Here is a 144,179-nt window from a genome sequence, read left to right as displayed (position 1 = left end):
GAATGTCTTGGGCTGCGTTCCAAATGCCACCCATTTCCCTATATGGTGCACAGCTTTTGATCTGAGCCCTATGGCTCGGCCTATGGGCCTTGGTCAAAAGTAGTGCACTATAAAGGGAATAGGGTGCAATTTGGGACACACCCCTACTCTATACAGTAGGGAGGAGGTAATTAAAGAAAAGCGTTCCCTCACTACCTACCTGCCCGCCCTGCTCCAACAGAAACCCGCTCTGTCTTGCCCAGGCAAGAGAGGTAATTACAGTTTGACTTAAATGCTCACCTTCAAGCTTTTCACTTCATTCTCTCTCTCTCCATCTCTCCCTTTCTTGCCAAGAGTCAAGATGTGTAACTTTGTGGATTGTTACTTTTTAAAATCATAGACAATAAAGGGTTGGGAGAGATCAATACAGTAGTTCTGACATGTAAACAAGCAAACAGTGCAAGCAGCGCTGGAAGCTATGCTTAGAGATAACCTTTACATTTATTTTAAGGTTATTAATAAGATCCATCTTTAGGGCTCCTGAGTGCTGCAGCAGTCTAAGGCACTGCATCTCAGTGTTAGAGGTCTCACTACAGACCCTGGTTCGATTCCAGGCTGTACCACAACCAGCCTTGATTGGGCGTCAAACAATTGGCTCAGCGTCGTCCGGGGTAGGCCGTCATTGTAAATAAGAATTTGTTCTTAACTGACTTGCCTACTTAAATAAAGGTTAAATATGACTACTACATATGTCTCAAAGGTGTGTGTATGCAAAGTAACATAAAACTCACCCCATTCCGTACGAATGTGCGCAACCGCAACATTCAAACGAGGCTACAAAGAAAACTAATGGGACTGTAGCGACTGTGTTGACTTCAAAATCGGGGGTGTGAACTAGTTTCTATTCAAGCGTTGATCGACATGGTAATGGCTCTAGTATTGGAGAAAAGTTGAAAAAACGGACCCTCCGTTACATCTAGACGTGTCATGTCGTAACGTACAGCACGCATAAAGCAACTATTTCTGTCTTACAATCTCTCTCCACCAGGTGTAGCACAAAACAAGAAATGGACAGGGTAAGGGGGCGATACCTAGTAATTTTTTGCGTCTTCATTGCATGCGATCATCATTCTCAAAGCCGCTGTTTACTTCTAAGATCACTTTAGCACCGCCCTAAAAACCCGATTCAAATTCGACACAAACCTTCAAATAGGTATGTAATGACACATTATATCAACTCTTTATAGTGTTTTATTTACATTTTAGAGGCGATAAGGTGATAAGTTGGACAGATCAAGTGAAAAAAAGCTATTTTCCCACACAATATCTCTCCTTCTCACTCATTAGTTTCGCTTCCCCAACCGCCATTTTTTTTAAAGACCCGAAGGGGCTCATTGCCTGCTTGAATTATGCAGAAACGGGCTGCCTTTAGGTCATGTAATTTATTCTGTTGGAAAGGGGAGAAATTGTGCTTTACAATGGTATTGACATTACAGTTGATCTGGAAGTATTACGTTTTTGGGCGCTAAAATAAGGGCAATTGTACGGACCAAGGCGATGTACGAGTTTACATTAAAGCAAAGCTGCTGTAGTAATGAAACAGTATGTTTATCTGCACAAACCATTAGGGACAGAGGTTCTCTTTTCTAAACATTGTTGTACAGTATTCAAACATGCATCTTACAGCATATCCATATTTTCATTTAAGTCTCTGTGGCCCTCACAATCCTTCAGCTAGAGAGTTAGGGGGGAAAATATGAATGTGAAATCCTGAACCTCAGCCCATTTTTCTGCACTGAAAGCATTCCCTCCCAGGCTTTATGAGGTGACTGGACCCTGGCTGAGGGGAGAGAGGGAGAGGGGGTGAACGGGCCCCTGAAAAGGTACTTTGTGCAGGGCTAGACTCTGGCCAGCTCAACTCCATCAGAGGTTGTGGTTCTAGGCCAGAGGCCAGACCCCCTCCGCTGGTACCAGCAGAGCCACCATCTGGGCCAAGGGGGTGATGGGTTGGCCCTCCCTGAGCTGGTCCGGCCCAGGCTGGGCCCTCCACACTGAATCCAATCCTCCGGTCCTTCAACCCTGCATTTCCATTCCCATGGGAGGGTTCCAGACTTTGAGAATGCTCCACGTGGAACTTACAGTGGTGTATTTCCTATTTTGTTGCATTACAACCTTTAATTGAAATTGATTATTATTTGGATTTCATGTAACGGACATACACAAAATAGTCCAAACTGGTGAAATTAAATGTAAAAAAGAACTTGTTTAAAAAAAACGGAAAACTGGTGCGTGCATATGTATTCACCCACTTTGCTATGAAGCCCCTAAATAAGATCTGGTGCAACCAATTACCTTCAGAAGTCACATAATTAGTTAAATAAAGTCCAATATAGGTGTCACATGATCTGTCACATGATCTCAGTGTATACATACACCGGTTCTGAAAGGCCCCAGAGTCTGCAACACCACTAAGCAAGGGGCACCACCAAGCAAGCTGCACCATGAAGACCAAGGAGCTCTCCAAACAGGTCGGGGACAAAGTTGTGGAGAAGTACAGAACAGGGTTGGGTTATAATAAAATATCTGAAACTTTGAACATCCCACGGAGCACCGTGCAAACCCAACACCTCTCATCACCCCGAGAACACCACCCTCACAGTGAAGCATGTTGGTGGCAGCATCATGCTGTGGGGATGTTTTCATAGGCAGGGACTGGGAAATTGGTCAGAATTGAAGGAATGATGGATGGTGCTAAATACAGGGAAATTCTTCCAGAGATTTGAGACTGGGATGGAGGTTCACCTTCCAGTAGGACAATGACCCTAAGCATACTGCTAAAGCAACACTCGAGTGGTTTAAGGGGAAACATTTAAATGTCTTGGAATGGCCTAGTCAAAGCCCAGCCCTCAATCCAATTGAGAATCTGTGGTATGACTTGAAGATTGCTATACACCAGTGGAACCCATCCAACTTGAAGGAGCTGGAGCAGTTTTGCCTTGAAGAATAGGCAAAAATCCCAGTGACTAGATGTACCAAGCTTATAGAGACATACCCCAAGAGACTTGCAGCTGTAATTGCTGCAAAAGGTGGCTCTACAAAGTATTGACTATGGGGGGTGAATAGTTATGCACGCTCAAGTTCTGTTTTTTGTTATATTTCTTGTTTGTTTCACAATAAGAAATATTTTGCATCTTCAAAGTGGAAGGCATGTGTCACGATCGTCTTGAGGATAATGAGTGGACCAAGGCGCAGCGTGTGAAAAATACATCTCTTTTATTTGAGACGAGTGAAACACGAAACGAACACTTATAACAAAACAACAAACGACCCTGAATCTACAAACGTAAGTGCAATACAAAAGCTACAAACGTTCTACATAGACAATTACCCACAAACGCATAATGCCTATGGCTGCCTTAAATATGGCTCCCAATCAGAGACAAATGAAAGACAGCTGTCTCTGATTGAGAACCACTCAGGCAACCATAGACATACCTAGACACATTCACTAAACACAACCCCATACACTAAACCCAACACCCCCTTTACCATATAACCACCCAAGACACAAACAAAACACAAACATTCCCCCATGTCACACCCTGACCTAACTAAAATAATAAAGAAAACAAAGAATACTAAGGCCAGGGCGTGACAGCATGTTGCGTAAATCAAATGATACAAACCCACAAAAAATACATATTTTAATTCCAGCAACAAAATAGGAAAAATTCCAAGGGGGGTGAATACTTTCGCAAGCCACTGTAGAATGTGGCTGAGCTTCTGCAGCAGTACACTTGAACCTGACCCATACACACAATTAGAATTCATTAATTGTATTTCTGTAACCATACATAGGTGATGTTCCAATACGTTCAATGCAAGGTATTGGGCATGCATTCTGAGTAGTATGCTAGTGTGGATATTGGAACGGTAAAATAAAGTAAAAATAAAAAAACTCACAATATGACATGGCAGGGGAATGATTATGTTCGGTGACTCGTTTCAACTCAGGTTCCATTTGGCTGTCTGCTGCTATATCCCACATCTGAAAATTACAAAAGCAAGTTGGAAGATTCAGTATCATCAAATGTGATTTATCATTTTTATGCAATGCTTGCCTTGGATGTCAACATTGTGGGCGAGCTGAGGAGTTCATTGATCTGCGCACCACTTGGTCGAGAAATGCTGCAAACACAATTAGGGTATGCGTCCCAAATGGCACCCTATTCCCTACATAGTGCACTACTTTTGACCATGACCCATAGTGGCGCAGTTGTCTTGATGTTCTTTGAGTGGAGGCCCACTGTCTTGACTTTGAAAACACCTGTACTAGACCGTTAGAGAAGTAGTGAAGTGGATCCTAAGACTAGCTGAGAACTTGAACAGAACACTGTAAAGTGAAGAGGGAAGACACACAGTAGCTATTCGGTGGACTTTGCCTAGCCTAACTCCCTGGAATTCTTGGAGACAGCCCAAGCCAAACAAATTATAGGACAAAATGTTTTTAATTTAACCTCTGTCACGCGAAAACATCACGAAGCTCCGTCCCTCTTCTGGAACGGACTCCATACTTTATCCTGTTCCTGGGAGCAGGGCTATTATCCTGAATCCTAGAAGAGAGAGAGGGTAGAAGAAAACAAACAGAAGATAGAATGAGAGAAAGTCAAGCATTATGGTCTTTTAATTTATTTAAGGCAAACAAACAAGGCAAACACTTATGTCAGGCTAACCATAACTGGTTGAAGAAATGAATGAATATTGTTGCCCATTGCCAATTCATGGTTGAGTTAACAAAACCTGTGTCTCTATGTAGCTGTGAAATGGCTAGCTAGTTAGTGACATCATTGATTGACCAAACTGTATTTCACACCTCGTGATTTATGAGGGGGGAGTGTCCGGAAGTAATCAAATTAGGTCATTTGGTTGTAAACATCCGGTTTGTGGGGGACTGATTTGGGGGTTGGTAATTAGGTAGGTGTGTGTTCTCCTGTGGCTGTGGGCTTTAGTTATGATAATTAAGACTCTTTAAATTAGATTGAATTAGGTTTGCGTGGGTGGTCTGTTTATATCATATGATGTAATGTCCAGTAGAACCTGACCCGGGAGTTGTGACTTATTATCTCAGATGTAAAATCTGTGACTAGGGACTGATTTCTATAGAAGGGTATTTGTACTTACAAGATGTACATATACATATGTAAAATGTTATCAGATTCAATTTGTAAGATATTATATCCATGTGCTGCAAACAACACTTTTCAAGAAGTTACATTGGTGATGGAAAATGTCTGATATTCAAAGACATACATCATCACTTGTGCAATATGTCACATTGCAGTCAGTGAAGCTTATGATAGGAACTCAGTCCTGCCAGTGATCTAATGACAGGTCTTAATCAAATTAAATTTTATTTGTCATATACACGTGTTTAGCATATATTGCAGTTGTAGCAAAATGCTTGTGTTTTTAGCTCTAACAGTGCAGTAACATCTAACAAGTATTATCTAACAATACACACAATCTAAAGTCAAGGAATGGAATTAAGAATATATAAATATTTGGATGAGCAATGTCAGAGCGGCATAGACTAACATACAGTAGAATAGGAGAGAATACAGTATATACATATGAGATGAGTAACGCAAAATATGTAAACATTATTAAAGTGACTAGTGTTCCAATTATTAAAGTGGCCAATGATTTCAAGTCGATGTATATAGGGCAGCAGCCTCTAATGTGCTAGCTATTTAACAGTCTGATGGCCTTGAGATAGAAGCTGTTTTTCAGTCTCTCGGTCCCAGCTTTGATGCACCTGTATTGACCTCGCCTTCTGGATGATAGCAGGGTGAACAGGCAGTGGCTCGGGTGGTTGTTGTCCTTGATGTTTCTGGTTAGGGTAGGTTTTAATAGTCACAGTGGTTACAACATCTCCTATACACTTCCTGATAAACTCAGTCACTGTATCAGCATATGTCTGTTGTTCTCGGAGGCTACCCGGAACATATCCCAGTCCGCGTGATTAAAACAATCTTGAAGCGTGGATTCCGATTGGTCAGACCAGCGTTGAATAGTCCTTAGCATGGGTACTTCCTGTTTGAGTTTCTGCCTATGGGAAGGGAGGAGCAAAATCGAGTCGTGATCAGATTTGCCGACGGGAGGGCCTTGTAGGCATCCCGGAAGTTGAAGTAGCAGTGGTTGAGTGTTTTAGCAGATTACTACAGTCAATGTGTTTGGTAACGTTTTCCTCAAATTTGCTTTTTTTAAATCCCAAGCTACAATAAAGGCAGCCTCAGGATATGCGATTTCCAGTTTACACAAAGTCCAGTGAAGATCTGAGGGCCATCGTGGTATTGGCTTGAGGGGTAATATACACGGCTGTGACTATAACCAAAGATAATTCTCTTGGGAGGTAATACGGTCGGCATTTGATTATGAGGTATTCTAGGTCGGGTGAACAAAAGGACTTGTGTTCCTGCATGTTATCACAATCACACCATGAGTAGTTAACCATGAAACATACACCCCCTGCCCTTCTTCCCAGAGATATTTATTCCTGTCTGCGCAATGAACTGAGAACCCAACTGGCTGAACGGACTCAGACAGTATATCCCGAAAGAGACATGTTTCCGTAAAACAGTATGTTACAATCCCTGATGTCTCTCTAGAAGGAAATTATTATCCCTGAGCTCATCAACTTTATTATCTAGAGACTGAACATTAGCAAGTAATATACTCGGAAGCGGTGGGTGGTGTGCGCTCCTCCTGAGTCGGACTAAAAGTCCGCTCTGAGTGCCTCTTTTCCGCTGGCGGAGTTTTGGAACAGCCTCTAGGATCAGTTCAATTGTGTGTAAGCGATCCTTTGTGATCTTAAACATCTGATCTAATAATATTTTAATAGTGCTACTGGTATTTGTGTGTACACATATCCTTACATGCATTTTACCTTTTGAGGTTACGTCATTAATCAATTCTATGTGAACCCATATTTAGAGGTTATCAACATTAGTACCATCAGACAATATCCACTTTAACATGTCACCCCCTTTTTCCCCATTTACATCTACCACCCAGACTCTCAACCACGCTACAGCTACAAGTCCAGACACACCACTCCCTATTTACAAAGGGACTAGAGAGGGCCTGTATTGTCTTAAAAACACAGTGAGTCAGCAATGTTTATGCAGATTTGAACCTTTGCAAAGGCTTCTTGGGTGATCTACTGTGTCCTGTGAGTGAAAAGACTGTTCAAAAAAGTACGCCAAACTCCCCTGTACCAAATCTTCTCAATATTCCCCCCCACCTCTGTTGTGGTAAATTGCCTATTCACTTGCTTGCTCACAGGGAGTGATGTAGTAATATAGTATAGTAATGGCGCTGACAGATATGGCTGCTGTGCTTCGAGCTCTTAGGAAACTTTGCAGTATTTTGATGTGTTATTTCTTACGTTATTAGCCCAGGAGTTTTTTTGTGTTATTGCAAACAGCCGGGAAGAACTTTTGGATATCAGAGCGGCGGTAACTCACCACCATTACCAGGAATACGACTTTGCCGAACCCGAACCGGATCCTTTATTTGTATCCCCCAGGGCAATTGAACATCATTCTGTCCCCCGATGTGGCATACATCCGTTTTCTAGAATGAAGGATATTTATATCCATTGCACTAATACTAGTAATTTAAATACAGGTTGCAGTAGCTTGGTGGTAGTTGAACTCAATTCTAATCTTGGTAGTGTTTTCAGTAGTTCATTATTTTTTCCCCCATGTAGCGGTGTAGATAACTTCTGAAACTACACACTACTTTTTTTTGCAACAATAAAATGTGTGAAGTAGGAAAAATGTCCTTTATCTTTCAGCATCAGAGCTGCCCAATTTTCACACTTGACTCCAGAGTGAACTGTTCTTGTAATTTGTAGTCTATGACATATCTGATATGATAATGTATCACAAAGTACTTTGGATGTAGTGCTACTGTTCCAAAGTAACTTTAGATAAGTCAAATATATTTTTCTTAAAGCTACACTAAAGCTAACCTTAACTTCTTCCAGTGTGAAGTAATTGGTAGTCTGGTAAACTATATTACATGACTCTCACAGACCTTCTCAAAGGCTCTCAACTTAGCATACTTAATTCCCTGCTGATGGTTGATTGGCTCCTCATTGTATTCAAAATGGTTCAGGCCCCAGGGCATTCACACCTACCCAATGGGCAATCAACAAGCAGTTATCTAAACTTCACAGAGCCTTGGAAGTTAACAGAAAAGGAACACAGAATTAAGGTTATTTATGAAACTGTTATTTATATAACCAATATGATATCCACATGGTATCAAAAGATGTCGATATCAATATAGATTTATAAATATAGATTTTCCATATCCATCCCAATTACTAGTCAATTGAAATCTTCTCACATACTGTTGTTGCTGATGTGATACATTTTGTCCAAACATATGAAATTAGGTTATTCTGTTTAACCCTCATACTACCAACTGGGTTCATTTTGATCCCAGTTTTATCATAGTCCAAAGGTGGTTTATTAAATTCTTCACATTTTACATGACGTTGCCAATAAAATCTCTAGCCACGTTAATAATTAAAAATTGGATGTAATAAATGTATCAGTCACTTTAAACAATGCCACTTTATATATTGTTTACATACTCTACATTACTCATCTCATATGTATATACTGTACTCTATACCATCTACTGCATCTTGCCTATGCCGTTCGGCCATTGTTCATCTATATATTTATATGTACATATTCTTATTCATTCCTTTACACTTGTGTGTATAAGGTAGTTGTGAAATTGTTAGATATTACTGCATGGTCGGAACTAGAAGCACAAGCATTTTGCTACACTCGCATTAACATCTGCTAACCATGTGTATGTGACCAATACAATTTGATTTGATTTGTTTTAACAAATATAAATCATTGTTTAGTGTTTCTATATCAAGTCATTTGGGGTCATTTTGACTCCAGCGAAAATACACCTAATTACGCCTATGGTAATTTGATAAATAGGACCTTTATTTCACTCTAGGTTTCTCTGGAGACATAATTCAAACAAATATAAATAAATGAGAACTTCGATGTTGGATTTGCCATAATGAACACATGTTACTTCATTGTATTGCTTTTTACAAAACTAACCCATTACTAAATGTGTTCAGATGTTTAACTTCTTATGGCTGTGTGGCAGTATTGAGTAGCTTGGATGAATAAGGTGCCCAGAGTAAACTGCCTGCTACTCAGTCCCAGAAGCTAAGATATGCATATCATTAGTAGATTTGGATAGAAAACACTCTGAAGTTTCTAAAACTGTTTGAATGATGTCTGAGTATAACAGAACTCATATGGCAGGCAAAAACCTGAGAAATCTGAGGTTTGTAGGTTTTCAAGTCTTTGCCTATCCAATATACAGTGTACAATTTGGTCCGATTGCACTTCCTAAGGCTTGCACTAGATGTCAACACTCTTTAGAACGTTGTTTCAGGCTTCTACTGTGAAGGGGGAGCGAATAAGAGCTGTTTGACTAAGAGGTCTGGTAAAATGCCATGAGCGCGGCCGTGAGAGCTCTGTTCCTTTCATTTCTAAAGACAAAGTAATTGTCCGGTTGGAATATTATTGAAGATTTATAATACAAACATCCTAAAGATTGATTCTATACATCGTTTGACATGTTTCTACAAACTGTAATGGAATTTTTTTACTTTGTCTGGACTTAGTGCCTGCACCTCTTGAATTTGGATTTGTGAACTAAACGCGTGAACAAAATGGAGGTATTTGGACATAAATGATGGACTTAATCGAACAAAACAAACATTTATTGTGGAACTGGGATTCCTGGGAGTGCATTCTGATGAAGATCATCAATGGTAAGTGAATATTTATAATGCTATTTCTGACTTCTGTTGACTCCACAACAGGGCGGGTATCTGTATGGCTTGTTTTTGTGCCTGAGCGCTGTACTCAGATTATTGCATGGTGTGCTTTTTCCGTAAAGCTTTTTTACAATCTGACACAGCGGTTGCATTAAGGAGAAGTATATCTTTAATTCCATGCATAACACTTGTATTTTCATCAACATTTATGATGAGGTTCTGTAATTTTGTGTGGCACTCTGCAAAATCACCGGATGTTTTGGAAGCAAAACATTACTGAACATAACGCGCCAATGTAAACTGAGATTTTTGGATATAAATATGAACTTTATCGAACAAAACATACATGTATTGTGTAACATGAAGTCCTATGAGTTTCATCTGATGAAGATCATCAAAGGTTAGTGATTAATTTTATCTCCATTTCTGCTTTTTGTGACTCCTCTCTTTGGCTGGAAAACTTGCTGTGTTTTTCTGTGACTTGGCGCTAAACTAACATAATCGCATGGTATGCTTCCGTCGTAAAGCCTTTTTGAAATCGGACACTGTGGTGGGATTAACCTGTTTGGGGTGCAGCCCGACACCGGTACACTTATGACAACATCCAGCTCAAGTGCAGGGCGCGAAATTCAAAATATATTTTTTTTAAATATTTAACTTTCACACATTAACAAGTCCAAGACACCAGATGAAAGGTACACATCTTGTGAATCAAGCCAACATGTCTGATTTTTAAAATGTTTTACAGGGAAGACACAATATGTAAATCTATTAGCTAACCACGTTAGCAAAAGACACCACTATTCTTACTCCATCAGTTTTTTACTCCATCAGTAGCTATCACAAATTCGACCAAATAAAGATATAAATAGCCACTAACCAAGAAACAACTTCATCAGATGACAGTCTGATAACATATTTATTGTATAGCATATGTTTTGTTCGAAAAATTTGCATATTTCAGGTATAAATCATAGTTTACATTTCAGCTACAATCAGAAATTGCACCGAAAGCAGCCATAATATTTACAGACACCAACGTCAAATACCTAATTACTCATCATAAAACATTTCTGAAAAATACATAGTGTACAGCAATTGAAAGACAGGCATCTTGTGATTCCAGACAATATTTCCGATTTATTAAATGTTTTACAGCGAAAACAAAATGTAGCGTTATATTAGCGTAGCCACAATAGCCAGAAACACTTGGGCGCCCACGACCAGTTCACATGCACGACAGATATTAGAAATAGCATCATAAAATGTTTCTTACTTTTGGTGATCTTCCGTCAGAATGTTGGACAAGGTGTCCTTTGTCCAGAACAGTCGTTGTTTTGATCTGGAACGGCAAATATCCCTCTTCATTTAGCATGGGCACTTGCCAAGTGGCACGGATCACTCCAACGTCAACAAAGTCAGAGAACGGAACACGGCAAAACTCCCGAAAAAATTTCAATAATCTGATTAAACTATATTGAAAAAACATACGTTACGATGATATGGTCACATGTATCAAATAAAATCTAAGACGGAGATGTTAGTCGTCCATAACGAGAGCAAAACAGAAGGCAAATTCATGTCCTCTTTCGCGCGCTCCAGAAACAGGAAATGGACGGTCACGTCAAACAAAGAGCTTTAATTCCACCTTAGACCAAGATAAACACGAAATTTTTTCTCTCACCGCCTCTTGACAACCAGGGGAAGGTGTATGAAGTGTATGTAGACTCTTACGTATCACGCCCATGTATAGGCATGAAGTTGAACAGAGCATCGATTTCTGACATTCCACTGGTCAGGAAGTGTGCTGCAGAATGACTTCTGTTTCACTCAGAGAAATAATTCAAACGGTTTTAGAAACTAGAGAGTGTTTTCTATCCAATAGTAATAATAATATGCATATTGTACGAGCAAGAATTGAGTACGAGGCCGTTTGAAATGGGCACGATTTAACTGGCTACTCAATACTGCCCCTTGCAGCCATAAGAAGTTAACAACAAGTTTATCTTTAAAATGGTGTATGTTTGAGGAATTTTAATTATGAGATATCTGTTGTTTGAATTTGGCGCCCTGCACTTTCACCTGCTGTTGTCAAATCGATCCCGTTAACGGGATTTCAGCCGTAAGAAGTTAATTCCTGACTGATGTCTTGAGATGTTGCATCAATATATCTACATAATTTCCCTTCCTCATGATGCAATCTATTTTGTGAAGTGCACCAGTCCCTCCTGCAGCAAAGCACCCCCACAACATGATGCTGCCACCCCCGTGCTTCACGGTTGGGATGGTGTTCTTCGGCTTGCAAGCCTCCCCCTTTTTCCTCCAAACGTAACGATGGTCATTATGGCCAAACAGTTCTATTTTGTTTCATCAGACCAGAGGACATTTCTCCAAAAAGTACAATCATTGTCCCCATGTGCAGTTGCAAACCGTAGTCTGGCTTTTTTATGGCGGTTTTGGAACAGTGGCTTCTTCCTTGCTGAGCAGCCTTTCAGGTTATGTCGATATAGGACTCGTTTTACTGTGGATATAGATACTTTTGTACTTGTTTCCTCCAACATCTTCACAAGGTCCTTTGCTGTTGTTCTGGGATTGATTTGCACTTTTCAACACCGAAGTACGTTAATCTCTAGGAGACAGAATGCGTCTCCTTCCTGAGCGGTATGACGGCTGCGTGGTCCCATCGTGTTTATACTTGCGTACTATTGTTTGTACAGATGAACGTGGTACCTTCAGGCATTTGGAAATTACTCCCAAGGATGAACCAGACTTGTGGCGGTCTACAATTTCTTTTCTGAGGTCTTGACTGATTTCTTTTGATTTTGCCATGATGTCAAGCAAAGGGGCACTGAGATTGAAGGTAGGCCTTGAAATACATCCACAATTGACGCAAATGATGTCAATTAGCCTATCAGAAGCTTCTAAAGCCATAACATAATTTTCTGGAATTTTCCAAGCTGTTTAAAGGTACAGTCAACTTAGTGTATGTAAACTTCTGACCCACTGGAATTGTGATACAATTATAAGTGAAATAATCTGTCTGGTAACAATTGTTGGAAATATTACTCGTGTCATGCACAAAGCAGATGTCCTAACCGACTTGCCAAAACTATAGTTTGTTAACAACAAATTTGTGGAGTGGTTGAAAAACGAGTTTTAATGACTCCAACCTAAGTGTATGTAAACTTCCAACTTCAACTGTACACCTCAAGGTCAACAGGGCGTTGCTACATTGTTGGTTACATTGTTGCTTACTCTAATAACCAAATTGGAAAGACTTCAGACAAAATGGAATGAAGGTCAAGATGGTAATCTATTCACCCATTGCTGCTCAGTTTAGCCTGAAAAAATAAAAAAATAAAATAAAAAATCCATTGGTAGATAATCAATCACAGAGAAAATGTAATTGTACAGTAATTTATTATATTGACTTATGTTTTCCACTGTTTTGACATTTGTCTGTGGCTAGAGGAGTGACAACTTGAGCCCTAGGAAAGCTGCACAAATCCCCTTTTTTATTTGACCTTTATTTAACTACGCAAGTCAGTTAAGAATAAATTCTTATTTACAATGACGGCCTACCGGGGAACAGTGGGTAACTGCCTTGTTCAGTGGCAGAACGACAGACTTTTAACTTGTCAGCTCGGGGATTCGATCCAGCAACCTTTCAGTTATTGGCCAAATGCTCTAACCACTAGGCTACCTGACACCCCTTAAATGATACAGTATGGTACAGTAGAAACCACTACTACAACCTCTCAACCCATTGTACCCACCCATACCCCCATGTCTCCACTATATTGTTCCTGTGAAATTATAGGCAAATTGTGTGTGAGGGCATTGGGGGGGGGGGGGGGGGTAGTAGTGGTTGTAGCTTTCCTAGGGCTCAAGTTGTCATTCCTCCAGCCACAGACAAACATTGAAACCATTGGTCAATATAATTTTACATTGGTCAATTTAATTTTATATTACACACACAGTGGAGGAGAGAATGGCCTCCCCATTCCCCAGCCTCTTGGTTGCAGACAGTACAGTGCCATACACACGCTCCGGAACAGGTAATGGGGCCAGTCTATTTCTATGAGTGTATAGCCTTGCGTGTGATGCATGACGGCACCTAGCACTGCCCCACCTGCTGTAATTCTCCCACCATCTGAGAGGTCATATTGGATTGTGTGCCCCCTTCAACGTATTGAATGCTCTAAACAGAGACCCTAGGTCCTTATCCCCAACAACCCTCCCGGTCCCATCCACAACTCCCACCCTCGACCCTACACACCCATTCAAATCTGACACCAGAAGACAAATTACAAACAGCATTCAAGCCTCAGGCAGATGTTTTGATGAGAACCCCATATTGGAGTTTGAGCCTGAAGTATGAAAAGGTTGAGAAATAAACTGTTGTCAGATAAAGACAGCAGTTGTGGAACACACCACCAGTCGAGCGCAACCTCTCAGCATCAACCATATGGTGGCACTTACTTGAACCCCTTTTTCAGCACTTCATTGTTTAATTTCACATGCGCCTGCTACAGAGGAGAATATATTTGTTTATTCCTCTAATGGAATTTGGATTTGTTGAACAGATAAATGTTTACAACCAGAAAAAATAAATAAATCACTTTTATGATGATTTCTCAACTCAAAACAAATCGCAGAAGGATTCTCTAAACAGTATACATTGAGTGAAGGAGTTCATTTAGTGCAAATTACAGTTGTTCAGTCTCATTTTAGTTTCTCAGGTGATGTCATAGTGTGTGTCTTTGTTTCGTTTGAGCGTAAATCATCTTATGGGATTTATTTTATTTATCATTGTTCTCAGATCTGCATCCATTTATAAATACATTAAAAAAATATATAATTTTTGGAAACAAGTAATTTTAAAAATTTCACTTCACCAATTTGGACTATTTTGTGTATGTCCATTACATGAACTCCAAATAAAAATCTATTTAAATTACAGGTTGTAATGCAACAAAATAGGAAAAACGCCAATGGGGATGAATACTTTTGCAAGGCACTGTAGTAATGTTTGGCCACCCTTTAGTCCAAATGTTTCCTGTTCATCATGTTGTTTGTAAACTTTTTTGCAAATGTAAACTTTCCTTGATTATTTATGAATATTACATATTCTTTAATATAATATTTAAAAGAAAATGAAAAATGCAATGTTTGGCCTACACACAATACCCCATAATGTCAAAGTGGAGTTTTTTTTTTAAACCACATTATTTAAAAATGATAAGCGGAAATGTCTTGAGTCAATAAGTATTCAACCCCTTTGTTATGGCAAGCCTGTCACATCCTGATCTTTAACTTCCGGCGCCGACCGAGATGGCCGCCTCGCTTCGCGTTCCTAGGAAACTATGCAGTATTTTGTTGTTTTATGTGTTATTCCTTACATTGGTACCCCAGGTAATCTTAGGTTTCATTACATACAGTCGGGAGGAACTACTGAATATAAGAGCAACGTCAACTCACCATCGTTACAACCAGGAATATGACTCTCCCGAAGCGGATCCTGTGTTTTGCCTTCCACCCAATACAATGGATCTGATCCACGCCGGTGACCCTAAACAACGTCGCCGTAAAAGGGGCAAACAAGGCGGTCTCCTGATCAGGCTTCGGAGACGGGCACATCGCGCTCCACTCCCTAGCATACTACTCGCCAATGTCCAGTCTCTTGACAATAAGGTTGATGAAATCCGAGCACGGGTAACATTCCAGAGAGACATCAGGGATTGTAACGTTCTTTGCTTCACGGAAACATGGCTCACTCGAGAGACGCTAACGGAGTCGGTGCAGCCAGCTGGTTTCTTCACGCATCGCGCCGACAGAAACAAACATCTTTCTGGTAAGAAGAGGGGCGGGGGTGTATGCCTTATGATCAACGAGACGTGGTGTGATCATAACAACATACAGGAACTCAAGTCATTCTGTTCACCAGATTTAGAATTCCTCACAATCAAATGTGGACCGCATTATCTACCAAGGGAATTCTCTTCGATTATAATCACAGCCGTATATATTCCCCCCCAAGCAGACACATCGATGGCCCTGAACGAACTTTATCTGACTCTTTGTAAACTGGAAACTACACACCCTGAGGCTGCATTCATCGTAGCTGGGGATTTTAACAAGGCTAATCTGAAAACAAAACTCCCTAAATTCTATCAGCATATCGATTGTGCTACCAGGGCTGGTAAAACCTTGGATCATTGTTATACTAACTTCCGCGACGCATATAAGGCCCTCCCCCGCCCTCCTTTCGGAAAAGCTGACCACGACTCAATTTTGTTGCTTCCAGCCTACAAACAGAAACTAAAACAGCAAGCTCCCGCGCTCAGGTCTGTGCAACGCTGGTCCAACCAATCTGATTCCACGCTTCAAGACTGCTTCGATAACGTGGATTGGGATATGTTCCGCATTGCGTCCAACAACAACATTGACGAATATGCTGATTCGGTGAGCGAGTTCATTAGAAAGTGCATTGACGATGTTGTACCCACAGCAACGATTAAAACATTCCCAAACCAGAAACCGTGGATTGATGGCAGCATTCGCGTGAAACTGAAAGCGCGAACCACTGCTTTTAACCAGGGCAAGGTGACCGGAAACATGACCGAATACAAACAGTGTAGCTATTCCCTCCGCAAGGCAATCAAACAAGCTAAGTCCCAGTATAGAGACAAAGTAGAGTCGCAATTCAACAGCTCAGACACAAGAGGTATGTGGCAGGGTCTACAGTCAATCACGGATTACAAAAAGAAAACCAGCCCCGTCGCGGACCAGGATGTCTTGCTCCCAGACAGGCTAAATAACTTTTTTGCTCGCTTTGAGGACAATACAGTGCCACTGACACGGCCCGCTACCAAAACCTGCGGGCTCTCCGTCACTGCAGCCGAGGTGAGTAAAACATTTAAACGTGTTAACCCTCACAAGGCTGCAGGCACATACGGCATTCCCAGCCGTGTCCTCAGAGCATGCGCAGACCAGCTGGCTGGTGTGTTTAAGGACATATTCAATCAATCCTTATCCCAGTCTGCTGTTCCCACATGCTTCAAGAGGGCCACCATTTTTCCTGTTCCCAAGAAAGTTAAGGGAACTGAGCTAAACGACTACCGCCCCGTAGCACTCACTTCCGTCATCATGAAGTGCTTTGAGAGACTAGTCAAGGACCATATCACCTCCACCCTACCTGACACCCTAGACCCACTCCAATTTGCTTACCGACCCAATAGGTCCACAGACGACGCAATCGCAACCACACTGCACACTGCCCTAACCCATCTGGACAAGAGGAATACCTATGTGAGAATGCTGTTCATCGACTACAGCTCAGCATTTAACACCATAGTACCCTCCAAACTCGTCATCAAGCTCGAGACCCTGGGTCTCGACCCCGCCCTGTGCAACTGGGTCCTGGACTTCCTGACGGGCCGCCCCCAGGTGGTGAGGGTAGGTAACAACATCTCCACCCCGCTGATCCTCAACACTGGGGCCCCACAAGGGTGCGTTCTGAGCCCTCTCCTGTACTCCCTGTTCACCCACGACTGCGTGGCCATGCACGCCTCCAACTCAATCATCAAGTTTGCGGATGACACTACAGTGGTGGGCTTGATTACCAACAACGACGAGACGGCCTACAGGGAGGAGGTGAGGGCCCTCGGAGTGTGGTGTCAGGAAAATAACCTCACACTCAACGTCAACAAAACAAAGGAGATGATTGTGGACTTCAGGAAACAGCAGAGGGAGCACCCCCCTATCCACATCGACGGGACAGTAGTGGAGAAGGTGGAAAGTTTTAAGTTCCTCGGTGTACACATCACGGACAAACTGAATTGGTCCACCCACACAGACAGCGTTGTGAAGAAGGCGCAGCAGCGCCTCTTCAACCTCAGGAGGCTGAAGAAATTTGGCTTGTCACCAAAAGCACTCACAAACTTCTACAGATGCACAATCGAGAGCATCCTGTCGGGCTGTATCACCGCCTGGTACGGCAACTGCTCCGCCCACAACCGTAAGGCTCTCCAGAGGGTAGTGAGGTCTGCACAACGCATCACCGGGGGCAAACTACCTGCCCTCCAGGACACCTACACCACCCGATGTCACAGGAAGGCCATAAAGATCATCAAGGACAACAACCACCCGAGCCACTGCCTGTTCACCCCGCTATCATCCAGAAGGCGAGGTCAGTACAGGTGCATCAAAGCAGGGACCGAGACTGAAAAACAGCTTCTATCTCAAGGCCATCAGACTGTTAAACAGCCACCACTAACATTTAGTGGCCGCTGCCAACATACTGACTCAACTCCAGCCACTTTAATAATGGGAATTGATGGAAATTATGTAAAAATGTATCACTAGCCACTTTAAACAATGCCACTTAATATAATGGGTACATACCCTACATTACTCATCTCATATGTATAGACTGTACACTATACCATCTACTGCATCTTGCCTATGCCGTTCTGTACCATCACTCATTCATATATCTTTATGTACATATTCTTTATCCCTTTACACTTGTGTGTATAAGGTAGTAGTTGTGGAATTGTTAGATTACTTGTTGGTTATTACTGCATTGTCGGAACTAGAAGCACAAGCATTTTGCTACACTCGCATTAACATCTGCTAACCATGTGTATGTGACAAATAAAATTTGATTTGATTTGATTTGTTTCGCCTAGCTTTGTGCTTGTCTCCACCCCCCTCCAGGTATCACCCATCTTCCCCATTATCCCAAGTGTATTTACAGTTGAAGTCGGAAGTTTACATACACCTTAGCAAAATACATTGAAACTCAGTCTTTCACAATTCCTGACATTTAATCCTTGTAAAAATTCCCTTTCTTAGGTCAGTTAGGATCACCACTTTATTTTAAGAATGTAAAATATCAGAATAATAGTAGAGTGATTTATTTCAGATTTGATTTATTTCATCACATTCCCAGTGGGTCAGAAGTTTACATATGCTCAATTAGTATTTGGTAGCATTGCCTTTAAATTGTTTAACTTGGGTTAAATGTTTTGGGTAGCCTTCCATAAGCTTCCCAAAATAAGTTAGGTGAATTTTGGCCCATTCCTCCTGACAGAGCTGGTGTAACTGAGTCAGGTTTATAGGCCTCCTTGCTCGCACACGCGTTTTCAGTTCTGCCCACAAATTTTCTACAGGATTGAGGTCGAGCTTTGTGATGGCCACTCCAATTACCTTAACAGGAAGCCAGTGTAGAGAGGCTAGCACTGGAGCAATATGATCACATCTTCTGGTTCAAGATTCTAGCAGCCGTGTTTAGCACTAACTGAAGTTTATTTTATAACCGGAAAGTAGAGCATTGCAGTTTTCTGATTTATAAGTGACAAAAGCATGGATGAACTTTTCTGCATCATTTTTGGACAGAGTTTCTGATTTTTGCAATGTTACGTAGATGGAAAATTGTCTTGATATGTTCGTCAAAAGAGATCAGGGTCCAGAGTAACGCTGAGGTCCTTCAGTTTTATTTGAGACTGTACAACTATCAAGATTAATTGTCAGATCCAACATTAGATCTTTGTTTCTTGGGACCTAGAACTAGCATCTCTGTTTTGTCCGAGTTTAAAAGTAAAAAATATGCTGCCATCCACTTCCTTATGTCTGAAACACAGCCTTCCAGGGAGGGCATTTTTGGTGCTACACCATGTTTCATCGAAATGTACAGCTGTGTATCGTCTTCATAGCAGTGAAAGGTAACATTCTGTTTCCGAATGACATCACCAAGAGGTAAAATATGTAGTGAAAACAATAGTGGTCCTAAAACAGAACCTTGAGGAACACAAACTTACAAACTTCCAATTGATGTGTCAGAGGACAAACCATCCACAGAGACAAACTGATATCTTTGACAGATAAGATCTAAACCAGGCCAGAACTTGTAAGTGTAGACCAATTTGAGTTTCCAAAAGAATGGTGATCGATGGTTTCAAAAGCAGCACGAGGACAGATGCAGAGCCTTGGTCTGACGCCATTAAAAAGGTAATTTACCAACTTCACGAGTGTAGTCTCAGTGTTATGATGGGGTCTAAAACCAGACTGAAGCGTTTCGTACACACTGGAAGGGTATCTAGGAATCTTGGGATTGTCCGAGAATTTATAGCACGGCTTTTGATGATCCTTGGTTGGGGTCTAAGCAGATTATTTGTTGCAATTGCAAACGTAATAAAATGGTGGTCAGATAGAGAATTATGAGGAAAAACATTAAAATCCACAATATTTATTCCATGAGTGTAACGGCTGATTTCCTCCTCTTCGTCTGAAGAGGAGGTGTAGGGATCGGACCAAAACGCAGCGTGTTGTGAAGACATGATGAATTTATTTAGACTAGACGAACACGAAATACACTTGAGAAATTACAAAACAAAAAACGACGTAGACCGACCTGAACATGAGAACTTACATATAAACGAAGAACGCACGAACAGGAACAGACTAGACAAACGAAACAGTCCCGTGTGGTAACAAACACTGACACGGAAGACAATCACCCACAAACAAACGGTGTGAACAGCCTACCTTAATATGGTTCTCAATCAGAGGAAACGTCAAACACCTGCCCCTAATTGAGAACCATATCAGGCAACACATTGAACCCAACATAGAAACACATAACATAGACTACCCACCCAGCTCATGCCCTGAGCATACTAAACACATACAAAAACAATGGAAAACAGGTCAGGAACGTGACAATGAGACAGAACTAGGTCCAGAGTATGACTGTGGCAGTGAGTTGGTCCAGAGACATGTTTGACAAAACCCACTGAGTCTGATGGCTCCGAAAGCCTTTTGGAGTGGGTCTGTGGACTTTTCCATTTGAATATTAAAGTCAAAGTAAAATTAGAATATTAGGAATTCAGGGAACTCAGTGAGGAATGTTGTATACGGCCCAGGAGGTCTGTAAACAGTAGCTATTAAAAAGTGATTGAGTAGGCTGCATAGATTTCATGACTAGAAGCTCAAAAGACACAGTAAAAAAAAAATGTAAATTGAAATGTTCTAGCTGCCTGGCCTGCACCCTATCTCATTGTAGAGCTAGAGGTGTTAGAGCCCTGCCTATGTTCATAGATAAGATGAGAGCACCCCTCAGCAGGCCAGGCTTGGTCCTGTTTGTGGGTGAGTCCCAGAAAGAGGGCCAATTATCTACAAATTCTGTCTTTTGGGAGGGGCAGAAAACAATTTTCAACCAGCGATTGAGTTGCGAGAGACTGCTGTGGAGTTCATCACTCCCCCTAATTGGGAGGGGGCCAGAGACAATTAGTCGATGATATTTCTAGCTGTTTCACACGCTGAACCTATGTTGCGCTTGGTGACCTCTGACTGTTTCATCCAAAAACCGTTGGTGCCGACGTGGATAACAATATCCCTATACTCTCTGCACTTGGCAGTTTTAGCTTTAGCCAGCATCTTCAGATTAGCTTTTACGTCGGTAGCCCTGCCCCCTGGTAAACAGTGTATGATCGCTGGATGATTCATTTGAAGTCTAATACTGCGGGTAATGGTGTCGCCAATGACTAGGGTTTTCAATTTGTCAGAGCTAATGGTGGGAGAATTTGGCGGCTCTGACCCCGTAACGGGTGGAGGAGAGACCAGAGAAGGCTCGGCCTCTGACTCCAACTCGTTGCTTAATGGGGAGAACTGGTTGAAAGTTTGTCGGCTGAATGAGCATTTCCTTCCAGAAGCCATGAGAAAATTGTCTGTCTGCGGGGACTGTGCGAGGGGATTTATACTACCATCGGTACTTATTGATGGTACAGACTCTTTCATCCTTTCCTACACTTAAATTACCCTTATCTATCTTGGAATGCTATTAAGTCTATGTCTGGTAACAGTAATGTTAATGAATTACCGTCATGTGTTTTGAAGGACTCTGTTGCTATATATGACAAAACTGAAATGCTGAATTGTTTCAATGAGCACTTTGTATCATCTGGTAGGCTGTTTGATTCAGTGTCCTCTGTCTCTGTACAATCCTGTGTGGATGAACCAGTGTCCTCTGTCTCTGTACAACCCTGTATGGATGAACCAGTGAGAGCTGGTCAAACTTTTAGCTTTTTGCCATTCTCAGTGCAGGTGGTACATAAAGCCCTGAAATCCTTAGATCAAAGAAAGCCTGCAGGTCCTGATCTTTTGGATCCCTGCTTTTTAATCTGGCAGCTGATTTCATAGCTGAACCACTTACATATCTGTTCAATCTAACCCTGGAATGTAATGAAATTCCAAAGATCTGGAAATCAACATTTGTCCTACCACTTTTAAAAGGGGGAGATCCAACTCTTTTAAATAATTATAGGCCAAACTCAAAGCTGTCACCCCTGGTGAAAATACTTGAAACCCTTGTAAGTGAACAGCTAAAAGAGTTTTTATTTACTAACTCTATTTTATCAATGTACCAATCGGGCTTCAGGAAGAAGCATAGCACAATTACAGCAGCCATGAAGGTTTTAAATGATATCACTGAAGCCCTTGACAAAAAACAGCACTGTGTCTCACTTTTTATTGATCTCTCTAAGGCTTTTGATACAGTTGATCATGCTATACTAAGGCAGAGATTGTTGAGTGTAGTTCTTTCGGAGCATGCAGTTGCATGGTTTGCTAACTATCTGCCTGATAGAACTCAATTTGATGGGCTTATGTCTGTTAAATTGTCTGTCCTGAATGGTGTGCCCCAAGGCTCTGTACTTGGTCCTCTCTTATTCACTATTTATATAAATGATTTAGACAAAAATGTCCAAAATGCACAACTTCATTTTTATGCTGATGATACTGTTATTTACTGTTGTGCCTCGTCTCTTACAAAAGCTTTCCAGAACTTGCAAACTGCTTTTTATACTGTTCAACATACCTTGTGTCAATCGAAGCTTATCCTCAATACTGACAAAACTAAACTAATGGTGTTTTCTAATGCAAGAATTAGACCTCTGAACCTTTCACCTATTACTACCTGTCAGGGCAAGGAGATTGAGGTTGTAAGCTCATATAAATATCTTGGAATTCTAATTGATGACGGCCTCTCTTTTAAATTGCATATTCAACAACTTACAAAAAAATTGAAGCTGAAATTGGGATTTTATTTTAGGAATAAGGCCTGTTTTTCTTTTGAAGCCAGAAGGAGGCTAGTATCAGCTACATTTATGCCTTTACTAGACTATAGGGATATTTTATATATGAATGCTTCCACTCAGTGTTTGAGATCAATTGACACTCTTTACCATGGCACTTTGAGATTTATTTTAAACTGCAAAACCCTTACGCACCACTGTACTTTGTATACCAGGGTTGGCTGGCCTTCTCTAGTCACTCGTAGGCTCAGTCACTGGTATACTTTTATTTACAAAGCCATTTTGGGTTTACTACCTTTTTATTTGGGCATTTTTATTGTTCAGAAATGTGGTGGGTACTCTCTTCGTTCGCTGGACTTTATCCTGCTAACTGTTCCAAATGTCCGAACTGAATTTGGTAAAAGGTATTTTATGTACTCTGCGCCATCGTCTTGGAACACCTTACAAAATAATTTTAAACTGGAAGAACTTGTCCCGATTGGTGTTTTTAAATCACTGATGAAGGATTTTGAGGCTGATTCCCTGACCTGTCAATGTTTTTAATTTGCTGTTTTTGATTTTGTTATACTCTTGTGAATTCAATGGTTTTTACTAGATTACTTGTAGTTTTTCATGTTGTCTGTCTAATTTTTGTAATGACTTGGTGCTGCCTATCTTGGCCAGGACGCTCTTGAAAAAGAGATTTTAAATCTCAATGAGCCCTTCCTGGTTAAATAAAGGTTAAATAAAAAAAATAAAAAAATCTAATGATTGCATCTGAAGCTGGGCTTGCAGCACAGCATCCTCACCATAAGGAGATAATTCTCCTGTATATTATGAGTACAGCGACTGCAATTAGACGGCTTAATGTTACTACTTAGCTTCAGCTGGTGGAGGTCCTATAGAACCATGTTCAGATAAAGCGTCCGGGGTAAAAGAGTTGAATGAAAAAAGTAGAGCAAGGGAACATATAAAACGGTTATTTAAAATGTGAAAGTAAAAAACTAAGTTGGCAGAAAGCAACGTAACGTTAACAACAACCCACACAGCAGCACAGCTGTGCGCACAACAGCACAGATTCTGTCTTTCGTAATTTACGGAACTGTTGTCTGTATGCCTCTGGGACCAACTCGTAAGCCCGATTTGAGAGCAGCTTCAACAGTGTCATAATCTGGACTCTAGTCAAGAGATGAAGCGGCATATACTTTGAGCCTATCCCACAAGAACGCTTTGGAGGAGCAGTGACCAAATGTCTCACGGCCATTTTAGGGATGTGGCAATCCACTCAGTAAAATATACGTCCACCTCCTTTTCATTGAAAGGCGATACAATTCGGCTGTTCCGACCAAGATCAAACCCTGTTGAGGGTGCAGGATGGCCTGACTGGATTCGTAGTGCTTTCAGTTCTACAGCATCTTATTCGAATGGCATACTCGTGTTCCTGTTCCCTTTCCTTGTACTCAAGCTCAAATTTCTGTTGCTGCAATCTTTGCCTTTAGTTCTAACTCTCACAGTTTCACGTCTACCGGATTCACTCAACTACCCATAGGACCCTTTTCATCAGCCTCCCCCTCCGACAGGATCTCCTCCTCCACCACCAAAGCAGTACCGATCAACTCTGACTACTGCTTTTGGATCGCCAGATGCCACCTTGATGTCAATGCTTTTAAATGACGAGAAGATTCGCCTTTGTACATTTATCTAGCATCTCCCATGTAGGGTTTTCCACAGGATTCCAACATGATTCCAAGTTGTTTATGCAACTTTCAACATGATTCCACCAATCGTATAACCCCTCAGGGTGGATGTCAGTGACAGAAAATCTACCACAAAAGTGTAATTTTAACACTTAAATATTGTCACAGCAGAGCCTCAGAGTAGGCGACTACAGCGAATACCATACTCATGGGAAACAAGATCTCGGACGAGCCCCCATTTTGTAAAGTTCCCCAGCAAGAAAATCTAAAATTGACACTCAATAGAACGGGGAGTCACTGACCAACAACCAAACCGAAACCGGCAGGGTTTAAGGAGGGGGTTCTGAAAGACACTCATGGGGGTGTCCACTGAAAGTCGACTAGCAACAACAACTGGAACCTAAAAGTCATCCACCATGAACGCCCATTAAATGTGCACAAGAAGAGGCAAACAAAAGAACCCACACCAAACGTAAAGACAGGAAGCAAACCAAAAAGACGGCGCAAAACAAAATCAGATGAATGATTGTCTAGAACTCCAACTAAAGGTGTTGATCCTCCACATCGCTCAAGACAACTGGAGCACTAGGCCAGTCCCTCTTAAATAGCACCTGGGCCAGCACACTAATGAGACGGCAACCAGCACAGGTGTAACACATACTGACTAACGAGGTGACATTACGAGCTAACACGATATACGTGCTGAACTCCAACCTCAAAACATAACTGGAAAAACCAAAGGCTGAATACGGCAACTCAGGACGAATCAAAACATTTGTTTACCATCAATATATTTTGTGCGTAAAGGCTCTCCAACCCTGTTATTTGATTCATACATTACCATAAAATAATCTACATGATCTGAGAATTTTAAAATCTACCAGTTGGTGCTGAAACGGAGACGAATATGCATATAAACTCAGCAAAAAAATAAACGTCCTCTCACTGTCAACTGCGTTTATTTTCGGCAAACTTAACATGTGTATATATTTGTATGAACATAACAAGATTCAACAACTGACACATAAACTGAACAAGTTCCACAGACATGTGACTAACAGAAATTGAATAATGTGTCACTGAACAAAGGGGGGGTCAAAATCAAAAGTAACAGTCAGTATCTGGTGTGGCCACCAGCGGCATTAAGTACTGCAGTGCATCTCCTCCTCAAGGACTGCACCAGATTTGCCAGTTCTTGCTGTGAGATGTTACCCCACTCTTCCACCAAGGCACCTGCAAGTTCCCGGACATTTCTGGGGGGAATGGCCCTAGCCCTCACCCTCCGATCCAACAAGTCTCAGACGTGCTCAATGGGATTGAGATCCGGGCTCTTTGCTGACCATGGCAGAAAACTGACATTCCTGTCTTGCAGGAAATCATGCACAGAATGAGCAGTATGGCTGGTGGCATTGTCATGCAGGAGGGTCATGTCAGGATGAGCCTGCAGGAAGGGTACCACATGAGGGAGGAGGATGTCGTCCCTGTAACGCACAGCGTTGAGATTGCCTGCAATGACAACAAGCTCAGTTCGATGAAGCTGTGACACACCGCCCCAGACCATGACGGAACCTTCACCTCCAAATCGATCCCGCTCCAGAGTACAGGCCTCGGTGTAATGCTCATTCCTTCGATGATAAACGTGAATCCGACCATCACTCCTGGTGAGACAAAACCGCAACTCGTCAGTGAAGAGCACTTTTTGCCAGTCCTGTCTGGTCCAGCGACGGTGGGTTTGTGCCTATAGGCAACGTTGTTGCTGGTGGTGTCTGGTGAGGACCTGCCTTACAACAGGCCTACAAGCCCTCAGTCCAGCCTCTCTCAGCCTATTGTGGACAGTCTGAGCACTGATGGAGGGATTGTGGGTTCTTGGTGTAACTTGGGCAGCTGTTGTTGCCATCCTGTACCTGTCCCGCAGTTGTGATGTTCGGATGTACCGATCCTGTGCAGGTGTTGTTACACGTGGTCTGCCACTGCGAGGATGATCGGCTATCCGTCCTGTCTCCCTGTAACGCTATCTTAGACGTCTCACAGTACGGACATTGCAATTTATTGCCCTGGACACATCTGCAGTCCTCATGCCTCCTTGCAGCATGCCTAAGGCACATTCACGCAGATGAGCAGGGACCCTGGGCATCTTTCTTTGTTTTTTTTCAGAGTCAGTAGAAAGGTCTCTTTAGTGTCCTAAGTTTTCATAACTGTGACCTTAATTGCCTACCGTCTGTAAGTTGTTAGTGTCTTAACGGCCGTTCCACAGGTGCATGTTCATTAATTGTTCATGGTTCATTGAACAAGCATGGGAAACAGTGTCTAAACCCTTTACAATGAAGATCTCTGAAGTTATTTGGATTTTTACAAATTATCTTTGAAAGACAGGGTCCTGAAAAAGGGACGTTTCTTTTTTTGCTGAGTTTATTTAGATGGCTTTCTTTCATCGACCCCTATATTCTGAACCCATTCTCTCAAAGTATTCTACTGAGTCTGACAAAATTCTAATTAAAGGTACACTGTATTTAAAGGGATGGCTAAAGATAAATGTCCTGAAAACCCATGATAAAAATTCCATGATAATATCTGTTTGCCAGCAAGTGGGAGGGATTTCAGCAGTATAATTAAATGTATGCAATGCGTGCAAGGTAGTGACATCTGAAGTCCTCATTATGCGCCTGCATTAAGTCTGATTACCAACTACTGGGAAGTGAGTAGGGAAGGCGTACATTTCCTGAGTCTGAATTGGACCCTTATTGCACATAGGTCGCCAATGGCTGCCGCCTTGTCTCCGTAGAAGTTGGCCAAGGCTAATATTGTAGCCCCCTCTATGGGATAGCCAACACTTTGTCTGGGTATGGTGGTCAGGGTTTAAGATAATCTCTAAACCAGAAAGTCCTATTTTGCAATCATCCCTGGGGTGCAGTTTAATAAAACAATATATGAATACCTCACCAAAATAATAAATGTGATATCAATAAATTCACAGAATGTCCAGAATAATATAATAAAATAATGTACAGTTTTAGAATTGTTATTCGAAAGGTACATTGGTCTCGTTTGCCACTCATGGAGCTCCATGCAGAGGCTGTGGGAAGAGACTAAAGGTACAGTAACTGCGTAGTATATACGTTGCAAGGAAATGTCTGTATACTTTATCCGTGTGTGTGTGTGGTCTTAAAGTAACAACTTCTTTCAATCTCAGTCACTAATTTCGGGAAAAAATGTTTCATTGCATTAGGGAGCACTCTAAACTCTCTCCAGTCTCAATATGCAACCTCCTCCTTGGAGTGTGTTCACCCCACCCTGGCCTCTCCAGGACTGTGTATAGCCAGCCCACAGGACAATGGAGAGCGGCTGAGCCTTGGTGCTGATAACAGTGAGCTAAAGCCAGTGTATATCCGGTCAACACCAACCACCTTTCTCTCTTTCTCTACACCCCATAATGAAGGGTGTACGGCTCTGTGGTTAAACTCTGCCACTTTTTCTCTCCTCCAATCCTATAGGGCTCTTCTTGGCCTTTCAGTGTTTCCCTCTATTCGGTGGAAAAAGCTAAATGTTTTCCCCACTTTTCCCTCCAAGCCCTCTCAGGTTACAGGGGCATGAGAGAACACGTTGAGTGGATGAAGGAGCCATCGAATCACAGGGGTGAGGGTGCAGTGCACTCTGAGATTCTCAGAGCAAGACAAGTCAACACGTGGTAACTAAGGGTGAGGTAATTAAGATTTACTCTGAAGAATGTAATTGTAAATGTCTACTCTTAACAATCGCTGACCTTCCAACTTGACTTGACTTAGGGCTTGATTCAATCCATATCGCGGAAGATCCGCGATATCGTTAGGGGAGGATTTGGCCGGGGTAGGTTGTCATTGTAATATAAGAATTTGTTCTAAACTGACTTGCCTAGTTAAATAAAAATATGAATAAAATAGTGTGATTGAAATTTAAATGTAATTTCCAATTGAGGCGACATACGCAGTATGTACCGTGAATGAAGTCTCTGTGAACGCAGGAACATTGCATTTATAAATTTCAATCGTGCCAAACCACAGATCTTCCGCGATACAGATTGAATCGAGCCCTTATTCTTTTTAGCTCCTAGAGCAGCAAAGGGCCTCAACAGTGCACCTCCACCGAACCCTGTTCTGGGCAATTTTCCTAACTTCATTCCAGGCCCTACAACTAGACACATCATTCCCCCACCCCTCCTATAGACTGGCAGGCAAAATTATCATACATTTTAATTAAAGATTAAAATTAATTTGGTGATACTTTAACCAACTCAGTTTTTCTATGCCATTGTCTTGCTGTAAGTTGCTATTAATGTTATTTCTTTGCTTATAAGAATACAGTGCCATTAACTATATGAACACAGCCATTATCAATTAAGTTGATAATAAATATAGCCATTCTCAGACCTCTTTTCTCTCTCAAGGACATGACAAGATAGCAGAAACGAGTAACGTTTGACTGAATAGTGTGATTACACAAAATAGAAATCAACACAAACACTTGTTTTTCCATCTTTAATTTTGCAAATGTGTCAAGAACACTAGCAAAGAACATCTTAAACTTGGTCCAGTAGAAAAAAAAATACTTGAATGATTTAATACTTTTGTTTTTCAGCTTTGAACCCTCTGGTGTGAATTTGGAGTCTCACAGATTGCTAGGGGGTAGTTCCAAAATCATTTTTCTTTTCAATCATATATAAATATCCAGAAATCATATAATTTCAAATGCAAACCTAAGATAGAGTAAAATGACTGGATAGAAACTGCATTATCTACATAAGAAAGGGATTAGCAGACAATAAAATGTACAGTACTTTCAAACACCCACTACTAAAAATAGCTTTTGTTTCTGTTACCTCTGAAAGAGAATTTTAAATTACGATAATAACCATAATGGATTATTTATTATTTAATATCAGCATCATTAAGAGCATTATATCTTTCTTACTATTTCTATTTTATTTAAAAAAAAATCGTTTTGTTTTCATTAAAAAAAAAAAATCAATAAATTAAAAAGCTACCTCTTTCCCTGAAAGCCAATACTCCACTGTGTCATTGAATGAGAGTGAGAGTGTGTGTGTTTTGTGTGTCTGCGTATATGTGTGTGCATGCCTATATTTGTGTGTGTTGTATTAAAAGAACACTAGTGAACAGAAACATAACCTGGGTGATGACACACCAGTCTCAAACCCAATGAGGGAGGAGGGGAGAGGAGAGGGGGAATAATTCTGGAGTCCATACAAAAAATAATTCACTGTAAATATATAATATATATTTATACATATTTGAATATATTTACAAATATACCCAGCCCTATATACTGTGTATTATTTTTCTCCATAATAATAAGTGTGTGGGCTTATCAAGAGAAGGTATAAAGAACCAAGACAATATTACAAAATATAAAGAAGAGCCAGTGTCTGTCTGTATGCGCTCTTCTCCTATTCATCTGTTTTTGTTAGTTGATTCTTTCTTTCAGTCCTTTCAGTTTCCTATTTTGTCGTCCTCTTTATGAGTCCCTTGTTTTTTCCGTTGATTACGGTCCATATTTTCCCCCTGGGAACAAGCAAAAGTCTTGGAATGCCAGCCAACGCAATGGATTCATGAAACGCAAAAATAGTAAATTCCAAACTCTTGTGGAAAACAACCGGAACAAATAAAACGGCAAGAGAGGAGAGGAGGTGGACCCTTGGGAACAGATATTCATTCAGTCAGACAAGAGGAACACTGATGAAGGGTCCCGGTCCTCTCCTTAAGACCTTGAACATGTGTATGAGTGTGTGTGCAAACGTGTGTGTGTGTGTGTGTGTGTTCAGTTCTAAAAGCAGCACTGCCACCAGCCCAGTCCCATCTGGGTCCGTTAGTCCATTTGGAGCCAGAGGGGGGTTGGGGGCCAGGAGGTTTGTGGGGTTGGTGGTGGGGGTATATCTAATTTTCTCTCTATGGAAGTGTCACTTTGTGGGGGGGGGGGGGGCAGGTCAGGCTGGAGCTGGATGGGGGGGATTGAGGAGGGGAGGGCTCATGTTTTGATGCCTCCATTGATGTGCTGGTACTTGGGGAGGCAGGGCTGGTCTGGCAGGGGGTCATGGGAGAACACGGAGTCGTCACCGGAGGAACAGGAGCTGTGTGTGTCCTGAAAGCTGGGAGAATACTGCTCCGCTGGGGCACACAGGTCCAGATACTCCTATACACAGACAGGGTGAGAAGGTAGAACTATTACACTCACAGGTTTAGAGGAGAGTGAGAGAGGAGAGAGAGACAAATGGAAAATACTGAAATAGAGACAAGCATGAAGACAGTTTCAGGAGGACAGTGACGGACATGTGGAGAGGATCTTGTGGAGAGTATCATTTTCCTTATTTTATTTATGCAAAATATAAACTATTCCCAAATCACGCTGGACGGATTCATGAATAATGTTGCCGACAGGAGAGCAAACGATTTGATACCGGATCCGTATAAAAATATGTGGATGAATAATACTTCATAAATGGGACGTGGGCTAGAGAGAGGGGACCTTTCCAGCACAGTTCACATAGAGCAATGCTGACCTGGTTGCTGTTAGTCTCAGTATAAAATGGTTCAATGTGTCTGGGCGGGCGAGGGAGAACACCCAGACAGAGAGAGCGAGTGAACGAGAGAACAAGAAAGAAAGAGAGGGGGAAGACCAGAGAGAGAAAAGAGAGACCAGTGAGAAAGGGGGGGAGAGAGGTAGAGAAAGGGTGTGGAGCCTACTAGACTACTAAGTATTTTTTAAACCTCCTGCTTTGAGCTGGATGTGCCAATCTGTAGTTCATACACCCATAATCTATGATCAGAATTGCTGTTTTACCTCAATTAGCCACAACATTTGAAAGCAAGGGTTTTTCTGGAAGCTGTGCTGTGCCATTTTCCCCCATGTGTGCCAGCCCCCTTGCAATTCGAGTTCTAGCCAATGAGCTTCAGCCCCTCGCCATTTGAGTGACAGCTAGCAAGATACACACACAGCAGAGTGAGAAGAGAGAGCAATGATATGGTGCATATATCTGCACATATGTGACATAGTAACCATTTTCGGGGGATCATTTTTGGCACTTAGTTTACTTTCAAAACAATTGGCTAAAAAGTATACAAAAGTACTGGAGAATCTCTAATGTTAGGGCTTAAAAAAAAAACTTGAACCAGCATTTTGCAGTTGTTTATGCTCTTTTCATCTTCAGCCCTGCACCCTCCTCTCTCCTTTTTTTTCTTCTCTTGTCTTTTATGGCAGTTATTGGAATAGTTGTGAGGTTAAGAAATAGTTGAGAGTGAGTGGGGAGGAAGAAGAGAAGCGTTGTTGGGTTTTGAGCATTCTTATAAAAACAAGTGCTGGCTTCCATTTCTCAGCTCAACACAAGGCGTCTCACATTACTAAAGAGCGGTTTAAAAAAAAGAAAAAAAAAGAAAGGCGCTTTATTACATTTCAAAAGTTCAAACTCTGAAACACTGAAGTTGGAGCTTTTGGCATAATCTATGGCGGCCCAGTCTGAAGCCAGACGAGCCCTGACATATTTCCATCCACAGCCCCTCTTCAGGCCCGCACATGGATATCACACACAACAGGAGGGGAATGGAAAGAAACACAAGCCATTATTCTGAGGCGAGGAATAGCTCAGAGTATCTTTTGATGATTGGGCAACATCAGTGGGCCATGGCCACAGCTCTGGGGCCTGGTTTGAATCAAGCAGCCATTTTCTGGTCATTGTTAAGGTCATGTGTCAGCCAACGCAGGCTCCTTCTAATGCTTTTCAACATTGTTGGTTAAAAAAAAGTGCTGATCAACTTTGCTTGCCCTGGCAATTGGTGTCCGTGAGCCTGTATCGTGTTCACCTTTTTCCAAGCTTTTAGGAGAGAAGCCTGACATGCTTTTACATCATACTTCTCATTGACCAAGCACTTCCAAGAATACAAGGTCAGCAGGGTTGGGGTCAACTCCTTTTCAATTCAGTCAATTCAGGAAGTAAACTGAAATTTCAATTCCATGTTTACTCAATGCTTTTCAACAGAAAAAATTGTTTACTTCCTGAATTGAAAGGGAATTGTCCCCAACTCTGGATGTAAGTGAATTGCTCTGGCTCCAGATTCTAGATATGAAAAGGTGAAGCGGAATGACTCTGGTTTGTGCCCTCACCTCATTCGTGGCCAGGGTGAGGATGCGGTCTAGATCCTCCACCAGCTGCTTGAAGGTGGGCCGGTGGGAGGAGATGGCATGCCAACAGTCTTTCATCATCATGTACCTGAGAGAGAGAGAGAGAGAGAGGAGAGAGAGACAGAGAGAGAAACAAGGAGTTTGAATGGTTAGTAAAAGTACTTCATTGTTTTTCTTTCCAAAACACATGCCATGCCACCCATTCAACAGACTGATGCACATTTCTAAAACCATTGTCCAATTGCCTGTCAAAAGTGGGTGAGATGATAAAGACTCATTTCTCTGAACCTATGTGTCAAGGTATGAACCAGCCAATCCAAACACAGAGCTATGCTGGTTCTATTTCTCTGCACTCTCTAACGTTTAAGACAAATGCACGCCAATACCAATACTATCCTAGGTCTGTCTGACTCCACTGTAGATTTCACTGTTTCCAGTACAGTGTGAGAACATTAGGCCCGACAATACCGGTGCAGGCAGTGACATTATGTGCTGTGTAACTGGAAAGGGCCCAATGTGAATGACACCATTGATACAGGCCCAGGCCAGCTGTGTAGGATCATGGATCTGATGGAGATGGTGGGGACCCCAGTAGGGTTTGTGTGTGTGTGTGTGTGTGTGTGTGTGTGTGTGTGTGTGTGTGTGTGTCTGCCTGCCTGCATATGTGTGTGTGTGTATGAGATAAAGTGATAAAAATTGTATTATACAGCTCATTGGTGCAGTTGCCAGGCTTGTCCATACGATGGCCCTCTTTCAACAGCTTGAACAGCTCCTCGACGGGGATACCAGGGTACGGAGAACCCCCCAGGGTGAAGATCTCCCACATCAGCACCCCAAATGACCAGCTGGGAAGAAAAACACAAACACACATATTCAACATTAATGCTTTCATTACTATTATCATGTTATGCATCCATTGATACATACATAACAATTGATGGCAATGAAGTATTAGACTTTTATTTATTTTTTACACGATTTCAAATGCTACTGCTCAGAGAAACAAAGGGTTGAAGGGTAACTGTTTAAAGAACCCACAGCTATATCATTCCACTGATTCCATAATTAATGGAATCAATTGATTCCGCTAACCATTCTCTATAAATGTTCACACTAACATTAATTTAAGGCTCAAAGTGGCGCAGCGGTCTAAGGCACTGCATCTCAGTGCTAGAGGCGTCACTACAGATCCTGGTTTGATTCCAGGCTGTATCACAACCGGCCATGTTTGGGAGTCCCACAGGGCGGTGCACAATTGGCCCAGTGTTGTCCGGATTTGGCCGTGGTAAGCTGTCATTGTAAATAAGAATTTGTTTTTAAGTGACTTGCTTAGTTAAATAAAGGTTGAATAAAAAATAAATAATCAATGACTCTTCATGGCTGTGTGTGTGTTGGGAGCAACAAAGAGTGTATTATAGCACCCGCAGGGAATGGAGGCACACACACACACACACACACACACACACACACACACACACACACACACACACACACACACACACACACACACACACACACACACACACACACACACACACACACACACACACACACAGAGCAGCACGCCTACCTTAGTGACCCAAAGAGGCCACAACACGACAAAGACACCGTGATATTTTATTTGCTCCTGTGGTTATCTCTCCATCGATCTATTGACATAACTGGCCCTGCGTTTGTTCTCTCTTTCTATCTGTCCCTCTGCATCTCTCTGTTTGTTAACACATCCCTTTGCTCCATTCAATGGCACTTCGTATCCATCGCTCACCTATTGTCATTCCACTGGCCCATGTAGATACAGTTGAAGTCGGAATTTTACATACACCTTAGCCAAATACATTTAAACTCAAGTTTTTCACCATTCCTAACATTTAATCCTTGTAAAAATTGCCTGTTTTAGGTCAGTTAGGATCACCACTTTATTTTAAGAATGTGAAATGTCAGATTAATAGCAGAGAGTATTATTTATTTCAGCTTTTATTTCTTTCATCACATTCCCAGTGGGTCAGAAGTTTACATACACTCAATTGGTATTTGATAGCATTGCCTTTAAATTGTTTAACTTGATGACAAACGTTTTGGGTAGCCTTCCACAAGCTTCCCACAATAGGTTGGGTGAATGTTGGCCCATTCCTCCTGACAGAGCTGGTGTAACTGAGTCAGGATTGTAGGCCTCCTTGCTCGCACACACTTTTTCAGTTCTGCCCACAAATTTTCTATACGATTGAGGTCAGGGCTTTGTGATGGCCAATCCAATACCTTGATGACCTTAAGCCATTTTGCCACAACCTTGAAAGTATGCTTGGGGTCATTGTCCATTTGGAAGACCCATTTGTGACCAAGCTTTAACTTCCTGACTGATGTCTTGAGATGTTGCTTCAATATATCCACATCATTTTCCTCCCTCATGATGCCATCTATTTTGTGAAATGCACCAGCCCCTCCTGCAGCAAAGCACCACCACAACATGATGTTGCCACCCTCATGCGTCACGGTTGGGATGGTGTTCTTCGGCTCGCAATCCTGCCCCGTTATCCTCCAAACATAACGATGGTCATTATGGCCAAACAGTTCTATTTTTGTTTCATCAGACCAGAGGACATTTCTCCAAAAAGTACGATCTTTGTCCCCATGTGCAGTTGCAAACCGTAGTCTAGGTTTTTTATGGCGGTTTTGGAGCAGTGGCTTCTTCATTGCTTGCAGCCTTTCAGGTTATGTCTATAGGATAAGTTTTACTGTGGATATAGATACTTTTGTACCTGTTTTCTCCAGCATCTTCACAAGGTCCTTTGCTGTTGTTCTGGGATTGATTTGCACTTTTCACACCAAAGTACATTCATCTCTAGGAGACAGAACGCGTCTCCTTCCTGAGCGGTATGACGGCTGTGTGGTCACATGGTGTTTATACTTATGTACTATTGTTTGTACAGATGAATGTGGTACCTTTAGGCATTTGGAAATTGTTCCCAAGGATGAACCAGACTTGTGGAGGTCTACAATTCTTTTTCTGAGGTCTTGGCAGATTTCTTTAGATTTTCCCATGATGTCAAGCAAAGAGGCACTGAGTTTGAAGGTAGGCCTTGAAATACATCCACAGGTACACCTTCAATTGACTCAAATGATGTCAATTAGCCTATCAGGAGCTTCTAAAGCCATGACATAATTTTCTGAAAATTTCAAAGCTGTTTAAAGGCACAGTCAACTTAGGGTATGTAAACTTCTGACCCACTGGAATTATGATACAGTGAATTATAAGTGAAATAATCTGTCTGTAAACAATTGTTGGAAAAACGACTTATGTAATGCACAAAGTAGATGTCCTAACCGACTTGCCAAAACTATAATCAAATCCAATTTTATTGGTCACATACACATGGTTAGCAGATGTTAATGGGAGCGTAGCGAAATGCTTGTGCTTCTACTTTTGACCATGCAGTAATATCTAACAAGTAATCTAACAATTCTGACAACTACCTTTTACACACAAGTGTAAAGGAATGAGTAAGAATATGTACATATAAATATATGGATGAGCGATGGCCGAACAGCATAGGCAAGATGCAGTAGATGGTATAGAGTACAGTAGAGATTTGAGTCAGTATGTTGGCTGCAGCCACTCAGTGTTAGTGATGTCTGTTTAACAATCTGATGGCCTTGAAATAGAAGCTGTGATGAACCTGTACTGATCTCTCCTTCTGGATGATAGCGGGGTGAACAGGCAGTGGCTCGGGTGGTTGTTGTCCTTGATGATCTTTTGGCCTTCCTGTGACATCGGGTAGTGTAGGTGTCCTGGAAGGCAGGTAGTTTTCCCCCGGTGATGCGTTGTGCAGACCTCACTACCCTCTGGAGAGCCTTACGGTTGTGGGCGGAGCAGTTGCCGTACAGGATGCTCTCGATTGTGCACCTGTAAAAGTTTGTGAGTGTTTTTTGTTGCGCCTGCTTCACCACGCTGTCTGTGTGGGTGGACCATTTCAGTTTGTCCGCGATGTGTACGCCGAGGAACTTAAAACTTTCCACCTTCTCCACTACTGTCCCGTCGATGTGGATAGGGGGGTGCTCCCTCTGCTGTTTCCTGAAGTCCACGATCATCTCCTTTGTTTTGTTGACGTTGAGTGTGAGGTTATTTTCCTGACACCACACTCCGAGGGCCCTCACCTCCTACCTGTAGGCTGTCTCGTCGTTGTTGGTAATCAAGGCTACCACTGTAGTGTGGTAGCCCCTCTGATAACCAGGTGGCGAATCGCATCTCTGCATGTCTGGCAGACATATCAGTGTGGATGACGGATCACCACCTCAAGCTGAACCTCGGCAAGACGGAGCTGCTCTTCCTCCCGGGGAAGGACTGCCCGTTCCATGATCTCGCCATCACGGTTGACAACTCCATTGTGTCCTCCTCCCAGAGTGCTAAGAACCTTGGCGTGATCCTGGACAACACCCTGTCGTTCTCAACTCACATCAAGGCGGTGACCCGTTCCTGTAGGTTCATGCTCTACAACATTCGCAGAGTACGACCCTGCCTCACACAGGAAGCGGCGCAGGTCCTAATCCAGGCACTTGTCATCTCCCGTCTGGATTACTGCAACTCGCTGTTGGCTGGGCTCCCTGCCTGTGCTATTAAACCCCTACAACTCATCCAGAACGCCGCAGCCCGTCTGGTGTTCAACCTTCCCAAGTTCTCTCACGTCACCCCGCTCCTCCGCTCTCTCCACTGGCTTCCAGTTGAAGCTCGCATCCGCTACAAGACCATGGTGCTTGCCTACGGAGCTGTGAGGGGAACGGCACCTCCGTACCTCCAGGCTCTGATCAGGCCCTACACCCAAACAAAGGCACTGCGTTCATCCACCTCTGGCCTGCTCGCCTCCCTACCTCTGAGGAAGTACAGTTCCCGCTCAGCCCAGTCAAAACTGTTCGCTGCTCTGGCACCCCAATGGTGGAACAAACTCCCTCACGACGCCAGGTCAGCGGAGTCAATCACCACCTTCCGGAGACACCTGAAACCCCACCTCTTTAAGGAATACCTAGGATAGGATAAAGTAATCCTTCTAACCCCCCCCTCCCCCTTAAAAGAGTTGGATGCACTATTGTAAAGTGGTTGTTCCACTGGATATCATAAGGTGAATGCACCAATTTGTAAGTCGCTCTGGATAAGAGCGTCTGCTAAATGACTTAAATGTAAATGTAGTGTCGTCTGCAAACTTGATGATTGAGTTGGAGGCGTGCAAGGCCACGCAGTCATGGGTGAACAGGGAGGACAGGGAAGGGCTGAGAACGCACCCTTGTGGGGCCCCAGTGTTGATGATCAGCGGGGTGGAGATGTTGTTTCCTACCCTCACCACCTGGGGGCGGCCCGTCAGAAAGTCCAGGACCAGTTGCACAGGGAGGGGTCGAGACCCAGGAGCTCGAGCTTAATGACGAGTTTGGAGGGTACAATGGTGTTAAATGCTGAGCTGTAGTCAATGAACAGCATTCTTACATAGGTATTTCTCTTTTCCAGATGGGTTAGGGCAGTGTGCAGTGTGATTGCGATTGCGTCGTCTGTGGACCTATTGAGGCGGTAAGCAAATTGGAGTGGGTCTAGGGTGTCAGGTAGGGTGGAGGTGATATGATCCTTGACTAATCTCTCAAAGCACTTCATGATGACGGAAGTGAGTGCTACGGGGCGGGGCGATAGTAGTTTAGCTCAGTTACCTTAGCTTTCTTGGAAACAGGAACAATGGTGGCCCTCTTGAAGCATGTGGGAACAGCAGACTGGGATAGGGATCGATTGAATATGTCCGTAAGCACACCAGCCAGCTGGTCTGCGCATGCTCTGAGGATGCGGCTAGGGATGCCGTCTAAGCCGGCAGCCCTGCGAGGGTTAACACGTTTAAATGTTCTCATGTTGGCTGCAATGAAGGAGAGGCCGCAGGTTTTGGTAGCGGGCCGTGTCGGTGGCACTGTATTGTCCTCAAAGCGAGCAAAAAAGTTATTTAGTCTGTCTGGGAGCAAGACATCCTGGTCCGCGACGGGGCTGGTTTTCTTTTTGTAATCCGTGATTGACTGTAGACCCTGCCACATACCTCTTGTGTCTGAGCTGTTGAATTGCGACTCTACTTTGTCTCTATACTGGGACTTAGCTTGTTTGATTGCCTTGCGGAGGGAATAGCTACACTGTTTGTCTTCGGTCATGTTTCCGGTCGCCTTGCCCTGATTAAAAGCAGGGGTTCGCACTTTCAGTTTTGCGCGAATGCTGCCATCAATCCACGGTTTCTGGTTGGGGAAGGTTTTAATTTCTTATGGGAAGGTGGGATGGTAGTGTCCCACCTGGCCAACATCCGGTGAAATTGCAGTGCGCAAAATTCAAAAATACTAAATTCAAATATTTACCATTCTTGAAAATATGTGTTATACATCAAAATAAAGCTTAACTTCTTGTTAATCCAGCCGCTGTGTCAGATTTCAAAAAGGCTTTACTGCAAAAGCACACCATGCGATTATCTGAGGACAGCGCCCCGCATACAAACACATGAAAATCATTTTTGAACAAGGCAGGTGCGACACAAAAGTCAGAAATAGCGATATAATTAATGCCTTACCTTTGAAGATCTTCTGTTGGCACTCCAAAATGTTCACAAATGGCCCTTTTGTTCGATAATGTCCTTCTTTATGTCCCAAAAATGTCCATTTATTTGGCGCGTTTGATTCAGAAACACACCGGTTTCAACTCGCCCAACATGCCTACAAAGTATCTAATAAGTTACCTGTAAACTTGGTCCAAACATTTCAAACAACATTCCTAATCCAACCTCAGGTAAACTGAAACGTAAATAATCAATAAAATTTAAGACGGAATAAACTGTTTCTAATACCAGATAAAAACAACGTGGAGCGCGCCCCTGTTCACGCGCACCAGTACAGTAGAGTCCACCTGGAGTGACACTTACAATGAATAGGACTACTTCTTCATTTCTCAAAAGAAAAACATCGAACAATTTCTAAAGACTGTTGACATCTAGTGGAAGCCATAGGAACTGCAACCAGGTTCCTCAAAATAAGAGTATCCCATAGAACCCCATTGGAAAATCCTGTGATTTTCGCCTGCCGAATCAGTTCTGTTATACTCACAGACATTATTTTAACAGTTTTAAAAACTTTAGAGTGTTTTCTATCCAGATCTACCATTATATGCATATCCTAGCTTCTGGGCCTGAGTAACAGGCAGTTTACTTTGGGCATGCTTTTCATCCGGATGTCAAAATACTGCCCCCTACCCAAGAGAGGTTAAGAGTCGCTGTGGGTACAACATCACCGATGCATTTGCTAATAAACTCGTTCACCGAATCAGCGTATACACTAATGTTGTTGTTCGACGCTATCCGGAACATATCCTAGTCCACGTGATCGAAGCAATCTTGAAGCGTGTTATCAGATTGGTCGAACCAGCGTTGAACAGACCTGAGCACGGGCGTTTCCTGTTCTAATTTCTGTCTATAGGCTGGGAGCAACAAAATGGAGTCGTGGTCAGATTTGCCGAAAGGAGGGCGAGGGAGGGCTTTGTATGCGTCGCGGAAGTTAGAGTAACAATGATCCAGAATTTTGCCAGCCCGGGTCGCGTAATTGATATGCTGATAAAATTTAGGGAGCCTTGTTCTCAGATTAGCCTTGTTAAAATCCCCAGCTACAATAAATTCAGCCTCAGGATATGTGGTTTCCAGTTTACATAGAGTCTAATGAAGTTCTTTCAGGGCCGTCGAGGTGTCTGCTTGGGGGGGGGGGGTGAATGTGTGAGTGCATGCATGCACGCACACACACATTCACACACACACTCTCCAAGGGTCACAGCAGCCAGTGACCTGGCATCCAACCTGGCCATAGCTAGTGTTTATACAAAGGCTGCATCATAGTGAAATGCCAAAACAAACCAAAACACACTAAGGTGGGTGCTTATATTTGTCCTATTTCACACGTTTATTTATTTATTTGTATTTTATTGAACCTTTTATTTAACTAGGCAAGTCAGTCAAGAACAAATTCTTATTTACAATGACGGCCTACCCTTCCTGCTGGGACGGGGGCTGGGATTATAAAAAAAGAATATAAAGGACAAAACACACATCACGACAAGAGAAACACCACAACACTACATAAAGAGAGACCTAAGACAAGAACACAGCATGGTAGCAACACAACATAACAACATGGTAGCAACACAACATGGTAGCAGCACAAAACATGGTACAGACATTATTGGACACAGACAACAGCCCAAAGGGCAATATGGTAGAGACAACACATCACGCAAAGCAGCCACAACTGTCAGTAAGAGTGTCCATGATTGAGTCTTTGAATAAAGAAATGGAGATAAAACTGTCCAGTTTGAATGTTTTTTGTATCTCGTTCCAGTCGATAGCTGCAGCGAACTGAAAAGAGGAGCGACCCAGGGATGTGTGTGCTTTGGGAACCTTTAACAGAATGTGACTGGCAGAAAGGGTGTTGTATGTAGAGGATGAGGGTTGCAGTAGGTATCTCAGATAGGGGGTATCTCAGATAGCAGGGCTTGATATTCAGGGCTGCCCGCTAGCCCCAGGGAGGTTTGGGAAACTCTCCGGGCCAGTTGATCATCCCCGTCAGTGGCCCGCTTGGGCCAGTGAAAAGAATATTGTAATAATGCTATTTTTAATTTAGGCTATATAATTGATAAAGAAACAGATGAATTCCTGAAGCTGTTAGTTCGTATGTCAATCATTTATCACACGGACCCCGCACACATAGCCTAGCTTGAGAGTGTTGCGTGAAGCAGCTCACTGAAGACCGACAGCGGTAGGGGTAGGAAAGCATTAAGAAAGATGTTCCAAGTTATGATCTTTACCAGTAAATGCTAAGGCAAGAATGTGTATGCAAACCAGGTATAACAAGTTCAGTCTTGGTTGAATATTTGCTATGCGCAATACAGTCTACTTTGATAATCAGACATTTACTCTAGGCTATTTAGTCCTTTAAAAGTCCTTGAAGTTATGGAAGCCGATTTAGAAGTTCTAGTGCTCCGTTTTTTGTAACCGCTTTCATTTGTTTCCTGCCGTTTCAAATAACGGGTGCTGCGCTAGTCTGTTGCTCTCGTTTTGGAAAAAACATGTTTGGTTATTATGAGCAAGACAACATTGAATGTTGGCTTCAACTTGGTTTTCCATATAAAGCGTTCCATTACAAAGGGAACACAGTTTTCGCTCACTTTCTCGTTTTTAAAACATGATACAATAACCCCTCAATAACTCTTCAACATTTCAAATGGAGAGACTGACTAGCTACCACAGACTTCATTACTGTGTTTGTGTTGGGAAAATCTACTGTTGCATGCGGTCTTATTTAGTCAGGCAATTCTGACATGTTTTAGAATACAATTTGTTTTGTAATGTCAACGCATAATGCCATTGGGAAGGCTTAATAAAACATGCATTATTCTCTAAGTGGTAGTAATGCATACTTTTTTGCATACATTTTGGGGGGAGATTTTTTTCTAATGGCTATTACAACAATTCAATATAAAATGTAGGTCCATGAAAATTACAACTAAGTACTTGAAAAAGTCCTTGAAAGTCCTTGAATTTGACTTGTCAATGTCTGTATGAATGCTGTAGACTACTTGCTCAGCCCAAATTAAAGATAAAATCACCTGCTATTGAAATTACGTGTGCATCATCCGCTTTTCTGCCAGATCTTGACCCAGGACAGAATTATTTTCATTTGGGACAGTAACGTTCAGTTGGCAATGGCTCGGTGTGCCATTGGCAAATGTACCTGAATGTCAAGCATTAATACGCATATGTGAATTGTGTGTATTGTTTTTAATTGTTAGGTATTACTGCACTGTTGCAGCTAGAAACATAAGCATTCTGCTGCACCTGTGATAACTTCTGCAAAATAAGTGTACGCGACCAATAACATGTATTTGATTTTAATTGGAAATGTGATTTTTGCATATCCCCCTGATATCCTCATTGCTTGCTCTTTGGGGTTTTATGCTGGGTTTCAGTATGAGCACTTTGTGACATCTGCTGATGTAAAAAGGGCTTTATAAATACAATTGAATTGAAGGAGGCCTAGGGGAGACTTAAGTGCAGGGCAGGGGGAGGTGGGCTCTGGCCCCTTCCAGAGGCTTTGAAGACGGGTAGATTAGTAACAGCATCAGGCCGTGTGAAACTTTCCCTTTCGCCACAGACCGGCCAGTACACACCCCACCCACCAAACAAATCCCCCTGCAACCCCTAACTCCACCACCACAAAATCACCTCTCTAACCTCCTGTACCCATTCCTCCACCACCATCCCAACCTCTTACCCCCTCAGTCTCACTGCAAAACAATTTGCATCAGAAAGCTACGGCCAGTGTATAAGCCAGGGTCGTGTTCATTAGGGCACACAATGGAAAACTTTTTAAAACTGCTGGTTTTAACAGGTTTTCTTACGTTGGGTGCCTAATGAACACAGTCTAGGCTGAGTTCCTCTTTCTAAAACAGTAAGCAAATTGTGTTTGTGCGAGAGTAAAACCAAGGTACAGTACTTACACATCACTCTGGTGAGTGTACACACGGTCAAACAGCGCCTCTGGAGCCATCCACTTCACCGGGAGACGACCCTGAGGAAGACACACACACACAGGTCAAAGGGCAAGGTCAAAAAGGTAACATTTAAATATCTATACACAGACAGACATAGGGTATTTCATGACCAATATTTATTGGCCAATCAGCATCTTTTAATTCATGCACTCTTCCAGGTTCCTGGTATTCCCAAGAATCTCATTAGATCTGGGAATACCAATAGAGAATTCCCAGAGGTACTGTCACACGTTTATAGCAGTTAGCAGATAAACTGGGTTGCAGATAAAGACAGAGTTTATTGCTACAAGCCATTAAACACTGCAGCATGGATAGCAAGTGACAAGCAGGGTCAAATACATTCATGCATACTTAAGTTGCAGTGTAGGAGAAATTATTTTAGAATGGGTAATAGAAAGGTAGGGGCAGATGATAATCATGATGATGATGATGATTAACATTAGTTCTGCCCCTACCTTTTTATTAGGCCTTCTGAAATAAGTCTAATTTCTCCAAGACTAGAACATACTATTGTAAAGACTGATGGATTGGTGATTATCGTCACCATCACCCATTGTCTATGGCTCATGCTGTGTTGTGGTTGGTTGTTTTTGTGGTTCTTGTTGTTTTCAACTAGGCTAGGTTCTCAGCGTGTAATGAAAAGGCAGCCATGCATACTAAAGGAGGATGGGCAGGCTGTACTGTGCTCTACAGTGTGAATCAGATGAATGCTACTGGGGGTCTGCTATGGAGATGTCAAGCACGCTCCCTCAAAACTTGAGACATCTGTGGCATTGTGTTGTGACAAAACGGCACATTGTAGAGTGGCCTTTTATCGTCCCCAGCACAAGGTGCACCTGTGTAATGATCGTGTTGTTTAATCAGCCACACCTGTCAGGGGAAATCCTCACTAACAGGGATGTAAACAAATGTGAGTATGGAACATTTCTGTGATATTTTATTTCAGCTCATGAAACATGAGACCAACACTTTACATGTTGTGTTTATATTTTTGTTCAGTGTAGGAAATCTGTTCCTAAGTAAGTCCCACGCATAAATAGAGGTATATGTGATATTGCTGAGCGATTAACCATTTCATTTTTTTTTTAAACAGCTAATTGACCGTTGGTTTAATTATTTTGAATTCCATTTAATTCGTTTTTTGATCTAGAGATAAATCAGATCTAGCCTGAACTGTGAAATGTAGTAGGGATTTGTAGTTTCATTTGTCATTTTCTACATAGTTTAGTGCATAAAATGTGGTAATTAACTACAATGACCATAATCCATTGCACATCTACTTGTCCGGTCTGTGTCTCTTTTATGACTGCTTCTATGGAAGAGTGAAGAGTGCACGATTGCTGATATAGAGAGCAGCTGTTGCTTCGCAAGGTATTTCTACTTGAACATACATGATCTAAGTGATTGATAGTTGGTATTCAGCAGTCATAAAAGTATGCCTTATTTCCTTTGAATAACTACAAAATAGTACTTTTGTCAGACAGCACAGGCAGCAGCTGTATAGAGATGAGATAATGACATGGAATGAAATTAAGTAATCAAATAAAATATACACAACAACTGAAATATTTTTATTAAGTAAAGTAATGTGAATAAATGATGGCTAATAAGTAATAATCAGTCATGTGCAGCCACTACCATCATGGGACATGTGTTAATTGTTTTATTCTGCGTTGTTACAGCATTCAACCCACATAATGCATAGTGCATTTAATGTTTAAAAACATTATTGAAACTGAAATTGAAAACCGTGATTATTTTTTCATAATCAAACCGACATCAAAAAGCACTAATCTAGACCTGCCAACCCTGTCCAACTTTTTTAGAGTTCCAGACGCGCGCAGCAAATTGGAGATTCGACTCGCCGAATTGGGGTTTTCTTTCCCCCCCTGTATGCTCGTGCATGCGCTGTTTGTGAGTCTGATCGCAATTATAGAATTGTACCAAATCGAGTCTATAAAAGGTTGGAATACTTTCTTGACAGCATTCTATTTACACATATGGTAAAAGTCACTAACAATATCGAATAACAAAGAACACACAAAGGACCTTTATTCTTGGGTACAGTGTAGAATGGAGATAATTATCTATGAAGTTTTTCTTAGCACATGCCCCCAAGTTTAGTCTCTGTAGTAGAGGAACGCCTGTCACCTCTCAAACAGGGCCAATCACAAGGGCCAGCTCACAAGTATTGGCCTTTTAGACACGGTTCCTAATCAACACTAAAAGCAATATCATTTTGAAAACATAAAAAACAAATGATTGCATCGACACAGACCGCAAACTGGCTACACAATGCTTAAGTAGGCTACCGCAAAGGGAATCTGACCGCTGTTCGCTAGAAGAGTCTGGTGTTTCAGCCTATGTAAAGGTGCCTATTGTATTTCTATGCAGAGCATACATCATTTCAGATTTTCGTAATTGATAAAATCTCAAATCTAATGCAAAAGCATTTTAGAAGCATTGTCGCTAACACCGAACACTCATTCATTCTTCATCGCGCAGTCTTCTAAACTCCCGACTCCATTTAATGCCAAGAAGTTTATATTTATTTTTGATTATACTTTTGTAATGCTTTTTGTGGCGTGGATCGTAATTACAGTCACAGTCTATCAGGTTGCGTGATCCTCCTAATGTTACATGGAAAATACAACTAATGGGATGCAGAATTAAATTTATATCACACTTGCACAAATGCAACTGGTTATTTTTTGTATTTGCATTTTATTTAATTCACTAGCAAATGCAAGTGAATTGCTGGCACTTTAGAGCCCACTGAATGTCCATCTTATGTTCGCTAACGTTAGCTTGAAACAATTAGTGTTTACCTTTCCACAACACACGGAGTCGAAAATGGATTTGTCTATGTGTTATGTGTTTACGTACAGCTGACAGTCAGCGAACTCAGCATCACAACAAACAGGAGGAGGGGCAGACACGGGGTAGCTACGTCGAATAATGATGTATTGATCTCCATGTCCGTTGACACAAACTCCGTACATGTCTGTGTGTTACAGCTCGAGAATCGGGATGTTAAGATTTATTCAGTGGATTTATTTTTTATTAAAATGTAAAATATATATATTTCAGGCCCTTTTCATTTCTGCATACTTTTAACTCGGATCTCGTACCTACGTACATGGACAGAGAATTGCGTATTTGGTACGCAAAATCCGAGCACGTTGGCAGGTCTGCTAATCGCTCAGCAGTAATATTTGCTAATATTCCAATGTAATCAAGGTTTGAAATGATTATGTTTTTGTCAAATACTATATCTGTTTGGGATTCGTGCGGTCAATTTGCAGTGCACAAATGATTTATAACTATGTTCCGGCCCCCGACCATCCGCTCAAGGAAAAATTGGCCCACGGCAACCCCTGACCTACAATAACATTGCAGTATGGCGGCCGGGTTCGGGACCAGTTCTTTCTGGAGCATGTGGGAATTGAAAAAGAAGTCAGTGGGAGCAGGCGGGCGTGGTATGAAAAGCAGTGGGAGCGGGATGAAGGAATCAGTCCCGCGCAGACTTCTACCTCCTGTCTCTGCCAAGACTGAGAAGGACGGAGGGAGACTCAACTAACACAATACAGAAAGTAAAACTGAAATTCTAATTTTCCTTAAGGAATATCGGTTTACTTCATGAATTAACTCAATTGAAATGGAGTTAACTGTCACATACACCCCTTCACAACATTACAGAACACACTAACGAACACACAACACAGCATACACTCCTCAAGTGCCCCCCCCCAAGTACTCACGTTAGTTGTCTTTTTATAGTAATCGATGTTGTGGACGTCCCTGGCCAGGCCAAAGTCAGCAATCTTCATGAAGTTGCTCTCTGTGACCAGGACGTTCCTCGCTGCTAGATCTCTATGTATACACTGGATGGAGAGAAGTAGAGAAAAGGGGACAGGGTGGACGGAGATATAGATGAAATTGACAACGAGAAAAAAAACTTTAATAGAAACTAATAGAAACATGTAAGTAAGCTATGCTAAAAATGTTATACTGTGTGTGTGTATGGTAAGTGTAATGAACCAGAAACATATTTAATTAACCCTTTGACAAGTATCAACAAACGGGTGTGATCATTCTACAGTGGTCCCTGCAGCGTACGCTCAAACCGGTGTGATTAGAACGCTTATTTAGAACAGCCAGTTTCGATTGACGCAACAGTCAGCGTTTCAGCTGGCAACACTGTTTTTTCGCAGAAACATTTTGCACAAACACAGTCCTTTAGAAAGTTATGTTCTGAATTGGACCAGTTTATTTTTGGATGCAATGTTTAAACAGTCACAGAAGTAGCGACAGCATAACACAATCATCCAAACTGGAAAATGTAGGCTACATTAGTCCTAGCGCTAATCGAGGAAAGATTGAGGTAACACATGCGGTCATTTTTAGCTAACTCTCGGCTGACAGAAACCACAACATGCTAATAGAAATTACTACTCATCACATCACGGGTGAGTTCACCATTGATAGAAATAACTGAGTAAAACACCATTCCTTCACCTCATTTTGTTATAACACCTTTGGTCTGACAGATGTTTAAGTGACACCCAGAATGTATTGTATAATGTCAACAAACATGGCCCCACACATAGCTGGCAAATAGCTTAGCATTAGCTCATCATAATCAGTACAACCTTCAAAAAGTATTTTACACACATCATAGATGTGGTGAAGGTAGGAAACAACATCTCCACTTCGCTGACCCTCAACACTGGGGCCCCACAAGGGTGCGTGCTCAGCCCCCTACTGTACTCCCTGTTCACCCAGAACTGCGTGGCCATGCACACCTACAACTCAATCATCAAGTTTGCAGACGACACAACAGTAGTGGGCTTGATTAGCAACAACGACGAGACAGCCTACAGATAGGAGGTGAGGGCACTCGAAGTGTGGTGTCAGGAAAACAACGTCTCACTCAACGTCAACAAAACAAAAGGAGATGATCGTGGACTTCAGGAAACAGCAGATGGAGCACCCCCTATCCACATCGAAAGGACAGCAGTGGAGAAGGTGGAAAGTTTTAAGTTCACATCACAGACAAACTGAAATGGTCCACCCACACAGACAGCGTGGTGAAAAAGGCGCAACAGCGCCTGTTCAACCTCAGGAGGCTGAAGAAATTTGGTTTGTCACCCAAAACCCTGACAAACTTTTACAGATGCACAATCGAGAGCATCCTGTCGGGCTGTATCACAGCCTGGTACGGCAACTGCCCTCAACCGCAAGGCTCTCCAGAGAGTGGTGCGGTCTGCACAACGCATCACAGGGGAAAACTACCTGCCCTCCATGACACCTACAGCACCTGATGTCACAGGTAGGCCAAAAAGATCATCAAGGATAACAACCACCGAGCCACTGCCTGTTCACATCGCTACCATCCAGAAGGAGAGGTCAGTACAGGTCATCAAAGCTGGGACCGAGAGACTGAAAAACAGCTTCTGTCTCAAGGCCATCAGACTGCTAAACAGCGATCACTACCTCAAAGACGCTGCTGCCTACATAGAGACTCAAATCACTGGCCACTTTAATAAATGGATCACTTGTCACTTTAAACAATGCCACTTTAAATAATGCCACTTTAATAATGTTTAGATATCTTACATCACTCATATCATATGTATGTACTGTGTTTTATGCCATCTACTGCATCTTGGCTATGCCGCTCGGCCATCGCTCATCCATATATTTATCTGTACATATTCTCATTCACCCCTTTAGATTTGTGTGTATTAGGTAGTTGTTGGGAAATTGATAGATTACTTGTAGGATATTACTGCACTGTCGGAACTAGAAGCACAAGCATTTCTCTACACTTGCATTAACATCTGCTAACCATGTGTATGTGACTAATAAAATTTGATTTGATGTCCATTACAATCTATGCAATAATCGGAATGCATGATTTGTTCACAGTACTTGAAAACATGTGAATAAAACTGTAAATATATGCTACAGTATAAATTACAACACAATATACAGAAAATAAAGGCACCTAGTTTGATAGGAGTAAAGTTATTATTTGTAAGGAAAACAACAATGCGAGCGCCAGCCAGAAAATGTGCTTGAGGGATAAAGTTTGTGCAAGACTGCTTGGGCTCTCCTTGAAGAGAGAAGTTTGTCCGGCTCAGTAAAGGCTCAAACATAAATTGTCCAGAACAGTGAAATGGGCTACTTCTATGTGAATTAATGAGGAGGTAGAACACACCACAATTCAAACTGTTGTTAGAAAATAAAAATTGTAAGAAAATAGCTTGAAATTGACAAGTTATTTTTGTTTGGAGGCAGCGCGGGTTAATTGTCCTGTTCCGTAATAATCACATTTTGGAACAGTGAGTGCATTCTGACATCACGTGCATAAAAAAAACTCACGCTGGGGCGACTGTTAGAGATATTTGGAACTCATGCGTGAAAAGGTTAAAGTAACACACGCTACCTAATATAACATGACGACAAAATACATGCACGACAACCGTGCCTGAATTGGAGGAAGATTCATGACAGATACATGGTAGAAGTTGTTTGTGCACCTAGGTGTGTATGTCTGCCTGTGCATGTGTGTTTAGGTGCCTGTCTGCATGCCAGAGTGTGTGTGTATACGTGTGTGTGTGTGTGTGTGTGTGTGTATGTGTGTGTGTGTTAGCATACTGTGTGATTGTATGCTCTAGGCTCTGTCACATTCCTCTAGTGAGCAGGAGCGTGATGGAGTGTTTGGCTAAAGTGCCCATTGCCAGTTGTGAATGCGTTGTGAAAACGCTATTCTTCAGTTGTCCACACAGAGAGGATTTGTGTGATAGAGAGAGACAATGCTGAGATTTGGACAGGTGGCTAGAGATGTGTTTTTAGGGGAAAATATTGATAAGCACACACTTTTTACACAACCACCATGGCTAAAGCCCTAGTCACAAGGACCCAGTGCAATGCCAAGGAAGTGTGTCTACCTAGCAGAATGGTGAGAATGAACATGTTGTATGTGTGTTTGTGTGTGTGTGTGTACCTTCTGTGAGGCCAGATATTCCATGCCCCGTGCCACCTGGTAGGTACAGGAGACCAAGTCCTTGAAGGTGAGCTGTTCATCTGAGCAGCGGGTAATATCGTAGGAGTACTCCATGCCAGGGGGCCTGCGGGCACGTAGGTACTCCCTCAGGTTCCCTTTAGAGGCATACTCCACTATCACATATAGAGGGCCTGTCACAGAGAGACAAAGAGACAGACAGACAGAGAAAGAAAGAGAGAAAGAGAGAGAGAGGACACATGCACACATTTAGGACTCCACACTGACTGATCACTGCTTTACAAATTGGGGGAGAGGGATGAATCTTGAGTATTGAAGGAACCGAGTCAATCAGGGATTATGGGCATCAGGATTTTATCTTGAAAACTTGAACGCTGACAATTTGTGAATGACAGAGTCAAACATGACAAAAATGACAAATATATGGTGGGAGAGGTTTTGTTGTGTGTGGATGAAATACTGATGTAGATTCAGTTCTGATATTCAACACCATATTCATAGTACAATCGTGGCCAAAAGTTTTGAGAATGACACAAATATAAATTTTCACAAAGTCTGCTGCCTCAGTTTGTATGATGGCAATTTGAATATACTCCAGAATGTTATGAAGAGTGCCTTGCAAATGAAGTGAATCCCCAAAAAACATTTCCACTGCATTTCAGCCCTGCCACAAAAGGACCAGCTGACATCATGTCAGTGATTCTCTCGTTAACACAGGTGTGTCATTGCTTTGCACAAAAAGGGCTTCACAGGCAAGGATATTGCTGTAAGTGTCACGAATCCCGCTTCCTGAGTCTGTTTTTGCCTGTGTTCTGTCCTGGAGTGTTTTTTCCGGTGTCCTGGAACGCACCCTGTCTGGTTGCCGGGCGACGTAGCTAGTTGGAAGATCTCTGAGTACCCGCACCTGTATCCCATCAGCTATCTGCACACCTGGTCCTGATCATCACCCCTCCACTTCATAAGCGCTGACCTGACATCCATTCACTGCCGGATCGTTAGCCATGAACAGTATGTTGTGCCAGCGTATCAGCCTCCAGTTTGATAGAGTTTGTTTTGTTGTTTTGTACGTCTTGCTTGCCTTGAACTCACCTCCGTTTTTTCTGTCTACAGTCATTCACCCGGAACACTCATCCCATCCCTACCTGGTCGTCGGTGACTTCAGTTACTTCCTTGGATCTGCCTATTCAATCCCATCAACTCACCTCCGCTGCCCGCTCCGCCACTTGGAATTTTCTATCACTACATTTAAACTTGTAAATAAATACTCACCTTCGTCTTACTCTCCTTGTCCTAGTCTGCTTCTGGGTTCAATTGTAGAAGAAGCGTGACAGTAAGATTGCACCTAAATCAACAATTTATCGGATCATCAAGAACTTCAAGGAGAGCGGTTCAATTGTTGTGAAGAAGGCTTCAGGGCGCCCAAGAAAGTCCAGCAAGCGCCAGGACCGTCTCTTAAAGTTGATTCAGCTGCGGGATCGGGGCACCACCAGTACAGAACTTGCTCAGGAATGGCAGCACGCACAGTGAGGCGAAGACTTTTGGAGGATGGCCTGGTGTCAAGAAGGGCAAGCAAAGAAGCCACTTCTCTCCAGGAAAAACATCAGGGACAGACTGATATTCTGCAAAAGGTACAGGGATTGGACTGTTGAGGACTGGGGTAAAGTCATTTTCTCTCAGGAATCCCCTTTCCAATTGTTTGGGGCATCTGGAAAAAAGCTTGTCCGGAGAAGACAAGGTGAGCGCTACCATCAGTCCTGTGTCATGCCAACAGTAAAGTATCCTGAGACCATTCATGTGTGGGGTTGCTTCTCAGCCAAGGGAGTGGGCTCACTCACAATTTTGCCTAAGAACACGGCCACGAATAAAGAATGGTACCAACACATCCTCCGAGAGCAACTTCTCCCAACCATCCAGGAACAGTTTGGTGATGAACAATGCCTTTTCCAGCATGATGGAGCACCTTGCCATAAGGCAAAAGTGATAACTAAGTGGCTCGGGGAACAAAACATTGATATTTTGGGTCCATGGCCAGGAAACTCCCCAAACCTTAATCCCATTGAGAACTTGTGGTCAATCCTCAAGAGGCGGGTGGACAAACAAAAACCCACAAATTCTGACAAACTCCAAGCATTGATTATGCAAGAATGGGCTGCCATCAGTCAGGATTTGGCCCAGAAGTTAATTTGGCCCAGAAGTTAATTGACAGCATGCCAGGGCGGATTGCAGAGGTCTTGAAAAAGAAGGGTCAACACGGCAAATATTGACTCTTTGCATCAACTTCATGTAATTGTCAATAAAAGCCTTTAACACTTATGAAATGCTTGTAATTATACTTCAGTATCCCATAGTGACAAAAATATTTAAAGACACTGAAGCAGCAAATTTTGTGGAAATTAATATTTGTGTCATTCTCAAAACTTTTGGCCACGACTGTAGATGTATGGGAGAGGTACAGAGTAAGTTATGGTAGAGCCCCTTGTACTCACCATCTTGTGTACAGGCCCCTAGCAGGTTGAGGATGTTTTTGTGTTTTCCAATCATCTTCATCATCTCCATCTCTGAGACCAGGTCTGACAGGTCCTTATCTGTAGCATCGTCTGGAGGGGGGCAGGAGGAGGGATGAAAATACAGAAATACATATTCATGAATAACAGACACATGCGCAATGCTATAGGCTGCATTAATTTCATTACCTGTCAGCATCATTACCTGTTAACTAGCCCTCCCTCTTGGTTGGTCCTGTCTCGCTCAGTTAAACCTCTTAAATGTAAAGTCCCCATATTTGGGGACCCTATTAGATTTTTTATTTATTCAATTCAGTTTGGAAAAGCAGGGTGTCTGCAGAAAGCTGAGTATCTTGGCTATTGATCGGTGCCTTCAAATCTTTGGTGTGACTTTCTACCAAATATGGGCATATGAATTTACAAGGGCAGGCTGAGCCGATGACTTCATTTCAAGATGGCTGCTACCTACATGAGGATCAACTTATTTTTCTGCCTGTGACCTACCGTTATTGATCACCAGCCCCGAGAGTCATAATGTTTATTTTATACAATGTTTTCACCAAACAGCAAACATCTTAAAATGTAAGTTTCGATTTGGTCTGTGTGTGAGCTATAGCTACATGGGGGCTATCAAATGAATCCTTAGGTAGGTAGGAACAAATCTAGCCAATTTCCAATGTTATCTGATTATGTATGACTTAATGGCAACATTGAATGTCCACCGAGTGACTATATCTTTGCGCATCAAATATATGATGTTGCCTGCTTACCCGCTGTAGGCATCCATTACACAGGGGATTGGCTACTTGGGTTGGACAAAGCAAGGCCTAGAACCTTTTATGCGTAATGCAACCTATTGCTACCTGGCTCAGAGACGAGACACACTGATCACGCTACATTACATTGTAAACAGATTTCATTGATTTCATTTCATTCCTTTAGCATAAAATATGTCTTCTTAAGAAAAAAAGAAAAAAAGGGAAAAACTAAGAATATTGAACAGGAACCTAAAAAGAAGGCAGCTATGAATAAGTATACCGATATTGAAACTTTAAATAAAATACTGGATTCGGACTCGGATCAGGGGAGCGATTTGGACAACGAGGATTTCGATTCAGCCGACGAAGATTCGAGAAGGATTGGATCCACTCCTATATCTATCAGTAAATAATTTTCATGACTTTTTTTTAGCTAACTTACTATATATGCATTTCATTTTTTATAAATTGTTTACTTTTTGTGCTTTGGATTTAGTTTAAATAGGCCTATGTAACAAGTTATATAATTCCAAAGTAATTATTTTCTATGTTTCATATTAGTTCACTGTTTGCTGTTCTAAGTTTCATCCTTGTAACTTTGGAGAGGCCACTAAACTCTCATGGCCATTGTTTATTTGTGGTTCTCACCTCTGCCTTAGTCTCCAAACTGTTACTGTTTACATTATGTGTGTGCTTCACACCTTCTATGTGAGTCACTGTACAGATAAAGTTTAGGCTTGGTGTTTTTACTTTACAGTAATGTTGTGTTGTAAATTTTGTCAACTGTAATTCTGTGTGTCTTACAACAATATATCCCTTTATTTTATTCACCAGAAGCATAGATGCAGAGGATTTGGATGATGGCGTTTGGGATCCACCCCTCCCCAGCAAATGTCCCCGCCAGTCAAGATCTTCACCCCCCACTGCTATGTCAATCACCCCATCTGATGGTTATACATCCACCACTCAACAAAGGCCCCAGTCCTCTTCAACCACCCCTACTACAGTTTCAACCACCTCTACTACAGTTTCAACCACCCCTACTACAGTTTCAATCACCCCGTCTGATGGTTCTACATCCACTACACAAAGACCCCACTCCTCTTCAACCACCCCCACTGCAGACCCTGGCACCACTCCCCTCTCTGCAAGTTCATCTGGAGGTGCGGGGCAGGGAGGAGATCTTGGCCTCAACAGAAAAGAGGGAGAGGAAGTGGAAGCAGCACAACAGAGGGCAATGAAACTGAGGACAGGTGGCATAGGATCCTTAAAGATGATGAGGAGCCAGAACAATTTAGGGTTAAACCCAAATGACCTGAAGGCCCACAGTTGGTTAGTGATGAAACATACACCCCCTTACAGTTGTTTCAGCTCTACTTTACCACCTCTGTACTGGGAACACTAATTAGTAATACCAACAAGTATGGGGATAAGAAGCAGCAGGGGGGAAGAAAGATGTCCTGGAAACCTGTCACCATGGGTGACATGCTCAACTACACTTCCTTGGTGATTTACATAGGACTGGTAATGGTATCAGTCAAATTAAATCAAACTTTATTTGCCACAAGCGCCGAATACAACAAGTGTAGACATTACCGTGAAACGCTTACTTGCAAGCCCTTAACCAACAGTGCAGTTCAAGAAGAAGAAAATATTTACGAAGTAGGCTAAAATAAAAAAGTAATAAATAAAAAGTAACACAATATGAATAACAATAACTAGGCTATATACAGGGGGCACCGGTACCGAGTCAGTGTGCAGGGGTACAGGCTAGTTGAGGTAATCTGTACATATAGGTGGGGTGCAAAGTGGCTATGCATAGGTAACAAACAAACAGCGAGTAGCAGCAGTGTACAAAAGGGGAGGTTCAATGTAAATTGTACAGTGGCGATTTTTATGAATTGTTCAGCAGTCTAATGGCTTGGGGATAAACGCTGTTGAGGAGCCTTTTGGTCCTAGACTTGGCGCTCCGGTACCGCTTGCCGTGCGGTAGCAGAGAAAACAGTCTATAACTTGGGTGACTGGAGTCTCTCACAATTGTATGGGCTTTCCTCTGACACAGCCGATTATATAGGTCCTGGATGGCAGGAAGCTTGGCCTTAGTGATGAACTGGGCTGTTCGCACTACCCTCTGTAGCGCCTTACGGTCAGATGCCGAGCAGTTGCCATACCAGGCGGTGATGCAACCAGTCAGGATGCTCTCGATGGTGCATCTGTAGAACTTTTCGAGGATCTGGGGGCCCATGCCAAATCTTTTCAGTCTCCTGAAGGGGAAAAGGTTTTGTCGTGCGCTCTTCACGACTGTCTTGGTATATTTGGACCATGATAGTTCGTTGGTGATGTGGACACCAAGGAACTTGAAACGCTTGACCCGCTCCACTACAGACCCGTCAATGTTAATGGGGGCCTGTTCGGCCCTCCTTTTCCCATAGTCCAGGATCAGCTCCTTTGTCTTGCTCACATTGAGGGAGAGGTTGTTGTCCTGGCACCAAACTGCCAGTTCTCTGACCTCCTCCCTATAGGCCGTCTCATCGTTGTCGGTGATCAGGCCTACCACTGTTGTGTCATCAGCAAACTTAATGATGGTGTTGGAGTCGTGTTTGGCCACGCAGTCGTGGGTGAACAGGGAATACCGGAGGGGACTAAGTACACACTCGAGGGGCACCAGTGTTAAGGACGGGCGTAGCAGGCATGTTGTTGCCTCCCCTTACCACCTTGGGGGGGCATGTCAGGAAGTCAATGATCCAGTTGCAGAGGGAGGTGTTTAGTCCCAGAGTCCTTAGCTTAGTGATGAGCTTCGTGGGCACTATGGTGTTGAACGCTGAGCTGTAGTCGATGAACAGCATTTTCACATAGGTGTTCCTTTTGTCCAGGTGAGAAAGGGCAGTGTGGAGTGCGAATGAGATTGCGACATCTGTGGATCTGTTGGGGCGATATGCAAATTGGAGTGGGGCTAGGGTGTCCGAGAGGATGCTGTTGATGTGAGCCACGACCAGCCTTTCAAAGCACTTCATGGCTACCGATGTGGGCGCTACGGGGCGGTAATCATTTAGGCAGGTTACCTTCGCTTACTTGGGCACAGGGACTATGGTGGTCTGCTTGAAATATGTACAGTTGAAGTCGGAAGTTTACATACACTTAGGTTGGAGTCATTAAAAATCGCTTTTTAACCACTCCACAAATTTTGAGTTAACAAACTATAGTTTTGGAAAGTCGGTTAGGACATCTACTTTGTGCATGACACAAGTCATTTTTCCAACAACTGTTTACAGACAGATTATTTCACATATAAATCCCTGTATCACAATTCCAGTGGGTCCAGAAGTTTACATACACTAAATTGACTGTGCCTTTAAACAACTTGGAAAATTCCAGAAAATGATGTCATGGCTTTAGAGGCTTCTGATAGGCTAATTTACATAATTTGAGTCAATTGGAGGTGTACCTGTGAATGTATTTCAAGGCCTACCTTCAAACTTTGCTTGACATCAAGGGAAAATCAAAGAAATCAGCCAAGACCTCAGAAAACAAATTGTAGACCTCCACAAGTCTGGTTCATCCTTGGGAGCAATTTCCAAACGCCTGAAGGTACCACGTTCATCTGTACAAACAATAGTACGCAAGTATAAACACCATGGGACCACGCAGCTGTCATACCACTCAGGAAGGAGATGCGTTCTGACTCCTAGAGATGAACGTACTTTGGTGCGAAAAGTGCAAATCAATCTCAGAACAGCAGCAAAGGACCTTGTGAAGATGCTGAAGGAAACAGGTACAAAAGTATCTATATCCACAGTGAAATGAGTCCTATATCGACATAACCTGAAAGGCCGCTCAGCAAGGAAGAAGCCACTGCTCCAAAACCGCCATGTCTTTGGGGACAAAGATCGTACTTTTTGGAGAAATGTCCTCTGGTCTGATGAAACAAAAATAGAACTGTTTAGCCATAATGACCATCGTTATGTTTGGAGGATAAAGGGGGAGGTTTGCAAGCCTAAGAACACCATCCCAACCGTGAAGCACGGGGTTGGCAGCATCATGTTGTGGGGGTGCTTTGCTGCAGGAGGGACTGGTGCACTTCCAAAATAGATGGCATGGGGAAAGAAAATTATGTGGATATATTGAAGCAACATCTCAAGATTTCACCCAAGCGTACTTCCAAAGTTGGGGCAAAATGGCTTAAGGACAACACAGTCAAGGCATTGGAGTGGCCATCACAAAGCCCTGACCTCAATCCTATAGAAAATTTGTGGGCAGAACTAAAAAAGAGTGTGCGAGCAAGAAGGCCTGACTCGGTTACACCAGCTCTGTCAGGAGGAAAGGGCCAAAATTCACCCAACTAATTGTGGGAAGCTTTAGGAAGGCTACCCGAAACGTTTGACCCAAGTTAAACAATTTAAAGGCAATGCTACCAAATATTAATTGAATGTATTTAAACTTCAGACCCAGTGGGAATGTGATGAAAGAAATAAAAGCTGAAATAAATAATTGACATTTCACATTCTTAAAATAAAGTGATGATTCTAATTGTGAAAAGGTGAGTTTTTAAATGTATTTGGCTAAGGTGTATGTAAACTTCCGACTTCAACTGTAGGTATTACAGACTCGGTCAGGGAGAGGTCGAAAATGTCAGTGAAGACACTTGACAGTTGGTCCGAGAGCATCGAATCCCCACTCTATCGGTTCGAGTTCCCCACCTCCATCATGAGTGAACTGATTCTTGGCCATCAACCGTACGCTTCACATGAGTGACCCACAAAAGGTTCAGGAGAATGACTGGAGGAAGGGTACTGCAGGGTATGATCGTCTTGCAAGTTTCAAGCCCCTTTATCATGACATGGTGGAGGCATGCAAAACTTACTTCCAGCCTGCTCAAAATCTATCTATAGATGAATGCACGGTTGCCTCAAAGGCTCGAATTGGCTTGAAGCAATATATAAAAAATAAGGCGTCCAAATGGGGCTACTATGTCTTTGTGCTAGCCCGATTCAGCCTCTGCTACAGGTGGAACTATGAAGGCAAGGTGATCACACCAACTGGGAAGGGCCTTAGTTATGACTCTGTCATGCAGCTGATGGACTTCCCATTACTTGGCAGTGGGTACAAGCTCTTTGTGGACAATTTTTATTCTTGTCCCATGCTTTTCATAGACCTCTTGAAAAAGAAAATAGGCCAAATGGTGCCACAAGCCCCTAAGAGAATCGGTTACCCCAAGACCAAGGTAAATGACATGACAAAGACAGCAGAGAGGGGGACCATACGTTGGATCAGAACTAACAAGCTGCTTTTTGTGAAATGGAAGGACACTAGGGAAGTAACCATGCTCACCACACAGCATAAGGCATTCAATAACGACCATGTCTCAAGGAGGGAGAAAAATGCCAATAGAGCATGGGTGAGGAAGAACGTCCCCATTCCTGTTTCTGTGAAGGACTACAATGCCAGCATAGGGGGTGTCGACCTATCTGATGCTCTGATAGGCTACTACCAGCTCCTCCACAAGACCAGGAAGTGGCATAAGACTTTTTTTTACCACTTTGTTGACATTGCTACAGTAAATGCTTTCATTCTCCACAAGCAGATAGCCAAAGCAAAAGGTCAAACCCCTCTCTCCCAGTTGGCCTTCCGAGAGTTGGTGTTGGAAATTGCTGAATTGGGGGCCCAAAGCACCCTCACAACCATCACAAGACCCCCCACTCAAGGTGAGCGCCACTATCCAGCACACATGTCAAAAGACAAAAGGAAAAACTGCAAGCATCGCACCAAACAGAGAGAAAAAAAGGGGGAAATGCCAGATCTTTTGTCCAAAATGCCAGTTCGCTTTTTGTTTCCTGGCAGAGAGGGACTGCTTCAAAGACTATCACGACATGCAAAAGCTATGGTGAAAGTGAAATCTAAACATCTACACCTGGGATGTAAAACGAACAAGAATGCCATTTGTAAATAGTTCAGCTTATTTCTATTTTTGCACCTTTTTTAGTGAAGGACATGTGTAACCAAGTTTGTGTTTGATAAGACATTTTATATATTTTTTAATGTATATCTATTGCTTTTACATTGTTTTTGTAAACAGTTCATTTGTATGTGGGACCAATACATTGCATATGCCTGGGCTAAACGTTTAAACACTTTGGAAAGGTTGAAAAAACACTTGGATATCCTCTGTATGTCCCCCGACACCACCACAGCGTTTGAGAGGGATTGGTGTTGTAGAAATATCGTTTTTATAGTGAACAATAACTTTTAGGCACATCCAGTGTGCAAAAACAGTGCAATTACCACATTCTGACACTTTGGATAGGTTGAAAGGACACTTGAATGTACCCTGAACCACCATAACACCACCTCAATGTTTGAGTGATGTTGATATGGTAGAAATTGTGTTTTTTTACTGGACAAATTGTATTTAGGGATTGCAAATATGTAATATCACTGGAATCATCTAATTTACAGACATATGCCACTTTGGAGAGGTTTAGAGGCACTTGGAAACGTCACCTGACACCACTTACTAAAACAGCTGCCCATTTCTAGTTGTTAGGTTTATCAATCCCATTTTTTCCCTGATATTATTCACATGTTGTGGAAGCCATCTGATGTGTTTCCAGCTCTAGTCATCAATAATTCACTTATAGCTTGTCAATGAAAGATGACTTAAAAAAAAAAATGTTATTTTGTGTGTGCTTGGTCTTGTGTATTCTGAACTATGTAACTCCTATCTATCTTCTGATCATTTACTCATAATCTCCCACATTGTCTTCTTTCCAAATACACCATGTTTTTGCATGTCAGAATCATGAAACACATTAATAGCAGTTACTTTTGGGTATGTCTATTTAGGCGGAAATCTACATTTTGCCATTACATTTAAGAGGTTAAAGGGCACATTCCCTTGCTCAGCCATGGTTGAAGTCCCGATGTGTGTGTATGTGTGTCCGTGTGTGCATCTGTGTGTCCACCCCCACCCATCAAATACTCTACCTGACCTAGCCCCCTCCACGCCTCACCCCCCCCCCCCCCCCATCTCCCTCCCTTCTTAGGGCTATTCCCTCCATCCCCTCCTCGTTTCTTAATACAATTGTCCTTCCAGCCTTCCATCCCTGTGACTGAGCGGTCTTTGTGTCAGTGCAGACTAATGCCTGGGCAGCTGGTGCTGTGGGGGTCAGGTATGTGACCCTGCACCCGTGATTCGGCCCCTACAGCCGTCAATCACCAACAAGGAATAATGACAGACCCCAAGCCCCGCCTTCCCCACACCGCCAACCCCAGTAGGACAGATCCTGAGATAGATAGCAGCTCTCACACACACATACAGGTACACACACCTAGATTTTGGGTTCAGGTACACACGCACATTCGGTGACACATATAGGCAGGTTTGTATGTGCACTATATATACAAAAGTATGTGGACACCCCTTCAAATTAGTGGATTCGGCTATTTCAGCCACAGCCGTTGCTGACAGGTGTATAAAATCGAGCACACAGCCATGCAATCTCCATAGACAAACATTGTCAGTAGAATGGCCTTACTGAAAAGCTCAGTGACTTTCAATGTGGCACTGTCTGAGGATGACACCTTGCCAACAAGTCAGTTCGTCAGATTTCTGCCCTGCTAAATTTGGCCCAGTCAACTGTAAGTGCTGTTATTGTGAAGTGGAAATGTCTAGGCGCAACAACGGCTCAGCCGCGAAGTGGTAGGCCAGACAAGCTCACACAACAGAACCACCGAGTGCTGAAGCGCTTAATGCGTAAAAATCCTCTGTCCTCGGTTGCAACACTCATTACCGAGTTCCAAACTGTCTCTGGAAGCAACTTCATCACAAGAACTGTTCGTCGGGAGCTTCATGAAATGAGTTTCCATGGCCGAGCAGCCACACACAAGCCTAAAATTACCATGCGCAATGCCATGGGTCGGCTGGAGTGGTGTAAAGCTTGCCGCTATTGGACTATGGAGCAGTGAAAACATGTTCTCTGGAGTGATGAATCACGCTTCACCATCTGGCAGTCCAACGGACAAATCTGGGTTTGGTGGATGCCTGTGGAACGCTACCTGACCGAATGCATAGTGCCAACTGTAAAGTTTGGTGAAGGAGGAATAATGATCTGGGTCTGTTTTTCATGGTTTGGGCTAGGCCCCTTAGTTCCAGTGAAGATAAATCTAAACGCAACAGCATACAATGACATTCTAGACGATTCTGCTTCCGACTTTGTGGCAACAGTTTGGGGAAGGCCCTTTCCTGTTTTCGCATGAGAATGCCCTTGTACACAAAGCGATGTACATACAGAAATGGTTTGTCGAGATCGGTGTGGAAGAACTTTGACTGGCCTGCAGAGCCCTGACCTCAACCCCATCGAACACCTTTGGGATGAATTGGAATGCCGACTGCAAGCCCGGCCTAATCGCCCAACATCAGTGCCCGACTCCACTAATGCTCTTTTGGCTGAATGGAAGCAAGTCCCCACAGCAATGTTCCAACATCTAGTGGAAAGCCTTACCAGAAGAGTGGAGGCTGTTATAGCAGCAAAGGGAGGACCAACTCCATATTAATGCCCATGATTTTGGAATGAGATGTTCGGCGAGCAGGTGTTCACATACTTTTGGTCATGTAGTGTATGTAGTGTACACGGTTGAGTAGGTTACTTTTTAACCTACCCAACCGTGGGTAGGTTATCGTAATCAGTAACATAACTTTTGGATTAACCAAACTCAGGAACATAATCTGATTACTTTCAGTAACTTTTACATTACTTTCCCTTAAGAGGCATTAAAAACCAAAGTCTGTCAGATTTTTGTAATCAGTCAGTTGTAATGGATTTCATGTAATCCATTATTCCCCAAGCCTGATGGTGTACTTGCACACACAGTGACACATAGCCAGGTGTGCAGTGGTATGTAGTGTAAATAAGAAATAATACATACTGTAAGTAAACACACCCTCGTACACAAACACACACGCCCAGCCACAACATATACCCCAAACTAGAGCCAGTGGCTTACAGCTAGCAGGGCAGTGTGTCACACGGCTAGGGATACACTGTGTCGATACTGAAATACTAAGATCCCGTAGGCTTTACTGAGGGAGGGACACACACACAGTGGTAAACACACAAACACACGCACAGGTACAAACCGAGGGACAAACTCGCATGTACAGTGCATCCGGAAAGTATTTAGACCCCTTTAATTTCCCCAAGTTTTGTTACGTTAAAGCCTTATTCTAAAATTGATTACATAATTTTTCCCCCTCATCAATCTACACACAATACCCCATAATGACAAAACAAAAACTATTTTTTTAGACATGTTTTACCTTATTTACATAAGTATTTAGACCCTTTGCTATGAGACACGAAATTGAGCTTAGGTATATCCTGTTTCCATTGATCATCCTAGAGATGTTTCTACAACTAGGAGTCCAACTGTGGTACATTTAATTGATTGGACATTATTTGGAAAGGCACACACCTGTCTATATAAGGTCCCACAGTTGACAATGCCTGTCAGAGCAAATACCAAGCCATGAAGTCGTAGGGAATTATCCGTAGAGCTCAGAGACAGGATTGTGTCGAGGCACAGATCTTGGGGATGGGTACCAAAACATTTCTACAGCACAGAAGGTCCCCAAGAACACAGTGGCCTCCATCATTCTTAAATGGAAGAAGTTTGGAACCACCAAGCTGGCCACCTGGCCAAACTGAGCAATCAGGGGAGAAGGGCCTTGGTCAGGGAGGTGACCAAGAACCCGATGGTCATTCTGAAAGAGCTCCAGAGTTCCTCTGTGGAGATGGGATAACCTTCCAGAAGGACAACCATCTCTGCAGCACTCTACCAATCAGAGGAGAATGGGAGAAACTCCCCAAATACAGGTGTGCCAAGGTTGTAGCGTCATACCAAAGAAGACTCTAGGCTGTAATCGCTGCCAAAGGTGCTTCAACAAAGTACTAAGTAAAGGCTCTGAATACTTATGTAATTGTGAATTTTCAGGTTTTTATTTTGAATAAATTAGCAAAAATGTCTAAACCTGTTTTGCTTTGTCATTATGGGGTATTGTGTGTAGATTGAAGAGTAAAAAAAAAACAATTTAATCAATTTTAGAATAAGGCTGTAAAGTAACAAAATGTCAAGGGGTCTGAATACTTTCTTAATGCACTTTACCTTTCAGCATCTTCACAGCCACTGTGACGGCCTCCTTGGGCTTGTCCTTATCAATGCCCAATGCTTCGGCCATCACCACCTGGCCAAAGCAGCCCTCGCCCAGCGGCTTGCCCAGAGTCAACCTGTAGAGGAGGAGAGGGAGAGGTTAGAAGAATAGTTCAAACAGCTGTATAGCTACACACAGAATTTGTAATAGCTCTCCTTTATACATACTCACATGGGCATGTGCACGCACACACACTTAGACCCAGTCGCACACTTCCCACACCACTATAAATCATGGTCACAACACATCTCTGACCACTGATCCTTTGGTAATAGATTGACCCTCTGGTCCAAGTTTGATTGACAGGCAATGGCCTGCCCCTGTGGCCCACTCTTGAGGTTGTGTAAACATTCACACTGGCTCCGGGGCCTAAGGCCAGCATGCCGTCAGAGTAACACAATCCCTAGTCTGTCCACACAGATGTCCCCCCCCCCCCCCCCCCCCACCACCCCTAGCTCAATGGCACCCTTTCTGCCCTGGCCCACCACACATAATCAATGTTATTTTTCCTTCCATGCCAGCACAAACTTTAGCATTCCTGAGTGTTCTGCATCTCCACCACGGCCCCCGAGGCACTTGGGAATGACAGACGAGGAGTGTCGGAGAGGAGACAGGGGGACAGAGATGAACGAGAGACACACAAGATTTAACAGTAGGGGCTTAATCGAGCATGCCAAGGAGACATGTTGAATGCTTTTGATCTCCTACTGTTAAATCTTTAAAAAAAACATGGCATGGCGAAACACCACAGGCGGAAGCATGTTAATAACCCAAGAGCCGGATTGTGTTTTACTGTCTGGGTTTCCCCCCATTGCTTAACAACAAGAGACCTCACCGAAGCAAAATTACTATGTATAAGTCTATTGTGGCCTTCAGCTTGACACTTTCCACTGAAGCTGACTGAGGCCACTAGTTCAACTCGTAGTAGGGACTGGTATGAGGCAAAGCAAACAGTCACAGCACAAACACACAGATTACAGCCATGACACACACACACACACACACACACACACACACACACACACACACACACACACACACACACACACACACACAAAGACACACACAGGGTCCTGTTCATTAGGCAAAAAAGAAAAAAGAAAAGTGCTACATTAATCGAGAATACGCTTTTCTCATTGGACACTTCCAGGTAGTTCCTCCCTGTTTCAGTCTGTTTCCTTCTGTTTGGTGCCTAATGAACAGGACCCTGGTACAGTGTAGCACTGAGAAATGACTCATTGGTCTGTGTAAGTGATACGGAAAGGGCTGGGTGCCAATGGCCTCCCTGGGTCATGTTCAGTAGAGCACAACGTTTTTAAACATGGAAAATAAAAATTAGTGTTTCTTATTGGACAAGTCCAGGCTGTCCATCCCTGTTTCAGTCCATTTTCTTCTGTTTGCTGCCTAATGAACACTACTCTGGTACAGTGACATTTTTTATCACAGCCACAGCCATTACTCACTGGTTAATCATTACAGATCACAGACCATGTTCAATGGTGCTTAATGGTATAGTATACCAGACAACACTAGTACCTCATGTAATAGCATGCATACACAATCAGTTAGCCAAATGTTAGCTAACGTTGTCATTCATGATGAGGGGGTTACATACTACTATAATGCATCTAGTTAGGAGACAAAGTAATTAGCAACATTCACACATTGACTTGAAAGAGCTAGTGTGAAATCACTGCCACAATCTCTGACAACTGGGACACCGCACTGGAATCATTTCTGGGTTTGTTTGAAGTTAGGTAACCTAACGTAGCAGGCGTAAAATAAACTCCTGAGTGGGGTAGAAGGAAACCGGAAGCATGCGGTTTTCAGGCTTCGTCTCTTCTCTGCTTTTCCCCTGAAAACCGAATAATTCCGGATTTTACAGATCCGCTGACAGTGTGTTAGGTAGAAATACATTCCAACTGAGCAAAAACCTCACTGACCGCAGCTTACAACAGTATGCAGCTAGTCTTGGGCCTCACCCAATGCCTCACCGATTCTCTGAGAAATACCTGAGAAAGCCATAGGCCGCATTCCAGGGGGTCGGTGAAACAGTTGCGTAGCAAAAATGTACCAGTGATTGAAAGCCACTTACTCTATATTGCAGTCCAGTAGCCTATGTGTTGTGATAATTGGGTTGTTTGCTCTATAACCTGTTAGTTCATATTATATATACTGTAGGCCTAAAGCCGAGACAATAAGAAGACACAGTGGCAGAATAAATTCAACCACACCTTTGTTTCATCACAAACCCAGCGAGCAAGTCCTCAAAGCATTTTGCATGTAACGAACAGTTGCATAACCTACAGCATGGTCAAGCAAATTGTTTCTGATATTTTCGGAATACAAAACAACAAAACAAAACAACAATTGATTTAGAACCACGGAGAGTTACCTCAAGTCGAAAAGAGCTGCCTTCACTATTCCAGCACCATTTCAACTTCAACATCATCAAATCACCTACAGTTGAAGTCGGAAGTTTACATACACCTTAGCCAAATACATTTAAACTCACCTTTTCACAATTCCTGACATTTAATCCTAGTAAAAATTCCCTGTTTTAGGTCAGTTAGAATCACCACTTCGTTTTAAGAATGTGAAATGTCAGAATAATAGTAGAGAGAATGATTTATTTCAGCTTTTATTTCTTTCATCACATTCCCAGTGGGTCAGAAGTTTACATACACTCAATTAGTATTTGGTAGCATTGCCTTTAAATTGATTAACTTGGGTCAAATGTTTCGGGTAGCCTTCCTAAAGCTTCCCACAATAATTTTGGCCTATTCCTCCTGACAGAGCTGGTGTAACTGAGTCAGGTTTGTAGGCTTCCTTGCTCGCACATGCTTTTTCAGTTCTGCCCACAAATGTTCTATAGGATTGAGGTCAGGGCTTGGTGATGGCCACTCCAATAGCTTGACTGTGTTGTCCTTAAGCCATTTTGCCCCAACTTTGGAAGTACGCTTGGGGTCATTGTCCATTTGGAAGACCCATTTGCGACCGAGCTTTAACTTCCTGACTGATGTCTTGAGATGTTGCTTTAATATATCCACATAATTTTCCTTCCCCATGCCATCTATTTTGGAAGTGCACCAGTCCCTCCTGCAGCAAAGCACCCCCACAACATGATGCTGCCAACCCCGTGCTTCACGGTTGGGATGGTGTTCTTCGGCTTGCAAGCCTCCCCTTTTATCCTCCAAACATAATGATGGTCATTATGGCCAAACAGTTCTATTTTTGTTTCATCAGACCAGAGGACATTTCTGCAAAAAGTACGATCTTTGTCCCCATGTGCAGTTGCAAACCGTAGTCTGGCTTTTTTATGGCGGTTTTGGAGCAGTGGCTTCTTCCTTGCTGAGCGGCCTTTCAGGTTATGTCGATATAGGACTCATTTCACTGTGGATATAGATACTTTTCTACCTGTTTCCTTCAGCATCTTCACAAGGTCCTTTGCTGCTGTTCTGGGATTGATTTGCACTTTTCGCACCAAAGCACGGTCATCTCTAGGAGACAGAATGCGTCTCCTTCCTGAGCGGTATGACGGCTGCGTGGGCCCATGGTGTTTATACTTGCGTACTATTGTTTGTACCTTTAGATGTTTGGAAATTGCTCCCAAGGATGAACCAGACTTGTGGAGGTCTACAATTTTTTTGCTGATTTCTTTTGATTTCCCCATGATGTCAAGCAAAGAGGCACTGAGTTTGAAGGTAGGCCTTGAAATACATCCACAGGTACACCTCCAATTGACTCAAAGTATGTCAATTAGCCTATTCTAAAGCCATTACATAATTTTCTGAAATTTTCCAAGCTGTTTAATTAAAGGCACAGTCAACTTAGTGTATGTAAACTTTTGACCCACTGGAATTGTGAAACAGTGAATTATAAGTGAAATAATCTGTCTGTAAACAATTGTTGGAAAAATGACTTGTGTCATGCCCAAAGTAGATGTCCTAACCAACTTGCCAAAACTATAGTTTGTTAACAAAAGTGTGTAGCAGAACAACTGATTGCCCACCTCAACAACAGCCCCTTCACATTACATTCCATGCAGTTTGGCTTCAGAGCGAAACACTCCACAGAAACGGCCAACTGCTTTCTTCTGGAAAATGTGAAGTCCAAGATGGACAAAGGGGGCGTTGTTGGGGCTGTGTTTCTGGACCTAAGGAAGGCTTTTGATACTGTTAACCATGAGATTCTCATCACAAAATTGTCCAAGTTTAACTTTTCCCCTGATGCCTTGAGATGGATGAAATCATACCTTGAAGGCAGAACTCAGTGTGTCAGAGTGAGCAATGAGCTGTCGCCCACTCTTAGCTATGATGTGGGCGTGCCCCAAGGGTCAATACTGGGGCCCCTCCTGTTCAGCCTGTACATTAATGATCTGCCTTCTGTCTGTACTGGGTCTGAAGTTCAAATGTATGCAGATGATACAGTGATATATGTGCATGCAAAGAGCAAACAACAAGCTGCACAAGAACTCACTACTGTAATGGTCCAGGTTACAAAGTGGCTCAGTGACTCGTGTTTGCATCTCAATGTGAAAAAAACTGTTTGCATGTTCTTCACAAAGAGGGCAACAGATGCTACTGAGCCAGATGTCTATGTGTCAGGGGAGAAGCTCCAGGTGGTATCTGATTTTAAGTACCTTGGCATCATACTTGATTCCAACCTCTCTTTTAAAAAGCACGTGAAAAAGGTAATTCAAATAACCAAATTCAACCTAGCTAATTTCCGATATATTCGAAATTGTTTGACTACAGAGGTAGCAAAACTGTACTTCAAATCTATGATACTCCCCCACTTAACATACTGCTTGACTAGTTGGGCCCAAGCTTGCTGTACAACAGTAAGACCTATTCAGTCTGTCTACAAACAGGCTCTCAAAGTGCTTGATAGGAAGCCCAATAGCCATCATCACTGTCACATCCTCAGAAAGCATGAGCTCCTGAGTTGGGAAAATCTTGTGCAATACACTGATGCATGTCTTGTATTCAAGATCCTAAATGGCTTGGCTCCCCCTCCACTCAGTATTTTTGTTAAACAGAAAACCCAAACATATGGCAGCAGATCCACAAGGTCTGCCATGAGAGGTGACTGTGTAGTTCCCCTAAGGAAAAGCACCTTTAGTAAATCCGCTTTTTCTGTGAGAGCTTCCCATGTCTGGAATACACTGCCATCAGACACACATAACTGCACCACATATCACACTTTCACAAAATGCTTGAAGACATGGCTTAAGGTCAATCAGATTTGTGAACATGGTCCCTAGCTGTGTGTTGCCGCTTTCCATGTCTGTTGTCTAACTTGTGAGGTGTGGAAACACTTTGTTGCTTTTATGAATTTTGTCTTGCTGCTTTTTGTTCTATGTTGCTCTGTCTGTATGCTACGTCTTGCTTGTCCTATGTTGCTATGTCTGTATGCTATGTCTTGTTCTATGTTGCTATTGTCCATATTGTAATTGTTTTTAATAACCTGCCCAGGGACTGCGGTTGAAAATTAGCCGGCTGGCTAAAACCGGCACTTTTACTGAAACGTTGATTAATGTGCACTGTCCCTGTAAAAATAAAATAAACTCAAACTCAAACTCAAACAAGAAATTTGTGGAGTGGTTGAAAAACGAGTTTTAATGACTCCAACCTAAGTGTATGTAAACTTCCGTCTTCATCTGTACATGGCGGGCGCGTGCATGAACAAGACAACACAATTGGGCTTCTGGAAACAAAGGTGCAAACTTTACAAGATGGACTGCACCAGCCAGAAAACAGAATGAGATAAAATATGAGATTATTGTCCCTACCAAAAGACGAGGAAAAAGGCGTTGTCGTGCCCTCTTTCTGATTTTCTTGGTGTGTTTGGACCATGATAGTTTGTTGGTGACGCGCCCGCCAGGTTGCGAGCCATGTTTTAATGACTCCAACCTAAGTGTATGTAAACTTCCGACTTCAACTGTATGCTTAGTTTAATATAGTGAAAAGACACCAAAAACTACTTAGTCCAATCAATGTAAGCTAAATATGATGTGGCTGTCCATGGTACTGATTTGTGTGTTTGTGTGTGTGCGTGCATGTAGAAAAAAACATGTTGACTCACCCTACTTGTAGAGAAACGCCAATAACTGATAATCTCTTGTTGGCTAAGTACACGCTTGAAGTTTTTGTATACGCTTTAAGTTTTTGTTGTCCTAGGCTACCTGGCTAAAATCCTTGCTCGCTAGCCTATCTTCCTTTCATGGCCATCTATGTGCCAGGCCAGCTAGCTAACATTAGCCTATTACATCTAGCTACTTCCATCCTCTCAGGCCAGGGCCACAATGTATGAATTTATGGTTGGATCAGAATCCCCGTTGTAATCATTGGCCAGTACGGAGAATTAAGTAAAACCACAAGTCCAAATCCCTATCTCCATCCATGGCTATTTTAGGAAAAGGGATGATTTTAGCTAGCTAGCCACCGGAGGACAACGACACAATGAGATGCAACAATTCAATTTTTTTTTCTGTAAATGCCGTTCTGCTTTTGATGTGATTGTTCTGAAGTCAAATCCAAACTGGCTTCCCTTGACACTTTTTTTTTTGTGTGCCAGGAACGTTCACAGTTGAGCTCACTCAGTTTAGCTCAACGCTAACTGGCTATTATAATTATATTTTTTTATCAAATGAGGCCAAATGCTCGCTGGCTTCTCTAGCATTCAATGCTACAGGCGGCAACAATGTCATACTCTTTTTGACCAGACAGCATCAGATAGATGGGCTACACATACTGAGAAAGAGGGTTGCTGTTTCGCTCACTTGGATGCTTCTCCAGTGAGACACATTCAGCCTCTTGTGAATTGAAAGAAAATTATGAAACAGATGTTCTGAGGTTTGGTGAGTGACTACTATGTAGGCAGCCTGAAATGTGGCCATACTGTTGAGGTCAATGACACCCATGTACACTGTCCCCTCCCCGCTACATCCTTTACCTCCCCCTTCCCTATTCCTACCCCCGTTCCCGTCCCTGCCCATCACCTGTCTCTGGAAAACTCCCAGCGTGGGTCCTCTGGGAGGTCGTACTCTGGGATGGGGTCGTCATGGCCGGCCGAGCTGCGTCGTGTGGTGATGCGGACCAATGGGGTGCTGGAGTTCATCGAGGAGCTGGAGTCATTTGACACCTGTAGGAGACGACAGATTGGCTGATCACCTGAGCCTAGATACACTGGTCAAATAAGAAAGGGCGGGGATAGGCATGTGTGTGTGTTTGTATTACTATAATTGTGAAGACCAGGAGTGTAGGTGGGTAGGTGTGTGTGTGTGTGATGAAAAAGAATCTAAAGATCAAATGCCTCATTTACATGGGCTTTAAATTATATTGATACTGTGCAAATCAACATATTCTTCATGCTTTTTAAAAAGCGAGTTAATGCATGTTAGGGATCATTAGTGATCACAACTCAGTGCTAGAGAGTAACGTTCTATCTGATGAATGTGTCCTTTTATTATTGTCCTCAGGGCTCTTCTCTCCTTTCTGCTCCAACCTTACCTTGACACTGGAACCACCCATCTCTCGCAGGAATGTAATCCATCACTTTTTGTACCTCTTGGAGTTTGTTTTCCCATTGAGGGAAAAGCATCACTCACAGAGAGGTAGAGGAGCTAGAACAGGAGCTAGAGGTGCTGGAGAGCAGTGCTAACATGCTCAGACGCCATGCACTGTAGCTAGCTGTCTTTCAGTGGAGTTAACTGATGCATAGCACCCCAAGCAGTGCGATGTATTAGTTACAGTAGTGTTATTAAAATCCACTTCTCCTGAACAGCTAAATTAACTGGGCTCTCAAATCAGAGTTCCAGTAACCCAATTGATCTATGTCGGGAATACAAATGCGGTGGAACATTTTGGGTGTTTTCTGCTCTTTGTAGGTAAACCTTGGACTATTTTCTGTTGTTTTTATTTAAGTCTGAGTATATGGGGCGTTTCACACTGCTGCACCTGAACCAAGCCAAGCCAAGCTGTACTGAGCTGGCCTGGTTACACATCCACCATAGTAGCTGAAACCATGAAAAAATGTAATCCCAGTCAGTACAGTTTGGGTCGGCACAATAGTGTGAAAAGACAATCATGTATGAATGCATGTGTGCGTGGAGTTTGTCTTTTTATGGGTGTTAAATGCCTTGGAAACCCCTTATCTACTTTCTGTTACCTGGCGACGCAGAGGTATCTGCTTGCTGAGTTTGTGGACTGCTGGCTGGTTCCCGAAGTCAGGCTTCTTAGCCGTATTCCTCATCCGGCACACCACCACAATGACCACCATACAGGCGATCAGGAACACCCCGATGCAGTAGATGGCTATCTCCACGTAGTCAGGTGATGTCAGACCCGTCACTATCTCTTCCTTATTGGCTGTTTGGGGAGCAGAGGGAGGGGCAAGGGGAGAGTGTCAGGGAGGGATAGAAAGTGGAACGTAGAGGCCCATACTGACTCATGACATAATGTACACATACAAACACACGGACGTGGGCACACAGACACACAGACACTTAAACAAAAAGACATGGACACGTCCCATAGACGCACATGTATGAACAGAACACATGCTATGGAAACGACACACACACGTCATTGCTAGATAGACAAACAAAACATAAATAATGAGAAAGACGCACACATGTTTTTCTCTCTCCATCCCCCTCCCTCTACTCTCCCTCTTCTTCACACAACCATCTACTGACCATCTAGGACAGACAGAAAATGGAATTGAACTAAGAAGAGGGGGTATATAGGTATATATAATAATCATTCTGATTTTATTTCTATGAGGTAAATACACTGAGCTCAAGCAGGAGGCTGTACTAAGTGCCTACATTCAGGGTTACTTGACACACCACACACGCAGGGTGCAGACACACTCTCTCAAATACACACACATGCACGCACACACACGTTCTCCCTCTCTCACCTGCATACACACACCCTTTGACACACACGCTTCACATCAGACTGCAAAAAAGTGAGTGGTGCCCTTTGTGGCGATATATGGCCTGAGCTTCCTGTCTGTAGGAAATGGGTCTGGGTCTGTCTATGAGTGGCTATAGGACCACAGCCGGTTCCATAATGCATGTCATCCACCCATGGCTACAAACAATGCCCTTGTACTGTGCAGCCAGGGGGGAAAAATAACACGTAGGAACCTTTCTCCAGTCGGCTTCGTATCACCTGGTCCAAAAACCACAGCGCAACACAGAAGGCAGAAGAGCCATGCAGGCGCCACCAGAGCAGATACATGGGGACTAGGGCAATAAATTAAAGATACTATTCGCCAAGATAATTAAATCCAATCAAAGAAAAATGTTCATGCTCCGAATACATCGTGAAATGCTTTGACAAGCCCATTGCTTGACAAGCACATTGACAAGCCCTTAACCAACAATGCCGTTTTAAGGAAAATAAGAGTTGAGAAAATATTTACGAAATAAACTAACGTTTTTAAAAAAGTAACACAATAAAATAACAATAACAAGGCTATATATACAGGGAGTACCGGTACCGAGTCAATGTGCGGGGGTACAAGTTAGTTGAGGTAATTGAAGTAATATGTACATGTAAATAGGGGTTAAAGCAACTATGCATAATAATAGTATTTTGTTCAGAGACAAAACAAGGTTATTATCTGGGAGGGCATTGAGGGGATTTTTGTACCCGCTGTCTGTTCATGTTGTGGATTACAGGAGATTAAAGTGCTATCATCCATCTCATTTAACGTCCAGACTCCAGACATCTCACCCACCCTACATACATGTAGATGTATTAATGTTGGCTGACTCTGTTCCCTGAACTGAAGCTCTATCTAAGGAATGAGCATAAATGTTCTATTTAAATGGACTTTAACTGTGTTTGGTAAGTACAGTGGGGTTCGAAATGATTGATATCCTTGATAAAGATGAGCAAAATTTATAGGATAAAATAAATCATTGAAACAGTGAGCTATATTGTATGCTCCAAACATTTTGGAAATTCTATTCTTTTATACGAATATACATGCTCAGAGAAAGAGATTTTGTTTAACAGTACCGTAATTGCTGGACTATTAAGCGCACCTGAATATAAGCCGTACCCACTGAATTTTTTACAAATATGTATTTTGTACATAAATAAACCGCACATGTCTATAAGCCGCAAGTGCCTACCGGTACATTGAAACAAATGAACTTTACACAGCCTTTAAACGAAACACGGCTTGTAACAAAAATAAATAGGCTTTTAAACGAAACACGGCTTGTAACAAAAATAAAAAATAAATAGCAGTAAACAGTAGCCTACCAAGAAAGTCAAACTTCATTGCGGTGGCGATTGTTATGGCTTTCAGTCGGATCTGCACAGTTCCAACGTCTTATCGACTCATTAATTCTTGCGAATATAGGGGGTGCTGTTTCGACTTAGCATAAATTGGTCTCCAGATTAAACTGCCTAGTACTCAATTCTTGCTCGTACAATATGCATATTATTATTATTATTGGATAGAAAACACTCTCTAGTTTCTATAACCGTTGGAATTATGTCTCTGAGTGGAACAGAACTCATTCTACAGCACTTTTCCTGACAGGGAGTGAGATTTCAGAAATCTTGGCCTCTGGTCCCAGGTCAGTTTTAATGTCCCTGTGAATGCTATGAGGATACAAACACTGCCTACGCCTTCCTCTAGATGTCAGTAAGTGGTGACAATTTGAATGGAGTCGATTGCGCAATCAGGGCCTGTATAAAACACCAAAGAGCGGAAGTACATGTCTTTTCTTCCCTGCGCTTGGCGCACGATGGATGTCGGACTGGCCTCTTTCCAAGCTTTGGTTTAGCCAGTAATATATCGCCGGTCATGTTTTTACTCGTTATAGGTGTTAAAAACATCATAAGGTAGTTAATTTAAACCGTTTTATAGCAATTTATATCCGTTTAGTGCGATTTTCTGGCATTTCTTTGTGACGCACTTCCAAGAGCTGGGCACTTTTCTAGTACATGCCGAACGTTAGTGGCCATTTCGACGGGACAAGAGGACATCTTTCGACCAAAAGACGATTAGACCGGAGAAAGGATACATTGCCCAAGATTCTGATGGAAGATCAGCTCATAGTAAGAACTATTTATGATGATAAATCGTTGTTCTGTAGAAAAATGTTAAACGCATATTCCGCCATTTTCTTTGGGGTAGCTTCGCTTTGGCGCACCCGGTATTGCACAGTAAGGATAATTTAAAAAATGTAATTCAGCGATTGCATTAAGAACTAATTTGTCTTTCAATAGCTGTCCACCCTGTATTTTTTAGTCAAGTTTATGAATATTTATTCATTAGACTAGATCACTGTCCAATATGGCGCCCGACATTTTTAGGCCAGTTTTGCTACTATTCTCATTGTATAACCACGTTTTTTTGTGGCTAAATATGCACATTTTCGAACAAACTCTATATGTATGTTGTAATATGATGTTACAGGAGTGTCATCGGAAGAATTCTGAGAAGGTTAGTGAAAAAATTAATACATTTTGGTGGTGATAATGCAATCGCTCTTTTTGCCTTGAATCAATGCTCGGGTAACGTTTGCACATGTGGTATGCTAATATAACGATTTATTGTGTTTTCGCTGTAAAACACTTAGAAAATCTGAAATATTGTCTGAATTCACAAGATCTGTGTCTTTCCATTGCTGTGAGCTGTGTATTTTTAAGAAATGTTTTATGATTAGTAATTAGGTAATACACGTTGCTCTCTGTAGTAATTCTAGTCGCTTTGGGGAGATTTGTGATGGTGGCTGCAATGGCAAACTATGATTTATACCTGAAATATGCACATTTTTCTAACAAAACCTATGCTATACAATAAATATGTTATCAGACTGTCATCTGATGAAGTTTTTTCTTGGTTAGTGGCTATTTATATCTTTATTTGGTCGAATTGGTGATAGCTGGTGATGGAGTGAAAAAATAGTGGAGTAAGAAAAATGGTGTCTTTTGCTAACGTGGTTAGCTAATAGATTTACATATTGTGTCTTCCCTGTAAAACATTTTAAAAATCAGAAATGATGGCTTTATTCACAAGATCTGTATCTTTCATTTGGTGTCTTGGACTTGTGATTTAATGATATTTAGATGCTACTATTTACTTGTGACGCTATGCTAGCTATGCTAGTCAGTGGGGGGTGGTGGGGGGTGCTCCCGGATCCGGGTTTGGGAGGTGTTAGAGGTTAAGGCCAAGCTCCCGTGCAGCAGCTCTATTTCCTTTTCCAACAGCCAGATCGATCGCCTTCAACTTGAAAGCTGCATCATATGCATTTCTCCGTGTCTTTGCCATGATGAGGGTGACAAAATGACTACCGTAATCAGAATGATGGCAAGTTTGAGCGAGCTCGATTTACGTCACATTATGTGACGGTGCTCAGTTTTTTGGCGGCATGAATCTTGTGAAAAAAAAAAAAAAAACATAAATTAGCCGCGTCATTGTATAAACCGCGAGGTTCATAGCGTGGGAAAAAAGTAGCGGCTTATAGTCCGGAAATTACGGTAATACTTTTTTTCTCTCAAAAAGGTAAGAGTCTGTTTTTTAATACCTTTCAATAGCTCACCTTGTGAGGATAATGGCACTGAGACATTTTCTAAAATGTTTTATGAGTTGAAGAACACATTGGGAGGGATCTTAGACCATTACTCCGTACAGAATCCTTCCAGATGCTTGATATCCTTCGTCTAAGTTTATGGACTTGAAAATGGGTTTCAAGTCCAGAGACAGATGGCCATTGCAAAAGGTTGATTTTGTGGCAAATAACCAGGTTTCCAGCCAACCTTTTTATGTTGGATAAAAAAATGTCACGACAGGCCTGATCAAAATGTGTTGGTAAACCTTCCAAATGTCAACAAAACAAAATATGCTAGACAAGGTGGGATCTTTTTGTGTCGGTAAAATGTATTATGCAAGAAATGGCAGTGGAAATGCCTTTATGCGCAAATATCGATATAACAATAACCATTTTATCAAACTTGGAGTCACGAGATTATATGGTGTGTGGTCTTCTCACTCGGGAAAGCATGTAGTTTATTATGCTACATATGAAATAAGTTATGATGAACTTCACAGGGTGGTGAAAGTGCACTGCGATGAGCTTGATCGTTGCTTTTTTGGGGGCCATAATAATCTCATAATCTCATCATGTGGCTATACATGCGAGCTGTTCTATATCGAGTGCACGTGCCAAGACCAGAGTGGTCACATTTGCTATATAAGAAATGTTTTTTTTGTGACAAAACCATCAGTAGAGTTGAAAATGCTACGGAAACCCATTTAACGTGGGAATTTAACCGCAGAAGTTATTTTTATGTGCACTACGTCATCAAGCACAGCCTTTTACTGTCAACAAGTCAATTGGATGGAAACACATCTCTGGTGGGAAAATGCGCATATTGTTTTTATGTGTTTTTGTTATATTAGCATGAAAATCTGTCACTATTTGGATGGAAACCTAGCTATAGAACAGCGGAGGCTGCTGAGGGGAGGACAGCTCATAATTATGGCTGGAATGGAATCAATGGATGGTATCATACGTGGTTTCCATGTGGTTGGAAACCACGCATGACCCCTCCTCCCCACAGCAGCCTCCACTGCTATAGAACCACTTCTTTGTGGACTTTGAAGTGTATTGGGGTTATTGTCTTGCTGAAAGATCCATTTGCGGCCAAGTTTCAGCCTCCTGGGGGAGGACACCAGGTATTTGGCTAAAATGTCCTGGTACTGGGTAAAGTTCATGATGCCGTTGATCTTAATAAAGGCCCCAAGACCAGTGGACGCAAAATAGCGCCAGAACCACCACCATATTTTACAGTAGGTATGGCGTTCTTTTCTGTTCATGCATTCTCATTTCGACGCCAAACACACCACTGGTGTGCGTGGCCAAAGAGCTCTATTTTCATGTCATCCAACAAATGTAAATGCCTGTAGTTTGCTAATCGGCATTGGCACTTGGATTGGAAAAGGTGCTTTGGTCAGATGGCATGAAAATAGAGCTCTTTGGCCATGGACACAAGTGGTGGGTTTGCCATCAAAATGAGAATACATAAGCAGAAAAGAAAATCTCTCTATCTGAGCAATTGTATTAGTATAAAATAATATATATATGTATTAGTATAATATAAAATAATATAGCTAAAATAATATAGCTATTTGAATGAGTTATTTTATACAGTTATTTTTGCAAATCTTTATCAAGGGTGTCAATGACCCCATGGTAAATCTATGGATGTTTGTCAGTGCATACATGAGGGACACAGACGCACACACACACAGACACACTTGCACAGACACAGAGAGACACACATTTAAAGACACACACACAATCGTGCAGACACATGAACACACACATACAATTAAACTAGGACTGCCAAACGATAAAATGTTCTAATCGAGTTAATCATACGATTTGCTATGATTAATCGCAAATTCAGAATTCGCTCAAATTAAGATGTAATTTAAGATTGTTTATACAAAAAGCATTACAAGAATAATGACGTCTTGATTTATCCCAAAATAATGGTTATAAAAATTAAGTAAATTGATAAAACACACCTTCTTTCATAAAGCATACCTTCTTTAACCTCAATGTCAACTTGTTTTGGAAACAACATTGTTTTTAGCAGTATATATTATGTATTTTGGATGTTTTCAGTCGATATTGAACGCTTTCATACAATCTGATTAATCACAATAAAAAAAATGTGTGCACTAAAATCAAATTAACTGATTAACTCTGACAGACCTAATTTAAACACACACATGCAAACACACACACACAATATCAAATATATTGAAAAATGTAAAAAAAATATTGGCCCTGATAATTGAGAAAGTCAAGCCGTAAGTATTCCAGCTGTGACATTCTTTTTTATTATCTCAAGGAGAAATAATAAAAAGGCAATCAATTATCAGAGCCAGGAAAGAGGTGGAGCCACGAGGGAGTTTTTATTCATTCTCAGGGAATGACAGAGAAGTCACTGACACCGACAAACAGACAGAATCACCAAGACAGACAGACACCCTTCTTGTGTAAAAACTTGCAGTCCGAGCAAAAATTTACGTAGCACCAACATACTTTTCCCGAGAACCAGGAGAGAGAGAGAGAGAGAGAGAGAGAGAGAGAGAGAGAGAGAGAGAGATGAGGGAGGGGGAGAGAGAGGCAAACCTCCTCTTGAGTAACGAGACACTCGAGCCATTCGGAGAAGTCGGGTTATAATAAGCTTAGAGCAAATGTCTCTTTATCTGGCCCCTTGCTTTCAACACATCAAGATAACAAAATATATCTAATACATATTCCTGCTCTAGTATTACACCGAATTAGATGTTGAGTTGTTGACTGTGTAAGTTCATCATTGTATTCTGATATTTTGTTATTTCGTTGAGTTTGTGTGTCTTTCACTCCAAAGGAACTTTTCACTTCTCCCTCCTTCCTCCCATAGAAATCATCAAAATAACTTTATTGACCGAACGTTTTAAAACCGTTAGTGAATGACATTGAGAGAGAGTGAGAAAGAGAGAGAGTGAGGGGAAAGGGAGGGCAGTATATGAGTGTATATACCTGGAAGCACCGTCAACCAAGCAGTGTGATAGGAGATCCCAATAGAATTACCCGCCAAGCAGGTATACTCCCCAGCATCCTCGTAAGTGACATTGGGGAGGTAGAGGACTTCAATCTCCTTGTCCGTGGTGTTTACACCTGCGGTCTGGGAGAGGGTTAGGAGTAGTTGTGGAGGAGGATGAGGAGGAGAAAAGGAGGAGAATGGAGTATGAGAGAGGAAGGGTGGAAGAAGAAAGGGAAGAAGAGGAAGAGGAGAAAGAAGGGGCAGGTCAATGGGAGAGGAGGGACGGAGGAGAAAGAAGAGGAAGAGACAGGGACGGAGGATGAGAAAGGGAGGGTGGACGTTAGGAGGATAAATTATATTTAAGGAGTGAGTAGGAAGAAAGTAAGATAAAGGGAAGGAGTGAGAGTAGCAATGGAGGGGAGAAAATAGCAGAGAGGAGAGAAGAGTAGGAAAAGCAGAGGTAACAATTAGACCCACAACACCATGAGAGAGGAGTAGCTGGATGGTGTCCATAGCTGGGAGGAGAACGGTCGTCCCATCTATAGAGAGATAGAGTAGATGGGAGGAGCTTCCAGGGAAGGGGAGGAGCGTCCAGCGAGGGAGGGTCTTCAAAACAAACAGGCAGAGCACCTTGTACCACAAGAAATAACAGCAAACACAATACACCAAAACACGTGATAAAAATACCCTTCACCCACAACACCAGAGCCCAATCATATCCACACCAGGCCTGGGCATGCACAGTACACACAACCACAGAAGAAGAAGGCATGGAGATCACCCCACTGCAGCCCCCAACACTAACATGTGCCCTTACACATCACACCATTCAAATGGGGGGGTCGGGGGAAAAAGAAGAAGGAGAGAGAGAGAGAGACAGACAGACAGAGTTGAAAGGTCTGAGATGGACATAGCAGGATAGTGTGAGTGTGCAGGTACAGTAGGCATTTCCATGGCTGTACAGTCAGTCAGTAGTTACAGTAGAGCAGCTGGGAAAGAATCAGTCAGTCCACAACCCAGCAGGAACTAAGACCACCACACCGAATCGGGTCAGTGACAGGCCCAAAGAGACCACACGGGAGGTGGTCAACAGAGGTCAAGGATCAGGGGTCAGCGGTTACCTGGGATGACCGTCAGCCAGCCCGACTGGTTGACCGCCCCTATATAATTGGAGACTTTACAGGTATATTCTCCGGCGTCCTCCTCAGTCACGTTGGTGAGCGTGAGCACCTCCACGTCCGAGCTATTGATGCCTGAGCGCTGAGGTGTGTGAGCCACACGAACACACACATGCACGCACACATGTGCACGCATGCACACATCCACAAACAACCAAACGCACGCACGCACGCACGCACGCACGCACGCACGCACGCACGCACGCACGCACGCACGCACGCACGCACGCACGCACGCACGCACGCACGCACGCACACACACACACACACACACACACACACACACACACACACACACACACACACACACACACACACACACACACACACACACACACACACACACACACACACACACACACACACACGGCACCAGGGGGACAAAACAAAACACAGGCCTGTTACTATCACATCTGCACCTCAGTGCAGGGAAAGGAGGTTACAGGAGCCGCCACCCAGACATGAATACAGCCAGTGTTCCAGTAGTATAGAGGGAAAAGGGGTATTTATTATTATTCCTAAAGGAGAGAGATTAGATACTACAGGAAGACAGATGGGATAGTAACAAAAATGCTGCTTTTACAAATGGCAATAAAGTTACCTGAAAACAAAAAAATTATTAGCCTATACTTTGAAGAAAAAAAATACATGAAAAATACTGAGTGTGTCAATCAGGTAATCAGATGTCACAAGAAAGAGGAACCAATCATTTTCACTGATCAGGTCAAAACAGCCAATGAGGGGCCAGGGAGGGCTGGAACGTACCTTCAGTACACGGACGTAGGGGTGTCCGTCTGGGCCGGTGCGACTACCATTTTTCTGGATGTGCTGCAGCCACTGGATGTGGGGCTGAGCATCACTGTACACCTTACACACGAAGCGTGCGTCCTCCCCTACATGCACACTGGTGTTGGCTGGCAGCCCTGCCTGGAGAATGGGCCTATGAGGGGACCGTTCTAAGATGGAGAGAGAAAAGAGGAGCTGTTTTATGGTGAGTTAGTTTGTGCTTGAGACATCGCCATTGGCCATTTCAAACCTCAACCTTGCACCATACACCCCTTGGTAAAAGACAGATTTGTATTTCTAATATCAATGACAGCCAATTGATCAACTAAGCTAGATCACCACTGGGTACCTTGGGAATTAGGACACAGACTTCACTTTGTCTTAAGGAACTGAAAACGAGCACAGAATACTTGGGGGTGAGGGTTCGGAGAGTCATGGGGAGTGGTATGAGGCTTGAGGGGCACTGGATGGGTTAAAGAAGGAGGGCTTATAAGTGAGTGGCAGAGAAAGGAGAGGAGGGGTGGGAAAATAATAGAGCGAATAAAGGGAGCTCAACAGACAGAGTGAAAAGAGAAAGAAAGAGGGGTGAAGAGGGTGAATTAAAAAAAGATGCATGTGTATTAGTATTAGTGTATTAGTGGTTTAGCGGACTCATGTGGAACCTGCCTGAAGTCATCATGTAGTCTTGATGGCTGCTTGGCATTGCTACTGATGACTTATTCACCAGTCTGCTCTCTGACCACACTGTGACTCGAGTGTTTCTGTGAAATGTATGTTTGTGACTCAAGTGTTTCTGTGAAATATATGGTTGTTTGCATGTATAGCATATGTCAGGTGTGGATCTATCCATAACTGTATGGCGACTATGATGTACTATCCATATATGTTATAGACACCATGCTATCCATGCATTTATGGAGAGAACAACACCTGACACATACTGCACACACACACACCCACTCTGCCCTTTCATTATCCCGATCCACTCACCCGAATCAAATACAAAAATCTATTTATCAATTAAGTCATTAGTAAAGTACTTATGGCTGCTGGGAGTTGGTAGTTAGGAGTTGAGGGGAGGGACGGACTTCTGTGGCGTCTAAGCAGCACCACTAAACTCTGGGTAACCTGGCGGCTTGACACGCAGGACCCTGGGGGTCAGGGAGGGGTTGTTGACCGGAGGGATATAGGGCCAAGCCCGGACCAGGGGAAGAAAGTGAAGAAGGAGTGAAAGAAAAGTGGAGGGGGCTGGGCATAAACAAAGTGCCCGCGGGGTGACTGGGTACCCCTGTGGGTGAGCAGGCTGGTGAAGGCCAACGGGTACCATTTGTTGACCTCTCGGCGACGCTCAGTCAGGGCACAGATCTGTGTGTGTGTGTGCACTGCATGTATGTGTGTGTGTTTGTCTGGGGGGCCCTCCCCCCGCGCCCGTGGACAGTTTCAGCCAGAAAAGGCTGGTCTAGCTTTGTTTTTAATGTCTGATCCTGTTGGTCATTTGAGCCCAAAAGCCCGATAAGAACTGCGTTCCAGACACTCTCTCCCCCTCCATCTCTCTTTCGGTCTCCACCCCTTCTCACACTCTCTTAAACAGTGAAATTCAGTCAAATTAAACAAGAGGTTGTGGGGGGGGGGGTTAGTCTGGAGCCGTACATAAAAAGGGTTTACTGCTGAGCAATAAAACAGAACAAAAAACAGAAACAGAGAGAGTCTGAAGGAGAGCTTTAGTTAATCCCATAGCAAGGGGGCCTGGAAAGGGGAGAATATGTGTGTGTGTGTGTGTGTGTGTGTGTGCATCCTGAGGCTACTTGAGGTATTTGAGGGTATTTACACTCAGGATTCCATCTCTTGTCTGATAGTGTTGTGAACATTGCCCTTTATTACCATGGAGACCCTGACAGAAGGCTAGGGCAAATGAACAGAGGGGGTCAACTCTCCTGAGAGTTGAGCTTTACAACCACATGGACAAATAACATCCAAGACCTCTGGGAATTAAACCACAATGTATTGTGTATTGACCTACTGGTTATCATTGATTAACAGTGTGGAGTAGTTGCCCCTAGATGCTGATCTGTGGTCAGTTTTTCATTTTCTCCACTAATGGTTAAAGTTAGCTGATCCTAGATCTGTACCTAGGGTAAAGGTCTCACCGGAGCTTGATGAACCCTAGAGGACAGAAGTGCTTTGATGCCCACTGGTTGTTTTTCATGTGGTACAGTAAGGACAACAGGGAAACAAATAGATACAGATTAAAACAATGGCCAAAGACCCCCCCCCACCCCACACACACACTGGGGTTGGTACAATGACCATTTACCTGTTTAACCAACGGTTATGGATAAAGACTGTCATGAAAATAAAATAACTGTCCTAAAAAAATATATATACTATATATATGTATATATATATACAGTAACAGTCAAAAGTTTGGACACACCTACTCTTTCAGTTTTTTTTTGGTTACTACATGATTATATGTGATATTTCATAGTTGTGATGTCTTCACTATTATTCTACAATGTAAAGAAAAACCCTTGAATGAGTAGGTGTGTCCAAATGTTTGACTGGTACTGTATATACATCAAAATATTAGGAACACATGCTCGTTCCATGACATAGACTAACCAGGTTAATCCAGGTGAAAGCAATGATCCCTTATTGATGTCACCTGTTAAATCCACTTCAATCAGCGTAGATGAAGGGGAGGAGACATGTTAAAGGAGGATTTTTAAGCCTTGAAACAATTGACACATGGATTGTGTATGTGTGCCATTCAGAAAGTGAATGGGCAAGACAACATATTTCAGTCACTTTGAACAAGGTATGGTAGTAGGTGCCAGGCGCACTGGTTTGAGTGTGTCAAGAACTGCAACCCTGCTGTGTTTCACGCTCAACAGTTTCCCATGTGTATCAAGAATGGTCCACCACCCAAAGAAGATCCAGCCAAATAAAGTCCATGCCCTGATGAATTGAGGCTGTTCTGAGGGCAAAAGGGGGTGCAACTCAATATTAGGAAGGTGTTCCTAATGTCTTGTACACTCAGTGTATATATTTATTTATTTATTGTGGAATGAACAACTGACTGAAGGTGTAGCTGCCGGACATTCATGCAGTTGAGTCTGTTTCGGTTGTAACATGGACACTTAACAACGTGATGAAACTTTGTTGCTCCTTGCGGAAACAAGTAAGGTATTATAGCAAACGTAAAACAAGCAAATTGTTGTAGCAAACGGGTCTTTGGTTGCCTAGGCAATGCCCCCTGCCTCCAGCAGCACATACACTCTTAGAAAAAGGGGTTCCAAAAGGGTTCTTTGGCTGTCCCCATAGTATAACCCTTTTTGGTTCCAGGTAGAACCCTTTTGGGTGCCATGTAGAACCCTCTGTAAGGGTTAACACCTTTTTTTCTAAGAGTGTAGAAACGTAATGAATATCATATCATTCTATTTCTATGGCAGCACATGCAGTCAGTAGCGGAGGAGAGGAGAAAATGTACTTCTTTAAAAAATATATACATTTGTACGGTTATAACAGTGACCAAAATCGTTTGGCTGAGCAATAACCATCATCCAAAATTCCATGACCGTCACAGCCATAACACACACACACACACCCACAGCAACACACTGAGATGGGTCTCAGTCTGGGACACAGACCCATATTCATAATCATAAGAGTAGATTGTTGAATAACTCAGCAGGGAAAAACACACACACAGGCACGCAATATATACAGTGTACACACATTTACCGATTTATCTGACATTTGACTAACCCAAAGCCTCTGATTTAACCCCCTCTTCTCCCCCACCCTCCTGCTAGTTTATTTTGCAAGATGACCAGTGCTCTACATAATACATTGAACACAACACACACACACACACACACACACACACACACACACACACACACACACACACACACACACACACACACACACACACACACACACACACACACACACACACACACTCTAGTCTTGTTTGCTCCAAAGGTCAGAGTAAAGGGGTTGAGTGAGTTAGGTTTGAATTTGCTGTGTTCCCTTGTAATAATGCTGACCAATGTTCCCTCTAAGCTGCGCGCATGCGAGAATGAACTTTTCCGTTATTTAACACTATCAACGGGTCCCTTATTATTAATAATATTAGCCACTTTCAATGTAACATACCACAACAAAACAAACTATGAAAGACTTAGTATGCAAAACTAACTATGCAAGAGATTTGGTTGTAGGCAGAACGCATTGGAGTAGGATTTTATTGCATTGACACGCGTGCGGCATAACCAATCAGAGCTGCAGTAGGACTATATCACATAGACCATTGGCAAATATGGATCTGTGCCGTTCACTTTGAACTGGACTGTTCTACAGCATGAGCAGTCGTGAGTAGATGCGCTTGTTTTGAGATCAAAGCGAGAGCTTTATGTAGCCACGTGTGCACATTTCGTTAATAACCTTTGCTAGTTAGTGAGCCCAGTTATAGATAATTTGCAGTCAGCAATAGGTAAGTGATTGCTTCCTACAAGAGCATAAAACGTGTACATTTCTAGACATCTTTAAAAAGCAAGTCAGGTAAAGAGCATTGTGTTTGTCTTAAAGGGGCAGTGTTGTATTTTGAGACAGGCTTGAATAAGCTAAGTACCCAATAGGCAGAGGGTAGCATTAATTCTATGTAATAATGGTATGCGAATAATAATGCATTTTATTTTGTAAAGTGGTTTCTTGTATCAAACAACACAACATTTTCATTCACCTTGTCTGATGGAGAAGTGGATTAACAGTTTAATGTCAAGCTCTGAATGTTTTTTCAAAAGTGTCATGGAATATAGGTCTACATTGAACATCACACATTGGCTGCTACTGAAGGCTGAATGATAGAACAACTATTTCCATGTTAAAATGTTATGGGATGCATTTTATCCATTGTTCTTGATGGAGCCACAGTAACCTACTTGCCCACTGTTAAAACTGAAACTTAAAGCGGGTACAGCCTCAGTGTTCACAATAAACGTGAGCTGAAGGTTGCACAGAATCTTAACAACGTTCAAGAAGACCAGAAATTTGCTCAGTGCCCCAAAAAATGTTGAGGTAACATTGCTGCTGACTGCATTGGTTTTGTTTTCTCCCCGAGAGAGGCTCAGCAGCATGTACTCCCACTGTCCCTCTCCAACTCCTCTAACAGTCACATCCCTGGCCCCTTATGTCCAGCCGACATTTGCCGGATTCACAGTGTTGGGCCAACCCGAACAGTACTGGGCTGGGCTTGGATATTTTCTTTTCACAATGTCTTTTCACGCGAGTTTCCAAAAAATGCGGCTGATGCGTAACCAGGCAAGCACAGTACAGTTTGGCTTGTCTTGGTGTGAATCAGACTATTGTGACTAAGGAGCAAAAAATTGTCAAAGACTGCAGTCACCCAAGTCATAGACTGTTCTCTCTGCTACTGCACGGCAAGCGGTACCAGAGCTCCAAGTCTCGGTCCAAAAGGCTCCTTAACAGCTTCTACCCCTAAGCCATCAGACTGCTGAACAATTAATCAAATGGCCATCCAGACGATTTACATTGACCCCCACCCTTTGCTTTTACACTGCTGCTACTCGCTGTTTATTATCTATGCATAGTCACTACATGTACAAATTACTGCGACTAATCTGTACCCCCGCACATTGACTCGGTACCGGTACCCCCTGTATATAGCCTCGTTATTGTTATTTTATTGTCTTACTTTTTATTTTAGTTTATTTAGTAAATATTTTCTTACCTCTATTTCTTGAACTGCATTGTTGGTTAAGGGCTTGTAAGTAAGCATTTCACGGTAAGGTCTACATCTGTTGTATTCGGCGTATTTGACAAATCAAATTTGATTCGATTTTTTATTTGGCCAGGGCCCTGCCTACATACAGTACATGCATCAATCCTGCCCATAGAAACAGACCTGGCACATCTAGGCAGCATTCCTTCTCTGTACTTACATACAGTGTAGTAGCATACACCTGGGGATCAAACAGCCAGCAATAACCCTCAACCCCACCCCGTCCCCAACACCCTCTGTGAGAATCCCCTAATGCTGGCCCAAACAAGTAATGGTTAGTTGTAGGTGGCAGGTAGCCTCGAGGTTAGACCATTAGGACAGTAACCAAAAAGTTGCTGGTTCCCAAATGCTCCAGGGACACCGGCAAATGGCTGACCCTGGTTCTGACCCCTACTTTTCGCAGGTGTCTCGCAGATGTTATTATTAACCCCCCCATCCCTCCCTCTATCCCAGGCAGGCCCAGTGCAGTACTCACCCACTACATCCAGGGTGTAGGTGTGGTTGATGGTGCCATATGCGTTCTCCACCAGGCAGGTGTAGTTGCCCTTGTCGGATGGCACCACACTCTCCATGATCAGGGTCCAGTGCTGGTGACGCACCTGAAAGGGAAAACAACCCATTAATGTGAATCTCACAAAGGAACATCCAAACCAATGCAAACTGCGGATTGAAGGCCAGAGAGAGTAAGTTAGGAGGCTCAGTGAGTGACGGGCGGTCAGGTCTATTCTCACGAGCGCATCATGGTGAAAAACAATATTACGGGGAGTGGCAGACTGGTCCTAAGGTGAGCTGCTACCCCCACCCAAGGAATTTCACTGTTTTGCTGAGACTGTGGGGTGGAGTGCTCTCCCTAAGATACTACTTACCACCTCTACTCCTTAGAACACTAGTGAAAACCCTGTAGATTCTAAATACTCTACTTTTTACTACTTAGAGAGAAAACACTAGATATTCTGTATTTTATTTTAGGGCACTTGTTTTGCATGGGCAAGTCAAGTGGAGTGTGTGTGTGTGTATGTGTGTGTGTGTGTGTGTGTGCGTGCAATATGTGTGTGTGTGTGTGTGTGTGTGCGTGCGTGTTTGTTTGTGTGTGTGTGTGTGTTTACAGAACTGTCACTAAAGACAGTGAGGAGATAGCGTTCTACTGAATACTGTGTTTATTAGAATGAGACTTTCTACAGAATTAAAGCCAAGGGGAAACATTCTCCGGAACTTCCCATGAAGAGATGGCTGTGTTTCCTCGTAAACTATCACCCATTAACTACATGTGTCACACTTTTTCCTTCCCTATTCCATCCAAACACACTAGATAACTTGCAAATGAATCCATCACTGTAAAGTATAATGTGACTTTTAATTGCACTTTAAAAAACGTTCGATTTGATTTCGAGAGATTGGATGATTCCCCAATCGTATTATCTTATTCAGCTGAAGTATTTGTATATACAGTACTTTCGGAAAGCATTCAGACCCCTTGACTTTTTCCACATTTTGTTACGTTACAACCTTATTCTAAAATGTATTAAATAGTTTTCTTTCTTCATCAATCTACAAACAATACCCCATAAAAACAAAAGAAAAACAGGTTTATAGAAATTTGTGCTAATTTATATATAAAAAATATTTATCACATTTACATAAGTATTCAGACCTTTTACTCAGTACTTTGTTGTAGCACCTTTGGCAGCAATTACATCCTCGAGTCTATTGGGTATGACGCTACAAGCTTGGCCCACCTCTATTTGGTGAGTTTCTCCCATTCTTCTCTGCAGATCATCTCAAGCTCTGTCAGGTTGGATGGGGAGAGTCGCTGCACTGCTATTTTCAGGTCTCTCCAGAGATGTTTGATCGGGTTCAAGTCCAGGCTCTGGCTGGACCACTCAAGGACATTCAGAGACTTGTCAAGAAGCCACCCCTGCATTGTCTTGGGGTCGTTATCCTGTTGGAAGGTGAACCGACTCTCTTCTCTGTATATATCAATGATGTCGCTCTTGCTGCGGGTGATTATTACTATTCTGGACGGTTCTGACTTAGAATATGTAAACAACTATATATACCTAGGTGTCTGGTTAGACTGTAAACTCTCCTTCCAGACTCATATTAAGCATCTCCAATCCAAAATGAAATCTAGAATTGGCTTCCTATTTCGCAACAAAGCATCCTTCACTCATGCTGCCAAACATACCCTCGTAAAACTGACTATCCTACCGATCCTTGACTTCGGCGATGTCATTTACAAAATAGTCTCCAACACTCTACTCAGCAAATTGGATGCAGTCTATCACAGTGCCATCCGTTTTGTCACCAAAGCACCATATACTACCTACCACTGCGACCTGTACGCTCTCGTTGGCTGGTCCTCGCTACATATTCGTCACCAAACCCACTGGCTCCAGGTCATCTATAAGTCTTTGCTGGGTAAAGATCTGCCTTATCTCAGCTCAGTGGTCACCATAGCAACACCCACCCGTAGCACGCGCTCCAGCAGGTATATTTCACTGGTCATCCCCAAAGCCAACACCCCCTTTGGCCACCTTTCCTTCCAGTTCTCCGCTGCCCAAGACTGGAACGAATTGCAAAAATCACTGAAGCTGGAGACTCATATCTCCTTCACTAACTTTAAGCATCAGCTGTCAGAGCAGCTTACCGATCGCTGCAGCTGTACACAGCCCATCTGTAAATAGCCCATCCAACCAACTACCTACCTCATCCCATATTTGTTTTTGTTTTTCTGCTCTTTTGCACACCAGCTTTTCTACTTGCACATCTTCATCTACACATCTATCACTCCAGTGTTAATTGCTCAATTGTAATTACTGGTATCACTGGTACCATTAATGCTCGTTAGTACTAGTTTGACCACCAGAGTGCATCTTTGAGAAGCATTAGATAGCCTTCAATAGTGGCTGTACTAGAGAATGTTAAACCTTTTTTTGTAAGAACATAGTATATGGGACTGATTTTAAGAAATTATGCCTAATTAATTGGATTAATATTATGGTGTTTCAATTCCAAGGAAACAAAAAACCCTCTGGGTTTCCGTTAGGATGGAACGGAAAATATGGCGCTGTACAATGTGACGGTCGGGAGTGAGCTACAGTACTGGGCTATTTAGCTAAAGAATCCCTGTGTCGTTCGGGCATGCGGGGTTCAATTCCGAGATGGGGAGGAAGGAGTAGGCTGTCCTTGTAAATAAGAATTTGTTCTTAACTGATTCCATAGGTGTTATTTCATAGTTGTGATGTCTTCACTATTATTCTAAAATTTAGAAAATAGTAAAAATAAAGAAAAAGCCTGGAGTGAGTAGGTGTGTCCAAACTTTTGACTGGTACTTGCTTAATTAATTAGATTAATATTATGGTGCTTCTATTCCAAGAAAAACGGAAAACCCTCTGGGTTTCCGTTAGGATGGAACGGAAAATAGGGCGCTTTACAACTTGACAGTCGGGAGTACAGTACTGGGCTATTTAGCTAAAGAATCCCCGTGTCGTGCGGGCATGCGGGAGACCGGGGTTCAATTCCCCAACAGGGAGGAAGGAGCAGGCTGTCCATGTAAATAAGAATTTGTTCTTAACTGACTTGCCTAGTTTAAAAAAAGGTTACACTAAGAGCATAACATTTCTACACCCTAATTTTCTAATTCTAGTCTAACCAATACCCAAATGGAGATTCAGTGAAAATAAAAATCTAATTGATTTATCAAGGCCAGTCCCCATGCTTGTCTCAGAGCAGTGCGAAACGGTGCTAAAAAAGTTGTAGGCTATTGCTTCAAATCCCATTGCTTCTAACTTCAATTTGCTCTTTAAATAAATAAGACCTACACCACTTTTAACAGCACATTACTCAACACTAGTGAGACTCAAGTCACCGACGGTAGGCCTACAGTATATCGAAAAATACAACGTGACTCTCCCCCAATAATTAAATATAGAGGATTGGAGGATATTTCTGTAATTCAGTGATATTTATTCCCATAGTAATTCGTTATGGATCGATAACTAAATAAACATAGGATTTTAATTTAATTTGTAAATAAAGCCAGTTTGCTATTTAGAATTATTTATTTAAACCAAAAAAACTACAGTCATCTCATGGGTCTCCCAGTCAAGGCCGGCACAGGTATTGAACCAGCATCTGTAGCAAAACAGTTTGCACTGCTATGCAGTGTCTTAGACCATTGCGCCACTCAGGCACTGTATAACATGACCGGTTGGATGTGGCCTACAGTACTACAGAAAGAGCAAAATAATCCTAACAAAATAAAATAATAAAAACCTTAGCGTAACAGTTTTAAGTAAGTAATACTGAAGTTGTGCACAATTATCCATTTCTATTTAGGTTTATGTCGCCCATTCATTGTCAGTTAGAGACACAGTAGGACCCAAAAGCATAATCAGTGCTTCTCTCTCCCCCTTGCTCTGGTCTGGAGCAATGAAGGGGTGACGCAGGGTACCGTACTAAACCACAAGTTACTTATAAGTTCCACAGCATAATCAGCATAAACTTTTAGTGCAGCAACCACTGTACCCATTGTTCGTCTTTAGTGCATTTAACTATATGTCGCAAGTAAAAGCCTTGGGTAGCGAAATTATACAATTCCAAGTCTGGAAGGTTAAAACCACCCTCAGATTTAAGAAGATGTAAAATGTTATTTTTAAAGTCTGTTATGACCGAGTATACTTTTTTTAAAAGAAAGTGGGTGGGGGGGGGGGGTAAAAAAAAAGGTATACAAAAACATTGGGAGCCATGCCATTCTAAATAGGTTTATTCTACCTGTACAATGTATGGGAAGATTATTTAATTTAATTAGATCTGCCTTTATATTGTTGAGTAATGGAATAAAGTTATTTATTATTTGTTGTCACTTACTAGGCATCCTAAGTATTTCATATTTTTTGTGGTCCATTTAAAGGATTGCTGTAAATCGTGAGTTATTCTTTTTCTTATTCCTATTGCCATTATTATAACTTTTTTCACATAAATGCTATATCCTGAGATTTTAGAGTTTTCTGAAAATGTTTTTTAGCAAAGGGGGATTATTGGTCTGGTACAGTATATCAGGAGATCATCTGCAAATAAGTTTAGTTCATATTGATGTTTACCAATAATGATACCTGCTAAGTTTGGGTCCTGTCTAATTATTTCTGCAAGCGGTTCAATTGCCAGTGCAAACAGGAGGGGGGAGTGGGGACATCTCTGTCTTGTGCCGCTTTCTAAAGCAATTTCATCAGATAATGTATTATTTGTGTTTATTTTTGCTTTAGGACATTTATAAAATACTTGTATTAAATGTATTATTTCAGCTGCAAAGTTGAAAGCTTCCAAAGTTTTGAATAGGAAAGGCCATTCAAGACGGTCGAAAGCCTTTTTGGCATCAACCGCCATTATTGATAAATATTTTTTGACGTGTTGCATTAATCTGAAACATGTTCGTGTATTTGTTTGTTAGCGTCTATTTTTAACAAACCCTGTTTAATTGATAAGCATCAAGTCTGGTAAGACTTTTGCTATTCTATTGCTTAGAATAGCAAATAGCAAGGAATGCCAAGCAGTGCGGCTTGGTAGGTTCACGTATCGAAGAACACATGGCTCGCAACCTGGCGTGCGCGTCACCAACAAACTATCATGGTCCAAACACACCAAGAAAGTCATAAAGAGGGCACGACAACGCCTTTTTCCTCGTCTTTTGGTAGGGACAATAATCTCATATTTTATCTCATTCTGTTTTCTTGCTGGTGCAGTCCATCTTGTAAAGTTTGCACCTTTGTTTCCAGAAGCCCAATTGTGTTGTCTTGTTCATGCACAAGTTTAAACAGTTTGGAAAATTCCAGAAAATTATGTCATGGCTTTAGAAGCTTCTGATAGGCTAATTTACATAGTTTGAGTCAATTGGAGGTCTACCTGTAGATGTATTTCAAGGCCAACCTTCAAACTCAGTGCCTCTTTGCTTGACATCATTTGAAAATCAAAATAAATCGGTCAAGACCTCGGAAAAAAATTGTAGACCTCCACAAGTCTGGTTCATCCTTGGGAGAAATTTCCAAACGCCTAAAGGTATCACGTTAATCTGTACAAACAATAGTACGCAAGTATAAACACCATGGGACCACGCAGCTGTCATACCGCTCAGGAAGGAGACTCGTTCTGTCTCCTAGAGATGAATGTACTTTAGTGTTGAAAAGTGCAAATCAATCCCAGAACAACAGCAAAGGACCTTGTGAAGATGCTGGAGGAAACAGGTACAAAAGTATCTATATCCACAGTAAAACGAGTCTTATATCAACATAACCTGAAATGCCGCTCAGCAAGGAAGAAGCCACTGCTCCAAAACCGCCATAAAAAAGCCAGACTACAGTTTGCAACTGCACATAGGGACAAAGAACATACTTTTGGGAGAAATGTCCTCTGGTCTGATGAAACAATAATAGAACTGTTTGGCCATAATGACCATCGTTATGTTTGGAGGAAAAAGTGGGAGGCTTGCAAGCCAAAGAACATCATCCCGACCGTGAAGCACAGGGGTGGCAGCATCATGTTGTGGGGGTGCTTTGCTGCAGGAGGGACTGGTGTACTTCACAAAATAGATGGCATTATGAGGAAGCAAAATTATGTGGATATATTGAAGCAACATCTCAAGACATAAGTCAGGAAGTTAAAGCTTGGTCGCAAATGGGTCTTCCAAATGAACAGTGACCCCAAGCATACTTCCAAAGTTGTGGAAAAATGACTTAAGGACAACAAAGTCAAGGTATTGCAGTGGCCATCACAAAGCCCTGACCTCAATCCCATAGAACATTTGTGGGCAGAACTGAAAAAGCGTGTGAGAGCAAGGAGGCCTATAAACCTGACTCAGTTACACCAGCTCTGTCAGGAGGAAAGTGCCAAAATTCACCCAACTTATTGTGGGAAGCTTGTGGAAGGCTACCCGAAACATTTGACCCAAGTTAAACAATTTAAAGGCAATGCTGCCAAATACTAATTGAGTGTATGTAAACTTCTGACCCACTGGGAATGTGATGAAATAAATAAAAGCTGAAATAAACCATTCTCTCTACTATTATTCTGACGTTTCACATTCTTAAAATAAAGTGGTGATCCTAACTGACCTAAGACAGGGAATTTTTACTAGGAATAAATGTCAGGAATTGTGAAAAACTGAGTTTAAATGTATTTGGCTAAGGTGTATGTAAACTTCCGACTTCAACTGTATATGCATATTGACATGATAGACTGTACTTTCCTTTTAAGCAAATCTACTTTAACAGCTTGTAACAGTTTATTTGTTTTGGTGAGCATTTAGAGTATTTTAGTTATGTTTTCCTGGATTTCCTTCAACTGTTGCTCTCATTTACATCTCCAAGTTGTTTGTCTTTTCCTCTAAAGGAAGCCATGGCTTGTTGGGATCGAGTCGCAGCGTCACTTTACCCACAGATTAGTTAATAGTTTTACAGTATATAACTGATCGCTCACTCTCTCCCAGGTACTTGGGGATATATTGATCTATCGATTTTAAGTGCTTAATTTAAACTATGTTGTCTGGCTTCTACATATAATCACAGTTTGAAGGTAGAAAACGGAGCTACACCCTCCCCATGGGTCCCATCGCTACGCGCATGCGCCTCCACTCTATGCACATGGACTTTTCAAACATCTATAAAAAAATTAATGACATGAAAATATTCAAATCAAATGTATTGAGGCAGAAAAAGTTTAGGACTACATTTGCATGGAAAGCTTGTGTGTTTGTATGGTCGAAAGTTGAGTCTTAGGTCACCTCTTGGTGTGTTTACATTGTTTGAGTTTGCAGAATGTGCAAACAGCAGTTGGGCGAAGTGCATGGGTTCTTAGAACATAGGCTGGTCCCTTCTGTTCAACTTTAGGCCGAGGCTGCGGATCCATAGGTAACCGCCCCGTCCCGCCGGATCCCTTTTCCCTAGAGCTGATGATCTAAATCACTGGCTTTACCTCTACCTTACACACCAATTTTTGTGGTCACCCTCCCTTATTACAGTAACGTTATACTATGCGATTATATTTGGTTATGTTGTATACTTTCATTATGTGTTCTTGCAGACTTTGATCAACTTTATTAAACAAGAAAGATTCGTCAGAGACCGTGCGTAAAGTAGAGAATCCTGCACACGTGAAGAAGCTTCAGGACCTTTAGATGTCGGGAAAAGGGGTCCAGAAAGTCGGATCCACAGCCACACCGTAAACTTTAACTAGGCTGCGCGGCTCAACAGTAGTAGCAGTAGAGCCAAAATGGAAAGGCAACAGTCTGCATCAAAATCAAGACACAGAAAAATGCATTGAAAGTCCTTTCTAAACAACAGTCACAAAAGTAAACTTGAATGAAACATTTGATTACATAGACTAATTTCAATGCGCTAGTCATGAGAAACTCCATGTCCCAGCATGCTTCAGTGCAGGGTTCTCTCTCGTACCTTGTACCCGCCCATGCGGTCCTCCTGTCGGAATGGTCGGCTGTTCTTCAGCCAGCGCATCTTAGGACGTGGGTTGCCCCCGGCAGCACAGCGAAACTTGACTGTGTTGGCAGCAGGTACAGCATGTAGCCTCTTCTCCATCTTCTCCAGCAATGTCCAATAGGGCGCCCCTGAAGAAAAGAGATGACCAATCAGGGTTTTTGTTAAGTCAAAATCTCAAATTAGATTTTGTCCATCTATGGCAAAACAGTAACATATATTATATTAGGGAAGTACCAGACAGTACCAGAAAGTTTTCATTGTTACCACATAGTTTATTAGTTAAAACCATATCAGCTTAAACCGTGCTGTAAAATAAGTCTTACTGATATTTGTGAGAGTAACTTTGCTCACTGTCAACAGAAACCCTGTATGGAAAACATGGCTGAGCAGCAGAGCTCCGTTGATTAACAGTTTCAGTCCAAAGCCTGAACAACATGGATAACTACAGCTAGCAGGTAGTGAGAAAGAGTGAGGGAGGTGGTCACAGGATATGTCCCAAATGGCACCCTATTCCCTACATAAAGGCACTATTTTTGCCCAAAGCCATATGGTCCAAGGGGGCAAGCCCTAAACTGTTATTTCCACTCCCTAGCCCCCTTCACAACACTGGGCTGTATGGACTTACAACCCAGTCTTACAACCCAGCAATGGCTTCACAGGCTACGTCCCAAATGGCACCCTGTTCCCTATGGGCCCTAGTCAAAAGTATTGCACTAAATAGGGAATATGGTGCCATTTGGGAAGAAACTACAGTTCACACTGGAAACACTTAAAACTCAAACATAATTGTTCTCTTTTGAAGGTTGCAGGACGCGTTACCAAGTGGGTAACTAGACCATCACATCCATTTAATCTAGTTGCAGTTAGCGCTTTTTTTTACCACTTCTTCCAATTACAATATTTAGGCTCCTGTCATCGGGAAGATATGGCTGTTGGGAAGAAGGGATATTTATCACCCATGAATAATCATTATGTTCCAGAAGGGAGAAAGATTATTTCACATTTGTTGTGAGTGAGAAATGTTTGGTTTGTAAAGGGTAAGTTACCCACACAATGATTGATCATGCTCCTTCATTCAAATAAACCCCCACAGGGACGTATAGGAAGTTAGGAACACCCCTTTTCTGTCTGGCCTACATACTGTAACCGCAGCTCGTTCACCCCATATATCTCATTTTCTGTAGTTCCCTGAAGCCCCCCCTCTCTCTCTACCTCTTCCTCTCTCACACACACACTTTATCTTCTCTCTACCCCCCCTCCCCATTTCTCTCTCTCGGCACCTGGGAGAGTGATTGCATAAGCAGATGAACTCAGAAAGAAGAGAAACTTCACAACCGATGTCCTCCCCACCATCACTTCCTATATCTCTATTACAGGAGCAGGGAGAAGAGGGGGGAACACTCCAGGGTTACTGGAGCCGTTAGACACTCCTATAGCCTTCTTGGGCCTATGTCCTTCTTTCCACCTCTCCCTCCCTGTTTTAGCCCCTCTCCCTCTTCCCACTCCTCTCTCCCGCCTACCAGAGTGCAATCAGAATACTATCAGAGTCGGTCACCTCCCATAATTTTCTCTGGCATGCAAACCGGACAGTACACACATACTTTGATACAGAAGAAGTAAACCATGCTCTTCCTTCCAGGATGAACCAACACAATATAATTGGACTAGCTAGGTTCTTTTAAGCCCATTTCCTTCTCACTCTGTCCCCCTATTTCTCGCCATCTTATTTTCTCTTTCAACACTCCTCCCTACAGACACACAGTCAGACAGGTTAAGGTGGCGACTGCCCCCGCTCGGGAGCTCGTCTCTCTCAGGTGAACTCTGACCCCGGAGTGGCAGCAGCTGTGTCTGATGATGAGCACGGTACATGATGGCGAAAGGTGACCAGGTCTGTTTCCCATGCTCCCGTCGTCCGGAGGTAGCGAGACTTCAAAGACCCCCCAACCTCTGTCCAGATGAGGCCAAACTCTCACTGGCCAACTGCTGTGGCCCCTAAGACCCCTCTGCGGCCCCTAGCACCCTGTGTGGCCCCCCTATAGCCCCTTAACCTTTCTGGATGGACAGCTTCTCTTAGTGTTTACTCTGTGGCAGTCTGGGGTTAGCTCAGGTTATCTATGGAACTTCAAAACAAGAATGTGCTGTACGTTCAGCATGAGGAATGAGGCACAAACATACGTGTCAAACGATAGTATTAATTGCTTTAAAGTTGTACATTTGCCACATACTGTAGAGCTGGTACTAGAGCTACATATACTGTATATCTAGGACAAACATAACAAAGCAGCTAATGATAATAGACTATTAAAAGATTGTAAATTGTACCCTACAGATGTTTCAAACAAAGACAAACGGGAGCAATTAAGGATGATCTCCTTATCAGGCCAGAGAATGAGAATAACAAAACCAACGAGAGTGGAACCCCACATCCACTCTGACCTCCCCCTGACGTTAATGCTGCTCCGAAAAACAAAGCCTTCTCAATGATCCTTCCGTATGCCTTGCTCGTCTCCTCCAATCACAGCCAACATCCGCTGACGCTGGGAAGGGGGTACATCTTCGCCCATAACTTCTTCTCCCAGTGTTTTAGAGGGGGGGGGGGGGGGGGGGGGGGGGCAGGTTGTGACTGTGTTGTTGTTCCATCTCTTTTTAAGAAAGTGGAATCAAAGTGTACAGAGTACGAGCTGAGACAGACACTGAAACCTAACCTATTGGGCATTAGAACGGCCCCAAGCACAATGCTCAGACCCCCCCTTCTCCTTCCCTCCTTTCCTTCTTTCCCTAAAAAGCCTCCACAACACCCCTCCAAAACTGGGCCGGGGGCCAGCGCTCTACAGCGTAAGCGTACACAGAGAAGTGCTGGTGCTGATCCAAACCAGAACGCTGTAGTTAAAAGGCCTCAACTGTCCCCTATTTTTTCTCTTCCCCCACTCTTCCGCCTCTCTTTTTAATATTCCGGTTTTGAATTCTTAGAAAAAAACACCAGGAGGAAATTCAACCGAGCTGCCAGAACAGTTTTTACTTTGCTTTCAAACAGCTTATTACCACCAGAAACCGTTTTTCCCCCCTTCTCTCCATTTTCCTCTCCTTACAGTGTTCCTAGATGACATATTTAATGGATTTCAGGCAATTAAAGTCGGTGCAAAGTGGGGGAGTTGAACCCACTGTGAGGCACGGTGCGTGTTTAAAATTAACAACATATGGAAGCCTTCAGCCTGTGACACACACACAGAGCCCATCTCCCATCAGGTCCCTAACCCAGTCCAGATGGGAGCATTCCATAATGGATTAGTCCAGCTGACTCGCTCCTTGGGGCCTGACTACCTGAGAGACGCCAGCTACAGGAGAAATGTTAGGAATTCCTCTTCCCTGGAGCGCCTAAAAGGCCCGGGAGAGATAGGCTTACAAACATCACACACACACATATACACATTCCCAGCACACACTCCCAGACTTACTACATATACAGGAATGCTACAGTACAGCTGAGATCTCATTGCAGATTTGAACTAATGAAACTAAGAGATTTAGTAACACTGTGCACACAACACACAAAAAAACAAACATTTAGGAGTATAGTAACTTTGGTCATGACGACATTTGACCTGATGGTCGAAAGTCCAAGCCATGTCCTTCAGATCCACAACAGTGTTATTATATAACAATGCAGGTAAAAACAACCCCACAAAACGACAACCTATTTGCTAAATTCACATATTGCCTCAATGCCCACACTACAGAAGACAACGGTCACGGCCTCTCCTGCCCTGATCCCACACTGTCCCACAATACTATGCCCATACTCACTTATCTGCTCTCCGTCCACCCCCACGTCCTCCGATCGCTCTGTGTCGTCCTCATCGTCCCCAGACGAGATGGCATCTGTAGAGATGACCACGGTTAATTCCTACTATCTCTGCCACCTCCCAACACAGCTCCAGCCATACACATACACTGCTACACACGCCTACACACCCACATGTACACACACACACTGCAGCACATGCTCATACATGCACTGATGTGTTTAGATGAGGTGGCAGAATCAGGTGATGTAATATTGACGTTTACACTGTTCACAAAATCACTAATCATATGCAATCAAGAACAGCATGAGAGTCACTGACGTTTGTAAGAAAATTTGAATAACTACAACTACATGACCATTCCACAACCCTTCGATGGCCATTCCCCAACTATCACCCTATAAAACAGCATCACAACCTCAGAAGATCAGGGATGTAGTAGGCTGGACACATGACATTTTTAACAATGCTTTTTTCTGATAAAAACTAGTTCATTGCATCAGCCGTGGTGCCCAGTTTCATAATATTATCATATGTCCCAGCTGCTTGCCATAGGTTTGAAGTAATCATGAAAAAACAGGCCTTATTTTGGGGCATTTTTCACCCTGCCAGCTCCTATATTAGTTATATTGAGCCCCGTGGCACCAATTCGCCTTCCGAACGTTCTATTCCCAGCCTATTGTCCTACGTCACAATGCCTGCTTTGCTATTGTTGGCAATGAGACCTGCCCACGTTGCTGGTAGTTAAAACGTAAACAACAAAAAATTACTCATGGAACTCTGAGGTCGTCCCATTGTTTCAAATCGGGAAATATAGGTATGTCTGTCTATTTCGCCAAATATCTCGTAATGTGTATATTTAGATTTAAAAAAAATTGGGCACCATTTTAATCATGAGAATCTCCTCTTTCTAATTATGTAAGTCTGGGCAGTGTGTTCCGTTGTCATCAAACGCTAGCCCCTAAATAACTTTTGCCCTTGGAACGTTGAGCACCCCCCATTGTTTTCCTACGGAGAGGCATGTTGGTATATTGGGCCAAATATCTCACAATGTGTATATTTCAATTTTTGTTGAATTGGACACCATTTTAATCAGGATAATCTCCTCTTTCTAATGTAAGGCTGGGCAGTGTATTCCGTTGTCATCAAACGCTAGACCAGAAAGTCAGAAGTTGCAATTTTTTCCCGACATCCTCATTATGCAGACATAAGCACACTTGGCACATTTGAGGTGCGGATGTTTACTTTCTACACAACTTGGTATTTTTCAGTTTCGTCATAAGAACAGATTGTAGTAGTAGTAGTAATAAAAAAGTGGCGCAGGGGTCTAAGGCACTGCATTGCAATTCTAGCTGTGCCACAAGAGATTCTGGGTTCGAGTCCAGGCTCTGTCGCAGCCAGCCATGACCGGGAGACCCACTGGGCGGAGCACAATTGGCCCAGCGTCCTCCGGGTTAGGGGAGGGTTTGGCCGGCAGTGATGTCCTTATCCCATCATGCACTAGTGACTCCTGTGGCGGGCTGGGCGCAGTACACGCTGACACGGTGGGCATTGTGTCAAGAAGCAGTGCGGCTTGGTTGGGTTGTGATTCGGAGGACGCACGGCTCTTGACCTTCGCCTCTCCCGAGTCCGTACGGGAGTTGCAGCAATGAGACAAGACGGCAACTACCAATTGGATAAAATGAAATTGGGGAGAAAAAGGGTTAATTTTTTAAAAGAAATATAAAAAGACGTGTGAGAATGTTTAAAACTGTACCTATCTCGGAATATGTTTGTTTGTAATCATTTTACATGTACAGTACTGACATATTTAATATCTTTTCCATTATTTATTTATTTCTGTCACACCCTGATCAGTTTCACCTGTCCTTGTTGTTGTCTCCACCACCTCCAGGTGTTGCTTGTTTTCCCCAGTGTATTTATCCCTGTGTTTCCTGTCTCTCTGTGTCAGTTCGTCTTGCATGTTTAGTTAAGTCAACCAGCGTGGTTTTCCCATACTCCTTTTTCTAGTCTTTTTTTGATAGTCCTCCCGGTTTTGACCCCTGCCTGACTCTGGACTTCTTTCCCGCCTGCCTGATCATCCTGCCTGACCTGACCTTGATTCTGCCTGCCTTTCAGTACCTTTTGGACTCTGTACTGGTTTTGACCCTTTTGCCTTTCCATGACCATTCTCTTGCCTTCCCCTATTGGATTAATAAATATTGTAAGACTCGAACCATCTGCCTCCTGTGTCTGCATCTGGGTCTCACCTTGTGTCATGATAATTTCAAAATAGTATTTTCTGTATAAAAAAACACACACATCATTATCATATTTCCCAACATGCTCTATTGCAGGTTGATTTTAAGAATTGTTTGCTTCAATATCTGTGTTTTTGCATGTATACTGATTGGTTGATAAGTGACATACAGTACCAGTCAAAAGTTTAGACAAACTTACTCATTCAAGGGTTTTTCTTTATTTTCACTATTTTCTACATTGTAGAATAATAGTGAAGACATCAAAACTATGAAATAACACATATAGAATCATGTAGTAACCAAAAGAGTGTAAAAGAGTGTTAAAATATTTGAGATTCTTCAAAGTAGCCACCCTTTGCCTTGATGATAGCTTTGCACAATCTTGGCATTCTCTTAACCAGCTTCATGAGGTCGTCACCTGGAATGCATTTCAATTAACAGATGTGCCTTGATAAAAGTTAATTTGTGGAATGTATTTCCTTTTTAATGCGTTTGAGCCAATCAGTTGCATTGTGACAAGGTAGGGGTGGTATACAGAAGATAGCCCTATGTGGTAAAAGACCAAGTCCACATTATGGCAAGAACAGCTCAAATAAGCAAAGAAAAACGGCAGTACATCATTACTTTAAGACATGAAGGTCAGTCAATACGGAAAATGTCAAGAACTTTGAACGTTTCTTCAAGTGCAGTCGCAAAAACCATCAAACGCTATGATAAAACTGGCTCTCATGAGAACCGCCACAGGAAAGGAAGACCCAGAGTCACCTCTGCTGCAGAGGATACGTTCATTAGAGTTACCAGCCTCAGAAATTGCAGCCCTAATTAATGCTTCACATAGTTCAAGTAACAGACACATCTCAACATCAACTGTTCAGAGGAGACTGCGTGAATCAGGCAGTCATGGTCGAATTGCTGCAAAGAAACCACTACTAAAGGACACCAATAAGAAGAGACTTGCTGGGCCAAGAAACACGAGCAATGGACATGAGACTGGTGGAAATCTGTCCTTTGGTCTGATAAGTCCAAATTTGAGATTTTTGGTTCCAACCGCCGTGTCTTTGTAAGACGCAGAGTAGGTGAACGAATGATCTCCGCATGTGTGGTTCCCACCGTGAAGCCTGGAGAAGGCGGTGTGGGGGTGCTTTGCTGGTGACACTGTCTGTGACTGATTTAGAATTTAAGGCACACTTAACCAGCATGGTTACCACAGCATTCTGTACCGATGAGCCATCCCATCTGGTTTGCGCTTAGTGGGACTATCATTTGTTTTCAACCGGACAATGGCCCAAAACACACCTCCAGGCTGTGTAAGGGTTATTTGATATAGAAGGAGAGTGATGGAGTGCTGCATCAGATGAACTTTCCTACACAATCACCTGACCTGAACCCAATTGAGATGGTTTGGGATGAGTTGGACCTCAGAGTGAAGGAAAAGCAGCCAACAAGTGCTCAGCATATGTGGGAACTCCTTCAAGATTGTTTGAAAAGCATTCCTCATAAAGCTGGTTGAGAGAATGCCAAGAGTGTGCAAAGCTGTCATCAAGTCAAAGGGTGGCTACTTTGAAGAATCTCAAATATGAAAAATATTTTGATTTGTTTAACACTTTTTTGGTTACTACATGATTCCATATGTGTTATTTCATAGTTTATTTTTCTACAATGTAGAAAATAGTAAAAATAAAGAAAAACTATTGAATGAGTAAGTGTGTCCAAACTTATGACTGGCACTATATATTTTTAAATCCAATTTGTTAGTAGTTGGACTTAATATACCAGTGAGATGGTTCCAGTTATAATGATTTAGGTAGCATCAATAATCAATTTGGAGGGTTGAATACCGGGAAACAGGTTAGCAAGATTTACCACCCAAACCCACTCCCTTTTCCTAGGATAAATAACTGCGAGAAACCGGTAAATTATTATAAATTATTTCTATCAACAGCATGACTTGAAATGGAACTGCTAAATTATGTGATGTCTAAATCTGGCTTCTCTATGGCCTTCTCTCCTATCTGCATGATCAATCATCAACGATTAGGGTGGGGAAAGACAGCGTATCTCAGTAGGAGCATAGCTCACAATGCATGTAACTTTTTTTCTTGTGACAGGGGGCTGTAGTGGAGCAGGTTGAGAGCATCAAGTTCCTTGGTGTCCACATCACCAACAAAACTAGAATTGTCCAAACACACCAAGACAGTCGTGAAGAGGGCACAACAAAGCCTATTCCCCCTCAGGAAACTAAAACGATTTGGCATGGGTCCTCAGATCCTCAAGAGGTTCTACAGCTGCGACATCGAGAGCATCCTGACTGGTTGCATCACTGCGTGGTACGGCAATTGCTCGGCCTCCGACCGCAAGGCACTACAGAGGGTAGTGTGTAAGGCCCAGTACATCTCTGAGGCTAAGCTGCCTGCCATCCAGGACCTCTACGCCAGGCGGTGTCAGAGGAAGGCCCTAAAAATTGTCAAAGACCCCATCCACCCCAGTAATAGACTGTTCTCTCTAATACCACATGGCAAGTGGTACCGGAGTGCCAAGTCTAGGACAAAAAGGCTCCTCAACAGTTTTTACCCCCAAGCCATATGACTCCTAAACGAATAATCAAATGGCTACCTGGACTTGGTTTCAACAGCCTTGGTTTCTCAAATGACTGCCTCACCTGGTTCACCAACTACTTCTCAGACAGAGTTCATTGTGTCAAATTGGAGGGCCTGTTGTCCAGACCTCTGGCAGTCTCTATGGGGGTGCCACAGGGTTCAATTCTCGGGCCAACTCTTTTCTCTGTATACATCAATGATGTACCTTCGGCAAAGGGTTCTACCTAGCACCAAAAGGGTTCCCCTATGGAGACATACCGAAGAACCCTATATGGTTCTACTTAGAACCTTTTTTTCTAAGAGTGTAGGACCTACACTATCACCAACCCTACCTTTGTCTGTCCCTGTCCTGACCTTGCAGGCTGGTTGGCTAGCTCGTTTCTCCCAGCCCTGGCTTATTGGTTGCTCCCTGCCCTGACTGGCTGGTTACCCACTATCCTGCTTCCTGCCTGGCTACCTGACTCACCTGTAACGTTCACTATGAAGCAGAGTGTGTCGCTGCCCTGAGGGCCCACGGTGCTGCAAGCGTACAGGCCCGAATCCTTGGGTGAGGCGTCGCGGATCTGCAGCACCTCCCGCTCTATCAGGGTGCGGTTGTTGACCCCCAGAGAGGAACCATCCTTAGTCCAGGTGATGGTCCCCACCTCCCCGGGCAGATGGCAGTTGAGCTTCAGCAATTCCCCCGGGTGCACCGAGCACACGGTGGGCTTAGAGATTTGGTATTTGGTCGGAGGCTCTGCAGAGCAAAGAAAAGGGAGGGGGAGGCCGAGGAGGGGTGTGCACAGAAAGGAGGGAAGAAAGACAGGGAGAAAGGTGGAAGAGGAAGAAACAAGCAATAGTGTAAGAGATATTATTTTTTTAAACACCACATAACCCCATGGATGCACTTAAATCAACGTAAAGCCAAGAGGAGTGATACAGAGAGAGAGGAGGCCCAAATTGTTTAATCTTAAAACCATATATTAACATGACAACCCTCATTTAGGACATACCCTAAACATTATCTTTAGTGTTGGGTTGTGTTTTCATGTGTAAAGCATGCAGTTATGGCCCAAAGCAGAGGGTAGAGAGTGGACAGTGGCGTGGAGGTGGAGGCAAAGCCTGTGAGAATAACAACCAATCACTGTGGCCAGACAGATAAAAAGACCCCCTGCCTTTCAGCACAAATACCAGCCAGTGTGAGTACAGCAGAGAAAGACAGGTACCTCCAAAATAACAAGATATACACTGAATAAAAATATAAACACAACATGTAAAGTGTTGGTCCCATGTTTCATAAGCTGAAATAAAAGATCCCAGAAATGATCCATTAGCACAAAAGCTAATTTCTCTCAAATGTTCTGCACAAATTTGTTTACATCCCTGTTAGTGAGTATTTCTCCTTTGCCAAGATAATCCATCCACCTGACAGGTGTGGCATATCAAGAAGCTGATTAAACAGCATGATCATTACACAGGTGCACCTTGTGGACCTTGTGGAAAATAAAATGCCACTCTAAAATGTGCAGTTTTGTCACAACACAATGCCACAGATGTCTCAAGTTTTGAGGGAGCAAGAAATTGCCATGCTGACTGCAGGAATGTCCACCAGAGCTGTTGCCAGATAATTGAATGTTAATTTCTCTACTATAAGCCACCTCCAATGTCGTTTTAGAGAATTTGGCAGTATGTCCAACCGGCCTCGCAACCGCAGCCCACGTGTAACCACTCCAGCCCAGGATATCCACATCTGGCTTCTTCATGCAGCCACTCAGACAGCTGATGAAACTGTGGGTTTAAAACTGAAGAATTTCTGCACAAGTGTCAGAAACAGTCTCAGGGAAGACTGCGTGCTCATCGTCTTCACCAGGGTCGTGACCTGACTGCAGTTTGGCATCGTAACCGACTTCAGTGAGCAAATGCTCACCTTCGATGGCCACTGGCATGCTGGAGAAGTGTGCTCTTCACAGATGAATCCCGGTTTCAACTGTACCAGGCAGATGGCAGACAGCGTGTACTGTATGATGTTGTGCGGTTTGCTGATGTCAACGTTGTGAACAGAGTGCCCCACGGTGGCGGTGGGGTTATGGTATTGGCAGCAATTTGAATGCACAGAGAAACCGTGGCGAGATCCTCAGGCCCATTTTTCGTGCCATTCATCCGCCGCCATCACCTCATGTTTCAGCAAGATAATGCACAGCCCCATGTCACAAGGATCTGTACACAATTCCTGGAAGCTGAAAATATCCCAGTTCTTTCATGGCCTGCCTACTCACCAACGTGTACGACAGCATGTTCCAGTTCCCGACAGTATCCAGCAACTTCGCACAGCCACTGAAGAGTGGGACAACATTCCACAGGCCACAATCAACAGCCTGATCAACTCTATGCGAAGGAGATGTGTCGAGCTCCTTGAGACAAATGGTGGTCACACCAGATACTGACTGGTTTTCTGATCCACGCCCCTACCTTTTTTTCCACGCCCCCACCTCTGTGGCCAACAGATGCATATCTGTATTCCCAGTCATGTGAAATCCATAGATTAGGGTCTAATGATTTTTATTTTATTGACTGATTTCCTTATATGAACTGTAACTAAGTAAAATCTTTGAAATTGTTGCATGTTGCGTTTATATTTTTGTTCAGTGTATTTTTTCAATCCCCTACACCCATCAGAAAGAAAATCCAGACAGGAAAGGGTGAAAGCTGTTTTAGAGGGAGCACTCAGTTTTTTTTCTTCCTGTCTTGTTTTTGGACAGCTAGACAGAAGACAAAACCTTGACCTAACCAAAGGTCTAACTACTCTGTTTTCCAGCCCTCTCTCTCTCTCTCTCTCGCTCTCAGTCTACAGATTTCAACACTCAGTAAAACCCTTCATTACAAAAACAAACCATGGCAGAGGTGCAAGATTTTTGGATTGTTAATTGCAATATTGTGTGTGCGCTTGTTTTCCATAAAATAAATAGTGTACGTGGCTAACGTGTCTTAGACAGTCCACATTTGGCTGACTGTACAGTAATAATTAGAGGCATAGTACAGAGGCACTCCCAACCGTTCCTGTATCTCAGCACACCTCCCTAAGTACATTCCACCTTCATTGTGTGTGTTACATTAACTCCCACCCCTGAGCAGGAAGAGAAAGTTAATTCCACTTGCAGGCAGCCGGCCATGCCAGAACGTGTGTGCTCTAAGCGCTCGCCCCGGGCACATTGCCCCACACAGGTATAGTTCCGGTACTGGATATTTTTTTATCTTTCCTTCACTCCGGAAATAATTAAGCCATCCCTCTCCACCCACCACCCACTGTGCATGGTCTGAGGAGGAGTGTGCATGTTGATTGATGGGGGCTATATTCACCACCTTAGTTTTTTCCCCTACATAGTTTCCTATACTACTTTAATTGCATTGTTATTGACTCTGCGTTTCCCTCCATTGTGTGATCAAAGCATGTGGAAAGAGCTGTTCCTGTTGCCTTCCACTAGGCCTGATACAGGCCTGGCGCTCAGTTCGGGAGCGAGGCCTCTCTATTAAAACAGGTGAGAGAGAAGGGGTGCACAGAAAGCTAATATACACAGAACTGAGAGGGGATGGCCATATACTATGACAGGCACCATCCATCACACACATAGAATGGGGGGTGGGGCAGGACATTGTTAAATGACTCCAAATGGTGAACACTTGGAAAGGTATGCTTAAGTGTTACTTTGAGCTGCTGTATCTCTCTTCTCTACTGTGTGTACATCTGTCCATCTTCATCAATGTCTCTCCTCTCTCATTCTTCTCTTTCGCCTCCTTTTCCTCCTCCCATGACTCTGTTGACCTGACCCTGACCCATCCCTAAACCTGTTGACACCTTCAGGATTCACAAATATTCATGGGAAGCATGGGGCCAATCACACTTACACCTCGAAACACACGCACTCCAAATTCACTAACCATAACCCACACAGTAGATTGTGGCCATGGACTTTGTTACAATGCAGCATCTCAGTGGTTGAGGATTTTGAAAACCACCACTGCAGACTTTTCAGCTCATCCTCCTCCTTCTACACCACAGGAGGATGTGTTCTGATATGAACTCATCTTACTCCGAGACACCTCTCTCCATTCCTACCACAGTCAGCTCTCCCTCCCATTCTCCCCATCAAAAAAAATATAAAACACATTACAAATATTTTGCTGCGTTTCGTAAATGCAGATCAAAAATACTTCTTATTGTAATTTCTGCACAGCATCAAACTAATTTTTTGCTTCAGTTGCACTTCTCCACTCGGATGAGAAATCACGAATGGGCATTCTATCAAAATACAGCGCTCTGACTGATGTGTAGCTACTTCTCTTGTACTTTTCTTGGTGCAGCCAGCCTACTTTTCTCTGGTAAAATGCAAGATTAACTTTAAGCAAAACATTAGGAAATGTAGCTGGTTACATTCTTTCTATGATAAACATTATAAATATGATGGCCATTGCATCGTTTTTTCATTGTCTCATTTACTTGTGTGGCTGTCAGCCAAATAGTGTTGCACTTCCGTTGTCATCTGATGACAATGAAGCTATTTTCTGCCGAATGTGTTGCACTGATGTATTTTCTGTGAAGGAAAACTGTAGTTGCACATCCCTGATAACTCTATTGAAGCAAAAAAAAACACTTGACTTTCAATATAAAACGCTTTCTCTGGTTGTGCTATTTACAAACACGTGACGAGCTCAACTGCTCTGGGGAACGACGGTAAGCTTCATAATGCAAAATAATGTGACAGGTGAAATGAAGAACACAATCTGCTTTATCTCCTAACGTATTGCACAAGTTGACTGCAGGTATTTAGCTACAAATATAACCATGCATTGAAAAACGTTTGCTAAATTTTGAATATTTATAAAATATTAGCAAAATGATTCCAAAAAGTGCCCCCCAAAAAATATGTTCAAGCAATAAGAAATCATCCATAATATTCCTAAAAAAAATCTTTCACAATTGCAAAAGGATAGATTTTTTCACCAATTGCATAATTTCAATTAAATTTGTCAACAAGCCATTGAACTAATGGCTACAAAATGATTAGGTAACATATTTCACTAAATCACTAGTAAGGTTAGAGAGGTTAGGGCTGTTGTGGTGACTGTATTACCACCACACTGCCATTCATGATTCATTGAGTCACGGTAACCTCCTACTATGCACTCTGGACATGCATTGGTAGTACCCAACTCACTAAAGACCACTAACTAACCACTCTGACATCAATGCAAAGGCAATCTTCTTGGGTATGACGCTACAAGCATTGCACTCTTGTATTTGGGGAGTTTCTCCCATTCTTCTCTGCAGATCCTCTCAAACTCTGTCAGATTTGATGGGGAGCGTCGCTGCACAGCTATTTTCAGGTCTCTCCAGAGATGTTAGAGCGGGTTCAAGTCTGGGCTCTGGCTGGGCCACTCAAGGACATTCAGAGACTTGTCCCGAAGCCACTTCTGAATTGTATTGGCTGTGTGCTTAGGATCATTGTCCTGTTGGAAGGTGAACCTTCACCCCAGTCTGAGGTCCTGAGCGCTCTGGAGCAGGTTTTCATCACGGATCTCTCTGTACTTTGCTCCGTTCATCTTTGCCTTGATCTCCGAGTCCCTGCCGCTGAAAAACATCCCCACAGCATGATGCTGCCACCACCATGCTTCACCGTAGGGATGGTGCCAGGTTTCCTCCAAACATGACGTTTGGCATTCAGGCCAAAGAGTTCAATCTTGTTTCTCATGGTCTGAGAGTCTTTGGGTGCCTTTTGGCAAACTCCAAGTGTGCTGCGTGCCTTTTACTGAGGTGTGGCTTCCATCTGGCCACTCTACAATAAAGCCCTGATTGGTAGAGTGATGCAGAGATGGTTGTCCTTCTGGAAGACTCTGCCATCTCCACAGAGGAACTCAAGAGCTCTGTCAGAGTGACCATCGGGTTCTTGGTTACATCCCTGTAAAAGGCCCTTTTCCCCCAATTGCTCAGTTTGGCCTGGCAGCCAGCTCTAGGAAGAGTATTGGTGGCTCCAAACTTCTTCCATTTAAGAATGATGAGGCCACTGTGTTCTTGGGGACCTTCAATGCTGCAGACAGTTTTTGGTACCCTTCCCCAGATCTGTGCCTAGACACATTCCTGTCTCGGAGCTCTACGGACAATTCCTTTGACCTCATGGCATGGTTTTTGCTCTGACATGCATTGTCAATTGTGGGAACTTATATAGACTAGGGATGCAAACTGGTGAGGGCCCAAATAGGTGACACTTATTTTTTTGTTTCCCCGAAACGTGCAAAAAATCCCTGCTAGGGGGAAATACAGGTTTTAACTAAATAAACAACAAAGAATATGATCTACATGCTCAGTCTGCTTGTAAAATAAAAAGTGGTTAAAGTGAACCTAACTCACAGCTAAAAAATGTAAAGAACACAATTCAATGTTATTTGTTGCCTAGACTTTACTACAAATGACACTCAAGTATTGAGAAAAGACAATACACTAATATTGCAGTTAGCCATAACAGCCTTCATACAGTTGAAGTCGAAAGTTTACATACACTTGGAGGTTGGAATCATTAAAACTTGTTTTTCAACCACTCCACAAATGTCTTGTGAACAAACTATAGTTTCGGTTAGGACATCTACTTTGTGCATGACACAAGTCATTTTTCCAACAATTGTTACCAGACAGATTATTTCACTTATAATTCACTGTATCACAATTCCAGTGGGTCAGAAAGTTTACATACAATAAGTTGACTATGCCTTTAAACAGTTTGGAAAATTCCAGAAAATGATGTCATGGCTTTAGAAGCTTCTGATAGACTAATTGAAAAATCAAAAGAAATCTGCCAAGACCTCAGAAAAAAAATGTGGACCCCCACAAGTCTGGCTCATCCTTGGGAGCAATTTCCAAACGCATAAAGGTACCAAGTTCATCTGTACAAACAATAGTACGCAAGTATAAACACCATGGGACCACGCAGCTGTCATACCGCTGAGGAAGGAGACGCATTCTGTCTCCTAGAGATGAACATACTATGGTGTGAAAAGTGCAAATCAATCCCAAAACAACAGCAAAGGAGTTTGTGAAGATGCTGGAGGAAACAGGAACAAAAGTATCTATATCCACAGTAAAACGAGTTCTATATCAACATAACCTGAAAGGCCGCTCAGCAAGGAAGAAGCCACTGCTCCAAAACCGCCATAAAAAAACCAGACAACGGTTTGCAACTGCACATGGGGACAAAGATTGCACTTTTTGGAGAAATGTCCTGAAACAAAAATAGAACTGTTTGGCCATAATGACCATCCTTATGTTGGGAGGAAAAAGGGGGACGCTTGCAAGCCGAAGAACACCATACCAACCGTGAAGCACGGAGGTGCAGCATCATGTTGTGGGGGTGCTTTGCTGCAGGAAGGACTGGTGCACTTCACAAAATAGATGTCATCATGAGGTAGAAAAATTATGTGGATATATTGAAGAAACATCTCAAGACATCAGTCAGGAAGTTAAAGCTTGGTCACAAATGGGTCTTCCAAATGGACAATGACCCCAAGCATACTTCCAAAGTTGTGGCAAAATTGCTTAAGGACAACAAAGTCTATTGGAGGGGCCCTCACAAAGCCCTGACCACAATCATATTGAACATTTGTGGGCAGAACTGAAAAAGCGTGTGAGAGCAAGGAGGCCTACAAACCTGACTCAGTTACACCAGCTCTGTCAGGAGGAATTGGCCAAAATTTACCCAACTTATTGTGGGAAGCTTGTGGAAGGCTACCCGAAACGTTTGACCCAGGATGCACCTGTGCTCAATTTTGAGTCTAATAGCAAAGGGTCTGAATACTTATGTAAATAAGGTATTTCTGTTTGTTTTTTTATATACATTTGCAAAAATTTCTAAAAACCTGTTTTCGCTTTGTCATTATGGGGTATGGTGTGTTGATAGCTGAGTTTTTTATTTATTTAATCCAATTTAGAATAAGGCTGTAACGTAACAAAATGTGGAAAAAGTCAAGGGCTCTGAATACTTTCCGAATGCACTGTATGTTTTGATTTCTAAGACATTCTAAGGTTTGTATAATTCACAACTAAATAACTCTAAATCTAGAGTAAATTGCAATTTTTACGCTCAACATAGCCACTTCATATGCACACTCACTCAGGAATGGGAAAAACATCCTTTCTAGATCAATTATATTCTTCTTACTATAAAATCACAATCTAAAATAATGGCACGGTACTTATAAGTATACACACTTCAAAAGTTTGGGGTCACTTAGAAATGTTCTTGTTTTCCATGAAAACATACATGAAATTAGTTGAAAAATGAATAGGAAATATAGTCAAGACGTTGACAAGGTAATAAATAATGATTTTTAATTGAAATAATAATTGTGTCCTTCAAACTTTGCTTTCATCAAATAATCCTCCATTTGCAGCAATTATAGCCTTACAGACCTTTGACATTCTAGTTGTCAATTTGTTGAGGTAATCTGAAGAGATTTCACCCCATGCTTCCTGAAGCACCTCCCACAAGTTGGATTGGCTTGATGGGCACTTCTTACGTGCCATACAGTCAAGCTGCTCCCACAACAGCTCAATAGGGTTGAGATCCGGTGACTGTGCTAGCCACTCCATTATAGACAGAATACCAGCTGACTGCTTCTTCCCTAAATAGTTATTGCATAGTTTGGAGCGGTGCTTTGGGTCATTGTCCTGTTGTAGGAGGAAATTGGCTTCAATTAAGCGCCGTCCACATGGTATGGCATGGCATGGCGTTGCAAGATGGATTGATAGCCTTCCTTCTTCAAGATCCCTTTTACCCTGTACAAATCTCCCACTTTACCACCACCAAAGCACCCCCAGACCATCACATTGCCTCACCATCCTTGACAGATGGCGTCAAGCATTCCTCCAGCATTTTTTTTCTGCGTCTCATGAATGTTCTTCTTTGTGATCCGAACACCTCAAACTTAGATTCGTCTGTCCATAACACTTTTTTGCAAATCTTCCTCTGTCCAGTGTCTGTGTTCTTTTGCCCATCTTAATCTTTTCATTTTATTGGCCAGTCTGAGATATGGCATCCTGGAGTCGCCTCTTCACTGTTGATGTTGAGACTGGTGTTTTGCGGGTACTATTTAAAACTTCTTTGGGATCGGTGTCCCATCCACGGGACGGTTGAGCTGACGTAGGCTAATGCGATTAGCATGAGGTTGTAAGTAACAAGAAAATTTCCCGGGACATAGACATATCTGATATTGGCAGAAAGCTTAAGTTTGTGTTAATCTAACTGCACTGTCCAATTTACAGTAGCTATTACAGTGAAAGAATACTATGCTATTGTTTGAGGAGAGTGCACAGTTTTGAACTTGAAAAGTTATTAATAAACAAATAGGCACATTTGGGCAGTCTTGGGCTATTTTGAAGAGTCTAAAGCTTTGCACATACACTGCTGCCATCTAGTGGCCAAAATCTAAATTTTACCTGGGCTGGAATAATACAATATGGCCTCCCTCTTGCATTTCAAAGTTGACGGTACAAAACAATACAAAAAAAAAGTTGTTTTTCTCTTTGTATTATCTTTTACCAGATCTAATGTGTTATATTGTCCTACATTCCTTTCACATTTCCACAAACTTCAAAGTGTTTCCTTTCAAATGGTATCAAGAATATGCATATCCTTGCTTCAGGGCCTGAGCTACAGTCAGTTAGATTGGGTATGTCATTTCAGGTGAAAATTGAAAAAAATGGGCGGATCCTTAAGAGGCTGCCAGTTGAGGACTTACAGACACTCTAATCTACTTGTCCTCTTGCTCAGTTGTGCACCGGGGCCTCCCACTCCTCATTCTATTCTGGTCAGAGCCAGTTTGTGCTGTTCTGAGCCAGTTTGTGCTGTTCTGTGAAGGGAGTAGTACACAGCGTTGTACTAGATCTTCAGTTTCTTGGCAATTTCTTTCATGGAATAGCCTTCATTTCTCAGAACATGAATAGACTGACGAGTTTCAGAAGAAAGTTCTTTGTTTCTGGCCATTTTGAGCCTGTAATCGAACCCACAAATGCTGATGCTCCAGATACTGAACTAGTCTAAAGAAGGGCAGTTTTATTGCTTCTTTAATGAGGACAACAGGTTTCAGCTGTGCTAACATAATTGCAAAAGGGTTTTCTAATGATCAATTAGCCTTTTAAAATGATCAACTTGGATTAGCTATAAACTATCAAAATAAAGAAAGTTGCACACTCCATGTATAATCCCCCAGCAATTTAATGGGTATTTACCAACGTTTCGGCATCACTGTGCCTTCCTCACCCTGAGGAGTATTCGCCGTTAGTAAGCACCTCGACACAAACTATTATTCTGGGTGTGTGCCAGCTCTTTTATTTTTTTAATCTACTATTAAACTTGGATTAGCTAACACAACGTGCCATTGGAACACAGGAGTGATGGTTGCTGATAATGGGACTCTGTACGCCTATGTAGATATTCCATTAAAAATCAGCCGTTTCCAGCTACAATAGTCATTTACAACATTAACTATGTCTACACTGTATTTCTGATTAATTTGATGTTATTTTAAATGGACATTTCAAAAACAAGGACATTTCTAAAGTGACCCCAAACTTTCGAACGGTAGTGTATCTTGTCTGCTAAATTAAAACAGGCCTACAGCCTATGGGATCGCGCATAGCCAGATAACATACTGTAGGCCAACTCATATTCTGTTCTTCTGAAATACATTTTCTGGTCAGGGACAGAAGAGATTATTATAATCACCAATGTTCCTTTTTAGTGATGACTTGTGTTTAACTAAATATTTGTGTTAACTTGCTGGGACTATTAAAGTTGGCAACTATAAAGCCGATACTCTACCAGATCTGGATCTCTTGTTCTTCTATTATTTCCCAGTATGACCAATTTCCCTAAAACATATATGTAGTTCTGTGATTTGTAACATTGTTGTTTCAATGATGAGTCAGTGTAAGGACCGATGCTGGAGACGAGAAGCAAGTACATGGAGTGAACATTTAATGGAAAACGGACAAGAAACAAACGTAACGACATCAATACTGACACGGGGAACAAACTGAGGAGCAGACAGATATAGAGGGGCAATCAACAAAGTAAAGGAGTCCAGGTGAGTCCAATGAGTGCTGATGCACGTAATGGGCGCCCTCCAGGGCCAGAGAGGAGAAGCGGGAGCAGGCGTGACAGTCAGTCTAGGTAAATCATTAGTTCTGATGGCAAAAATGTGCCAAATCCCATGGTTTTTAAGATGAGATCTACCAAACAGAAAGTTTCATCGTTGTTTCACAGTCAATTTCAATGAGCATGTGAACATTCCAACATGTCTCAACCTTTCTTTATCAGCCTGCAAAGATTCTATTGAAAAGACTCCCATACAACACGATTTATAACATTTTGGGAGAAAATATCATACATCAATTTGATCAGGGGCTTGCGGGGAACAATATAATACCATCAAACCTTTGCCACCCCAAAGTGGCCAAACTTTTGGTCTGGCCCATGGACTGACTACAAAGATAAGTTTGATGTCGGACAACAATAGAATGTTCATGATTTAATGCATGCCAAAGACGGTAAGATGAAAGGCGACATTCATACTGGGAATTTGGCGGGACGTTTAAACACTGAACTCATGACTAGGTCAGTTGAAGGAAATAAAAGTACAGGCTTTGTCACTGGCAATACCTTTCAGATATAAAAAAAAAAAAGTAAGCAAAAAGTTGGAATACTAAAGTTGGCTGGTTTTCGTCTCTGTTTAAAATGGATCTCTCTCTCTCTCCCTCTCAATTCAATTAAATTCAACTCAATTCAACTCTCCCTCTCTCTCTGTGACAGTTATTATCAGCGTGGCTATCACTCCTCTCCTCTATTCATTCACACCATCCTGGCAAGAGGGAATTATGCTCTATGAGGGACTGTGGCAAGAGGCTGCAACCAATTCTCACACCAGAACACACTTGTCTATCTAGCTGCCTATCTTTCTCACTCCGTCTGTCCAACTGTCTGTCATGTCTGTAAGCAGACTAAGCACCAACAGTAACAGTATCCAAGGAGCATGAGTTGCGTACATAAAGAGCAGTGTGATTTTTCTAAGTGTGTGATCATAAAAACAGACACTGCTGTAAACTAGCTAGCTCTTCTCTGCCATTTCTCAATCCTGTCGTTTAGTGAGAGGAGAGGAGTGAATAAAAAAGTTTGAGACAGTGACAGTCTGTCACACCTGATAGCCATGCTGATAATAACTGTCACTGGGAGAAAGAGGGAGAAATATCCATTTCAAACAGAGATGAAAACCAGATAACTTTAGCATGAAACATTTTTGCCAACTTTTTTTGTTGCGTACATAAAGAGCAGTGTGATTTTCGAAGACGTGTGTGATCATAAAAACAGACACTGCAGTAACTATTTCTTATTTTAAGAACAAATTCTTATTTACAATGACGGCCTACTAAAAGGCAAAAGGCCTTCTGCGGGGGCTGGGATTCCAAATAAAAAATAAATAAAATATAAATATAGGACAAAACACACATCACGAGACAACACTACATAAAGAGAGACCTAAGACAACAACATAGCAAGGCAGCAACACATGACAACACATCATGGTAGCGACACAACATAACAACAACATGGTAGCAGCACAAAACATGGTACAAACATTATTGGGCACAGACAACAGCACAAAGGGCAAGAAGGTAAAGACAACAATACATCACACAAAGCAGCCACAACTGTCAGTAAGTGTCCATGATTGAGTCTTTGAATGAAGAGATTGAGATAAAACTGTCCAGTTTGAGTGTTTGTTGCAGCTCGTTCCAGTCGCTAGCTGCAGCGAACTGAAAAGAGGAGCGACCCAGGGATGTGTGTGCTTTGGGGACCTTTAACAGAATGTGACTGGCAGAACGGGAGTTGTATGTGGAGGATGAGGGCTGCTGTAGATACCTCAGATAGTGGGAGTGAGGCCTAAGAGGGTTTTATAAATAAGCATCAACCAGTGGGTCTTGTGACAGGTATACAGAGATGACCAGTTTTCGGAGGAGTATAGAGTGCAGTGATGTGTCCTATAAGGAGCATTGGCGGCCGAATGGTAAAGAACATCTAGCCGCTCGAGAGCACCCTTACCTGCCAATCTATAAATTATGTCTCCATAATGTAGCATGGTCATCTGAATCAGGGTTAGTTTGGCAGCTCGGGGGAAAGAGGAGCGGTTACTTTAGCCTGCAGCTTTGATATGTGCTGAACTAGCTAACTCTTCTCTGCCATTTCTCTCACTTGTAGTTTTTAATTTAACCTTTAATTAACTAGGCAAGTCAGTTAAGAACAAATTCTTATTTACAATGACAGCCTAGAAACAGTGGGTTAAACTGCCTTGTTCAGGGGCAGAATGACAGATTTTTACCTTGTCAGCTTAGGGATTTGATCTAGCAACCTTTCAGTTACTGGCCCAAAGCTCTAACCACTAGGCTACCTGCCACCCCAAATTAGTGAGAGGAGAGGAGTGGAAAGAGAGGTGTGAGTGGGAGGACTAAAAGTCATAATAAACACACACATCCATAAGCATGCACACACACCTCACAAACTATACTATAGAATGCATACTCTCCCCTCTTTCTGTGTCCACTCTCTGGACCATTCTTATTTCCCTCTCTCTGTTCTAATTCTCCATTATTTCCTTTCAAATTAAAATTCCATCAAGCTTTATTGTCATGACAATGCAGTGCTCTGCCAACTGCCTTCCGGTGGCGTCCATGGCAACGGCCCTCCCGCCGAGCATTCGGTACCTGCCAGGCACACACACACACACACCACCACCAACCCTCATCAGACAGGTAGTGGAGGAGTGACAAGGCATTTTTTGCTGCATCGGCCAAGGGAAACAATAGTCCATATAACATTAATACACGTCAACAGCAGGTAGCCAAGTGGTTAGAGTGTGGACAAGTAAAAGAAAGGTTGCTGGACCGAATCCCTGAGGTGACAAAAAAAAATGATTTCTGTCATTCTGCCCCTGAACAATGCAGTTAACCCACTGTTCCCCGGTAGTCTGTCATTGTAAATAAGAATTTGTTCTTAACTGACTTGCCTAGTTAAATAAAGGTAAAAAAAAAAAGAACAGTAACTAGGCCTAATGGCAGGCAAGCAGGGGCCTATAAAAGTCCATTATATAGAAGAAGCTATCAGTCTAACTGCCTGCCACACTGACAGCATGACTCAGGACAGTTTGTTTAGTGGGAGAGTTTAGCTTCATAGCCACTGACTTACACACACACAAACAAACACAGAGACATGCAGGCACATGCACGCTCACACGTACACACGCATGTAGAGATTCACACAAACACACAACATGTCATTAACAGACCAGAGGCAGGCAGGCTGATACTTTTACAACCTGCATCATTCTGTTGTTAAGGTATCACTACGTTTGAGTCCTATGACCACTATCTCTTCTCATGTAACCACCCACTTACATGCAATAAAATCTGGTTCTTCTTATTCAAATTGAACGGGCCATCACTATGCAAATGAATACCTGAACATTGATTTTAGCGAGCAGTAGCCATCTTGAACTACTCCAAACTACTGTAGCACAGTGTATCAGAATGTTCCTCCCTGCTATACTAGCCTTACAGGTTGGAGTCTACAGTATATCACTAGCTGTAAAGGTCATTTTGCTATCATAATGAGTAGCAATCAATCCAAACGAATCACAATGGCGTGCTTTTCATGACAATAGGTTGACGTGTCCATGCATATTTACATTGATTTAGCCTGACTAACCCCCAGTCCAGAGTGAGGACCATAGAAATATAATGAATATATTGTCTTTTTTTAATGTAATGGTTCCGTACTCCGCATACACATTTTTTTGTATAAAGCTTCATTTTTTAATAAAAAAAATTCTCTCACTGCATCAGAGATAGCATGTAGGACCTTCAGAGTGAGATGGAGAACATTTGTCAACAGCCCATGCTCCCTATTAGAGCAAAGGGCTTAAATAAAAGTAAGTCAAGGGATAGCATACACAGACGTTTCATTTAAAAGCCTTCTTCAGTGGGAGGTAAACAAACTAGCAGCAGAGCTATCATGGGTTCACTCCTCGTTCAAAGCAAGCGGTAACACTGATATGCAATCTATGACAATTACCCCTCCCCTCTAAGAGAGGCAGAGAAAGACAGTGGTTTAGGCACTTGTGGCCCCAGGGAGCTCTGGCGTTCAGAGGGGGTGGGGCCAGGGAACACTACTGACAAGACAACCTCTGGGGGGTAACTAAGAGAGGAAAAGAGACACCTCTTTTCATGTTCCTCTGTTTCTGTCTGTACAGGTGACGGGCGGGACACTGCCGCAACCACAACCAATCAGAGCAAGAGAGACGAAAGATGCACTCTCATATGACCCCAATAGAAATAAGTTGTGCAATCTTTGGTGGTTTAAAATGTAGTGTATTCAATTTTGTGCGGCTGGAATGTGTTTTCAAATGGCCAAATAAATCCTATGAAAAATACACAAAGGCACAAATAGATTCTAAATTTACTGGTGAACACAATACACACACACACACAAACATCACCACCGTGGAATATTACCGCTGTGGTTGACCAGGGTCAGCTGACAAAAACTGATCTGGAATCAGATATTGGGGCTGCTTTCTAAACAAGCCTCCGACCCCTGCCCTGTTGATCCCTCATCATGTGAACCCCAGGTTCAGCCCACTTAATCCCCCGTCACATAACTTCACAAATTCTCCGTAATCTCCCCTATCTGAAGGAAAAGTCAAGAAAAGTCCACTATGCAGAAATACTCTTAAAAAACGTTCCTGGGTCTCCCGAGTGTCGCAGTGGTCTAAGGCACTGCAACGCAGTGCTAACTGTGCCACTAGAGATTCTGGGTTCGAGTCCAGGCTCTGTCGCAGCTGGACGCGACCGGGAGACCCATGGGTCGGCGCACAATTGGCCCAGCATTGTCCGGGTTAGGGGAGGGTTTGGCCAGCAGGGATGTCCTTGTCCCATTGCGCATTAGCGACTCCTGTGGCGGGCTGGGCGCAATGCACACTGACACGTTCGCCAGGTGCACTGTGTTTCTTCCGACACATTGGTGCAGCTGGCTTCTGGGTTAAGTGGGCATTGTGTCTATTATGAAGAAAATTTGCAGTGGCACATGCACCTGAATGCACTCATGACTCCTTTCTATGCCCACCAAAATGATGATCTGTTTCCCTGAATTGCATTGTGAAAGCCTAACACTGTAATATCATATTTTATAACTTAGCTAGTCATGTTGGCAATAGAACACGCTTCAAATGATGCCCACCTGACCCAGATTGAGATTTATAATGGACCGTTTTTGGATTGCGTAAACAACAAAAGTATTTGTGTGAGGGTGGGGATGCAGGGTTGTGTTCCAAAAAAATGAATACAAATACTAGTTCCTTAAGGCACAGCTAGGAGAGCTAGACAAAAGCACATTATAGTCATAAAAATGCATTGAAATTACTTGGAAACTGTACATATGTTGGAGAGGTGTGTGGCCACTTGGAGACACCAGTTAGTCCTCTCACTCAAACCCTTGTCCTTTTTTTGTCTTTTGTTGCACCAACCCAACATTTTCCAGGAATATTCTTATCATGTAACTGAATGTATCCAGAGAATTTTCAGATTGCTTAATCAACAAATGTGAAAAGTATTGTAAATGTAAAATTCACATAAAATCAACAGTGTAATGTTTGGATTCAGTCTTGTGTCAGGTGAACTTTTGTGTCCTCAGCTTTGCTCTAATAACTTCCAAAAATCTCGAAACTGTTCCCTTTCAATTGCTACCATGGTTATGCAAATGCTTTTCATATTTATTCTGTAACAAACATTTCCATTTATCCTTATCCATATAGGCCAATTCCCAGAAGTATAAAGGGATTAGGTAAAATCAATTGGAGAGTACAACTCAAAAGTGCCAGCCCTACTCCACTCCATCCTAAACCACAACTATCACCCTAACAGTATACAATAAGTGGTACAAGACAAGAGCTAGAGGGCCAAGGAGAGTCTTACAGCAACATTACCTCCTTCTCTCCATCCCACAGTTACAGTGGGGCAAAAAAAGTATTTAGTCAGCCACCAATTGTGCAAGTTCTCCCACTTAAAAAGATGAGAGAGGCCTGTAATTTTCATCATAGGTACACTTCAACTATGACAGACAAAATGAGAAAAAAAAATCCAGAAAATCACATTGTAGGATTTTTAATGAATTTATTTGCAAATTATGGTGGAAAATAAGTATTTGGTCACCTACAAACAAGCAAGATTTCTGGCTCTCACAGACCTGTAACTTCTTCTTTAAGAAGCTCCTCTGTCCTCCACTCGTTACCTGTATTAATGGCACCTGTTTGAACTTGTTATCAGTATAAAAGACACCTGTCCACAACCTCAAACAGTCACACTCCAAACTCCACTATGGCCAAGACCAAAGAGCTGTCAAAGGACACCAGAAACAAAATTGTAGACCTGCACCAGGCTGGGAAGACTGAATCTGCAATAGGTAAGCAGCTTGGTTTGAAGAAATCAACTGTGGGAGCAATTATTAGGAAATGGAAGACATACAAGACCACTGATAATCTCCCTCGATCTGGGGCTCCACGCAAGATCTCACCCCGTGGGGTCAAAATGATCACAAGAACGGTGAGCAAAAATCCCAGAACCACACGGGGGGACCTAGTGAATGACCTGCAGAGAGCTGGGACCAAAGTAACAAAGCCTACCATCAGCAAGGGCATTGAAGATGAAACGTGGCTGGGTCTTTCAGCATGACAATGATCCCAAACACACCGCCCGGGCAACGAAGGAGTGGCTTCGCAAGAAGCATTTCAAGGTCCTGGAGTGGCCTAGCCAGTCTCCAGATCTCAACCCCATAGAAAATCTTTGGAGGGAGTTGAAAGTCCGTGTTGCCCAGCAACAGCCCCAAAACATCACTGCTCTAAAGGAGATCTGCATGGAGGAATGGGCCAAAATACCAGCAACAGTGTGTGAAAACCTTGTGAAGACTTACAGAAAACGTTTGACCTCTGTCATTGCCAACAAAGGGTATATAACAAAGTATTGAGATAAACTTTTGTTATTGACCAAATACTTATTTTCCACCATAATTTGCAAATAAATTCATTAAAAATCCTACAATGTGATTTTCTGGATTTTATTTTATCATTTTGTCTGTCATAGTTGAAGTGTACCTATGATGAAAATTACAGGCCTCTCTCATCTTTTTAAGTGGGAGAACTTGCACAATTGGTGGCTGATTAAATACTTTTTTGCCCCACTATATAACACACACCAGGTGCACGTTGTAAAGTGTAAAGTGTTGGTCCCATGTTTCATGAGCTGAAATAAAAGAGCCCAGAAATTTTCCATACGCACAAAGAGCTAATTTCTCTCAAATGTTGTGCAGAAATTTGTTACATCCCTGTTAGTGAGCATTTCTCCTTTGCCAAGATAATCCATCCACCTGACAGGTGTGGCATATCAATAAACGGATTAAACAGCATGATCATTTCACAGGCGCACCTTGTGCTGGGGACAATAAAACAACAATAAAAGGCCACTCTAAAATGTGCAGTTTTGTCACACAACAGAATGCCACAAATATCTCAAGTTTTGAGGGAGCGTGCAATTGGCATGCTGACTGCAGGAATGTCCACCAGAGCTGTTGCCAGAGAATTGAACAATCATTTCTCTACCATAAGTCGCCTCCAATGTTGTTTTAGAGAATTTGGTATGTCCAACCGGCCTCACAACCACAGACCAAATGTATGGCGTTGTGTGGTCGAGCGGTTTGCTGATGTCAACATTGAATGCCCCCATAGTGACGGGTATGGTATGGGCAGGCATAAGCTACAGACAATGAACACAATTGCATTTTATTGATGGCAATTTGAATGCACAGAAATACTGTGACGAGATCCTGAAGCCCATTGTGAGGCCCATTTTTAAAAGGTATCTATGACCAACAGATGCATATCTGTATTTCCAGTCATGTGAAATCCATAGATTGGTGCCTAATGAATGGATTTCAATTGACTGATTTCCTCATTAGAACTGCAACTCAGTAAAATGTTTGAAATTGTTGCATGTTGCGTTTATATGTTTGTTCAGTATAGGATCAGCTTACCTTTCCCAAATCTTAACCGTAACCATTGAAGGGGGATACCTCTAAACAGACCTTAGATCAGTATCTAGGCTAGGGGCACAAAGTAAATAATACAGCCAATGAGGAGCCAGTGTCTTACCTTCAGGTTCTAGCGTAGCCTCCTCTTCCTCGGCGACAGTGTACGGTGGCCTCGCCACAGTAGCCATCACTAGGGACAGCAGGACGGCGGTGAGCAGCCAGGCCCACGAAGCCATCCTGTTAGTGGAGGGCAAGTCTCCCCCCCATCCCCCCCTCCTCAGGCTCCGCCTCCCCCTGGACACTGATCCCATCTGAAGGGCTCCACCCAATCATGAACTGCAGGCTGTATGGCCTGTCACTCACTGTGAATTCCCCCAATCACCTGGGCTGAGGAAAGGCTGTGGGAGGGGCAAGAAAGTTGGGAAAAGGGTGGTAGGTAGGTAGGTAGGTAGGTAGGTAGGTAGGTAGGTAGGTAGGTAGGTAGGTAGGTAGGTAGGTAGGTAGGTAGGTAGGTAGGTAGGTAGGTAGGTAGGTAGGTAGGTAGGTAGGTAGGTAGGTAGGTAGGTAGGTGGGTGGAAAGGATGAGGGAGAAGAGGGAGAAAACCAAAAGAGGAACATTTGTATTGACATAGAAAATGAAGCCAATTCTGCATTTACACCACAGATGTAGAATCTTAATTTGAAAATGTAAACTTGTAATGTATTCAAGGTTTAAAAAGGTTTCTAAAGTTTGTAATTTCAGACTTGATTTGGCCTAACAAAAAATATACCAACCCCTACAAAAAATGTCCATTAATTATAATCCACATTTCCTGTTGCTGCAGGATTATTTTCCTGCTGTAGCAAATTGGCTCAAATTAAGATCCTACGTCTGTATACTATACTCTGCTAAACTCTCTTGTCTCTATTCTTACCTGTCTCACCTATTCAAATAGCACGTATAGAAAGAGTGGGTATGAGAGAGAGAGAGAGTGTCACAAAATGCTGTCAAACAAGCCTTGCGACAGACATACCAAAGCTCTGATGCACCTCAGCTCAGCACACAACCACACTACACCTACCTTTTATGTCCGATCTAAGTCGCAAATCCTCACGTTCACAATTAAAAAACAGGCCGCATGAATATATAGGATTTCTATTGAGTGGACTTGATGCTTGCATTCTAAGGCTGAAATGATTGTGGACAACAGGAAAAGGATGTGGCTGTGATGGAGCAGATTAAGAGCTTCAAGTTCCTTGTTGTCTACATCACCAACAAACTAACATGATCCAAGCACACCAAGACAGTCGTGAAGAGGGCACGACAAAAAGAATTCCCCCTCAGGAGGGTAGTGCGTATGGCCCAGTATATCACTGTGGCCAAGCTTCCTGCCATCCAGCTCCTCTATAACAGGCGGTGTCAGAAGAAGGCCCTAAAAATTGTCAAAGACTCCAGCCACCCTAGTCATAGACTGTTCTCTCTGCTACCGCATGGCAAGCGTTACCGGAGTGCCAAGTCTAGGACCAAGAGGCTTCTAAACAGCTCCTACCCACAAGCCATAAGACTCCTGAACATCTAATCAAATGGCTACCCAGACTATTTGCATTGCCCCACCCCCCTCTTTTACGCTGCTGCTACTCTGTTATTATCTATGCATAATCACTTTAATAACTCTACCTACATGTACATACTACCTCAATTACCTCGACTAACTGGTGTCCCCGCACATTGACTCTGTACTGGTACCCCCTGTATATAGTCTCGCTATTGTTATTTTACTGCTGCTCTTTAATTATTTGTTACTTTTAATTCTTATTCTTTTTTTCCCCAGGTATTTTTTATTTCTTTTAATTGCATTGTTGGCTAAGGGATGGTAAGTATGCATTTCACTGTAAGTTCTACTACACCTGTTGTAATCGGCGCATGTGACAAATAACATTTGATTTGATCACATTGTAGTGAAGTTTTACATATATAAACGGTTTCTCAGAGAATCAGCATTGAATAGACTTTGTTAGTTATTAAGAAAAAACATGTACCACTAGGCTATGTAGGTACTGTAGTTATTACCATTTCACTAACACAATTATTATTGTTATTGTGGTTATTATTATTATTATAAGTGAAAATGTCCAGCTGTGGAATATCAAATTCCACCAAACATCACTGTCTTCTGATCCGAGAGAGCGGGCAACAATCAATAACCCTAATCATCCAATACTGATAGTATATGTCTTATCCTTGTGCGCAACCTGTTGCTTTCCATTTGAAGTCGATTTATTAAAGAATATGCATACTTATCAGTTGCTAAATAAATTCACTTAATTGTAGCCCTATGATTATGCGTTTTATAATTAAAATGGAATACACAAGGACACATCAATCTATTGGCCAGAAATCTGTGGTGGTGCATTCCGATTTAACAGTCTCTGCAGGGTTGGAGCCGGCTGCACCGAGACCCCTGTAGTGCCTTCTGCTACAGCTGCGATGTATTGATTGGTTTACCCAGGAATATACATATACTACCGTTCAAAAGTTTGGGGTCACTTTAGAAATGTCCTTGTTTTTTTAGTCCATTAAAATAACATCAAATTATTCAAAAATACAGTGTAGACATTGTTAATGTTGTAAATTACTATTGTAGCTGGAAGCAACTGATTTTTAATGGAATATCTACATAGGCGTACAGAGGCCCATTATCAGCAACCATCACTCCCGTGTTCCAATGACACGTTGTGTTAGCTAATCCAAGTTTATCATTTTAAAAGGCTAATTGATAAGTAGAAAACCCTTTTGCAAGTATGTTAGCACAGCTAAAAACTGTTGTCCTGATTAAAGAAGCAATAAAACTGAAGTAATAGCCTTCTTTTGACTAGTTTAGTATCTGGAGAATCAGCATTTGTGGGTTCAATTACAGGCTCAAAATGGCCAGAAACAAAGAACTTTCTTCTGAAACTCATCAGTCTATTCTTGTTCTAAGAAATGAAGGATATTCCATGAAATAAATTGCCAAGAAACTGAAGATCTAGTACAACGCTGTGTACTACTCCCTTCACATAACAACGCAAACTGGCTCTAACCAGAATAGAATGAGGAGTGGGAGGCCCCGGTGCACAACTGAGCAAGAGGACAAGTACATTACAGTGTCTAGTTTGAGAAACAGACGCCTCACAAGTCCTCAACTGCCAGCTTCAATAAATAGTACCCGCAAAACACCCGTCTCAACGTCAACAGTGAAGAGGCGACTCTGGGATTCTGGCAGAGTTCCTTTGTCCAGAGTCTGTATTATTTTGCCCATCTTAATCTTTTCTTTTTATTGGCCAGTCTGAGATATGGCTTTTTCTTTGCAACTCTGCCTAGAAGGCCATCATCCCGGAGTTGCCTCTTCACTGTTGACGTTGAGACTGGTGTTTTGCGGGTACTATTTAATGAAGCTGCCATTAACAACATTAACAATGATCAATTTGATGTTATTTTAATGGGACAAAAAAATAATGATTTTCTTTCAAAAACAAGGACATTTCTAAGTGACCCCAAACGTTTGAAGGGTAGTGTATAATTTGACATGTACACAGCAACTTTGAAAGGTGTCTATAGATTCTGGTTCATCTCTAATGAGGTCGTCACTAGTTACCACAGCCACAAAGTCATAATTATGGCTAAACCCCGGCCTATTTCTACAATTTCTCTACTTAAAATCATATTTTTAACCTAACGCTAGCCGACTAAACTCAATTCCACGATATACGATTGAGTTGAGTAAAGGGTGGACTGGAGCTCTGATGACACTAAAAACTACGGATTTATAGCCCGCATTTCTTTGGGTGCTGAAATCCAGACAGAATAGCCTGCATTTTTGGGGTGCTGAAATCCGTTTTTTTTATAAAGCCATTGGAACTCCAGTTTTCCCACACTAGTCGCCGCTCAACGCCATCGTAAATCGTGGAGTTGAGTTTAGTCGGCAAACCTAACCCTGACCAAGCTGCTAACCTCATGTCTTACCTTAACCTTAAATGAAGACCAAAAAGCTAATTTTGGTTTTCATTCATCTTTAGGGTTGGGTTTAAAGTCATATTTATACCCTGCTTATTTTTACAATTGATCTTCTTAATATCTGATTTTAAACCTAATCCTAGCCGGCTATAATCAAGTCCACGATTTACAATGGATTTGAGCAGCGACTAATGTGGCCGGACTGGAGCTCCAATGTCACATAAAATTATGTTTTTAACCAAATCTACATATTTCAGCACCCAAAGAATAGCCCACATTTCTTTGGGTGCTGAAATCCAGAATAGTCCGAATTCTTTAGAGTGCTGAAATCTGTAGTTTTTTATAAAAACGTTGGAACTCCAGTTCGCCTACTCTAGTCGCTGCTCAACTCCATCTTAAATCGTGGAGTTGAGTTTAGTCGGCTAACCAAACCCGAACCACACTGCTAACCTTACTCCTAACCATAACCTTAAATGAAGACAAAAAAACTAATTTTGTCTTTCATTCATTTTTAAGAAATAGATCATTTAGACTTTGTGGCTGTGGTAACCAGTAACAACCCTCTAATGACCCGCGCATTACATCATGGGATGTTGCCTGTGGCCTGAATGCATCCCGCTCGTGCAACGTGATTGGACCAGGCTAGAGTGGGCAGGCTACCTTGTTTTAGGATGATGGTTTACTTACAAATCGATAAATCGTCTATTTTGTTTCTCAATAGTCTATTGCAAAGCAAAGGGAAATGGACACTGTAGGCCAGCACAGCAAGGTAACTGACAATTCATGGGCAATTTTTTGTATCGACAATTCGCCTAGGTCTAGCCTACTTTTGGTGATTTAGCTGTTGTAAATCTATCCAGTGTATAGCCTATAGCTTTGACAAACGCGTTATGAGTTGCTGCTGTCAACAACATGACGTCCAACATCAAGTTCGGACTCATGAGGGCTTTTCCTTATAAGCATATCCACACGTTTTCCTGGCCCCCATTTAAACCAAGGCTTCTGAATAACATTTCTTCCGCTGATTGAATTCCTATTGATATTCAAATCAGTTGTAAAAACACAACGTGCGGTCAAGGGGTAATTGTAATTGGCACCATAAATGCAATGTAGAAAATTAAGCAAAGTAATAAATAACCAAAACAGTGTTGTTAATGAACACTCATGGGTGCTGCAACCATTGCTTGAGTTGTATTTTTGTAATTGAGGGGAAAACATGGTAAACGTTGCCAGGCAGCTCTTATTGAATGAAAAATATTATATTTTTCAGAAATGGCAAAAAATTAGCTCTTGTTTCGTTGTAGAAAAGGAGTAGGCCTACATTATATTTGCAATTGATTATGATTCGACTGTCAAATCAAGTTAGCTATTAAAGTAGCCTACGCATAACATGTGTAATTTCACAACTCCTTTGAATAACAAATTAGGTTAATCTCTCATGGTTTAAAAAAGTTATTAACAATAAATCACGTTGCATGCGCGTGATGATCATTTGTGTAGCAAACTGGTTCCCCAAAAATATTTCCAAAACTTAGAAACATTACAAATTAGCTCTATTCTCCACTATTCTAGGACGAATAGAACAATAACTATTTGAGATCTATGCCCACAATAATACTGCCAGAATACTTACCACGAATAACTACGAAGTCTGAAAGACCTCCGAGTCGCATGCACGGAAAAGGCAGGAGGCGTGTACCCTATAGTCCTCACGGAGCGAATTCTCTTCACATTACCAAAAATGCAAAGAAGCGATTTTTTATTACCCCCAAATCCGACGAGCAACAACTCAAATGACTGGAGAGACTCTTAAATCCCGAAATTACTGGTGTTCCATTGCACTTGAAAAATGTTGAATTGAAATGCATATCCTTGAAATACTTAGCTAGCTAACGTTACGTCTCCAAAACTTTTCTTATTCAGCAAGTTCATACAGTTTCTTCAACTCAAAACATGTCAGTGTTCCACCGCGAGCGCCCTCTTCATCCAAACGAAGGGCCTATGTAGTTTATGAAGAAGTAATGCGTAAAAAGTATATATAAATTCCAAAAAGAAGAATCCATCAATTTATGATCTCTCACGGCAGAACGTCTTCTTCCCCGACAATCATAGTAGTACTGTCCTCAGACGCTTTGTCAGGTTTTAGAAGATTTGTTCTGCTCCTTACGTCCTCACACACACACAACCCCCTCCTCCCTCACTTCAGTGGGTATCACTCCCCTCTGAAATTCGATCCGTTTCCTGGCTATGAATTCCTCCGCCAATCAAACCTCAGTGTCTCCCTCTCTTTCTACGCTTTTGCCTAGAAAGAAACTACGAGCCTTCCTTGCTCCGTACGCCAAGGAGAGAGCTCAACCTACGGAGCTCACTACAAACGTTGTACTGTATAGGTAATAGGGGTTCTCCTCCACCCCTCGTTGGCTTGGCGCAACTTGCAGTAACTACGCCCCCGTGCGGACACAACACCTGATACGCACAAGTCATATGTATAATAGCAATAGGGAATGTATGTATTATTACCATGTTGTATATAATGAATAATGTTGACATACGGGAGCAGTAGGCTTGTTGTCTATTGCCTATCATTCTCACAGGGTTCGGCTACAGTGTTTTGTATGAGATGAGCCCCCCCCTCCCCCATTTCAAGGGGCCCTGAAGGAGAGTTGGAAACTGAGCTGCACTTCCTAAACTCCTGCCAAATGTATGACCAGATTAGAGAGTAGAGACACATATTTCCCTCAGATTACACAGACTCACAAATAATTATAAAACAAATCCAATTTTGATAAACTCCCATATCTATTGGGTGAAATACCACAGTGTGCCATCACAGCAGCATGATTTGTGACCTGTTGCCACAAGAAAAGGGCAACCAGTGAAGAACAAACACCATTGTGAATGCAACCCATATTTATGTTTATTTATTTTCCCTTTTGTACTTTAACTATTTGCACATCGTATATAGCCATAATATGACATGTGAAATGTCTCTATTCCTTTAGAACTATTGTGAGTGTAATGTTTACTGTTGATTTTTATTGTTAATTTCTCTTTTGTTTATTATCTATTTCACTTGCGTTGGCAATGTAAACACGTTTCCCATGCCAATAAAGTGCTGTGAATTGAATTGAGTGAAGTGGAATAGAGAGAGGGATGGATGGAGGGAGGGAGGAAAGGAGGGAGGCAGAGGACTACTAATCTCTCCCTAAAGTAATTTTTTGTTCTCTTCCAGTAGTGAGTAGAATGTGTGTTTATAGGAAGGAACCCTCCCATATTCAGGATGAATAGAGCAGCTAATAAGGCTGTTACCAAAAGTGAGGTGGTGTGCTGTGAATGGAGCGTTCTCGATCTCTGTTTTTCTCTCCCTTTCACCCTATCTCTCGCTATTGCAGTAAAGCCATCAGAGAGATGAAGGTGACAGCTTGGTTCGAAACAAAGAGGGGGAGAAGTTAGAGGAGAAGGGGTGAGAAAGAGTTCTGCCGCAGTTTTCTCCCAATACAAGAACGACAAGGAAGTCATTCAAGCAAACTCCCCTGTTCCTTCACCTAACCCTATTTGCAGCTTTCCATTTTCACCACCTTTTGAACAGCATTTATTTTTGAACAAAATGTCATAATGTTTTGTTTCTTTAGGCTATTGCCTTGGTTGGGCCCATGTGCTACTAGTTCGCTATTGTCTTCCTGTCCCTAATTAGGTGGTGGGCAGAAAGCCTTAATAAGGATCGTACCCGTTTCTTTAGTTTTCGCCTAAAATGACATGCCCAAATCTAACTGCCTATAGCTCAGGACCTGAAGCAAGGATAATCATATTCTTGATAGCTTTTGAAAGGAAACACTTTGAAGTTGGTGGAAATGTGAAATGAATGTAGGAGAATATAACACATTAGATCTGGTAAAATATAATACAAACAAAAAAACATGCATTTACATTTTTTTTTATCATCTTTGAAATGCAAGAGAAAGGCCACACTTTCAGATAGGAGTCTAGGTGTCATTTAGATTTTGGCCACCAGATGGAAGCAGTGTGTGTGTGAAGTTTCAAACTGATCCAGTGAAGAATTATAGTACTGCACAATATGTTGTATCAAGTCTGCCAAGAGTTTGCCCAAATGTGCCGAATTGGTCAATTGATACATTTTCAAGTACATAACTACAGAGAACTTTCAAAAATGCTATGGTAATAGAAAATGTAAGTTTACACACTCCAAGGAATGTCATACATGATGGATCATTAGCTTATACACCAACTTTCACACATCTAGACGGCCGGGCGGGGTGTGTGTGGAGCCAAAGACAGTGGTGGGGTCAAACTGTAGACCTCAGTTCCTACATTTGAACATAAAAATGATTTTATCAAACAAAACTATGCTACATTTTTCTCGTGGACCCTCAGGATGACAAATCAGAGCAAGATTACTGAATGTAAGTACATTATTTACCTTTAGAGGTGAATGTATCAAACCAGTTGCTGTGATAAAAGTTTGTTGTTGTTGTGCACTCTCCTCAAACAATAGCATGATCTTTTTTTACTCTAATTGCTACTGTTAATTATACACTGCGGTTAGATTAACAATATTTCAAGATTTCTGCCCATATAAGACATGTCTATGTCCCGGAAAGTTGGCTGTTGTATACCATGTCATTCTGGTCACATTAGCAACAACCATCCCGGTTTAGGGACACTGATCCCATAGAGGTTTAAAACATGAAATTGATCGATCCCCTTTGTGGGAGGAGCAGATTTTTTGTATAAGTATATGACAGTAAAACATTGTTATGATAACTATAACATTTGTTGGCACCTTCAAATCTTGCACATTTTCTCATAAGAGGTATATTTCAACACTTAGCCGCTCAGGCAAATTTGCCAACTACTAAACAGATGATCTGATCTCCCGTTCATACCCCTTGTGATAAAGGCAGCCGATGGCCTGCTTCTATCTACGATGTAAACACAGCCTCTTGTGAAAACGTGAGCTGGTTTCTAATGAAGAGGAACAGATATAGCTTGTCTTGATTTTATGAAGAGATAACTCTGTTGACCATTTAGCCAATTTATTGAAAGCTAGCCAATGTTACTAGCCTATCCAGCTACTGTACAGTGCAATCGGAAGGTACTCAGACCCCTATACCTTTCCACATTTTGTTACGTTAGAGCATTATTCTAAAATGGATAAAATATTTTTGTTCCTCATCAATATACAGACAATACCCCATAATGACAAAGCGAAAACAGGTTTTTAGACATTTTTGCAAATGTATCAAAAATAAAACACTGAAACAGCACATTTACATAAGTATTCAGACCCTTTACTCAGTACTTTGTTGAAGCACCTTTGGCAGCAATTACAGCTTTGAGTCTTCTTAGGTATGATGCTACAAGCAAATACACCTGTATTTGGGGAGTTTCTCCCATTTTTCTCTGCAGATCCTCTCAAGCTGTCAGGTTGGATGGGGAGCGTTGCAGCACAGCTATTTTCAGGTCTCTCCAAAAATGTTGGATCGGGTTCAAGATGGGGCTCTGGCTTGGCCACTCAAGGACATTCAGATCTTGTCCTGAAGCCACTCCTGCATTGTATTGGCTGGGTGCTTAGGGTCATTGTCTTGTTGGAAAGTGAACCTTCACCCCAGTCTGAGGACCTGAGTGCTCTGGAGCAGGTATTCATCAACGATCTATCTGTACTTTGCTCCGTTCATCTTTCCCTCGATCAAGACTAGTCTCCCAGTCCTTGCCGCTGAAAAACATCCCTACAGCATGATGCTGCCACCATGCTTCACCGTAGGGACGGTGCAAGGTTTCCTTCAGCCGTGATGCTTTGCATTCAGGCCAAAGAGTTTAATGTTGATTTCATCAGACCAGAGAATCTTGTTTTCATGGTCTAAGAGTCCTTTAGGTGCCTTTTGACAAACTCCTGTCATGCGCCTTTTACTGAGGAGTGGCTTCCGTAAAGGCCTGATTGGAGGAGTGCTGCAGAGATGTTGTCCTTCTGGAAGGTTCTTCCATCTCCACAGAGGAACTCTGAAGCTCTGTCAGAGTGACTATCGGGTTCTTGGTCACCTCCCTTACCAAGGCCCTTCTCCCCCAATTGCTCAGTTTGGCCGGACGGCCAGCCCTTGGTGGTTCCAAACTTCTTCCATTTAAGAATGATGGAGGCCACTGTGTTCTTGGGAACCTTCAATGCTGCCCCAGATCTGTGCCTCGACACAACCCTGTCTCGTAGCTCTACAGACAATTCCTTCAACCTCGTGGCTTGGTTTTTACTCTGACATGCATTGACAACTGTGGGACCTTATATAGACAGGTGTTTACCTTTTCAAATCATGTCCAATCAATTTAATTCCTGATTTCCATCGTACCAGCGACTCCTTGTGGCGGGCCAGAAGCCTGCAGGCTGACTTCGGTCGTCAGTTGAACGTGTTTCCTCCAAAACATTGGTGGAGCTGGCTTCCGGGTAAAGCGGGCGTTTGGCAGGTCATGTTTCGGAGGACGCATGACTCGACCTTCGCCTCTCCCGAGCCTGTTGGGGAGTTGCAGCGATGAGACAAGATCGTAATTGGATCGCAATTGGATATCATGAAAAAGGGGGTAAAAATAAAAAAAGAAGGTATTTCTGTTTATATTTTTAATACATTTGCAAACATTTCTAAAACCTGTTTTCGGTTTGTCATTATGAGGTATTGTCTGTAGATTGATGATGATTAATGATCGGCTATGAAAAGCCAACTGACATTTACTCCTGAGGTGCTGACTTGCTGCACCCTCGACAACTACTGTGATTATTATTATTTGACCATGCTGGTCATTTATGAACATTTGAACATCTTGGCCATGTTCTGTTATAATCTCCACCCGGCACAGCCAGAAGAGGACTGGCCACCCCTCATAGCCTGGTTCCTCTCTAGGTTTCTTCCTAGGTTTTGCCTTTCTAGGGAGTTTTTCCTAGCCACCGTGCTTCAACACCTGCATTGCTTGCTGTTTGGGGTTTTAGGCTGGGTTTCTGTACAGCACTTTGAGATATCAGCTGATGTAAGAAGGGCTATATAAATACATTTGATTTGATTTGACATTATTTTATTTAATCAATTTTAGAATAAGGCTGTAACGTAACAAAATGTGGAAAAAGTCAAGGCATCTGAATACTTTCCGAATGCACTGTACCTACTTCACCCACTCCAGTATCCCTGCACATTGAATAAGGTCCTGGCACTGACCTGTATATACTGCATTCTCCTGTTCTTTAAAGGAAAATTCCTCTCTGTGGGAATCTTGGCTTGTTTTCATAATTTATGAGGCATTTCTAGGACAGTGAGATGTGTTTCACATATAATTTCCCAGGAGGAAGGCAGGTCAGGACTTCGCGGCTGAAAGATACACCCTATGATGGCTTCTGGTGTTTTGATGAGGGGGCCAGATCTAAAAAAGCATGGAGTCCTGCTTTGTGGCATTTCGCGAAGGCTCTCTGTTATACTGATCGCACTATATATTTTTGTGGATGTATATATGGTTGTCCTTGTTCAATAGAGCCATTGGACTTCTTTCAGCGATGTTCCTATGGGCGGATTCATTACTAAATATACAAGCAGACACATTTTTTCCAGTCTCTTAAATACTACAACTTGTGTTGGGCGGTGCTTTGTGCTCTGGCCCCCATCCTTTCCCCAAGGCAGGCTTTATTTAAATGTATTTATTTATTTATTTTATTTCACCTTTATTTAACCAGGTAGGCTAGTTGAGAACAAGTTCTCATTTGCAACTGCGACCTGGCCAAGATAAAGCAAAGCAGTTCAAAACATACAACAACGCAGAGTTACACATGGAATAAACAAACATACAATCAATAATACAGTTGAAAAAGTCTATATACAGCGTGAGCAAATGAGGTAGGATAAGAGAGGTAAGGCAATAAATAGGCCATGGTGGCAAAGTAATTACAATATAGCAATTAAACACTGGATTGGTAGGATGTGCAGAAAATGAATGTGCAAGTTGAGATACTGGGGTGCAAAGGAGCAAGATAAATAAATAAATACAGTATGGGGATGAGGTAGATTGGATGGGCTATTTACAGATGAGCTATGTACAGGTGCAGTGATCTGTGAGCTGCTCTGAAAGTTGGTGCTTAAAGCTAGTGAGGGAGGTAAGAGTCTCCAGCTTCAGAAATGTTTGCAGTTCGTTCCAGTCATTGGCAGCAGAGAACTGGAAGGAGAAGCGGCCAAAGGAAGAATTGGCTTTGGGGGTGACCAGTGAGTTATACCTGCTGGAGCGAGTGCTACGGGTGGGTGCTGCTATGGTGACCAGGGAGCTGAGATAAGGCGGGGCTTTACCTAGCAGAGACTTGTAGATGACCTGGAGCCAGTGGGTTTGGCGACGAGTATGAAGCGAGGGCCAGCCAACAAGATCATACAGGTCGCAGTGGTGGGAGGTATATGGGGCTTTGGTGACAAAACGGATGGCACTGTGATAGACTGCATCCAATTTGTTGAGTAGAGTGTTGGAGGCTATTTTGTAAATGACATCGCCGAAGTCGAGGATCGGTAGGATGGTCAGTTTTACAAGGGTATGTTTGGCAGCATGAGTGAAGGATGCTTTGTTGCGAAATAGGAAGCCGATTCTAGATTTAATTTTGGATTGGAGATGTTTAATGTGAGTCTGGAAGGAGAGTTTACAGTCTAACCAGACACCTAGGTATTTGTAGTTGTCCACATATTCTAAGTCAGAACCGTCCAGAGTAGTGATGCTGAACGGGCGGGCAGGTGCAGGCAGCGATCGGTTGAAGAGCATGCATTTAGTTTTACTTGCATTTAAGAGCAGTTGGAGGCCACAGAAGGAGAGTTGTATGGCATTGAAGCTCATCTGGAGGTTAGTTAACACAGTGTCCAACGAAGGGCCAGAGGTATACAGAATGGTGTCGTCTGCGTAGAGGTGGATCAAAGAATCACCAGCAGCGAGAGCGACATCATTGATGTATACAGAGAAGAGAGTCGGCCTGAGAATTGAACCCTGTGGCACCCCCATAGAGACTGCCAGAGGTCTGGACAACAGGCCCTCCGATTTGACATACTGAACTCTATCGGAGAAGTAGTTGGTGAACCAAGCGAGGCAATCACTTGAGAAACCAAGGCTGTTGAGTCTGCCAATAAGAATGTTGTGAATGACAGAGTCGAAAGCCTTAGCCAGGTCGATGAATACGGCTGCACCGTAATGTCTCTTATCGATGGCGGTTATGATATCGTTTAGGACCTTGAGCGTGGCTGAGATGCACCCATGACCAGCTCTGAAACCAGATTGCTTAGCGGAGAAGGTACGGTGAGATTCGAAATGGTCAGTAATCTGTTTGTTAACTTGGCTTTCAAAGACCTTAGAAAGGCAGGGTAAAATAGATATAGGTCTGTAGCAGTTTGGGTCTAGAGTCTCTCCCCCTTTGAAGAGGGGGATGACCGCGGCAGCTTTCCAATCTATGGGAATCTCAGACGATACGAAAAAGAGGTTGAACAGGCTAGTAATAGGGGTTGCGATAATTTTGGCAGTTCATTTTAGAAAGAGAGGGTCCAGATTGTCTAGCCCGTCTGATTTGTAGGGGTCCAGATTTTGTAGCTCTTTCAGAACATCAGCTATCTGGATTTGGGTGAAGGAGAAGTGGGGGAGGTTTGTGCGAGTTGCTGTGGGGAGTGCAGGGCTGTTGACCGGGGTAGGGGTAGCCAGGTGGAAAGCATGGCCAGCCGTAGAAAAATGCTTATTGAAATTCTCAATTATTGTGGATTTATCGGTAGTGACAGTGTTTCCTATTCTCAGTGCAGTGGGCAGCTGGGAGGAGGTGCTCTTATTCTCCATGGACTTTACAGTGTCCCAGAACTTTTTTGAGTTGTACTACAGGATGCAAATTTCTGTTTGAAAAAGCTAGCCTTAGCTTTCCTAACTGCCTGTGTATATTGGTTCCTAACTTCCCTAAAAAGTTGCATATCACAGGGGCTATTCGATGATAATGCAGAACGCTACAGGATGTTTTTGTGCTGGTCAAGGGCAGACAGGTCTGGAGTGAACCAAGGGCTATATCTATTCTTAGTTCTACATTTTTTGAATGGAGCAAGCTTATTTAAGATGGTGAGGAAGGCACTTTTAAAGAATAACCAGGCATCCTCTACTGACGGGATGAGGTCAATGTTATTCCAGGATACCCCAGCCAGGTCAATTAGAAAGGCCTGTTTGCAGAAGTGTTTTAGGGAGCGTTTGACAGTGATGAGGGGTGATCGTTTGACCGCAGACCCATTACGGATGCAGGCAATGAGGCAGTGATCGCTGAGATCTTGGTTGAAAACAGCAGAGGTGTATTTGGAGGGCTAGTTAGTTAGGATGATGTAGAAGCTCGAATTGTTTTGGTATAGACCTGGATAGTTGTGAATCCAGCCAACGTGTCAGATTTCAAAAAGGCTTTACGGCGAAAGCAAACGATGCTATTATCTGAGGATAGCACCCCAGCAAACAAACACAGACAATCATATTTCAACCCTCCAGGCGCGACATAAAACGCTGAAATAAAGATATAATTCATGCCTTACCTTTGACTAGCTTCTTCTGTTGGCACTCCAATATGTCCCATAAACATCAGAAATGGTCCTTTTGTTCGATTAATTCCGTCGATATATATCCAAAATGTCCATTTATTTGGCGCTTTTGGTTCCAACTCGCGCAACATGACTACAAAATTTCTCATAAGTTACCTGTAAGCTTTGTCCAAACATTTCAAAGTACTTTCCTAATACAACTTTAGGTATTTTTTTACGTAAATAATCGATAAAATTTAAGACGGGACATACTGTGTTCAATACTGGAGGAAAACAAAGTGGAGAGTGCTTTTCAGGTCATGCGCCTCTAACAAAGATTACACTTCCCTCTACCCTCGTTCTGAACAGTGCTACTTCTTCATTTCTCAAAGGAAAAACCTCAACCAATTTCTAAAGACTGTTGATACCCAGTGGAAGCGATAGGAACTGCAAGAAAGTCGCTTAGAAATCTGGATCCCAAAGAAACCCCATTGAAAAGAGAAAAAAATTCTGAAAATTCTGAATGGTTTGTCCTCGGGGTTTCGCCTGCCAAATAAGTTCTGTTATACTCACAGACTTGATTCAAACAGTTTTAGAAACTTCAGAGTGTTTTCTATCCAAATATAATACTATGCATATCTTAGCTTCTGGGCCTGAGTAGCAGGCAGTTTACTTAGGACACGCTTTTCAACCCCAACGTCAAATACAGCCCCCTATCCCAAAGAAGTTAAGAGAGGGAAAGGGAGAGCATTGTATGCATTTCTGTGTGCGGAGTAAAGGTGATCAAACATTTTATTGCCTCTAGTTGCACAGGTGACATCCTGGTAAAAATTTGGTAAAACGATTTTCAGTTTTCCTGCATTAAAATCACAGGCCACAAGAAGCGCCACCTCTGGGTGTGCATTTTTTGTTTGCTTATGGCCCTATACTGTTCGTTGAGTGCGGTCTTAGTGCCCACAATGGTTTGTGGTGGTAAATAGACAGCTACGAAAAATTTAGATGAAAATTCTATTGGTAAATAGTATGGTCTGCAGCTTAACATGAGTTATTCTAACTCGGGCGAGCAAAAACTTGAGACTTCCTTAACAGTAGAGATCGTGCACCAGCTGTTGTTATTAACAAAGAAACACACCCCTCCCCCCTCATCTTACACGAGGCTGCTGTCTTTACGATACATGGAAAAGACAGCGAGATGTATATTATCCATGTCCTTGTTCAGCCACGACTCTTTGAAACATACAATATTACATTTCTTCAGGTCCCGTTGATAGGATAGTCTCGAACATAGCTTATTCAGTTTGTTCTCTAGTGACTGTACGTTCGCCAACAGAACGGAGGGTAGAGACGGTTTATTTGCATGCCAATGTAGTCTCATCAGGATGCCGGCTCATCTGCCTCTTTTGCGCCGTCGCAAGAATTAGGGCCTTGTCCAGAGAAAGTAGAATGTGCAGAAAAGAAAATACATACAGAGAGAATTCAAGTGTGTTCCTGTAGCACACAAATGCTTAAGATAATGATAACTTCGCTACAATCATGCATTGTTGTAAATCAATCAATCAAATGTATTTATAAAGCCCTTTTTACATCAGCCGATGTCACAAAGTGCTATACAGAAACCCAGCCTTAAACCCCAAACAGCAAGCAATACAGATGTAGAAGCACGGTGGCTAGGAAAAACTCCCTAGAAAGGCAGGAACCTAGGAAGAAACCTAGAGAGGAACCAGTCTTTGAGGGGTGGCCAGGCCTCTTCTGATCAGGGTTCCATAGCCTTAGGCAGAACAGTTGAAACTGGAGGAGCAGCATGACCCGGTGGACTGGTGACAGCAATGAGTCATCAAGCCAGGTAGTCCTTAGGCATGGTCCCAGGGCTCAGGTCCGCCGGGAGGGGAGGGAGAGGGAGATGGAGAGGGAGAGAGAAAGAATTAGAGGGAGCATACTTAAATTCACACAGGACACCGGATAAGACAGGAGAAATACTCCAGATTTAACAGACTGACCCTAGCCCCCCGACACATAAACTATTGCAGCATAAATACTGTAGGCTGAGACAGGAGGGGTCGGGACACACTATGGCCCCGCCCGACAATACCCCCAGACAGGGCCAACCAGGCAGGATATAACTCCACCCACTTTGCCAAAGCTGAATATAGCCCACGAAGATCTCCACCATGGCACGAACCCGAGGGGGGTGCCAAAACTAATTGGAAGATCACGTCAGTGGCTCAACCTACTCAAGTGACGCACCCATCCTAGGGACGGAATGGAAGAGCACGAGTAAGCCAGTGACTCAACCCCCGTAATAGGGTTAGAGGCAGAGAATCCCAGTGGAGAGAGGGGAACCGGCCAGGCAGAGACAGCAAGGGCGGTTTGTCGCTCCAGTGCCTTTCCGTTCCCCGTCACATCCCTGGGCCAGACTACACTCAATCATAGGACCTACTGAAAAGATGAGTCTTCAATAAAGACTTAAAGGTCGAGACCGAGTCTGCGTCTCTCACATGGATAGGCAGACCATTCGATAAAAATGGAGCTCTATAGGAGAAAGCCCTGCCTCCAACTGTTTGCTAAGAAATTCTAGGGACAGTTAGGAGGCCTGCGTCTGGTGACCATAGTGTACGTGTAGGTATGTACGGCAGGACCAAATCGTAAAGATAGGTAGGAGCAAGCCCATGTAATGCTTTGTAGGTTAGCAGTAAAACCTTGTAATCAGCCCTTGCCTTAAAGGAAGCCAGTGTAGAGGCTAGCACTGGAGTAATATGATCACATTTTTTGGTTCTAGTCAAGATTCTAGCAGCCGTGTTTAGCACTAACTGAAGTTTATTTAGTACTTTATCCGGGTAGCCGGGAAGTAGAGCATTGCAGTAGTCTAACCTAGAAGTGACAAAAGCATGGATGAATTTTTCTGCATAATTTTTGGTCAGAAAGTTTCTGATTTTTGCAATGTTACGTATTGAAAAAAGCTGTCCTTGAAACAGTCTTGAAACAACCCCTCCATCAGTGCTCAGACTGTCTCGCATAAGGCTGAGAGAGGCTGGACTGAGGGCTTGTAGGCCTGTTGTAAGGCAGGTCCTCACCAGACATCACCGGCAACAACGTCGCCTATGTGCACAAGCCCACCGTCGCTGGTACAGACAGGACTGGCAAAAAGTGCTCTTCACTGACGAGTCGTGGTTTTGTCTCACCAGGTGTGATGGTCGGATTTGCGTTTATCGTTGAAAGAATGAGCGTTACACCGACGCCTGTACTCTGGAGCGGGATCGATTTGGAGGTGGAGAGTCCGTCATGGTCTGGGGCAGTGTGTCACAGCATCATCGTACTGAGCTTGTTGTCACTGCAGGCAATCTCAACGCTGTGCATTACAGGGAAGACATCCTCCTTCCTCATGTGGTACCCTTCCTACAGGCTCATCCTGACATGACCCTCCAGCATGACAATGCCTCCAGCCATACTGCTCGTTCTGTGCGTGATTTCCTGCAGACAGGAATGTCAGTGTTCTGCCATGGCCAGTGAAGAGCCCGGATCGCAATCCCATTGAGCATGTCTGGGACCTGTTGGATCGGAGGGCTAGGACCATTCCCCCCAGAAATGTCCGGGAACTTGCAGGTGCCTTGGTGGAAGAGTGGGGTATCATCTCACAGCAAGAACTGGCAAATCTGGTGCAGTCCGTGAGGAGGAGATGCACTGCAGTACTTAATGCAGCTGGTGGCCACACCAGATACTGACTGTTACTTTTGATTTTGACCCCCCCCCTTTGTTCAGGGACACATTATTCAATTTCTGTTAGTCACATGTCTGTGGAACTTGTTCAGTTTATGTCTCAGTTGTTCATACAAATATTTACACATGTTAAGTTTGCTGAAAATAAATGCAGTTGACAGTGAGAGGACGTTCAATATCTAATTGGACCTATGCACTAACAAGGCTTTTTAGCATACACACGCCGACACCTGCTACTGTAATGTATTGATTTACTGTACATCAACATCAGACGTACTCACATTGGATGGGATTAGGATTCAAACCTCTCAAAAAGCCTAATACATACTGTTATAGTAGGTTTACCCCATTAATGTAATTGGTAATATAAACATGTTTTTTCATGTAAGACACAAATGCAATCTCCCATCGGGAATCTGTTCAAGGGTCATAATCTCAGTATACAGTGCCTTCGGAAAGTATTCAGACCCCTTGACTTTTTTCACATTTTGTAACGTTACAGCCTTATTCTAAAATTTATGAAGAAAAAAATCCTCAGCAATCTACACACAATACCCCATAATGACAAAGCAAAAACAGGTTTTTGGAAATGTTTGCACATTTATGAAATATTTAAAACAGAAAAATCTTATTTACATACAGTGGCAGTGTCTGTGACCCCTTTATAAATACCTGGATTTCTGCAATAATTGGTCAGGAGGAATTTTGGACCATTCCTCTTTACAAAACTGTTTCAGTTCAGCAATATTCTTGGGATGTCTGGTGTGAACTGCTTTCTTGAGGTCATGCCACAGCATGTCAATCAGGTTGAGGTCAGGACTCTGACTGGTCCACTCCAGAAGGCGTATTTTCTTCTGTTGAAGCCATTCTGATTTACTTCTGTGTTTTGGGTCGATGTCCTGTTGCATCACCCAACTTCTGTTGAGCTTCAATTGGTGGACAGATAGCCTAACATTCTCCTGCAAAACGTCTTGATAAACTTGGTAATTACTCTTTCCGTTGATGATAGCAAGCTGTCCAGGCCCTGAGGCAGCAAAGCAGCCCCAAACCATGATGCTCCCTCCACCATACTTTACAGTTGGGATGAGTTGTGTGTTCCTTCCAAACAACTCAACTGTAGTTTCAGCTGTCCACAGAATATTTTGCCAGTAGCGCTGTGGAACATCCAGGTGCACTTTTGCAAACTTCAGACGTGCAGCAATGCTTTTTTTGGACAGCAGTGGCTTCTTCCATGGTGTCCTCCCATGAACTTGTTTAGTGTTTTACATATCATCGACTCATCAATAGAGATGTTAGCACATTCCAGAGATTTCTGTAAGTCTTTAGCTGACACTAGTATTTTTTCTTAATCTCATTGAGCATTCTGTGCTGTGCTCTTGCAGTCATCTTTGCAGGACGGCCACTCCTAGGAAGAGTAGCAACAGTGCTGAACTTTCTCCATTTATAGACAATTTGTCTTAGTGTGAACTGATGAACATCAAGGCTTTTAGAGATACTTTTGTAACCCTTTCCAGCTTTATGCAAGTCAACAATTCTTAATCTTAGGTCTTCTGAGATCTCTTTTGTTCGAGCCATGGTTCACATCAAGCAATGCTTCTTGTGAATAGCGAACTCAAATTTTGTGAGTGTTTTTTATAGGGCAAGGCAGCTCTAACCAACATCTCCAATCTTGTCTCATTGATTGGACTCCAGGTTAGCTGACTCCTGACTCCAATTAGCGTTTGGAGATGTCATTAACCTAGGGGTTCACATACTTTTTCCAACCTACATTGTGAATGTTTAAATTCAATATAGACAACAAAAATACAATAATTTGTGTGTTATTAGTTTAAGCACACTATGTTTGTCTATTGTTGTGACTTAGATGAAGATCAGATCAAATTTGAAGACCAATTTATGCAGAAATCCAGATAATTCCAAAGGGTTCACATACTTTTTCTTGACACTAAGTATTCAAACTCTTTGCTATGAGACTCGAAATTGAGCTCAGGTGCATACTGTTTCCATTGATCATCCTTGAGATGTTTCTACAACTTGACATGATTTGGAAAGGCACACACCTGTCTATATAAGGTCCCACAGTTGACAGTGCATGTCAGAACAAAACTCAAGTCAGGAAGGTTGAAGGAATCCTGTCCTCCGAGACAGGATTGTGTCGAGGTACAGATCTGGGGAAGGGTACCACAACATTTCTGCAGCATTGAAGATCCCCAAGAACACAGTGGCCTCCATCATTCTTGAAAGGAAGAAGTTTGGAACCACCAAGACTCTTCCTAGAGCTGGCCGCCTGACCAAACTGATCAGTCGGGAGAAGGGCCTTGGTCAGGGAGGTGACCAAGAACCCTATGGTCACTCTGACAGAGCTCTATAGTTTCTCTGTGGAGATGGGAGAACCTTCTAGAAGGACAACCATCTCCACAGCACTCCAC

At 42.6% G+C, this 144,179-nt stretch overlaps 1 protein-coding gene across 4 annotated transcripts; it reads right to left on the bottom strand.

Annotated features, from left to right (window-relative positions):
- Positions 1-29,140: 29,140 nt before the first annotated feature.
- On the bottom strand, positions 29,141-129,872 carry LOC120046432 (fibroblast growth factor receptor 2-like). 4 transcript variants are annotated; one of them, XM_038991658.1, is made up of 18 exons: positions 129,129-129,872; positions 123,644-123,920; positions 104,838-105,107; positions 99,536-99,610; positions 95,690-95,859; positions 87,721-87,844; positions 81,419-81,609; positions 80,597-80,735; positions 72,061-72,266; positions 70,898-71,040; positions 63,849-63,970; positions 52,915-53,025; positions 50,411-50,601; positions 47,160-47,282; positions 43,345-43,415; positions 33,515-33,652; positions 32,790-32,895; positions 29,141-30,824 (listed from the first exon to the last, which is right to left on the bottom strand). In XM_038991658.1, the coding sequence occupies exons 2-18, from the start codon at positions 123,831-123,833 to the stop codon at positions 30,660-30,662; spliced, it is 2,535 nt and encodes an 844-aa protein (XP_038847586.1). In that variant the 5' UTR covers positions 123,834-123,920; positions 129,129-129,872; the 3' UTR covers positions 29,141-30,659. The 4 variants fall into 4 exon arrangements, with proteins under 4 accessions (XP_038847586.1, XP_038847585.1, XP_038847587.1 ...); XM_038991657.1 differs by lacking the exon at positions 80,597-80,735 and adding an exon at positions 79,472-79,616 and having other exon boundaries at positions 129,129-129,870; XM_038991659.1 differs by lacking the exons at positions 80,597-80,735; positions 104,838-105,107 and adding an exon at positions 79,472-79,616 and having other exon boundaries at positions 129,129-129,870.
- Between the last annotated feature and the right edge of the window lie 14,307 nt (positions 129,873-144,179).

This window comes from Salvelinus namaycush, chromosome 4, assembly GCF_016432855.1.
Source record: "Salvelinus namaycush isolate Seneca chromosome 4, SaNama_1.0, whole genome shotgun sequence".
NCBI classification, from domain to species: Eukaryota; Metazoa; Chordata; class Actinopteri; order Salmoniformes; family Salmonidae; genus Salvelinus; species Salvelinus namaycush.
This window is presented reverse-complemented; position numbering and strand designations above follow the sequence as displayed.

What these genes read in the sequence shown, in the direction of transcription:
- LOC120046432 (XM_038991657.1), bottom strand. Translation starts at nt 123,833, where the DNA reads ATGGGATCAGTGTCCAGGGGGAGGCGGAGCCTGAGGAGGGGGGGATGG. An exon ending in GGCTACGCTAGAACCTGAAG is followed by an intron (nt 105,108 to 123,643) that starts GTAAGACACTGG and finishes TTTGCTCTGCAG; the next exon opens with AGCCTCCGACCAAATACCAA. An exon ending in TACACTCACCAGAGTGATGT is followed by an intron (nt 33,653 to 43,344) that starts GTAAGTACTGTA and finishes TTTTCTTCCCAG; the next exon opens with CTGGTCATTTGGGGTGCTGA.